At 48.8% G+C, this 125644-nt stretch overlaps 9 protein-coding genes across 15 annotated transcripts; 1 reads left to right on the top strand and 8 right to left on the bottom strand.

Moving 5' to 3' along the window:
- Positions 1-11089: 11089 nt before the first annotated feature.
- On the bottom strand, positions 11090-14575 carry LOC124489166 (glutaredoxin domain-containing cysteine-rich protein 2). The gene is made up of 3 exons (XM_047051845.1): positions 14231-14575; positions 12926-13138; positions 11090-11788 (listed from the first exon to the last, which is right to left on the bottom strand). Exons 1-3 carry the CDS (start codon positions 14573-14575, stop codon positions 11612-11614), a joined length of 735 nt encoding a protein of 244 aa, XP_046907801.1. The 3' UTR covers positions 11090-11611.
- Positions 14576-27339: 12764 nt separating this feature from the next.
- Positions 27340-29823, bottom strand: plac8l1 (PLAC8 like 1). Of its 4 annotated transcripts, none has more exons than XM_047051830.1 (5): positions 29566-29823; positions 29078-29340; positions 28378-28628; positions 27916-28052; positions 27340-27726 (listed from the first exon to the last, which is right to left on the bottom strand). In XM_047051830.1, exons 2-5 carry the CDS (start codon positions 29272-29274, stop codon positions 27595-27597), a joined length of 717 nt encoding a protein of 238 aa, XP_046907786.1. In that variant the 5' UTR covers positions 29275-29340; positions 29566-29823; the 3' UTR covers positions 27340-27594. The 4 variants fall into 4 exon arrangements, with proteins under 4 accessions (XP_046907786.1, XP_046907787.1, XP_046907788.1 ...); XM_047051831.1 differs by having other exon boundaries at positions 29078-29125; XM_047051832.1 differs by having other exon boundaries at positions 29078-29122.
- A 90-nt stretch (positions 29824-29913) lies between these two features.
- Positions 29914-43875, bottom strand: lars1b (leucyl-tRNA synthetase 1b). 2 transcript variants are annotated; one of them, XM_047051827.1, is made up of 32 exons: positions 43765-43875; positions 43402-43523; positions 43147-43234; positions 42965-43045; positions 42733-42870; positions 42419-42580; positions 41941-42053; positions 41764-41827; positions 41574-41641; positions 41228-41453; positions 40449-40536; positions 39836-39912; positions 39589-39642; positions 39343-39483; positions 39018-39095; positions 38810-38895; positions 38662-38727; positions 38432-38514; positions 37755-37893; positions 37250-37462; positions 37070-37127; positions 36820-36883; positions 35852-36035; positions 35489-35579; positions 35118-35258; positions 34204-34341; positions 33654-33764; positions 33089-33199; positions 32820-32924; positions 31954-32049; positions 31245-31377; positions 29914-30894 (listed from the first exon to the last, which is right to left on the bottom strand). In XM_047051827.1, the coding sequence occupies exons 1-32, from the start codon at positions 43768-43770 to the stop codon at positions 30689-30691; spliced, it is 3531 nt and encodes a 1176-aa protein (XP_046907783.1). In that variant the 5' UTR covers positions 43771-43875; the 3' UTR covers positions 29914-30688. The 2 variants fall into 2 exon arrangements, with proteins under 2 accessions (XP_046907783.1, XP_046907784.1); XM_047051828.1 differs by lacking the exons at positions 29914-30894; positions 31245-31377; positions 31954-32049 and adding an exon at positions 32079-32382.
- Positions 43876-44627: 752 nt separating this feature from the next.
- On the bottom strand, positions 44628-54496 carry scaf4a (SR-related CTD-associated factor 4a). Its single transcript, XM_047051844.1, has 20 exons — positions 54301-54496; positions 53617-53700; positions 53384-53428; positions 53061-53222; positions 52801-52936; positions 52577-52716; positions 52013-52216; positions 51685-51770; positions 51423-51507; positions 51045-51239; positions 50846-50928; positions 50544-50728; positions 50253-50353; positions 50001-50114; positions 48630-48786; positions 48359-48474; positions 48053-48206; positions 47748-47921; positions 45721-46370; positions 44628-45516 (listed from the first exon to the last, which is right to left on the bottom strand). Exons 1-20 carry the CDS (start codon positions 54328-54330, stop codon positions 45055-45057), a joined length of 3363 nt encoding a protein of 1120 aa, XP_046907800.1. The 5' UTR covers positions 54331-54496; the 3' UTR covers positions 44628-45054.
- A 487-nt stretch (positions 54497-54983) lies between these two features.
- Positions 54984-60494, bottom strand: LOC124489168 (putative monooxygenase p33MONOX). The gene is made up of 8 exons (XM_047051848.1): positions 60341-60494; positions 58339-58446; positions 58050-58228; positions 57843-57963; positions 57595-57722; positions 57396-57499; positions 56895-57088; positions 54984-56205 (listed from the first exon to the last, which is right to left on the bottom strand). Exons 2-8 carry the CDS (start codon positions 58361-58363, stop codon positions 55994-55996), a joined length of 963 nt encoding a protein of 320 aa, XP_046907804.1. The 5' UTR covers positions 58364-58446; positions 60341-60494; the 3' UTR covers positions 54984-55993.
- A 205-nt stretch (positions 60495-60699) lies between these two features.
- LOC124489160 lies at positions 60700-63331 on the bottom strand. The gene is made up of 2 exons (XM_047051833.1): positions 63259-63331; positions 60700-62610 (listed from the first exon to the last, which is right to left on the bottom strand). The coding sequence occupies exon 2, from the start codon at positions 62606-62608 to the stop codon at positions 61817-61819; it is 792 nt and encodes a 263-aa protein (XP_046907789.1). The 5' UTR covers positions 62609-62610; positions 63259-63331; the 3' UTR covers positions 60700-61816.
- Positions 63332-64425: 1094 nt separating this feature from the next.
- LOC124489167 (serpin H1-like) lies at positions 64426-68427 on the bottom strand. The gene is made up of 5 exons (XM_047051846.1): positions 68253-68427; positions 66285-66906; positions 66069-66167; positions 65740-65972; positions 64426-65512 (listed from the first exon to the last, which is right to left on the bottom strand). Exons 2-5 carry the CDS (start codon positions 66880-66882, stop codon positions 65210-65212), a joined length of 1233 nt encoding a protein of 410 aa, XP_046907802.1. The 5' UTR covers positions 66883-66906; positions 68253-68427; the 3' UTR covers positions 64426-65209.
- A 2606-nt stretch (positions 68428-71033) lies between these two features.
- Positions 71034-89214, top strand: gdpd5a (glycerophosphodiester phosphodiesterase domain containing 5a). 3 transcript variants are annotated; one of them, XM_047051842.1, is made up of 16 exons: positions 71034-71381; positions 76014-76198; positions 81063-81166; positions 81359-81452; positions 81769-81828; positions 82000-82098; positions 82343-82436; positions 82629-82774; positions 83932-84014; positions 84887-85037; positions 85451-85672; positions 86030-86175; positions 86628-86775; positions 87064-87146; positions 87899-88011; positions 88132-89214. In XM_047051842.1, exons 2-16 carry the CDS (start codon positions 76073-76075, stop codon positions 88221-88223), a joined length of 1761 nt encoding a protein of 586 aa, XP_046907798.1. In that variant the 5' UTR covers positions 71034-71381; positions 76014-76072; the 3' UTR covers positions 88224-89214. The 3 variants fall into 3 exon arrangements, with proteins under 3 accessions (XP_046907798.1, XP_046907797.1, XP_046907799.1); XM_047051841.1 differs by having other exon boundaries at positions 76011-76198; XM_047051843.1 differs by lacking the exon at positions 86030-86175 and having other exon boundaries at positions 71035-71381; positions 76011-76198.
- Positions 89215-89414: 200 nt separating this feature from the next.
- LOC124489156 (SAM and SH3 domain-containing protein 1-like) lies at positions 89415-100405 on the bottom strand. Its single transcript, XM_047051826.1, has 17 exons — positions 100108-100405; positions 98404-98541; positions 98002-98048; positions 97351-97392; positions 96795-96835; positions 96546-96629; positions 95889-95986; positions 95523-95585; positions 94367-94478; positions 93874-94268; positions 93137-93214; positions 92885-93016; positions 91703-91841; positions 91212-91363; positions 90902-91111; positions 90425-90575; positions 89415-89915 (listed from the first exon to the last, which is right to left on the bottom strand). Exons 1-17 carry the CDS (start codon positions 100129-100131, stop codon positions 89743-89745), a joined length of 2079 nt encoding a protein of 692 aa, XP_046907782.1. The 5' UTR covers positions 100132-100405; the 3' UTR covers positions 89415-89742.
- Between the last annotated feature and the right edge of the window lie 25239 nt (positions 100406-125644).

The raw sequence follows: 125644 nt of genomic DNA, 5'->3' as shown, positions 1-125644 counted from the left end.
ATCTCATGGTCTACTGAGCCAGGTGTGTAATCAATGGGTGGAATTATAAAAGTTGTTTACCTAACTGCAAGTATGGTGCTTGCAGTCAAGCGGCTGAAATCCAGACTGGATCTGGCAACACTTTGCCCTAGATCGACTAGGCCTTTGAATGCAATAACATCTGGAGCTTTGTCCTTTGCCGTGACTCCAGATTGTATGAATTAACTAAGATAAAGTCTAAGAATTCGATTTTGGATCAATATCTCTTTGCTCATGCTCAGAAAAAGAACCTGATCACTGAATTGTTTTTGTTTTTAGCAAGTCTCAAAAACAGTTGTAAATGCAAAATGTTTTGCATTTGTGAAATAGGGAGCTAACTATAACAGGGAATGTGTACGTACATTTTTTGACCTACAATGAGAGAAACACAATGATATATTTTAGTCTTACGTTACACATTTGCAGACAATTATTATATTACTGTACAATATAATATTACTGTATACAAATTACTCACTACTTAGAAAATGTAACTAGACCAAACCCATATGGTTTATAGCCTATATTTGTTAATATCAATAGGTAGATTATGGTCTGTCCTATGTGAACTGATCCCATTAGCTTCAAAACTGAATCCTCTGGTCTGTGGAAATCCATCAGCAGGCAGAGGGCAAAACCCACACAAGTGTTTGTCGTCTGACAGGCGGGAGGTTACGGAAAATGGGAGGGAAAAAACAAGGAGCCATGTAGCTGTGAGGAATGTCTGGGCCTCGTTGCTCCAGAAATGGCACGCTTGGCCACACATGAGCTGGGATGACACTGCAGGGAAGTCAAGTCCAACAGAGGACAAAACACGTGTTTGGTCTCAGTGGACTGGGCCTAAGCCTGCCTTGCAGCCTCCCCCCCCCCCCATATGAACCCAAACGGACACTTTCTTTCCTTTTATCTGCACTCCCGCACAATGAATATGCAAATGACTTTGCAAGGAACAAATCCTCCCCCTGTAAAATGAGGTGTTGATATTTTCTGCGGAAGAGTGAATAATGGAATTGCTCTTGCTCGCTCGCTGACTCACCCGCTTGGTGTTTGCGGATGTTTATTAGCTATCAGGTCAAATTCATACATTTTTCTCCCACATAACAACGCTAGCGTTCATTTGAGAATATGAATGTTGGCGACGAGGACGAGAAGAGTACTGAGGCTTTGCTCAGAGAGAGGCTGAATTGTACCAGATGGTGGAAAGAGAAAATTAGCTATTAATTCATCCCGTGTATGATAAACATCGTCATTCTGGAAAAGTAATATTGTGGAATTATATTTCTCAGACCAGAATGTTTTTTATTTGTGTTTATTTATGTTTTCATCTGCAAATATAACTGGAATCAAATCAAAACATGGTTCCTCAAACGGTCAAGAGTCCTGGTGTTTACTGTATCAAGATCACATAAAAGATTTGTACTATAATTCCTTTGTCCTTGGAGATACTGTCTAAAATAGCCTGGTACAGGTTTCTCCATAGTCATTCTACATTGAAAAAAACGTATGCAACTGTGCAAAGGCACTATGATTCATATTTTAAAGTTTTCCAATACCATAGTTTATCTCTATATCAATCAATTGAGTTATTGGGCGTGCGACAATAAATTAACACTAAAGTGGATTGTGCACTGCAGGAAGGCATTGACGAAATGATTACATAATTAGTCCATTTCAAGTGAATCGTAATGAATGCGAGTCCTTTTGGGTGCTCATTTGAGTATAATAAAGGATCGCATAATTAGTGGAGGGGTAGACGCACTGCCATCATTTTCAGTCGTAATTAATCTTATTGGCATAAGACCCCCCCCCCCCCCCGCCCCCCGGCCCCCCTGCCTTAGACTGGGGCTTAAACTTTTCAACTGTTCCAGCTACAGCTAACACATCCATAGACATGAGCTGCACAGACAGAGGTGCCAACGTGTGGATTATATTAGTGATACGACCCAAAACGGTTTATGGTTTCTTTGTTCCAAAAGTTGAAGGGGCATTGGGGTGAAAGTTGAAGTCAAAGGAGAGTACCCCCCCAAAAAAGGGACGTGGTTTTGAAATCAGTGGAAGAAGACAGGGGGGGAAACAGAGACACAGTTGAGTGTCATCAGCCAGGATAGCAGCATTATTTGGATTTGTTTATTAATATTAATCATTTACCACACAATTGATAGTGTGAGAGAACGATTCAATGAAGATCTCTACCGAACTAGAACTAGTCTTAATCCTTGTCTGACGAGCTCTCCCTCACTCCCCGGTCGTGTATATTCACCCTCTTCTACATCCGGAATCAGATCAGGAGATACCTGTCTGAGCACTCCACCCAGCTGCTAGTCCAAGCACTTGTCCTCTCAAAGTTGGACTACTGCAACTCGCTGCTCGCCGGTCTCCCAGCATGCGCAACCCGCCCTCACCAGAGGATTCAAGAACGCAGTGGCCCGCCTGGTTTACAATCTACACAGACGCTCCCATGTTACCCCGCTCCTCATCTCCCTTCACTGGCTTCCCATCCCAGCCCGTATCAGATTCAAGACCGTGGTACTGACCTTCCGAGCGGTGAACGGGACTGCACCCGACTACATCAAGTCTCTCCTCCAGCCTTACACCCCCACCCACCACCTATGGTCTTCTACTGACAACCATCTGGTGGTCCCACCGCTTAAGAGTGCCCGGTCCCAACACAAGCTCTTCTCCCGTCTGGCCCCACAATGGTGGATTCAACTCCCCACCTCCATCAGAGACACTGACTGTCTCTCCACCTTCAAGAGAAGGCTTAAGACAGGGGTACTTAGGAATGATTTGCTGGACCTGATGTTAGTTTCCTCTAGGATCACAATGACTCTTATTGAGACACTTGTTGCTCTTGTTGGTTAGTTGTAACTGATTAAAAAATGATTGTACTCGCTGTGAAATATTTGACTGTTGCTTGCTTTTCCTCAGGTACGATCTTGCACTTTTTGAGGTTCATATTGTTTAATTGTAACTTGTTTAACTACATGCTCTTATGGTTCTGTGTTAAATGTTTGGGGCTATCTCGTTGTTATGATCAGTGACCTATGCACTTTTGTAAAGCTCTCTCTTGGAAGTCGCTTTGGATAAATGTGCTAAATGTGATGTGTCTGGAAAACCGGGTCTCCGACAATCAACAATTCAAAACAACCAATTTTTCGACAACCAATTCAAACCAGGAAAGTGCTATTGGGCTCAGCTGGGAGGGCGTGGAGAAAAAGGATCCGGTGGTTCCTTGTCTCAAAGACGGCTACCAGCCGATTAGGTTGGAAGGCAGAATCTCTGGCAGAGAGTTAAGGGCCTCTAATGGCAAGGAGAGCGTCTTCGGTGGAGTGAGCAACCTTGAAACCAAATTGATGGGGGTTGGTGCGTTTGTTTTTCAAAGGAAGTGGTAGAAGTAGAGGGAGAGTTTGACTCTGGATGTCTGGAAAGGCTACAGACTGAGCCTTTGGGCAGGAAGGAACTGATTCGGTGAGGAACAGCAGACCTCTGTGATGGTTCCTAACAAGGAGCACAGGGATGGAACTGAGTGGGCAGGTGTTTTTTTTCCTGATTAAATATCACCAGTGCTCAAACCTCATTAGACACGAGTAAGCGGAAAAACACCAGCGTGGAGAACGCCAGTCGTGTGGGTTTGGTGAAAGGATGAGTGGAGCAGCTGATGTCATCCACCTTCCTGACATAATGGCTGACAAAGTGATTTCCCGAGGGGTGTTACGGTGTGTGTGTGTGTGTGTGTGTGGAGGGGGGGGGGGGGGTAGGGACTTGGGAGAGACAGGGAGAGCTTACTCATCTTGTGCATTTCCACAAAGCACGATTTATTGGGTATTCTAGCTTTTGTTTTAACAATCAACTCATTACCACAGACACATTGCCAATATTTCTGAGGTAATGGAAGTCCAAAAAGACAAATGTATCCTATTCTTACATGTCAGAAATGATATTAAACCTAGTCTTGACATTTAAATCCCTCTGAAACGGGACTCCACTTCATCACTCATGTACAGTTTCAAACTTCAAAAGTCACTGAAGTTCAGAATGACTTTTTGTACGAAAGTGCATTCATGCACACCACTGAACTCACCCTGGTCCATGTGACAATTCACCGAATTCTGAATTATGAGGATGTCACCTCCATGTTCGTTCTCACCCAGCTGGATTACTTACATAACTCATACATACACGCTTTGCCAAATACCCCTTTCAACAACTATCACTGTTACCTTCAGCATTTCTAAACGGACTTCCCGTGAACACTTGACAGCCAATCCAGTTAATTCATAGTTATGTTGAAATCCCTCATTGGTCAGACCCCTTTTTACTTTGGCTCGTTTGATTCACTGTCAAGAAAAAAGAACGCCTGACATTTCTTTCCCAGGTGCACACTGCATTCGGTAGCCTTTTTTAATCCTCTGATGAAAACAAGGGACAATTCACCAAAGAACACTGGGATTGTACACATTTCTAAACCTTGATGCCTTTCAACAGTCTGTCTGAGGGTTTAAATTAAATGCCTCCCCTGACTCCTAAATAATGCAGTATCTTCCCAGTGTCATACAATCCTGCCATGTGTGGTTTGATGCTTTCATGCTTGTTTTTTATGTTTTTCACATAGTCGCAGAACACATTTTATGGGTGATGAATTGACATGCAAAAAAAAACTGCAAACGCCTTAGCCTTGCACCAGGACTTTAAGCAACACAACAGACTGTACTGCATAACAGAAGATTTACATAATGGGATCCGTTGCTTGTCAGAAAGCACTGGGCGGAGGGGGGGGGGGGGGTTATACTGTGGGACTCCATTCAGAGTCATTTATGAGATCTGTAGAGAGATTAATGTGTTCAGAGATTGTCCTCTGGGTCTTACCCAACACATGTTATCATAGCCACCTCTGATCTCACCCAGAACACCTTGCCAAACATTTGACACTTCACACACAACAGCAAGCAGGCTTTCATCAGCCCCTCGGAAAACGAAAGACGAGAGATACGTCAGAGAACTCCTCGGTCGGCTGCACAGACACTAAAACAAACGGCCTGGCTGCATCCTGCATACATATGGGCGTCGTTTCCATGCATTCGTATGCGAGAGCCAGCTGTTCCTTCTCCTGTTGCTTGTACAAACCTCATTACCCGTGTGACTTTTATAGATGTGCATCTTTTATGGAGCGCCACTCTGGAGGGCTGGGGCCTTGCCGGAGAGCTTAGTGTACGATAAAAGAACCAAACAAATCTCTTCACCCTCCAGCGTACACCCATCACTGTGCCTGCAATGGGAAAAAAAGGGACTGAATTGGGGCTAATTAAGTTGCCTAGGAGTGGGGGAGTCAGGACGCCCTGAGGCTAAAGGCACACTGACCCTATCGACCCTGTTGTGTTCCAACATTAGCTAGATGATTGGTCAGCCCCACCGACAAGGGAAAAAAAAGAAAAACAACCTCACCCAATCACATCCACAAAGACACGAGGGCCAAAATAAGCCAGACAATTAGGCATTCCAAATAATCAGCTCATGAAAGCCCTTCATTACAGCCTCGATTTGGATGGTACTGCTTTGATCTGCCTCCTGGACACTCCCATTTATAGTTCCCACAGAAGATAAAGACGGAGGATGAAGTGTTTTCAGGACAAGAGTACATTCGCCAGTAAGGCATTGAAGATTTTAGGTTGAGCTGTCTATGTTCAGAAGGTGTTGCATTGGATGTGAATATGCATGTAGTACTGTGATGTACTGTACAGATCAAACCTATGGCGTATGTAGAGTAGACATACATATTCCATCTAAACAATCTATTTTATACTCTATTTTAAATCATTTCAAGTCAAATAGGGCTTTACAGTTGTTGGAAAAATTGAAGATGTAACTGTTATCCTGTAATAAGAATGATTCTGTGTTCAGCATTCCTTGCCAGCAGAGAACCCTCTCCCCACATGATCTATAGATGACACGAGGCTTACGCAGACAAACTGACCTAGGTTGACCATTAGTATGCTAGAGGTGCAATAAATGTGTTAACCTTATCTGTGCTGAGTGAATCATATGGTCAAGCCTAGGGTCAGAGAACTCTGTAAGTTTCCACGTGCACGCGCACTCTGTTTCTGGGATCGATCATATTGACAGCTGATATGCAGGGGAGGAGACTTCTCACCAATATATAGTCTTACTTGAAGACTTGTGAACCAGACAAACTTTGTAGCACAATGGCGTGTGATGTTTTTGTCTCCTTGTGGGCCGGCCACAAGCAATAAAGCTTTCTTAAACTTGTTCACCGACTGACTGTGCAATGCTTGATAGATTAATATTTCTGACACAGTTGTCCACAGATGTCAACTAGGCCTAATTAAAACCTTAAAGAAGGGTTTAGTATATATTACAGTCTTAATTTACAGCATATTCAAATTGTTGTCCTTGAGAAAGTGCAGCATATGGCCATATCAGCTTTGATTCCCTTCATTAAGAACACAGATCTGTAAGTGACCATCTGTAGAACGCACCATTGTTATAACCGTACAGCAACACATTTTACATCTCTAGTTGGTTTAAATTGATGGGAAATTAGTTACATCTCCCAGGTGGAAAACATGCCACAACTAGTTCCGTTACAGCTTCTCAATATTTCAGTAAATGGATGCTAGCTAGCAGGGCACCCTGCATTCCCTAATATGATTATGATGACATAATTTGATTACAATTTTGTAATCATTCCATATCAACACCACAATCCTGTACCCGCTCTTCTACTGACTATGTACTTGCCAATATTGTGTGCATCATTCCCTACATACACAAACTAACTGGCCAACACTCCTATTCCCACTGTAAGGATGACCAATTATCATCACTATGCCGGCCACTTTGTTTGTTTATGTCAGCAAAATGCTTTGGTTGGCTCATTTGTCAGAGATAGTACGAGCAATTAACTTCCCTGGTGAGTCCTCTGGGAATGCTCCTTTGAAGGCCAAGCGCACACACACAGCCGATGTGGAAATACAATCTTCGCATATAATGGCCTAGAAAAATCCCACAATTGCCCCTCTTCATCGAAAGCAGAGTGATGCCGAGGGTTTTGTCGGACTTCTGTGGCACCTGAGAGACGAATCCGGCCGGGGGCAGGGGGAGGAAGGGGGAGGAAGGGGGATTCCGGTGTTCACCGCTGGGTAATGGAGACTCTCTATTCAACTGACGCCATTTCAGAGGTGTTTCACAGCTGCGGTTGATGACAATTTCGCTCCCCACACTCGGAGATGGAACTTGAATTTCCATTTTCTCCTTCTGCCAAGGTCTGCAAGATCGGCGACTCGATTTCATCTGTGAGTTTGGCATGTTGCACCTTGTAGGTGAGAATGAATACTCGGGTCCGAATAGACCTTTAATATCTCCTACGATCACCCGTATTCCCCTGTTCCAGACTGGTATTACAGAATATCACTTGGCTGGTATGGATTAACACCTCATATTGTCCATGTGTGCAGTCTATGTCCTGGTCATTGTAAATCTAAATCAGCGTTACCAACTGAATTGTGTCCACTAGGCTAAGATTTGCTACGGACGGGTCTCACTTTGAGAAGTGATGGGCTGTGCATAATGGTAATGGCTCTTACATGCTTTGCGCTTGTGCATTTTGTAGCGACGCACATTCTTTCGTCTGTCAAAAATACTCTCCAAAATGGTGAAAAGAGTGATGGGAAGGGGGAAAGGGATAGATCCATGGATTATATGGAAACCTGGCCTAAAGGTCAGGAAAAGATGAGTTTCCCATCTGAAATACACAGGAAATCGGTTTCCCTGAGCAAAGGTTTTTGGTCAAAATCCTCATTCTCGCATTATTTGAATCAAAATCCCTTGCTTTCTGTAAAGAATGGATTTGGCTCAGTGATATTTCTAGTCCTTTACAAGTCTTTGTTTTATGTGGAACGCCTAGATTATCTTTCAAAACAAAGACAGCAGCGGTAAATCTTTCTTTGGTTGCCATACCTAACACAAAACCTCTCATCCCTTTCTAATACATTATTAACCCGTTCTCTATAAAAGGCACTATTGAACCCCAACGTTTACCTTGCCTCTTAAATCTGGTCTCTCAAGAGCACTTTTCGACTGTAGAAACACACCATCCAGTCAAAATACAAAAGAAAAAAACAATGGCTTCCGGAGGCAGAGCAATAGTTAATTGCTTCTGGCTATGGTACCCTGTGCTGCATATCACAGTGGGGAAAATCTATAAATATGACCATCTCTCCGGCAATAAAGCCTTAACAATTAAGCAGGGGGTGGAAGGTTGGGCTTTCTCTGTGATCTCTCCCTGTTCTCTCCCTCTGCCATGGCAGGGAGACCTGTCAAGGGTGCACCCCCCCCCCCCCCCTCTCTCTCTCTCGGGCTCCTCCACTGTTGGCATTTAGCACCACAGAGCTGCCTGTCTCCTTGACTGCTTAACTAGATGAGAGATGTTTGGGGGAAAATACACTTCTTCAAAAGCTGGAAATGCAAAGCATGACAGGTTGTGTGTGTGTGTGTGTGTGGTGGGGGGGGGGGGGGGGGGGGGGGAGTTTGCATGTTTGTGCATTTTATTATTAACTTTTTTTTGATCATGCAGCCTTCTGAAGATACAGGTTGTGGATGCTGATTGGTTTGAATTATTGATATCTCTAGAGTACCTTTTACATCCCATTAAAGGCCTGCGTGCTGGTGTGAACTCTCTCCACTTGCACTCCTGAGTGAAATTACTCTGGATAGAAGCCAGGACCAGAGCCACCAAAGAAATTATGATTTGGGGGATATCGATGTTGCCCTAACAGCTCCCTCATTCAGGCGCGAGGTCAGATGTGGAAAGTAGGAGGGGGGGACATCGTCAACAAAGGATGACGGGGTCAGGGCTCTTAAGTTTTAGCGTTTCATTCTGTACAACTCGACACAACTATCATCTTGGCAGACATCTTCCCTCAGTATGCCTGCGCATAGCGGTACAATCCATTCTCAGCATGACAAATGGTTGAAATGCGTGAACAATACGAGGTGTTGCGTGAGAGCGTGAGAAATGGCTGAAATGCGTCTCACGGCGAATGCATGAGACTGGAGAGCACTGGTGAATGTTTTGGTTTTGTAAGCTGCGTCCACAGACAGATCTAACATGTAGGACAAATCAACAACGTTAACAACCAAAGACGTTATGGCAGCACAACAAACTCTCGTCATTTTTTTCATTACAGCTGTATTTGCAGGGTCGTCAAGTTTGATCAAAAGCTTGGAGTGAGATTCCACGAGATTTCACGTGAGAGCGTGTGAACAGGCTGAAATGCTTGTCTCATGGTCAATCCGTGAGGCTTGAGAACCCTGTCCTAGACAACCAGACCCAGTAGACAAACAAAAACATAAGTGCACGGCAGCAGTGCAATACCAATAAAAACACAAATGACGTTTTTATATGTGCATGTAGCCCAATATTTTTCAACAATGGTACGTTTTATTTTAATTTGTGTTCATCGTTAGGTACAGTTAAGCCTGCTGTTGCACAGGCCCCTCCTCTACTGTGCCTAAATAGCACAATAAACACCATACACATCAAAATAAAAAAGCAAAAAATGGAAAAATTAAGTCTATGAGTGCGCCTTGGCGTTCCAATGTCGCTCAGAGTTAAATCATGATTATATAACGCCGCTGAGTCGTCCTTGCTAGGCTTGAGAACTGGGAACCACAGAAATAACCTGAAGGAGCACGGAAATGAAGAGTAAAACCGACAGAACAGACAAACTAACGACCAGCAGCAGCAGACACCGTGGCTGGAGGGGGACCGGGGACGGAGGTCAAACCAACAACGTCTGCTCTCAAAAACACAGAAACACACATTGCTTGCGCACACACGCACACACACACACGCACACGCACACACACCGACACTCACTCAAACAAATACACACAATGAGGAAATATGTTAGGTCTAGCCAGCAGGACAGCAGTTCGTTCCCCAGTAATTAACCTTGTCAACGTGACAAATTATCTTGAGCTTCCTGAGTTTCACACTAGAACATTGTTTGTCTTTATTGTTTCTGTAACTTTAAACTTGTTTTGTGAATAACAAGTACAGCTTAGTGCGGATGTAATTGTACTGATAAGGAAATTAGTTACATTAAGGCTTTATTTGCATCCCTACAGTATCAGGAGGCTAACAGCATCAACCACAATGGAAAATCAGGAACTTTCATGCGAAATCCATTTATTGTCAAAGAAACTTGGTCACTGACATTCAGATCTCTAGGATGTCTAGGAATAGTTAGCGAGGATCCCCATAGTGTGCTCCATGAAAGTGCCAGCCACACATCAGCCCAGATTCATCCCCAGCTGACAGGGACGCTCCGGGGGCCGGGATCCCTGGGCAAACACACAAGGCTGGAGGGGCGGAGCCTGCAGGATTAGCGTGAATGTATTCAGCTGCGATGAACCCAATTATATCTCCCCCTACTATGTACTGTACTTAAAGGTGTAGGTTAAAAAAGTAAGAAACGGTTTGTCCCCTATAAACATGTTGTGTAAGCTAATGAGGCCCCCTGAGACCTGTTTGTTACAACTGAGACAGCTCAGTGCCATTGGAATATCAATTTGTATTTTCGGTGTAGCCCACAACTTTCCGGCCAATTAGGTTCGAGCAATCCTATTCAAGCCAATCCCTTTCAGCGAGGTGGACTTTCCTCCTTGGCTTATTTTGTGAAACCGCTGTCAATCAAAAGCCAGCTGGAGGAAAGCACGGATGTTCAGACAATAATTGGCAGCACTCGTTTCTCACATTTGGACTTTATTTGACAATGTTACCTATTACAGTCGTGTGTAAAACAAAACTTTTTCTATAACTATTGGAAAAAAAAACATGGAGCTAAGGAGATACTGGACTGTATTAGACTTGCATCCTGAAGACTGTCAAAGGGGAAACAAACCATTTTTATTGATAAACCAACATTAAGGTGAAACTCCAGAGGCTGTTGTATAAGCTGGGCGAATGAAATGACCACGGTCATTTCTGTGTGAGCATACTATGCAGTCGCCACATAAATATAATATTCATTTTTGGTGGAGGGATATGCTTTCCTGTTTCCGTCTCACCCATAGTAATTATTAGGTTTATCTGACAACGGTGTAATCAAGCTTTAAAATAATGAAAGAATCAATTACTCTTGCCATATACCATAAAAGATAAAAAGCATTTCTTCTCTCTGGTGAGTAGAGAGAAGATAGGGCGGCTTCCTCAGTGAATCAACCAAATATAAAAGGTTTATATTATTTTAATTAAATTGATAAGACAGGTAGCACCAGCTTTTACCCTATCTGGAAGAAAACTCCAATTTACAAAATACACAGCGACCAAAGAAGGATTCAGCCTCAGTATGTTAAATAAACGTTCACTGTGCAGAGTAATTACATTGTGTGATTTCGCCCGCTTGTACAGAGGACTATCCATTCCCCTTTCACAATGATTGCTTTTGAGTCCCTCACCAAACCACATACAGGGTCCCAACACCCGCCGTGAAGGTTTGATATAAAAGTGATATTGCAGCAGAGACAATCCATTCACACACACACACACACACACACGGCAGTGTATTTTCTGCTATTTGTTGGGAGAGCAGGACTGGCACTTTTCCAGACCATCAGGATAGCATGCCTGGCAGCGGAGGTTGCTGATGGACTCGTTAAAGCGGTTGGCCAGCATGGACAGCTTGCTGCCATGGCACAGAGAACAGGGGGCACAGCCCGAACCTCCACAGTGCTGGCAGCTGGGCACGTCCTGGAGCCACAACACAGAGAGGGAGAGAGAGAGATGGGGGGAGAGAGAGAGAGAGAGAGAGAGAGAGAGAGAGAGAGGGGGGAGAGAAAGAGGGAGAGAGAGAGAGAGAGAGAGAGAGAGAGAGGGGGGGGGGGGAGAGAAAGAGGGGGGGGGGGGAGAGAAAGAGGGAGAGAGAGAGGGGGGGAGAGAGAGGGAGAGAGAGAGGGGGGGAGAGAGAGAGGGAGAGAGAGTGAGGGGGAGAGAGTGAGAGGGGAGAGAGAGAGAGAGAGAGAGGAAGAGAGAGAGAGTGTGAGGGGGAGAGAGAGAGAGAGAGAGAGAGAGAGAGAGAGAGAGAGAGAGAGAGAGAGAGAGAGAGAGAGAGGGAGAGAAAGGAAGAGAGAATGAGAGGGGAAGAGAGAGGGAGAGAAGGAGAGAGAGAGAAAGAGAGAGTGGGAGAGAGAAAGAGAGCGAGAGAGATAGAGAGAGAGTGCGGGGGAGAGAGAGATAGAGAGAAATAGAGAGAGAGAGATACATGACAGAAACAGAGAGAGAAATAAAGAGAGAGACAAGGACGTGTTACTAACAAGAGAGAGGCTGTGTCATAAAGCCCATTTCATCTAACCTGCAGGTGTCTTGGTTGATAAAGCCATCTCTCCTAATGCGTTGATGTTGGGGAGTCTGAGTATGAGAATTAATTCGTTATTTTCCACCGACACCGACAGCCTAACAATAAGAGACGAGCTGAAGGGAAAAATGAATAAAGGAGTCAGCACGCTATAAAACAGAAGCAAAAAAAATTGGTTTTCTTTCCTTTTTGTTTTAGGTTATGTACACTTAGAAAGTGTAAGAGAGTGGAGGAGGAGAAATTCCTAAATGAGCGTTAACTTCTCTGAGGTACAGAGAAGTTAGGAACGAGCGAGGCAAGGAACAAAAGCGTTAATCAGCTGCAGAGGGTCAGAAAGGGGATTACTGCACCATGAGTATATCCTTACTGGGAGTCGCAAGGAGAGGAAGAAAGTGAAGAGTCAGTATCCGTTCACAAAGGGAAGACACAGTAGCAGGGTGAGAATGAGTTTAGGGGAGGGGGGTGGGGATGGTGGGGGCGGAGACAGAGAGAAAGAGAGAGTAATGGCGCTCGTGACATTCAGGGATCATTACCTGCACTTGTGGCTCAGGGTTTAGTTTCTCCTCCTGGGCAAACAGAGCTATTGGTCTTCTCCTGCCGCCCTTCTCCCTGCTCCGTGGGCTAGGCTCCTCCAGTCCACCAGGGGGCGCCAGTGCTCTCACAGGCTCCGCCTTCCTCTGTGGTGCTCGGATGATCCGCAGGTTGCTGGTGTAAATGATTATCTTCCCGAAGTCCAACACTGAAGACTGGTTGGCCAACGGTGGCCGTGGATCAGATCGGAAAAATTGAGTTAATTGAGGATGAAATGTGAAGATTGCCTCACATGTCCAGTGTGCCGAAGAAGGATTGCTTGATGTGGTGTAAACTTGGTGAATTTTCTTTAAAAAAGAAATCATCGTGATTACTCGGTCATGATCAATATTTTATGGCCTTAGGTTTTAATTTGCTGTTTAAGAACACAACACTGAGGGATTTTATAATACCAGAAACAGTTCATGGAGCTATGTTATACTTTATGCCATGTGATGTACTCAAACCATTTATTCAATAAACATGGCATTTTGATGAAAGCTAACATCTCCCCTTCCCCTCCCGTTTTCACTCTGAACGTGATAGGCTGTCCTCTGTGAAAATAGAAACACATTTCTTTCTCTGATCCACTGGTAGACACAGATAGCTGCATTTGAAGACACATAAACACACAGGCTTAAGACTTGGCGACAGATAAAGGCTGTGTTCATCATGTCTCTCTGGCACCTCTTCCGACATGGTTTGGATGTTAATCGCAAGATTTTGATATGGCCTGACAGGCTTCAAATATGCGAGCCAGGCCTCTTCTCCAAATGAACTGCCATTTTGACTCGAGCACAACGTCTTTCATTCATCTCTGAGACATGAGTGTTCCTCCACTTTAGATAGTCGCCAAGCCTACAGACCATAACATGTAAATGAGTATAAATACGACTTGATACATGGCGAGGCATACTGGCAAGAATAACTGTAGATAGTGGAATGCTACCAAGTGAGAACAACGGCTTCAAACTGTCATCCAGAACCTGCAGTGACAAAAGTCTGACCCACTAACCAACCAAATTCAAAACAAACAGAGCAGAAGATCTTCCAGGGTGACAGATGGATGAAGGAGTGCATTTCATCTCAGACTTGAGCTTGCCTGCAACCCATCACCAAAACAAAGCGAGCCAACAGAGATTTTTGTAGCATTTGCGCATCTTTCACGCTCATTTCCTGGCCGGTTCACTGTGCTGCATGCAGCATTTCTAACGAAGCATACTTCAGCCAAATGTACCAAATAATTAACAAACTCTTGTAAGACTCACATTGGGGTCCGCCTCTGTAGCGTTGCTCTGTACGGGGGCCCTGTATCCTCCGCCACCTCTGTAAACATTGATCCTCTGTGCGATGAGGCCGGTGGGGGGGTACAAGCCCTGGGGGTCCTGCGCGTCCTGGAAGCCACACAGTTGCTCCATCTCCAGGTGACTGGGGGGCATCTTAGTGTGGATGAAGCTGTGAGGGTACTTCTCCTCGGGGCTGTCGAGTTCCTGGCCGTCCTCGTAGACGTGCTTCAGCACCCGGCCGCTGTAGGACGAGGCCAGCTTGAACCTCACCTTCCTGGGCTTGCACCCCTCGTAGCGCTGGGGGATTTTCCTCTGGAGCTCGTCCATGGCTGGAACGGACAGGGGGAGATCTGGAGGGTTGGGAGTCCCACCGACAGGCTGTTTACCTGGGGAAAGGATCTGTGGTTGAGTTGGGGGTGTGGTGGCGGGTGTTTCAACGCAGGTCGCCCGAGATCGGCATACCTTCTGTCTCTGCCGCTGCTCAATTATTCAGTAGTAGATCGTATGCACGACGAGGATGGTGGTGAAACCGAAAACGTTGTCATCAAATAAACATCACAAGGACTGTAGGCCGTCAGGGTTAGGCATGGGCGGGTGTGTGTGTGGACTTGGAAGGAAGTCAACAGCACCGGTGGAAAACGCACCAGCCCCGTGGCTGTCGAACGATCCACCCTACTGAGAGGCGCTTGTTATTATGTACAAACTTGAGGCTTCGGAGTCGAGTGCTCTAATTTAGTCAGACAGCAGTTCGCTATGACAGCGTGTGTCTCACTCATTAGCTCGAGCGTCTTGGCACTATTTGAACCCTCGCTCCCTTGGACGGTCTTATTACCGAGGTTTGAGTTTTTTAAGGCTGAGCCCCTGTCCCTGTGGGAGGCCATTTTAGAAGGGGAACGTTCATCAAACAAATGGTTGCCATTAACCCCCATGCATGTCGAGATCAATCTCACAATTATCTTCACAGATGACTGTTATTATATTGTGAGTGAATGCTCAGTTCACACAAATCCCCCTCTTTGTCTCCCTGTACTCGGTCCGAGTCGGCTTAATCTGATTGCGGAACAAGCGAGAGATCGTTCATGCGAGAAATTGTTTTGGGTGCATCTCGGTGAAGGAATCATTTAATGTGCCAGGAGACCTGCTGGTTTGCTTTAAATGATTGCCACTGTAAATCCCATGTGTCTCCATGACAGCCCTGGCGTGTTTTATTATGCGTTTCCAGGGCTCTGTCGGCGCATTTAACATGCTGCTCTATGGAGAGGAAACAACTGGTAGATAATACAACCATTAGGTATGATACATTTGCGAGCCTCCTGCAAAGTAGCCTTCTCTGAATCAAACAAAGAAATGGAGCTCTTATGAATCTCATTAGAACCAGTAATCAACTCCCTTGAGCCAAAATAAGCAAGAGGCCATTGAAACATCCCCACCACGTGTTAGCAACAGAGCAGAGGAGGTGTTCCTCGATTGTATCCCCCAATGCTCCAATCAAACCCACGCCCTTGTTCCTATGTCAACTGTTTGGACCTTGTTGTTCTTAGAGGCCCCCATCCTACAGAAGGTGTTTTCGAAAAAGAAATGGATTCTAGTGGTGCATTTTTCCCAACCGAATGGACTAGGGGGCACAGTTCCAATTCCAGCGTCCTGTGTGCCAGTCTAAAAATTGTACAGGCACTTTGCTATATCAAAAAACGGAAAAAACAAATACAGGATAGTTTTTTCTCCCAGATCAGATCACCGAGAGTGCCTTATCAGTGGCTCTCAACAACAGCTCCCTCCGGTAAGCTTATTTCAGAGAGATTCCGAGTTATCGAGACTTACATAAAAAGAGCAACACACACGCAGCCGCTCCGGATGGCAGTCGATATCGTCTCTTTTGGAAGCTCATCCATAATGCATTCGCAGCTGATTTGTTTTGGGGGCTGCGGTTACATCTCCGTCGCTAGGAGTTGTACTTTTTGACTTTGTCGTCGGACTTCTGCCTCCCCTGATAGAGAGTGAGGGGGGTAAGGCTACAGATGAACATGAAATATTAATGTCCGTCTTCAGTTACTGGTGAACTGACTTAATGTGTAATTATGTTGGATTGCGACTGACAGCACGTGTCCTCTCTAAGTTTCTTTTAAGACGAAGACAAAGGAGGATTCGGGTTTCGCCCCCTATTTCCAGCACATTATCCAGTGAAAAGCAAACTGATTCTGACATGCTAGCATTGCTTCACGAGTAAACACATTCAGTTGGATGCAACAGACATTTTCATCAAATCTTTGGCTGCAATGAAGTACACTCACGAGCCAAAACATTATGACCACTCAGAGATGAAGTGGATAACATTTATCATCTCCAAACAAGGTCACATGTCAAGGTCTGGGTAGATTAAATGGTGAACAAACAATCAGTTATCCTAGCCAGTGTGTTGGATGAAGGCGAAACGGGAAGATTAAAGAGCTGAATGACTTTGACGAGGGCCAAACTGTTTCTGGGCGGAAGGCTGGGTCAGATCGTCTCTGACACGGCCAGGCTTGTGAGGTGTTCCTGGTCAGCAGGGGTGAGGACCTGGCAACAGGAGGGATCTGATCTCTATCATCAGTGGGGAGTTTTAGGGTTTGGCATGCAGGTCTGAGAGGTCAGGGTTAGGATTTGTGGAACAAGTAATTGACTTGGGGGCAAACTATCTTGGAAATGATGGATCGTTACCCCGTTCTCATGGATTTGATGTGTGCCTACTCCTGGAAAGTACAAGTTCAAGTTCAAGTCTTTTATTTGTCAGGTGCACAGAGCAACACAAGGTTAGACTGGGCACTGAAATTCTTAAGACAAGACAACGCAAGCACTTGGCATAACATAACATATAAGTACACAGAACAAATTTACATCTATGCTGAGCTTAGATAAGTGAACTTCCTAAATATACAGATAGCAATAAATAAACGACTATACTAACCCTAACACTAAAACTTCCTAAATTACAGATAACAATAAATAGTACGCTATACTAACCCTAATACACAAAAAAAAAAAAAAAAACCTGTTACAACCCGAAAAAAAAACTAATCTAACCTAAATGGAGTACAGTGCAGTAGTGCAAATTTACAGATCAGTGACTTTGTCAATGACCAAACAGGAGCCTGGTGGCGAAAAGTTCAAGGAAAGTAGTGCTGGACAAGCCATATCCTTCTTCACAGATTTATGTTGAGTCTTGACATAATTCCAATTTGACATAATGTAGATGTTAGCACAGAACATCCTTCTACCGATGTTTATAACTGCAAGACTACCGTATGGCGAGTGAAACAAAACATCGATCAAATACTTTCATTCAAATGTGTGTACGTAAACGTCATTATCTTAATCAAGAGTATTGGCCGTATTGCTAACGCGGAAAGTCATTTTGATATGAATATTTTATCGGAGACTGAATGAGTTTTCTCTCTATTTTAATTAACTATGGTCTGTACACAGCTGCTATGAGTCTGCACTCAAACCTGCCTCAATAGGCCAAATGATTTGAATCATGAAGCCTGAAAACCGACTTTGATGGAACGGTTTATAATATAAAAGTTCGAACTAAACATATAATATATGTCACACAATGGAAATGTGCGGTCTTGAACTGACTTCTGTTACAGTCACAGTAACCTGTCCAAAAGTAGTTCATAAGTTTATGCTCAGAGTTTTGGGCATGAATATATGTTTTTGCCATTCCGGTGATTAGGACTGCTCTTACAGTGTGACAGGGATATAGAACAATGATGTTCACATTTCAGAGTACAATGCATTGCCTGTCTAAAAATGGAACGGCTAGCTGTGGACGCCAGCAGATCGGCTTGGATATCAAACACCATCGCCGGGAGGCTGTTGGCACGTGCCTGGCTCCGCCTTATATCATTCTTTGCTCTCGATGAGCCCCTCATGTTGTGAATGCCTGGCACTGGAAGAATGAACGCCACACCAGATGCCACTGGCAGAGAAGGGTACCTAGGAGACTGGGCCCCAGAATGGCGGCTCGTGGAAGGGGCCAGCCCATTTCGAAACACGGCCATGTCAAACGGCTGGGCTTGCATGCTCGACGGTGTGGGAGGAATCTGGGAGATGCTACGTGCTGACGCTAATCCCAATCAGTAGATCAGCGATTGCCTTATTATCCGTTCATGTGTTCTGTCTTATTGTCCCGTCGCATTCGTATTGTAACTCGTATTGGGTCCTGAGGACAGTCCTGGGTCCATGATGTGGCGTCCACCTGATTGGACCAGGAAACACCGTTAGCTGCCTGTTATCTTTGCATTCCCTTTACATTTACATTTAGTCATTTAGCAGACGCTCTTATCCAGAGCGACTTACAGTAAGTACAGGGACATTCCCCCCGAGGCAAGTAGGGTGAAGTGCCTTGCCCAAGGACACAACGTCATTTGGCACAGCCGGGAATCGAACCAGCGACCTTCTGATTACTAGCCCAATTCCCTAACCGCTCAGCCATCTGACTCCCATTCTATTACAAAGCGTGTACTCTGACCTTCACACCTCAGATAGACTTTTCTAGAAGCCTACCACTGTGTCTGAACGGAAGACGCTTATGTCAAGGTGTTTGTTAAACTCTCCCTCCAGTCAGCTGGTCTTCAAACACGTAGGAACCCCCGCGCCTAAACGGATAATCGCACCTTTCGAGTGGACAAGGACTGAGCTTCCTCACCGAAGAATCTTCTGGAAGCGTGGGTCGAAAGCAGAACGGCTTTCTCTCTATTACCTTGGGTGCACTGAAATTCACTTAACAGGTGTTCCCTATTGAACGTTAACAAATAGGTTTTTCGATCCGGGTCTGATGCTCTCATTGAAATGAACACTTGAAGAGAGGTCCGGATTTTAAAGGAGGAATCTTAACACCGACGGAATTCGTGAGCAGCATGACTAACGGCAGGTTCCATTTGGAGGAAGGCTACATTTTGCACATCCACAACAACACTTTTTTTACCTACACTGCTTCTTTCTGTCTTAGTTCAGAAGATAACCAACTGGACGCAAAGCTGAGAGTTTTTAGCGTCGAAAAGGATTACTGTTCAAAACTGAGTACTCCTTCCTACTCTGTTCTTACTCTGGGACTAAGATAACCATGGGTCATCGTGAGTCCAGGTGGGGTCCGTTCAGGTGAAGTCTGTGTGTGGTCACAATGGGGTCAGTGTGTACTCAGAGTGTAGTAACCATCCACCGACTGCCATAACTGTATCGACTCCTGTGGTAATGGTATTCTGAACCATGGTGGCTGCGTTCGGTGGATGTGGTCACTGAGGTGATTTTGCCAACACATACAGCCCTGCCATTTTTAGAGGCAGGAGACCCTGTGGCAGCTTCTCAATAGCGTTTTTTCTGAGCTACAGTTCTTTTCTGGCTGTTAGTAACAACCCCAGAATGCTCCTCGCCGGTTTATACGTTTCATTTGAAGGGAGAACAAAAGAGAGGAGAAGAAATGACCTTATTTTTGTCAAAGGATTGGTGGAATGGCCTCGTTCGGAAAGAAAAAGAAAAAGTGTTTTCAACTGGACCTTTCTTTTTCGCCTTTACAGAATGATCCAGGGTGCACCTGCGTCTGCATGCAAATATGTTCGTTTTGCATTTTCACCTGTCGTGGGTTGGAGAAATGAGAAAACAGAAAATTCCGCTAAAAACCCCATGGATGTATTATAGAGATTCAGGGGAACATGACAACTTTCGAATAAATCCAATGCAGTCTGTTCCGCGGAAGATTACTGTGTGCTTACAGTACGTGGAGCTTGTCCTTCTGTGAGATTGGTTATGAATGGTGAGAAGCAAAGCACCACGTCTCATTTGCCGAGGTTGTGGAGGTCGAGTCGCTCCTCTCCGTTCTTCAGATGTATTCATCTGAGATCCTTGGATCTTGCACCTTTGGCTGGGACCACCTGGGACTTTTCCTGTTCTCCCCCTGTCTATATCTTTGTAAACATACCTGCATGTTTCAAAAGATACGCTTCTAAAAACTCCAAGGACTGGCCGCTCGCCATCAGCTCTCCTGAGCCATCTGCGCGAACAAGGGTTTGTCTCCCTTCGCATTATCAGATAAAACTGAGTGACAGCGTCCCTCGGCTGTGGCTCGGTAAGCCTTTGCGAGTCCGCGGCGCTTGGCGGGAACGCTTTCTCGCACGCACACGCGTACGCAGACACTGTGACACACACACACACAGGCGATTTAGTTATCGAATCTCTTTTTGGGCCTTTCGCTCACTCACACAAAACTTGCTGGTTTCTTGCACTCCCCACCGAAGCTCAGCTGTCTGTAACTTGTGAGATAAAGCTCACGAACGTAGAGCAGAAAGACAAGCTCACAGCCAGCGTAAGTTAAAACGGCGACTGTGAAACTGGAAAATTGTGATTACAAAGTCTCTTTGTAAAGTGTCTTTTATCTCCTAGGTTTCCAACAGGAACTTACAAGTCTACAAACCAACCGCATGGGAAATGGTGTTTGTATACTGGAGAGTATTTCCAATGGAGCTTGCATGTCTTTGGTGGAAAGGGAGAGATAGGCTTGTGTTTAGGGTAAGGCAGCCTTTGCAAAGGTCCCTTCCAATGTTGCGTAAGCACCTTGAACTTCATGTTCAATTGACTGGATTCTTAAGACCCCGCCTCACTGAGGTCCTAGTTATAGTATGACGATACTTTGATTGAAATGCACGTGATATGGTCAAATGACGACCCCCAAAAATCCTCGTAAACACTGCGGCTCCAGCTCGAAGGGGATTAGACACCGTTTTAATTGCGACATACACAAAACAGGCATTGCCCCGAAAGACGACGCAAAAGGTTAAAGTTATTTTGGTATTCGACTGTGCTGCGATATCCAACATTAGTCAACAGACAAGACATTTAGAGACTGACCTTTCAATATCCTGTTTATCTATGCAGTTAGCTATCAAGGCCCAGGAAAAAAAAGCCAATTTAGGGAACACTTACTGATGAAAAGGACACACATTTTGAGATTGTTTGAATGTCAATGTTTACTGTAAGTTTTCTTTTACTATACTTATCATTGGGGGTGCCAAGTGGCAGTGGAGGATCTAAGGGGGGGCAAGGGGTGGCAGCTGCCACCCCAATAAAATACCTGCCACCCCAATCTTCCCATGGAAAAATATTATTTGTACATTAAAGAACATAAACAAATATATATATATATGACTGTTTAATTTAAAATACAATGTTATAGCCTAATCATTTACCATAGGGAGTACTGTACCCCCCTACTTTGGGTTTTGATTCGCCTCCAGGAGGCCACCTAACAACTTCCATCTGCCACCCTATTGCCTCCCCGAATGATAGTCTCTAGATCCGCCCCTGCCAAGTGGAGATCGTAAAACGAAGGTTAAGGCCTAACACAAGGGCCTTCCACTTCATCTCCCTGCTCTCCGGTCTCTCTCTATGAAATAAAGTGACAAAAAAATACCTGAAAAATACACACGAAAGAAAAGTATGCGTCGTGAGTTCACCATCAGAACCGCATCGCTGCAATTACTTTTGCTCAACCCTACTAAACCACCACTCAAAATGTTCTAGAATGGAAGACGGGAAGTAATCTTCCAGATTACTACTTCAGCTGGAATCTGTGGGCATTCTCCCTCTCTCCGGTTCAAACACCAAGTCTCTGTCGCTTCCTTTGTTCTCCAGGCTGGCCCCAAGGCAGCTCTACCTGAAGACTGACATTGCTCTCCTCCCTTCCAAGATCTAACCTTCCACCCACCACACACACACACACACCCACAGGGAGAGCAGAGTGCTGCTCGTCAGAGTATGCTATTCTGACAGGCGGATGTTTGTTGATGTACAGGAGTGTGGGCGTAAGCACAAATGCTCTCTAATTGAATCCCTGATGCCTCTCAGTCTCTCTCAGCCCTCCTCGCGTCTCCTCTGCAAGTCAACCACTTCCCATTTACCTGCCGCCCTCCTCCCATATCCTCCCACAGACACGCACACGCACACACGCCCCAACCTTGTCTGAATCAGCCCGACTGGACAGGGAAACGCACGGAGAGAAAGCTTGAGTTTCTGCGGTTGAAACAGCGAGAGTCTGGCACGCCTCATCAACCCTCCTGGTGCTCCGTTCCGTAGACGGGACACGTCATCCACAGAAGATGTTCACATCGCTCAGGAGCTTGGATTGGACATGCTGGCGCAGTCCCGGAGTCTATTTCCAGACGAGAGAGCGAATGTTCTATTCATAGGTATCTTTGTTTTCCCGTTTGCGCGCAAGTAGGCTAGGAGGCTGCGCGTGGCCGAGACGTTCACGTTTCCTTTGTCAAGTCACGTCGCAAGTTGATGAGGTGGAGGGCCAAGTCGAGTCGCAAGTCCCTGATCGCAAGTCTAGCAAGTCACAAGTCTACAGAGAAAAAACCGTCAGAGGGCTAAACAAGCCAAGCCTTTCATCGAGAGCGAATCATTTGATCACGAGTCTCCCTGCCAATCAAATCACTTGCGACATCGAGACTCAGACCCGGGCTTCAATCTCTGACAGGGACAGCTGGCTGGAGGACTCAGTCAGATGCAGGGCGAGAGATGGAGGAGGGAAAGAGACAGAAAGAGAGAGAGAGAGAGAAAGAGAGAGAGAGAGAGAGAGGGGGAGAGAGAGAGACAGAAAGCGAGAGAGAGAGAAAGAGAGAGAGAGAGAGAGAGAGAGAGAAGAGAGCCGTCTGCTTCCCGCAGAGTGACTGGCTCCTCGCGGACCCCCAGCCTGCGAGGAGAATCTTCCTAGTCACAGGGACGCTACATGCTCGTCTATGATAAGCTAAGCCCGTTACTGCGGGAAGGTATCAGAATGCAAGAGCCGTGGGGAGCGGCTGTGCCTTTCCCTCATATTAAAGCTGTCATCAGTGGCTTGATCACCCCCCCCCTGCCCCCCCCCCCCCTGCCCCCACCCCACCCCCCCCTGCCCCCCCCCCCCCCCTGCCCCCCCCTGCCCCCTGCCCCCCCCCCCCCCTGCCCCCCCCCCCCCCGGCTCCACACCTCAGCTAGATGGGAACAATCTTGAAGGAAGCGTTTGGCCGACAGCTTTGTTGTCGTTGGCAAACTCTTAAATGCGTTAGCGGTTGAAATCGTCTTGTCTGGACGAGGCCACTCGTACATTCAGCAGTGATGCTTCCACGGGAAACGCACGCACCAAGCGCGTGTGCCCGTTCGCGCGCACACGTGCGACACACGCACACTCACACACGCAACCAGAAAGAGTCCACAAACTACTCCTTTTCCGAGGAAGAATGTAACAGACACCAGAGATGTTGTTCTCTGGCGATTTGGGGTGGGCAGGATGCGGTGTGGCCGTAAGATGTGGAGAGGAATGAAGATGAATCAGCGACACCATTGTGTGAGTGTGTGTGTGTGTGTGTGTGTGTGTGTGTGTGTGTGTGTGTGTGTGTGTCTGAACGAGTGGCACAGAGTGAGACAAGAGAGAGGAAACTAGGAGAGAGACGGTGGGACGTGTTTTATGCATATAGCTTCAGAGAGCCCGACGATGTTTTGATGGGCCACTTCGCGAACATCTGGCGCATCTGTTCTTTCGTGGATGTGTGTGTGTTTGGGTGTGGGAGAGGCGGAGGTAGAGAGAGAGAGAGAGAGAGAGAGAGAGAGAGAGAGTTGTGTGATTTGCACACTGCCAAGCACCGGGAGCTAGCGACGCAGCCATTGGTTAGCGTGAGGCGTTTCGTTGTAAAGTAATTATAAGTAAGAGGGGGTAGGCTTGGCCAGGAGCCAACCATAATTGCCTGACAACTGGAGTCTCGATGACTTCCCAGAAACGAGACCCACATATTTTAGGGGGCTCGCTCGAATTTCGGCGCCCAAGTCTGCTTTTAGGCCTGGCGTGTGGTGCTCGTGGGCAGGAGGCTGTCTCTGCCTTTGACGATGCCGAGCAGAAGAGAGAACCGACTCGCGGCAGACGGAGGGAGTGAGGAGAGACGACGGGGCCTGTGATCTCACCTCGGAAGCACACACACACACACCCCATGTCCTACATAGAATACGTCACGGACACGGGCAGGCCCATGCGCACACATGAACACACACACGCACGCCCACACAGACACACAGATAAAGCCACACGCTCATGTACACCCGCCATTGCACTTCGCTACAACGTCAGCCTCCGACTCCCAGCACCAGTCAGCCATGGCAGATGAAAGAGCGACCACATCACTGAGTTCAGGGGCTTGGGAGCAACAACACAACAGCATTTCTCTCCGCTGACACGGCCCACTGGCGATGTGACCCTGCCCAGACCAGAGGTGGAGGTGGAGAAGCGAGCAGACAGATCGACAGGCAGGCAGACAGACACGGCCTGACGGACAGACAGGCAGGACGACGGTTAGATACGGTTGACATACAAACTAACAAGGAGACAGATGGGCTGGCAGCCACATTCCAAGACAGACACAGTTTGTAAGGAAGACAGACAGGCAGGCAGGCAGGCAGGCAGACAGACAGGCAGACAGGAAGACAGGCAGGCAGGCAGACAGGAAGACGGGCAGACAGACAGACAGACAGACAGGCAGGCAGACAGGCAGGAAGACAGGCAGACAGACAGGCAAGCAGGCAAGCAGACAGGCAAGCAGGCAGGCAGACAGACAGACAGACAGACGAACAGTCCCTGAAGCCATCATGACTCTTTCCTCCTTCTCCTCTCGACACAGCTGTGGCACAAATCAGCATGATGAAATGAGCTCCACTGGGACCCAAAGCCTGGAACCTCCCTCCCACCCCCACCCCCGGCCCCCACCCCGGCCCATTCCCTTCACTCCGGTCCAGACCGAAGCAGCGGAGCATGAGGACACAGAACAGGCTCCCAGCCTGGAGTTAGGAGGCTGAGTAATGGGAGTCACAGTCCCACGGACTCTGCCAACGCTCCGAAACCTCCCCAGACCAGAAGCATGCATGGATGCACCACGGCTGGAAACAAGCCCTTCCCTCCATCCCCGGTCGACGGAATGACGGGGCTGATTATGTAATGCCGGGAAACAGAAAGGAAATGCAACCAGGGTCGGATTGAAGCCAGTGCCCCCTCCACCCCCAAATGGAATGTCGCCCCCTCCATTATTGGAGCTATAAGGGTTACTACATTAGAGCCACGTACAAAATACACCCTTGCGGAAACCAAATACCCACCCATCCGATTTGTCGTCGAGCCCGAATCCGACACACCGATCCTTCTAACAGTCACGGTGACGAGGCAAGCTTGCTGCATGGGAGCTCTTTACCAGACCTCAAATCTCACTTCTTGTCGACAGTCGTGTCACAACATGCGATACGCTGAAAATACACACATACTCCTTGGGCAAAGCTGTTTATAAAGCCTTATTTTGAGCTTTAGCACCAGTGCATAGCTCTGGGCTCAAGGCTGATGCTTCAGGTTAGTACACATCTGACTGTCCTTCCCCCCACAGCGCTTGCTGTGCTGCTGGCTGAGGCTGTTATGTAAAACCCCAGGTGGATGTTGTTGCCCTGGATAGAGTTCCCACCGCAGGGACAAGCGTGCCAACTTCCTGGGTCCCTCTGCTCCTTCTAAGCTCCTCCCCCTCAGTCCACTGTGCTGACGCCATCAGGCCTGGCTGGGAAACAGCCTCAGAGCGTTTGTGTGTGTGTGTGTGTGTCTCGTCGTCTTCGGAGATCACCTAGTCCGTCGGAACAGTTAGGCTTGGGACGGCATGGCTTAGCCTCACGGCGATTAGCGAGGCAGGGGATTTGCGGAGCGGCACGAATGAACACAACGACTCGGGGAGTTAAGCGTCGTTGCTGTTTTCTTACCTGGGATCACGTCAGACGTTTTGGCTGCGTGAACAGGGCTGCTTGAGAATCCCACTAATGAGGACCGGCCGCTGTCAGTTATTCAGACCCTCTCTCTCCTTCAAAACCAGCCCCCCCCCCTCCTCCCTCCGTCAACCAGGTCTCAGCAGTCCATTCACCCCCCCCCCTTCCTCCTCCTCCTCCTCCTCCCCAACACACACCCACACACTAACCCCTTCCCCCCTCGCAAACACTCCCCCCCCCCTCCCCCCCAGGGAGTTCACTCATACATCATCATCACCAACACACCTGGTGCACCATGGGAAGGAGGTGGCTATCCTGGCGGGGTCCTGGAGGCAGGGAGTCTGGGGAGGGAGGAGAGAGAGAGAAGAGGAGGGGAGAGAGAGGAGAGAGAGAGAAGAGGAGGGGAGAGAGAGGAGAGAGGAATGAGAGAGAGAGGAGAGAGGAAAAAGAAGAGAGGGAAGAGCTGAAGTAGCTTCTCTGTAGCAACGCTGCCCCCCGCTGGCGACCACCGGGAAGTGCGTCTCCAAGGAGATGATGGATAGCTCTCCCGTATCTCTGACAGCAACCGTGGGGTCAGCTATCGTTTTTCCATCTTTCACAATAAAGATGTTCACATTTGGCTGAGAGGAGACAGTGTAACAGTGTTATATAAGGGCCACCTCCCTGGAATACACATTGAAGTTCCTCCATTTGGGGAAAACCAACCATGTTCAAACTGCAATTTCCATTTCTAATGAGAGACAGGGGAGTATGGAGTCCCCTGATGTTTCTATAGCACCAGTACTGGGACTAATTTGAGTTATGCGCTACGTAGATCCACCCTACCATGGACCTTCAGGGGTCAGAGGTCGACAGAGATCCGCAGATGGAGCAACTCATTACCGGTGTCTAGCGTTATTGAAACGGTGTCTGTCTTTGAATAAACGGAATTTCGGCGACATGTGCAAGCCAATCAAAGTTACGTGGATGACATATTTGGCCTTTAAAAACAAGCGGATGGTGTGTGTTAATACCATTTTCCGATCCGGGTGAGAGCTGGCATTTGAGGGCCGGACACATGCCTTGTTAGATGAAGACCACTGTCTGCCTGCGGCTGGGAATGGGAGTAAGATCAGAAAAGAACTAAAGAAATGCAAATAGGCTTCACTTCCTTTGTGGTGTGCATGAACTTTTACTCCAGAAAAAAAGACATCTCCATGGTTCATGTTTGGTCAGGTAAAAAAAAACACATTTCACATCCTCAATAGGCGAGCGGGCGTTATGACAAGCTCTTTTCATATGAAGAACAATATATCTGATGACATCAAATCGTTTTTTTATTAAAAGTAAAATTCAGAGACGACAGCGCACATTCGCCGTTCAGTTAAATGAGTTCCCGCACGTAAAAATGAATGTCCTTCATGTGTGACATGGACTTGGATGGTCAAACCAGTTGAAACCAGAAGGGGAGACAGGAAGTGGTCGGAGTGACAGGAAGTGGTCATTGTGACAGGAAGGGGGGATGCAGAGAGAGAGAGCCGAGGAGGAGCCCAGGGGAGGGACGAGCAGGTCCTTCAGGAGCTCTCCAGCGCGGTGGACACCTGGTAGATCTGAGTCTTCATCCTCCTCTTCATCTCTCGGATCATCTGACACACAGCCAGAGGGTAGCACAGGCACACCGTGGTCCAGTCCTCACACACACTGCCCTGCGCTCACACACACACACACACACACAAAGTAACATCAGTCGAGCTAGCTTGGACGTTTGACATTTACAGTGACGGCTATTCGGGACGATCCCGTTGTCCAGCACTCTCTCAGGTGTTCCCAGTTTGAAGTAACATGGTTAAGGGAAGCGCCCAGTGATGGGTATTGAGCGGCGCGTTCCTCCTCACCCGGATCTTGTATCTCTCCCGGATGCCCACGCGCAGGGCCAAGGTGGAGCCGGGCAGCAGGGGAAGACACACACACTCGCCAAAGTGGTGAGCCAGACTGAGGTCCAGACAGCAGGGCACCACGGCCCCCAGCAAACCTGAGGTCAACAAACACACACACACACACACACGGAGGATATCTTCACACTGCTGTACAAAGTTGACGACCCCCCCCTCCCTCTGGCCATCCCCCTCTCTCCCTCCTTCCCCTCCCCCCCTCCTCTCCCTCTGTCTTCCCCCCTCCCCCCCTCCCTCTGTGTCCTCCCTCTCTCCCCCCCCTCTCCCTCTGTGTCCCCTTTCTCTCCCCCCTCCTCCCCCCCCTCTCCCTCTGTCCCCCCCTCCTACCCCCCCCTCTCCTTCTGTGTCCCCCCTCTGTCTCCCCCTCCTTCCCCCCCCCCCCCCCCCCCCCCCCCCCCTCCTCACAGGTGGTCACGTCTCCGCACACGTCCAGCAGCCCCGTGCTCCAGCCGCCGCCCGTCTGCGTGATGGTGGTGATGGTCGTCGTGGTGACCCCCAGGCCAGGCTGGGTCAGCACGGGAAGGTCCGTGGCTCGGCCGCTCGGCCGACGCCAGCTTCCGCTTCCTGTCTCCCGGACCGCGACTTCCTCCTCCTCTTCCTCCTCCTCTTCCTCCTCCTGCTCCTCCTCGCCCGGGACAGTCGTCTCTGGTGCGGACCTGAGGCAGAGCCGAACACAAGGCAGGGCATCTCTGGGACTGCTTCGGCTGAACAATCGACACCCTCTCTGAGCCATGGCTGTCTCGACCACTTCAGCCTTCAAATCTAAATCGAGCACGCTAGCTCATTCGCCAAGGACGGCTCCACCGTCGCTTGGACACGACATATCCTTTCGATGGAACTCTTATCCCCCCCCCCCCCCGCCAAAATCCTGTGGCAACGGAACGGCGACACCAGTCGAACCCCCGGCACGGAGACATGCGTGTCGGGGAGATTCAGTCTTGCTATGTGGCTCGAGGCGTCCAATGAGTGAAGTCCTAGCCCTATATAAGGCTCGACGCCACAGCGGGGGGGGGGGGGGGGGGGAACAAGCGCTCCCTGGAATGACGAATTACACCTTAACAAGGGGGTGATCTATCCTGATAAGAGCGTCGAGACACACACTTACCGCTCGGCGTCAGACGTGTCCTCCATGCCAAAGTTCCCGAGCTCCCTGCTGGGGACCAGAGAAGAAGAAAAGAGGAAGGAGGAGGGAGAGGGGGAGAGTTTCCCCCACTCGCTCACCCCAGCTGAGCTCTCGGTGCTTCCCCAAGATAGGACGCCAGACCTGGGGCTGTGCCACTGGCTGCTAGGTGGAGATAACATGCCCTGCCCGCCCCTCCTCTAAGCCCGTCGCATGAAGCCTCGTCACGAAGCACTGTTAAGGGTTCACTGGAGGCGGACAGGAAGTCGACGGAATTGGGGTTGAAATGAAGACGATTTGCACACAGAATAGGCCGAGATAGAGGCTAGACCAGGCAACAACAAAAAAACAACCAGGCCAAGTTCTCCTCAGAGCAACACCGGTCGGAGAGGTCTGGACACAAACAAGCATGGACACAACGACCACGAGGAGAGGCGGACAGGCCAATTGTTTTCGACTGAAGCGGACCTTACCTTTCGTCGTCACACCTAAGCTGGGATGTACGGGTCTGGTAGCTTCAGTTCCGAATCAGATACTAAGACACGTCTCAATCACACACACACACACACACAGACACAACTTATCTAGGGGTGACTCGGGGGAGGGGGGGGGACGACAACGCCGAACGTGGCTGTGGTCTGTTTCTCGGTCACGTAGCACTTCCTGAAATCACATGTGACAGAAGACTGATTGGCCGATGCAGAACACTTCTCTCTGGTGCAGCGGAACCGAAAGTGCTGGGACCCCAACGGACAGGAAGCTCAGTCGCCCGCTAGGTTTGTGAGAGATGGAGGCTAGAAGGAAGTCGGCGAGGAGTCAAATGTAGTTCACAGACGTTTATTTTTGACTGGAAAGTCATCTGGATAGCCCACGTCTTAATATGGGGGACACAAATGTTGACAAAATGACCGCATAAAAACACTGGTGGGAAAACATGGATATGATGTCAGATATGGCTTTTGTTAATTGATTCCAAAGACTATGGGGCCTCCACATTTTCTAAGAGGGAAAAATCAACCTGACACATACAGACTGCATTTATTGTAAAGAAGTTACAGAGAGCAGTGACAGAGAGCACAAAAAACAAGGGCAATACTTAGTCACGCCTGTGTGTGGAACTGCAGTGGAAAGATAGAGTTCCTTTAGAACCCCCTGCCAACCAATGCTACACCTGCATCCAAACCCCTCCAACCTGAACCCCCGACAGAACTCTCTAGAAACGCCTCCTTAATCTCACACCCAGGATGCTGTCTGAGCGGTCTTTGGCAGCCATTTTGTGTCAAAGTCCATACACGCATGACTTTCAAGCTGGCTATGTGGTAGCTGTTAGGCAGTGGTCTTGGGATGTCTTCAGACGGATCCGATAGACTTACAAGAGAGCTGGTCTACAGGCCTGATGTAGAGGGAGACATAGGCTGACTGAGGAAGCTGGGAGGACAGTATGTGTGTATGAGAGATAGAGAGAGAGAGACAGAGAGACAGAGAGAGAGAGAGACAGACAGAGAGAGAGAGAGAGAGAGGTGGGGGAGAGGGGGAGAGATAGGCAGAGAGATAGTCAGAGAAGGAGAGAGAGACAGAGAGAGAGGGACAGGGCCCCTACTGCAGCAGGTAGACCAGGGTGTCCCCCACCTCCACGCTCAGGCCGTTGTGGGCCACGCTGACCGCACGCTCCTCCAGGCTCACGCTGAACACGGAGCCCTCGGGCACGGGCAGCTTGCCCTGCTCCTCGCGGCCCAGCACGGGCACGCGCCGCGGGCCGCCCAGCGGGTCCTCGAAGCGCATCAGCTTCACCCTGGACGGATCTGCAGGGGACGGGAGAGAGGGGGGGAGGTTATCGACAGGCCACATGGGGGCAGGGGCAGACACGCGCAGCGCCCTGCTGGGGGGTCCAGGTCCGACAGAGCGGAGGGGGGCTTCTCGCCGAGCCGGAGATGTATTATGGATAACTGAAGTGAGGCGTGGGCCGAACTTAGGAACATCCATATTTCATTTGGACGGCTTGTCTCGAGCCTTCTTTATCTTCGCTCCGATTCGACCAGTGACTATTCGTGAAAAGGCCCCAATCTTACTTATGAGCCCGCGTCCAGCTATCTCGGCAGGTTGGGTTGTTTTGAAGCTGTGGCGCGCTTCTGTCGGGCGTGGACGGCGTTACCTTTGATGCCCCTGTTGACCTTGGCCAGCCTGCGGAGCACGCTGTCTCGGCTGTCTCCCTGGCGGATGTCCACCTGGGTGGAGAACAGCCCGTTGGACGGCTGTGGGTTCACCAAGGTCACCGACACGCCGGGCTAGACACACACACACACACAGACATTAGACACAAGTCTACACAATTTGAGGCACGTGTGTGTGTGTATCAGTTCAGCATGTGAAAGCGTGTGTATCGAGGCTGGGGGACAGACAGACTGGAAGTAGTAGGAGGGAGACAGACAGACAGGAAGTAGTAGCAGACTGGGTAACAGACAGACAGGAAGTAGTAGCAGACTGGGTAACAGACAGACACACAGGAAGTAGTAGCAGACTGGGTAACAGACAGACACACAGGAAGTAGTAGCAGACTGGGTAACAGACAGACAGGAAGTAGTAGCAGACTGGGTAACAGACAGACACACAGGAAGTAGTAGCAGACTGGGTAACAGACAGACACACAGGAAGTAGTAGCAGACTGGGTAACAGACAGACACACAGGAAGTAGTAGCAGACTGGGTAACAGACAGACACACAGGAAGTAGTAGCAGACTGGGTAACAGACAGACACAGACAGGAAGTAGTAGGGAGGCTGGGTAACAGACAGACAGGAAGTTGTAGGAGGCTGGGTAACAGACAGACAGATGACAACTGTGATAAAAGGCTGCTCCGTCTACCTCGGATCTGAAGATACTGAATGGTTTCCCTGGGCAACAGTCCTCCTTCACTTTGTCATCGCCATCCGACGCAAACAACACATCTATCTGATCCAACTGGAAGGAGGAGAGCGGGTGTGTGTGTGGGGGGGGGGGATAAAAGGGATGAGGGGAAGATGGAAATCAAGAGAGAGTGTGTTAGAGAGAGAGGGACAGGGAGAGAAAGCAAGAGAGAGAGATGGGGATGAAGAGACACAAACCATTAGCAGAGCGGTTGAATATTTGATGGGCCCAACCCAACATGCAGAGTGTGTTTGCGGGAGGAGCAGGAGGAGGAGAACAGCACAGGCTGCCATTAGCCACGGGCTTCCAAGGCACATCCAGGATCAGGGAAGCTGCGTCTCTCCTTCTGTCTATGCCGAGACCGGACGTCTCGGACAACTACCCTGGCTGAGAAAGAGTTGGCTGGGGCCCATGCTGACAACGCCCCCCCCCCCTCACCCACCCACCCCCCAATTCAAAGAATAGCCACCAGGCATTAATGTCGAGACAGGGCTGGACCGGTCTCCTGGGCGGTGTGTGGGGGGGGATAGGCAGTGGGCTGGAGGGGGCGGGGGGGGGGGGTAGGCAGTGGGCTGTGGAATCGACATCACACCCAGGTCTCCTCTCATAGCCACGCGGCGCCATTAAAAATGCAGTGGAGAGGCAGAGAACGAGGCAGAGAACGAGGGGGCGACTGAGATGGAGGAGAGGGGAGAGACCAGGAGTGGGTGGAGACAGAGTGCGGGACCGACAGAAAGAGAGTCTCGGAGGAGATAGAGCCGAAGGGGTGAGAGAGAGAGAGGAGAGAGAGACAGACACAGAGAGACAGTCAGCAGCGAGCTCACCTCCAGAGAGTTTGTCAGATACGCGAGGTTCTCGAGCAGAACGGCTCGTTCGTCGAATTCCAGCTCCAGGTCCAGGACTTTGGGCCCGTTCTTCTCCAGGTTCTCCTGAACTCACACACACACACACACACGCACACAACCGGAGGGAACAAAAACCTCCATCAGCCAGAGAGAGAGAGGGGGGACCAGCAGAACCCCTAGCTCTCCTTCCCAGCTCTGCCCCATCCCTCCCTCCCTCCCTGCCCACCTGGCCAGGCCTGCAGGCCTACCTTGATCATGGCTACAAAGGGCATGGCTCTCTTCATGTACTTCTTCAGCTCCGGCAGGGCCCCCAGCTCCACCGCAATCACCTTGTTATCGGGAAGAACCCCCTGGTTGGCCTGGAGAGACAAGGACACAGAGAGAGAGAGAGATAGAGAGACAGGGAGACAGAGAGAGAGACAGGGAGAGAGACAAGGAGAGAGAGAGGGATAGAGAGAGAGACAGAGAGGGAGAGAGAGACAGAGAAGGAGAGAGACAGGGAGAGAGAGAGAGACGAGGAGAGAGAGAGACAGGGAGAGAGAGATAGAGATGAAGAGATAGAAACCATTAGCAGACCGGTTTAATATTTGATGGGCCCAACGAGAGAGAGAGAGAGAGAGACAGACCGAGGAGAGAGGTTGACAGTGACAGCGTCGGGGGGTGAGACAGGGACGAGGGCAGACAGGACATGGTAAGTGGAGGGGCGTGGAGAAGGAAACGGTGCTTGTCAGTAGACTCCAGGCCACCCCGTTGATCCACATCCTTGGGGGTGAGGAGGTGTGTGTGTGAGGAGGTGTGTGTGTGTGTTCCTACCTTGTAATGCTTGCCCAGCAGAGAGAGGGCGCTGTGTTGCCAGGGAGGGTAGGTCTTGGCTACGTAGATGGCGCAGTGCGAAGGCCTGCCTGGGGGCTTGGCATTGCCTTTCTGCAGGAGGGAGGGAGGGAGGGAGGGAGGGAGGGAGGGAGGGAGGGAGGGAGGGAGGGAGGGAGGGAGGGAGGGAGGGAGGGAGGGAGGGAGGGAGGGATTGATGTGAAATTCAGCTGTTGGTCACGATTCACCCAATGTAAGATGTTTTGGAGGTGAACCACCCCTTTAAACTAAATTGCTCCAAAAACAGGCGTGCGCATGGCTCAATATCATCATCCGGCCCACTGGCACACTCTCTTGGGCTCAGCAGGCCAGCGCTTTCCAAAGGCCTCCCATTTCATCTCACGTTATTCCTTCACAAATGTCCAAAACACAAGGACAACGCCCACGTGTTTCCCCTCCGCACGGCGCTCCAAAGGGTTCCTGCAGACGACGGGGCTTGTGTGGGGGAATCTCGTTTCAGAGTTCATGCACGGGGGGCTTGTCCTGGCAGTACCTTGCTCTTGGGGGGCATCAGGTAGGCCTTGAGGCGCAGCCTGAGGTCGTGGGCCGTCTCCGTCAGGTACTGGGAGGAGAGGAGCAGCAGCTCGTCCACGGGGCCCGCCGCCGGCCAGCGAGCCAGCATCAGGGACTCCTGGAGGACGAGGAGCGGGCGCACACACACACACAAACACACACAGTGACACACACAGAGACACACACACACACACACACAGAGACACACACAGATACACACACACAGAGACACACACACAGAGACACACACACACAGAGACACACACAGATACACACACACAGAGACACACACAGATACACACACACAGAGACACACACACAGAGACACACACACACAGAGACACACACAGAGACACACACACAGAGACACACACACAGAGACACACACACACAGAGACACACACAGAGACACACACACAGAGACACACACACAGAGACACACACACACAGAGACACACACAGAGACACACACAGAGACACACACACACAAACACACACAGTGACACACACACAGAGACACACACACGCACACATACAAACACACAGAGATACACACACACAGAGACACACACACGCACACATACAAACACACAGAGATACACACACATAAATAGACATAACCAGACAGGCCCGTTGAGGTGAGAGGTACAAGCTGGGAGCAACTGAGGAGGGCAAATGACCCATTGAACGGTTCCTGCAGCAAACTTTGCAAAAAAATTATGAAAATCACACAATGACTTTTTGTGAGTCACTTATCTTGACCAGCAACCAAGAGACACATTCCCACAAGTGAGCTCAAAACGTGTGTGTCGATATAGTCTCTCACCTTGCCTAGAATAATTCACACAGGTCTGGGCCAAATGTGTGTGTGTGTGTGGTGCAGGAGTCTCTCACCTTGCCCAGCAGGCCCCAGGTGTATTCACACAGGTGGGGGCAGATGGGAGCCAGTAGCAGGGTCTGTCTCTCTATGAACTGGAACACCAGGTCTCTGTGCATCCCCTCCATGGCCAGCTCTCTGTACTTATCCTTGAACGCCTGTGTGGAGCAACACACACACACACACACTGTCATATAACATTTTTGTACTGGAGCATAACACACACACACGCAGTTAAGTTAGCATTTATAAATGTGTTTCTTTTCTGGTGAGGTAGGTTTCTTTTTTGGGGGGAGGGCTTGGATCCACAAAGTGTTGTATGATGACAAGGTGTGTTCCGGATGCTTCTGTGGGGCGAGCCACACCCGCTCGGGACGAGGGGGCTGACCTGGAACTCGAAGAAGCCGCTCTTCAGAGCTTCCTTGTACATCATCCTCTCGTAGTGCTGCTCCGTGCGGACGATGGCCTCGTTCATCTCGCTGCACAGAAAACAGCGAGGCGTTAGCGGAGGATAGCAAGCTTGAGCATCTCGTCTCACCTGCTGAAGGCTACGCCCTGGCACAGTTGATACTTTTCAGGCGTAAAGAAAACGAACGAAAATGTTATTTATATTTTCTATAAATCAATTCTACTCACTGCCTTCTAAATATTTACTATGATTTGCTCTGAACAGTTCAGAAAAAAAAGAAAAACGCGCATGACGTTTAAAAAATAACTATAGGGATAGCGGCCGTTGGTGATTGGCCCGGACCTGGAGAAGACCCGGTCGTTGAAGGTGTCTGCCGGGCCGGTCCTCAGGCCGTCCTGATTGGCTATCATCTCCTTCACCCACTCGGCCCAGGTGAAGAGGCGCAGGATGCCGGCGTCCGCCATCGTCTCCACAAAGTTAGCGTCCTCCACCGTGTCCCCGGCGTCCGCTAGCGCCAGACGCATCCCTGCGCACACACACACACACACACACACACACACACACACACACACACACACACACACAGGCACACACGAGGAGGAGACCGGTTGCCGTGAGTCACCACCAATGAAGCACGGCCTCCCTCTCAAAAGGCCATGATTGCAATTAGTATAATGACACACAACAAACCCTGAAGCGCTTCCCCCCTCTCACCCTCCCGCTACAAAGGACGTTTTCTAGGGAGAGAGAGAGAGTGTGTGTGTGTTCTGTAGTTCAGCGCTCAGCCCACACTTCCCTTCCATGAGTACCCAGCATGCACCAGCAAGCCCGGGGCATGGCATCAACTCGGAGTGACTCATCATCTCCCATCAGCCCCTGGGGCCGGCCGGCACGGAGCGCTCGACTCGGGAAGACGGAGAGCCCTTCAAAGGAGTCCGTCCATCTATCAAACCCCCGTCCCCACTTCACCCCTTCCCAAATAATCATCCCCCCCCTGCCTCCTCTCTTTGTCTTTGTCCCTTTCTCTCTCCCTCCCTGCTCTCCTACCTCTACCTCTCTCCCTCTCCCTCCCCCTCTCAGCCTGCCCATCCTTCTCTCATCAGGGGGGAACAGCAGGAGGCACTGAAGATGGGAGAGAGAGAGAGAGAGAGAGAGAGAGAGAGAGAGACAGAGAGAGACAGAGAGAGAGACAGAGGGAGAGAGACAGAGAGAGACAGAGAGAGAGGAGAAATGAGAGAGGGAAGGTCGAAACGGAGAGGGAGCGTCGACCGAAATAAAAGACTCGATGACGGGTAAGGAAAGGGGCTCACCATCGGCAGAGAACTTGGCGATGGCTTCGGTCAGGGTGAGGAAGTTTCCGGTAGATTTGGACATCTGGCGAGGGAAGACAAACACGAGCTGGTGAGAGAGGGGCCTCGTGCACACAGTGACAGACAGGCAGAGCCACAGATGCACAGACGCCTCCGTCCGAAGGAAAGCAGGACACGTCGCTTTGCCAGGACAGCTTGCAGGAGACCGCTTTCCGAGAGCCACACAACACACACACACACGACCTCTCACCTTTTCAGAGTTCAGCAGCAAATGTCCATTGGCTCGGACGGCTTGAGGCCACTTCCCACTGTGAACACAGATACTAATAATTGAAGCTCAGACCGACCTACAAGTCAGTCAGTCGGGGTAATCTGACAAGAGAAAAGCCAGGCTAGCGGGTCAGCCGGCGCGAGGCAAAGGGGTCAGGACCTGTCGCTGGGCCACATGGCCACGTGGTTGTACAGGTAGTAGGAGAGGTGGTTGGGGACCAGGTCTTTGCCCGACACGCGCACGTCCACCGGGTACCAGTACTCAAACTCCCTCCTCAGACGCTGCAGGTGCTCCTTGGGGATGTCCGTCTTGGGGAAGGGAGAGCTCTTGAAGAAGAGGAAGTCCCACACCTCCCTGGTCATCTGCTCCGGCCTGGTGGTGGGGCAGTGGGGAGAGGAGAGGAGAGGAGGAGGGGAGGGGAGGAGAGGAGGGGAGAGGGGGAGGGAGGAGGGGAGAGGATAGGAAAGAAGGAGAGAGGAGGGGAGAGGGGAAGGGAGGGGAGAGGCGAGAGGAAAGAAGGAGAGAGGAGGGGAAAACTGAGCGTATGGTTCCATTCATTGTTGTGGGCCTTGTACTATGTACAATGAAAGCAACATCCCTGGTCTAATACAATGCAGTGAGATGCACACGTGAGTGTGTGTGCGTGTGTGCGCACGGTGCATACTTGATGCCGAGAGGCGAGGGTCCCTGTCCGTTGAGCACGCCCCCCTGGAGGAAGTGGGCCACTGTGTAGTAGGCCATGTAGATGGTCGAGTCTGACAAGGACTCAATCAGCCACTGCTGGTCCCATGGCAACCGCGTTCCTATGGTAACAGGCGGCCGGGGATGAAGGGAGGAAGGGGAGGGGGGGGGGGGAGAAGAAGAAAGAACAACAATTAGGCTTTGGGTCTTGTTTTGACTCCCCACCACCACCACCACCCCCCCCGCTTAGATGCCCTCGTCAGTAGCCAGGTTTGTCACCTCGGGGCTGGGACTCAAACGCCCCAACCTGCTGGTCAGGCTCCGACCTCCATCGGCAGTCCACACAAACGCACAGGGAGAGACGCTGTGCACGCCGCGGCTCTTAACGCCCGGCCTTGACCCCAACTCGGCTCCCAAACTGGGAACGTGCTGCCTCGGGCTCCCAATATCTCCCTGCCCAGCAGTTTCTGATTGGCTGGAGGGCGCGGGGGCGTGGTCTGACACTCGACCTCCCTTTACGGCCACCAGGAAAATCAGCACCGACACATAGAGCGGGGGAGGACGGTCTGACAAGTGTCCACGCTGCTTCATACTGAAGGACATTGAAGCCCCCCCCCACCACCTCACCTGCCCCCCTAGCCCCCGCCCCTCCTCACTCACCCAGGCCGTAGGTACGGGAGCAGGCGTGGTCCTGGAGCCAGGCCAGAGTCGCCTCAAAGTTCTTCCTGGTCTCGTCGCAGAACCTGGACAGAGAGCAAAGCCCAGACAAGGTCAAACACACACACACACACACACACACACACACAGTAGAGAAACACACACACACAGTAGAGAAACACACACACACAGTAGAGAACGGCAGATGTGCTGGTTGGACAAGGGGGACTCACGTTTCCATGGCCTTGAGAGCCTTATCAGCCTGCTGCTTCCACTCTGCATCTCCGTAGTCCAGGTACCTGGGCAGGGAAGGGAGGGCGTGAGGGGTTACCGCCGGCACGCATTCCCTTCTTCCTCCAAGTCCAATGATGCTCTACTCACCACTGGTCGCAGAGTGCCACCACGCACTCGTCGGCAGAGCGGGACATGACCAGCTTCTCTGACTCCATGTAGATCAGGGCCTCGCCCTGGGGGCACAGGACAGGGCGCTGTTACGACACACACACATCTACACACACTCACACATCTCTACACGCACACACAGACATGCACATGCACACATCTGTACAGCCAATGAAACGCCTCTCACCTTCTCCACCATCATCTTCTGGATGGGCTTCTTGACGTCCTGGACCTTCTGCCCCTTGAAGCCCTCAACCAGCATAATCTGGGGGAGAGAGAGAGGGGCGAGAGACACAGACAGAGAGAGTCAGAATTACACCTGAGACTGGCTGCCTTTGAAAGCCCTGGGTCACTGTGCATCAGATCCCATGTTTGGGCTTGTGTAGCCCTTTTCACAAGCAATGACTGAACATCCCATGGATTATTCGGGCTTCGTCGTCAAGACGGTAGAGTGTGGGTGTGTGTGGGTGTGTGGGTGTGTGTGGGTGTGTGTGTGTGTGGAAGGGCCTCACCCCTTCGTAGAAGCCCTTGAGGTAGACCTTCTCCTTGGCCTCGGCCAGCTTCTCCTTGTCGTTCTGACTCACGATCTTCAGTTGGTCGCACACCACGGGTGCCGACAGGTTCCCGTACCCCGGGATCTCGATGATGGGCACCTGGAACAGGGGAGGGGGGAGGTGGGGAAGTGGGGGGGTCATTCATGAAAAAACACCTCCACACACACCAGGAGAGAGATGGGGGGGGAGGGGCGTGGAACTTACCGGTTCAAAGGGTAACACCATCTTGTCCTCGATGCCGTATTTCTCTCGGAGGGCCTGACAAACACGACCGGTCGATCCAGGTTAGAAACACTTATGTGAACGTGACTATCGATCGTTCATTGTGTGATTAGGAAGCGATGGGAGGGAAGCCAAACAAACAGAAGGTGCCGGACTGGTATGTAGACGGGCAGGCCAGACAGGAACACACACACACAGGGTCAGGTGACCAGGGTACGAGCCGTCTCACCTGCTTCTTCTTGAGGTCCCTCAGAGCGGCGATGTCATCGGGGGCGTCCGATGGAACACTGGTGACGACCCCCGTGCCTGAGTGCACGCCCCCACGCACACACACACACAAAAACACAGAGCAATTACCCCTGACCTCAACACTAGATAAACCCTACGTGACCTTGTGATAACGTTTCTTGTCAACAGATTATGCTGGTGCAAGACAGGGAGCAAAGCAATAGATCGATTTGCTTCAGAAACACACGGACCATGCAAGAACATGTGAATGCAGAGGTTAACCTCCACGACCAGGCAGTCGAACAGCACTCTTGGTGACTCAGGAGTAGGCAAAACGGCAGTTGGGAGTGTTTGTGTACATGTGGTGTGTGTGTGGTGTTAATGGGATTTAGATTGAAAGCTTTGTGTAAGGATTGTACTATGCTACGTTTCCATGCGTGTCATGAATAAACGAGTGATGTTCTGCAGCCCCTTAAATCCGGTATCACCAACAGTAATTTAGTTGGACTTTTCTCTGTAAATGTACTGTGTACCGAACAAGGTTTGTATTGAGCGCACTCCTGCCATCTACGGGAGCGGGGGTGGCTGCAGAGCGGGTTCAGTCGAGCAGATACCTTTGTCCTCCTTGATGGTGAGCATGGGCAGAGCGTAGATGGTCCGGTAGGAGGTCAGAGGGGCACTCAGAGCACATCCCAGGACGTCCTGGGGGGACAGTGAGGAGAAGACGCGCGCCTGTGCTTTACCAGTGACGTGGAGAGTCCATGGTGGATGTGAACCCGAGTCGACGCTTGAAATTCTACAATAATAAATAAAAATCCCTCCCTCCCTCCCTGTCTAACTCCCTCCCTCTCTAACTCCCTCCCTCCCTGTCTAACTCCCTCCCTGTCTAACTCCCTCCCTCCCTGTCTAACTCCCTCCCTCCCTGTCTAACTCCCTCCCTCCCTGTCTAACTCCCTCCCTGTCGAACTCCCTCCCTGTCGAACTCCCTCCCTGTCGAACTCCCTCCCTGTCGAACTCCCTCCCTGTCGGACTCCCTCCCTGTCGAACTCCCTCCCTGTCTAACTCCCTCCCTCCCTGTCTAACTCCCTCCCTGTCGAACTCCCTCCCTGTCGGACTCCCTCCCTGTCGGACTCCCTCCCTGTCGAACTCCCTCCCTGTCGGACTCCCTCCCTGTCGGACTCCCTCCCTGTCGGACTCCCTCCCTGTCGAACTCCCTCCCTGTCGAACTCCCTCCCTGTCGGACTCCCTCCCTGTCGGACTCCCTCCCTGTCGAACTCCCTCCCTGTCGAACTCCCTCCCTGTCGAACTCCCTCCGTCGGACTCCCTCCCTGTCGAACTCCCTCCCTGTCTAACTGTCTCGGTCCGATAAAGCTGGAAGCCGGGAGAGGCCTACCTGCCCCAGGAGCTCAATGACGACGGGCACCACGCCGTTGTCCCTGGTGACGCCCTGGTAGGACATGTTCCTGGCCGAGCGCCGCGTGCACACGAACACCTCGCCGCCCGCCGTCTGGAAGGCGACGTACCTCATGTCCGGGCGGACCCAGCAGTTCGTCTGGCCGAACATGGTCTCTGGTCTCAGGGTGGCTGCTACCAGGAACACGTTTTTGCCTTGAAGACCACTGCAGAGGGGGGTGAATGATTAAACGTCTTTCATCTGCTACGGGTGTCTGATACCATTTTTGTGGCTTCCAAGACACATCCATGCACTATGACGGCTGATTCGTCACATGACGAGATACCTTAGTTTTGCTGGGAAAGGCTCAATGATCTTCATCTTTACGAGGGTATATTCCTGTGGCCCAACTCCCTAGGATGTGAGGAACGGTGATACTGAGGCTGTAATTAATCCGGTTTGAATAACAGAAACACAACAGAAACTTCCACTGACGTCTCCCTGGGAGGTAACCCGGGCTAACCGTCGTCACCCACCTCTCCACTCTGCCTGTCGTGGTCCATGCACGGCTGGTCGTCTTTGGGAGAGTAGATCGTGTACCTGCAACAGAAGGACACGTCACCTGCGGTGGGATCACTGAGGGGTTCTGTGGACGCATGCTGACGTACGCCCCTCCCCCTCCCCTCCCCCGGCCCCTCCCCCGCCCGACGGACCTTTTCCCAAACTTGATCTTCTTCCTCTCCCTGAGCGTGAGGAACTGCCACCTGACGAAGGAGTCGTAGAAGGGGTTGACGTCCGTGGTGATGAAGGAACGCCGCCAGTCCACCTGCGGGTCCACATCCCAAGTTCAGATACAGGGAGGAGAAGCACCGTGCAGGTCCGAGGGGACACACTATTACGCCCACAAACTGCATTTCGTGGAAGGGTGTGGCCCGTGACAAGAGCAGGTCACCAGGTACAGACTTCAAACCAGACATGGTACTCCAAGTCATAGCGAGTCAGATGGCCGAGCAGGTTAGGGAATCGGGCTGTTAATCAGAAGGTTGCCAGTTTGATTCCCGGCCGTGCCCAATGACGTTCTGTCCTCGGGCAAGTCACTTCACCCTACTTGCCTCGGGGGGAATGTCCCTGTAAGTCGTTCTGGATAAGAGCGTCTGCTAAATGACTACATGTAATGTAAATGTCAGTCACCTTAACACCCATCTGCTTCAAGTCTCTGATGGCCAAAGGGGGGAAGTATTCCAGCCAGTGCTCCGCGCTGGCAAACTTAATGATTTCCTCGTCGCTCAGACCCAGGCTCCTCATGATGTCCCACTGGAACTTGGAGCCTCCGGCCTTGGCCACAGCTTTGCTCTGAGAATCACAACAGAGAGCGGCTGTTTAAAAACAGACTCAGCCAATGGGTGACATACTTGGGGGGGGGGGGCAGCCTAGAGATGTCCATCTCGCACTCAAGTGTCTCTGTTGTTTACGTTGGAGAAAAGATGGCCTCTTTTCAGGTTCACCTTTTTGCCCTTGGATTTGTCCTTGATGACGAATTCCTCTTCCACCTTGGGCTTCTCCTCCTCCTCCTCCCCTTCTTCGGGGAACTGGGGCGGGTTTCCGTACACCTCCATCTCCCTCTTCAGCTTGTCCGCACAGGCCTGACCCCAACAGAGAACCATCAGCAAATGATCGCTCACACAAGTCGCTTTGATTTATTCAACCAAGTATTCAAATCTTTACACGTAAGCTTACTTTGATTGGCATTCCTGTGCAATGCAACCCAAATGGGAAAAGGCATTGCTTTCCTTTGAGGCGCTGGTAACCTACAGCAAACTGCAATGAAATAGATAGGAGGTATGAAAGGTAGATATGGAAAAACGACGTGTTTTAGTGTACAAGAGTGTGTTCTTAAATTGGAGAAGGACATCTCTCACCTCGCACTTGGAAAGGCAGAATATGTGACCAAGATGCAGCCTGCCATTCATGTACGGGTACGGGAAGGTGACAAAGTATTTGTTCTTGCTGTAATGCAATAGCAATGGATTACAACCGTACAGAGTTAACTATTTATGTGGATAAGAATGACTTTAAACAAGTGCAGAGATGAGATGAATTACCGCTACACCCATGTCTCACTCGTGACGAGTTTCAAGTCCAGTAAGGCTATTGGGACATCCACAATCACTTACTTTGAGCTTCCCCCGATAGTGGTAGGTGCATCACAGTCAAATATTTTCTCTTTCTCCCATTTCTGCTGTATTTCTGTTTCAATTTTTCTCAGGAAGTCAAGCTTTGCTGTACCCTTTCGTTCCTGAAAAGACATTTGCATTGTATGAGTTGCAAGCTAAGAAGCGTTTGACAGCTGCTCAACGTAGCACCCTGAAATCATTCCTATTAGTCTTGCCATTATGTTAGTATTAGCATGCTGGCTAACTAGCGTAGCTAAAGTGCTAGCACGCGACTTCAAAGTGGAAATGTCTCACAATGCCAGCAGGGTAGCTACTTCTAGTTGCAATATGTGCATGTGTGTCAAAAGATTAGCCAAAACTTGCCGTCATTTTTATTATCCTTCTGTGAAATTACTAGTAAAGTAATGGGAAGAGAAGACAGCGCTCTAAGAACCCACGCCACCGGCTTCGGAACTTGCTGATGACATCGACTGCAAGTGCCAGTCAGCGCAGTGTTGGTTTCTGGGAAATGTATGCTTTCTTATTGGCTTCTTCAGAACGTTGCAGAAATTCGTCAACATGTGGAGATCATATCAATGTCTGATGGTAAAAACAGCTTAAGTTTTGTTGGACCCAAGTCAGAAAGACAGTCAAATCAAGATCAAAAGAAATCAATGTAAATCAAGAGACATTTTGGTATGAAAATAGTTTATTAAAAACAATTCCCTATGGCTGAAATATTGGAGGGGATTTAATAATCATGCGTTTAGCTTTTTTTTAACCTTACAAATTATAGAAACATGTCATTTCATAGGCATTGTAAACATTTTTAGTTTAAAAACAATACAGCAAAAAGGGCCCTTTCTTTTATCTTGTACAAGTCAAAATATAAACAGCATTGATTATCCCCCTTTCGAGCCCAAACTTTTTGAGTGGTAAAAGCATATTTACAGCATCACCTCCAATAGCCTTCTCGACATGTCTATCAGATCTGCACCTGGGTTTTTCCTCTGTCTTTCAAAGAAATGACCCGGCTTCCAAAGGGGTGGAGGGGGACTTTGAGACCAAGTGGGAAGTTGGGGTGAAAAGAAAACAAGACTTCAGACCGTACAGTGACAGAGTGGTGGCACACTTCGCGTGTGCTGCAACACAAACAACCCCACCTATTCAACGGTGAACTGAGATTCAGGAAATAAAACTGAACATCCTTACTGAGGATAAACGGCACAAATCGAGTTGAAATGAAAACGTCTCGGTAAGGACTGAGAAGACGCATACATTGGCCTCTCTCTCTCTCTCTCTCTCTCTCTCTCTCTGTCTCTCTCTCTCTCTCTCTCTCTCTCTCTCTCTCTCTCTCTCTCTCTCTCTCTGTCTTCCTAGTCTCACGGCCACATCCGTTCAAGACCTATCTTCACTCTGTTGCTTTGGCCTGTCGAGTCCTCTTTGCAACGTGGCCCTGAAGGAAAAGAGACAGGGTAAGGTGTCTGCCAAGCAGTGTGCCAGGCGGACGTGGATAGCAGTAGTTTGTGTTCTTTTTCGGTTGTTGTTGTTGTAGTTTAGTTGTTTGTTTTTTAAACCAACGGCATGGTGTCAGACCTTATCCATCAAACCCTGATGGTGGAGAGAGGGTTTGTGGATCAAGTCCGGTCCGTGTTGTGGAAGGGGGGGGGCAGCCTATGCGTCTGGCTCCTGTGTGGGCTCTGTGTCTGAAGTCTCAGTCCTTGTTGGGGGTTCAGCAGTTTCTTCGGGGGGCGGGGCTAAGGGTTCTGACTCGGCTTCCTGTCGGACAGGCTCTCCGGGCGAGTCTTTCCTGGGTTCGGGGCTGGGATCCTTGGGAAGGGTCGGAGGCGCCAGCAGAGCGGCGGAGGCTGGCTGCTCGGCGCTGTTAGAGTTCTGGAGGCGCTCCGGGTGTTCCGACTCCGCTCCCTTCTCGCCCCGTCGGTCGTCCCTGTCCCACCGCGTGCCCCTCTCTCTCCGCCTCAGCTTCTCGCCGTCGGGCCCTCGCGCCCGCTCCCTTTCCCCCCCCTCGCCTCCCCTCCCCCGCTCGCCTCCCTGGCTTCGCTCCCGCTCTCCTCCCTCGCCCCGGCTACGCTCCCTGTCGCCGCCGTCCCCTCTCCCCCGCTCCCGATCGCCTCCCTCGCTCCTGCCCCGGTCGCCTCCCTCGCTCCTGCCCCGGTCTCCCCCCTCACCCCTCCCCCTCTCTCCGGGCTCCCCCCTCCCCCTCTCTCCGGGCTCTCCCCTCCCCCTCTCTCCGGGCTCCCCCCTGCCCCTCTCTCCGGGCTCCCCCCTCCCCCTCTCTCCGGGCTCCCCCCTCCCCCTCTCTCCGGGCTCCCCCCTCGCTCCCTCCAAGCTGCTCCGTCGCTCTCGCCAGTCCCCCCTCCCTCGCTCCCTCTCTCGCTCCCATCCTCCTCTCTGCTCTCCTCCCTCCTCCGGCCAGCCTCCAAACCGTTCCCTGCCGTCTATCCTTTCCCCACCTCCCCCTCCACCACCGCCTCCTCGACCCCCGTCGCCAAACGGCCGTCTCCCTCCCCCGAAGCCTCTATCCCTCTCCCTCTCCCTCTCCCAGTCAGGCTCTTGGTCCCTGAACCCAGGCCTGTCGCTCCTGAAGGGCCTCCCCTCCATCTCCTCGGGCACCTCGGGGCCCCGGGGAGCCCCGGGTCTCAGGAAGGGAGGGGGGCCGGGGGGAGGGCCATGCGGGGGAAACGGGCCCCTCATGTTGTGGAGAGGGGGCATCCCAAAGGCCCCCGGAGGCGGCGGCGGCTCCTGGTGCATCATCGGGGGATGGGGCCCCCTTGGGCCCATGTGGGGCGGCATGGGGGGCATGTTGGGGTGGGGGGGCCGCTGGGCGTGCGGAGGGGGGAAGCGCTGCATGTGCGGAGGCGGGAGGACTGGAGGTCGCTGCAGGGGCATCATGCCAGGCCGGGCCCCCAGAAGGCCACCGGAGGGGGGGTGGACTGAGGGACCCCCTGGAGGGCCACCCACCTGGTTACCTGAGGAGAAAACACACAAGACCATGAAGAAAAGGCATACAACACTTTGGTTTTATTTTGTGCCGTCAGTTAAGCGCGTTATTCACGGCGTTAAACGCAAACCCATTTTAACGGCGTCAATTTTATTTAAATCGCAAGATTAACGTTATTTTTGGCCTAGGAAACTCTGTAGTTTTTCTTTTTTCACAAGCTGTTGCAACAACTACTGACGTTAAAGCCAGACGATTGAAATGTTGTTTTCAATAAAAAATTAATTTGCACTAAGCCAGGGGTGGGGAACGTCGGGCCCGCGGGCCGCAATACGGACAAAAGTTCGACGTTGAAACCAGCCTTGCCTGCCAGATCGCTAAGCAATCATGCTGATGGCACTTTGGTCCCAAATATAGTTGTGTTAGCCTGGACAGTGGGATTGGACACGACCCTTCGGTGTGTTGCTGCCCTTAAATGACTCCCTCTCTCCCCTTCTCTCGTCTGTGCCTAGGCGAGAGCGTAACCATGGTTTAGACCAGGGGTGGGGGCTGTCCGGGCCTCATGGTCCGGCCCACCATGGCACTGCAGGAACCGTTTTATTAGGTGCATTATTAGTTGGCAGCAGCATTATTTGAATATGTGGAAGAGGACCGTGGAGGCGCGCAGCGTTGCGTACCAATGTACCAAAACATGACGTGTGGAATTCCTTTCCAGCAGATCAAACCCAGAATACGTTGTTGGTTTGGGCTGAGCCCAGAATGTTTACAACGTCTGGCTCCGCGCTTGATTAACACTCGGATCGAGTCTCAAAAATGGTAGCGATATAAAAAAAGAATACCATCCCTTTCCATTATCATGATACCCCCCCAGAAATGTTCACTGCAGGCTGCATGCGTGCCAGCTAACATCACAAACCTCACCAAAGAGAAGAAGTTCCAGCCATCACATTAGGGGTCAGTTAATGAAATGTTTGACCAAATATAGCAGGCACATTTTTAAGCTCATAATTCTGTACGGCCCCCGAATGATTTTATAAATATCCAAATGGCCCTTTTTCAGAAAAAAGGTTCCCCACTCCTGCACGAAGCAATCCGTTCCCCTTTTCCATGAAGATAAGAACATTAAATGAGAAAAATGATAATTATGGAACAAAAAGAAATCAAGGGACATTTAAAATAGATTAAAATGTGCGAGTAATCGCGAGTTAACTATGACATGAATGCAATTAAATATTTTAATTGTTTGACAGCACTAGCTTTATTGTATCAAGAGAGAGAGCACATGTGTTTTTCTGGCCAGTATACGTTATGGCACAAATTATTGCCCCTATATTACTATAGACTATCTCTAGGTCTATAGCATGTCTGCGTATAGGTCTGGGCTCTGGAGTGGAGTTTCTCAACTGACCCATGGGGCTAATCTGCGGGGGCAGGGGCCCCTGGTGGCCGTAGTGGTGGGGCCCCTCGGGGCCCTCGCTGTTGTTCCTGGGGCCCATGCCTGTCGGGTCTAGGGATGGGTCGTCCACCATGCCAGCGGATGGTGGAGGGGGGCCCAGGGGCATGCCTCCTGGAGGTGGGAACCCTAGTGGAGTGGGATGGGTAGACAATGTTTATTAAGACCGTTTTATTTTGTTTTAAAGCTCAATAGGCACAAATAAGAGTGTGTGAGTGTGTGTGTTAGAGACATGAGTGAGTCGACTTTGGGAGTCTTACCTGGTGGCATCTGCATGGGGTTAAATCCAGGTCTCATGAACGGTGGAGGAGGGGGTCCACCAGGAGGGAAGGAGGGGGGAGGGATACCCATGGGGCCCGGGAAGGCAGGGGGCGCGTGGGACCCCACACCCACCATGGGTGGCCCCTGGGGGACCTAGGGAGAGAGGCAGACAGGCAACAGTCAGTGCCAAATGTCGTTTGTGGCGCCGTCTAGTGGCCTGAAGTGGATATTACTGTGGTTTCAACATCCTGCCAGGGCCCCGTCCTCTCCCCCACACAGCCCCTTGGAGATTCAGCCTTGTTCACCTGCGCGGGCGCGGCCCCCGGACCCAGCGGTATCTCCTCGGTCTGCATCGGCTCGAAACGCCCGTTCTGGGCCGACTCTTCCGGTTCCTCAAGGTTGTTCTGAACTGCCCTCCACTCTGTGGAACCCCCCACACACACACACACACACACACACACACACACACACACACACACACACACACACACACACACACACACACAGTCAAAACAACCTCATGCACCAGCAACTCGCAGACTAGCGTCTGTTAGCGAGACCAGGCTGAGCTCTCACCGGGGGAAAGCGTGTCGACGTCCAGCATGCCCCCCTCGCGGAGTCCATCCAGCTGGTCCTGCTTGATCTTGGCCCAGGGGATGTAGGTGACCCCCAGCTCCACGTCCCAGTACTGCTTGTGCTCGGACCGGATGCCCTTGTTCAGCGCCCAGGCGATCTGCAGAGAAGCCGCGAGCAGCATGTTTAGCCCACGGAACGCACCCACAGTGAAACCCCTCGAGAGATGCCGGCGCTCTCGTTAGCAGCGGGGTTATCTAGCCTTGGGAGAGAGTTGGATTGGCGAGATCATCACCACAACAGAATCCATCTGGCCCCGTGTCCGACTAAACCGTTTGTCCCCAAACCACGGTCGTTTGAAGTGCCTGCTCTTCTCCCAAACTGTTTCCAAGGACGACTTGCCGGATGGTTATGTGTAACAGCAGGGCTCGATGCTAAATTTTGTTTTTTGACTGAAGCACATGTGCCCCCCAAGTGCAAAACTTTAAGGGCACGGACATATATAGGGGCACAGACAAATTTAGACAAAATTTTTACAAAATTGCCCGGAAACAGGATTGGTTACTTATTTATTCATTTTGAACTTTTTTTTGTCACATTGTTTCAAACTGACTGGCTTGGCCAAGCTTTGTAGCATGGGAGTCTTGATCTTTTACCAGCTGACAGCCAGTTTTCAGCACATCAAACATTTCCAGGGAGGGCGCCTCTGTACTGATCCGAATGAGGTCCTCATTCATGGGAAATGTAGTTTTTAATGTTGTATTGGCACCGGTGTTCATGTAGGGTTGCAACTGCGCTATCGGTTTTCAGCATGACTTGCGGTACAGACAGAAGGGGACTCAGTTGGGCGGTTATTTTGTTGACGGCAGCATTGTTTCTATTGTTAAACTCAAGTTTATTTTGGTATGTGTCATGTTGGTCGTTAGTTTGCTTAGTTGTATTGTTCACACTGAGGGTGAAGGTTAGCTAGCTAGATCGCCAGCCGTGCTGTTACAGCACAAGACAGACGCAGCAGGCTATCACAGGACGCAGCCTATGATGTTTATCCGAGTCACGATTCTTAGTAGTTGAAATCTCTCTCTTAGTAGTTGAAATCTCTCTCTCAAAAAAGAGGAATAAACGTTTCCTGTTGTAAATAATGGTTTGAGCATTTTCAGGTTCCATCATCTCTTTTCACGCAACTGACGCCTGCAATAGGTTAAAAACATACACTATGTCGACGGTTAAAACTCGCTCGCACCCGTGCGCCCCCAAAAACGTTTCCACGTTCGCTAATATTCACTTTTCCTCGAATATGCGAGTTAAACGGGCGCAACTGTAGAGCCCTTGAACAGTCAGGTTAGCAGGGTTGCATTTGGGGCTCTGCTCCCTCACCTTGATGGTCTTCTGGTTGACCTTGTAGGATCCCCGACTGAGCTTCTGCAGGGCCCGGAAGGCATCCTGCCGGTGCACCATCACGATGTAGGCACAGCCTCGCGGTGGAATCATCTGGACCCACCAGGGAGGAAGAGGAGGAATCAGAGGGGGAAGGTGGATGGTGGATGCCGTAGGGCCTCTAGGCTTGGGTGAGTGTAGCCGTGAGCAGGTGACGGGCCGGGCTATGGGGGGGGTGGGGGAGGTACTCACGTTGATGGAGTCGATCTGTCCAAACTCCTCCAGTAGACAGGCCACGTCCTGCTGCTGGGTCCTCTTGTCCAGCTGGCCCACCCACAGAGTGGTGCTGCACACTGGGGAAGGGAGCAAATCCACAAAAAAAAGGGTTTTGGGACGACCGCGGCGCTTCGCTTTCCTGAAACTCTGCTCGAGTCTCCCGTGGGGGGGGGGGGGAACCAAAAAGGTGACGAAACGAGAAGGAAGAAAAGAGAAAGAGAGAAGAAGGAAAGAGAAGGAAAGAGAAGAACACGATGGTGACCTCACCGCTCAGCGTGTCCGCCTTGAGCAGGGGCAGTCCCTTCTGCCGGCGCTCGCGCTCCTTCTCACGCTCCCGACGCTCCTGGGAGCGCGAGCGCGGCGACAGGCGGTGGCGGTCGCGGGAGCGCGAGCGCCGGTGGCGGGAGCGGCGCGTGCGCGAGTTGGACCGTGACCTCCTCCGCTTGGGCGACCTGCGGGGGGGGGGGAGGGGAGAGGGGAGGGGAGGGAGAGAGGAGGACATGTGTGACGGCGCCACGAGGGGACTCGGAGCGGGGACACTCCCACGGTGAAAGGTTGGTGGAACTCACTTAGATCCAGTGCGCGATCTCCTGCCGTCGGGACGCTGGCGGGCCTCTCTTATGGACGCGGGGTCCAGGTCCATGCACATATCCTGCCCGGGACCCCACAGACGACATCTCACGTTAGCGTGAGCGAACACAGACCAAGGCTGGGCGGGGGGGGGGGTTAAGTAGCTGAGGTCAAGGGTTAAGCCCTTGGGTCTCTCACCTGATGCGGTTGGCCCATATGCTGGCTGAAGGCCTCGTTGTGATGGGGGTAGCCTCCTGGAAAGCCTGGAGGACCCGCCGAGCCGGGAAGGGACTGGCCTGGGTGAGCCTGCCCCAGAGGAGGCATCATCCCTGGGTAGGCCTGCCCCGGCATCAGCCCGTAGCCCTGGAGCTGCCCGTTAGGAGGGAGGGGCACCTGGTTTGAGAAAATCTGCCGTTAGAAACCTATCAGCGCACAGACGCTCTTTACAACGCTTGTTGTTGTCGTTTTCCTTCTCTACTTTTTCCAAAAAAGCGTAACTTCTAGTCAGAACAAGAGAAATGGAGAATGGCTCGCGGATACACTGGAGCTGAGGAGATGGAGGGGGGAGGGGCTTACTTGCTGTGAAGGGTCTTGTGACATGCCCATCATGTGTGGCTGAAAGTGTTCCATGTGCTGAGGGAACCCTGGAGGTTGCTGTCCACTGTCACAAGTGAAACAAACACACACACACACAGTTCAAATATGTCAGAGACGGGTCAAAAGCATACAGCGCCTTCAAGGTTAGACGGAGGAAACACACTCCCACCCTCCCACCCTCCCACCCTCCCACAGCTGGTCTACAGAAGCAGTCTCTGGCGTGACACGTAGAGGAGCTTACAAGGACTGGATGGAGGAGGTCTCGTCCTTCTTGGAGTCATCTCCGCCTTCTGGCTCGTCGTCGTAGTCAAAGCGGTCCAGCAACGTCTGAAAGACAAGAAAGTGTTGCGTTTGGAAGCTTTGCTAAATGTCACCGTGCCAAGAGAGGTTATATGACTGCATAGGGGCTGAAGGACAACTCAATCGTCTTCTTTCGCTTTCATGTCTGTAGTTGCTCTCCTGCATTGAACATCTGGCTGTCTGGTTGTCTCTGTGGTAAACCCCTCCTCGCCAACTGCCAAAGAGGGTCTCCTTTGACGCACGCGCTGGAAGAATAAGGAGGTACTCACAGCAACCTTGTCAAACGTCTTCTGCGGGATGGGCTGGGTGGCGAGGGGGAGATGCGTAGCCACCGTGCCCGGGCCAGGGTTCTGGGGCTGGAGGTGGGGATGTGTCTGGGCCTGGGCCTGTGAGTGGTGAAGGTTGGCCGGAGGCTGCGCGTGTGTCTGGAGCTTTCCTGGCTGTTGCTGGAAGGTCTGCAGCATCTGCTGGAGCTGGAGGAGAAAGGTCCCGAATTAAGGCTGAAAGACTAAACCCGGGATTGAGACATCGGATTTGTGTTTAGTTTTTTTTAAGATAGGAAACTGAAGGCCCTCTAAATGACCACAAGTAGGGCTGGATTCATTCACAGGCCCAAGCTGACTTGGTCAGCTGTGTTCATTTGCTGACAAGGAGGGGGGAGAATTTCCTTCACCCCTGTTGGAACAATTGAACTCTTATCACCCTCTGCACACTATCTGGCCCACAGCCTTTCAGTTATTCGATAGTCAACGAGGTGACTCCATCATATCAAACAGTCCTCCCGTCAGGGATGAGCAAACTGAAGTGCCCGGGGCACCCACACCCCCACCCACCTGTTGTCCTTGTGAAGACTGAAACAGCTGTGCCACAGCGGCAAAGGCATCCGAGTTTTGCAGCTGAGGAACAGCGGCGACGATGGAGTTAGTCGTCACCGCGGCGACAACGGACTCCTTCTCCGGCGATGGGGGTGAACCTAAGGGACGAGGACGACAGATAATTGACACACACACTCTCGTATGTCAAAACAAACACACACACACACATGTACGGTGGATACCTGTGTCGGGGTCGTCCATGTCGGTGAAGGTCGCAGAGCCGCCGGACCCGGCGGCCATGTCTAACAGAGGCTGGATGACCTCAATCTTAAACACCCCATTTTTCTGCCACAGGTTGAGCACGCGGACTATCTTACTCTACACACAGAAGACAGGGGAGGGAGACCCAGAGCGGGGGGCTTAGTCGAGTATACCACATCAAGGCCATTGGACTGAAACTCGTATTACACCGAAATCATCCCCATCCACAGTGTGATCTTACCCTGTCCTCCACGGGACAAAGACAGAGGTTCTGGAAGGTTCCGGTGATGTTCTTGGTGAACCTTGGGCCGAACACATCCTTGTCGGACCCAAACTGGTGTCGAGACTGTCTGACAATGGAGTCCACCACATACAGGCCTGCCACCTTGTACTCTGGTTTACACTACCGAAGCACAAGACAACAGGTGCTCAGAAGTGACATAGACACACAGGTTACAGGAGATGGGAACGTGAAGACAGGTTCCTTCCAATCTCCTGTCTGAAGTATACAGTATTGATGCAAATGTAAGAGACGACGAAAAGGCCCAGCGAACCGCCTCTTACCTTTTTGATAAACTTCTCAACAATCTGGACAACATGCTTATACAACTAAGATGCAAAAAGAGAGAGAGATTATTAGTGGTTTCATGAGGAAACAGGTCGGAATAAACTACATGACTACACAGGAACACCATGAACTCTCATTTACCCACCCAAGTTTACTGTCACATTGTCACGCATTCTCTCTCACACACACACACACATCACTGTATGTACTAAAACACCGACATGCTTACTTTCATTGCTTTAATGGCTGATTTAGTAATGGAGATCATCTTCGCTCGAGAGATCGGGGGCTTCGTGTCCATCAATGAGAATAACTAGAGCGGTACAGATTGAGAGAGATGCGGGTTAGCTAGCTAGGCAACATAGGCAGGGATGAGAGGGAGAAGTATTAAGATATGTCCTTGTTCCTTCCTGCTAGTTAGGTTGACTACCATAATACTAAATGTTTTTTTACAATCAGTAAAACAAGTTGTTTTCTTAATTGTTGTTGTAGACAGTTACGATCAGTCTACCACGATAGCACGCTAGCTTTCCTTCAATTGTTGTTGTGATGATTAGCGAACTATTGCTACTAGTTAGCAGGCTACCCAGCTGCCACAGGGCGCCAAGCGAGCAAGCTAGCTTTCTATTCAGCTACCACAGGCTAGCTGCCGACTAATGTTAGCCAGCAATAGCATTTTTACTGTTACTGTACTGTAAAATCCATACAAGAATTTTGTGGCACACTGTATATTTCTTGCGGATATGGCCACACAAATTGGAACACTTTAAGTCGGCACTGCAGGTAGCTAGCAAGGCCTGTGTATCCTGGCCTTCCTCGCCTGTCCTCAGTCCACAGTGAGACACACACACATGACAGTCGCCTAATCTATGGACGAATTCCTGCAATCTCTGCATTCTGGAGCCCTACTTACCTCATGATTAAATGCATTGACGGCGTCCATGATTGCCCGAATAACCGACTCTTTGCCCAAGCAGCCGAATTCTTGGTAAAGTGGTGTTCAATCACGGAGGGGCCGGCTCAACATGTCCGCTCTTAGTGGCTGAGCTAGCTAGCCTTGCTAATTCGGTAGCTAGAAGTCGAACCAACTGCGGGGCGTTTTTGTATCAAGGCGTCCCTGAATGATTTAGAAACGCCTGTGGAACTGGGACCACCTAGTGGTCACCGTGAGTACATGCTGTGGAAGGTCACTCGGAAATAGTGGTCCCACGAAACGTCACTGAACTAGGTTACGCAGGTTGCAATTTGAATAATGCTTTGGTTTAATACATCCAGAACCTGATCTGGGTCATTATATGGTTTTTATTTCCACTATCCTTAAGTTGTGTAGGGCTTGCATCATAATACATTTTATTGTATATTTAATTTAAATTCTAAATCCCCCTTAGTATTGCTTGACCATGTTCCTTTAGTATAGTTAGTCCATATATTTACGTTTTTGAGATTCCTATATGTTTCATGTATGCACCTTTCTACAAAAGTAAATTCCTTGTCTGTGCAAACCTTCATGGTGATTCAAACCCATTCTTATTCTGATTGTAAACCACGTACTGTTGATTTGTCCAGCTTGTCAAAAAAACGCAATGAAACAGGAAGTTCAGTGCGGTTGTTAATATTTTTTATTCTGAATATATACACAACATAGGTCCACAGGAGGACATATATATGGATACAACCATATATATGGATATTTCTTTCAAAAATAGAAAAATGCTGACAACAGGGTTAGTGTCACATAATCTACAAGTAGAATGAGTATTTGCTCAATTCAAATCCATACAAGAGGAATGAGAATAACAGTACACTTCATTGAGGGTGAACAACAATCACCACAATATTAAATACATAACATTATAAGTCGTATCTTTTTGGTACAGACAAATACCAAAAGAAGACTAGACTGAATGAAGGGACCATCATGTTGGAGACATTTCTGATCACAAAAAGTACATTTGGGGAATGACAGCTATCGATGAAAGCTAATGAAATCAAACAAGGTCACATTTCCAAGCAGCAAACACTAGTTTTAAGAATACGGAGTGATGGCGAAAATTCCAGTGTTTTTTTCTCCCTCCATTTCCTTTTCAGGATCAAAATAGAAATAGAATACAGAACAGAATAACTGAATCAACTGAAAAACTGGATTTTTGCACCGTCAGAACTTTCAACCGTTTAACAGAAATGACACAGAAACACATAAAACCTTTGAATCTCTACAAAAAAAAGGCAAATAAAACACTGATGTGAAAATCAAATGAGAGAAACGACACAAGACATGGCACCAGCACATGTATTTGATCACACTACCATCACCGAACCTATACGACACATTCTAGTGCAAAGGAAGGAGAACAAAAACAAAAACAAACGTTTTCCATTTGACTCCAAGGACACAGAGGATCACAGGGAGGGGGGAGAGAGTGAACAGGTAAGCACAGGAACTGGGAAAGGGTAAGACCAGCAAACCACTCAACCCCTCCAGAGTGAACTTCTCCCTGAGCTGTAATCTAGGATAAAACACTCTATCCCTATACTGTGTGTTTATGCATCCAGGTGTGTGTGTGTGTGTATATGTGTGTGTTTGAAATACGGGAGTGCATGGCGTCTCAGAAGCCGGAAGGCGTCAGAATGTTGATGTCCCGATGCTTGAGTTTGGCTGGCCGGCCGCCCTGCCTCCGTCCATCCATGCTGGGGATTTCCATCTTGGGCGGGGCTTTGTGACTGGCAGGGTCTTCGGCCAATCGCGTGGCCTGGGCTTTCATGACCTCCATGGGGGTGGGTTTCTGGGCACCGCGGTACGCCTGCAGGGCAAAGCCCCCTGGAGGAGAGAGAACATTTGACCTCTCTGGAATGCACAATTTTTTTTTTCGGTCCACCGCGTAGACCAAGTGGGTGGAAATAAAGATTGTAAATACACGTCTGACGTCCTATTAAAGTTGTATCTACACTCGGAAGCTCCTTTTGCATTTTATGTTGTAGTATATATTTTTTTTATTGATCAGAAAGCATGTGCAATACTGTAAAAATGTGACCATCTCATAAACAGGGGCACTCGAAGGTTGTCGTGCATCAATGAACGGGATGCCAAGTTTAGGCAACGCTGCCGGGTTTATCTGTGTACCTTGACACCAACGGCTCATAACAAGAGGACAGATAATCAGTTACCAGAGATAGTCTTATCTCCCTCACAAGAAAAACAAAGAAGTACTGAAACCATAGGTCGTCCAAGGCAAAATTCCTTGTAGAAACACGATACAAAGCAGTAACACACAGTGTAGCGCGACATACTAGTAGTATTGGTAAAAGCATCTTCTTATTTGATCAATACAGCTACAGCCTGCACATCAAAGAGGAGACGATTCGGCTACAGGACTACATCAGTTCTCCAATTAGGAAGTTCTCCAAGCACGACCAAACAAACAAAAAACCCTGAGGGGAATTTGCTCCCTCTTAAATACCGCCATCGAAACCTCCCTGAGAAGTTCGCTAGTTCCCGACGTAGCTTACCTGCACCGCTGGAGCCTGGCTCCGTGCTTGGGTCGAGGGGGGGCTTCTGGACGTTGGGCCGCGGCCCGAACGCGCCCCAGCGCTCCATGGCTCCTCCGGCCTCGACGGGGCCCATGTCCAGGCTGCTGCCGGAGCTCACGCTAAGGTCAGAGCCGGTGAGGGACGCTGTTGACCCCTGGCTGTTGAACCAGCCCCTGTCATACGCACGCACAGGACACGAATAACATGCACACAAGCACGAGTCAGCTTTGTGAGCTGTTGCAATCATTTGGCAATCAATCATATAGATAAAGTGCATATCGCTGGGAAGTACAAAGTGTACGGGGTGGGCACGGTGGTTTCATATTTAGCTTGGCCGTTCATACATCCACCATGCTTGAGCTTGGCCGTTCATACATCCACCACACTTGACACGAAAAGGGATGGCTCGCTCTAGGCCGGCACATTGGTTTCACACGGCAGAATGCGGTGGTCTGGGCAGAGCGGCGACGGCTGCGTTACCTGCGTTTGTTTTTAGGGGAGCTCTGGGGCGTTCCGGAAGGGGTCGACTGAGCCGACAACGTCGATTTGTCGTCCTTCGCTTCCGCACTCTGGACGTTCAGTTTCTGCGCGGGCAAAACAAACAACCAATGCGGCGTGAATGTCACCGCTTTGCTGCCGCGGCGACTTCCGACTCGAGTGGCTCGCTGTGGTGACTTACTTGGAAGGACTCGGGCATGCGCTGGTGGTAGCGTGTCTCCTCGGCGGTCAGCCCCTTGTGGGGGGTGTAGCTCGAGTCAGTTAGCCCGGCCTTCTGCTCAAATCTGTACATGTGGTCCTGGGTGTGTTCTGAGGGGGGGGGGGGGGGGGGGGGGGGGAGACAGAGTCAGGCATAAGGATACACGGGCATGTGGACAGCGACGCGGGAAGATATGGGGGTCAGTTTGGGGGTGAGTGTTGGGTCCTCACTGGTCATGAGGGAGTTCATAATGATGGAGGAAGCCTTGGCCTTCACTACCGGGACATGGGGCTTGGCAGAGCCGGCGGTGAATGAGGCAGTGTGGGTCTTGCTGCCTCCAGACTCATCCTCCTGAGGGCAGGGCACACAACTAATGGGTCACACAAATCCCGAACAAATACTGAATGCACGAGCGTGTTTGTGTGTGTATGTGTTACCTCAGCCAGCTGCTGGAACTTTCTATCAGGGATTACCGGCCTCCTCCACAGGTTGTTGATGTTGATGTCCGAGGGCGGGGGGGACATGGGGGCCTCCATGTTGTCGTCGTAGCTGAGGGCTCTCCGGGTCATGCCGATGGGCAGAGACATGCCTCCCATCCCCATCCCAGACTCCAGGGCTGGGACAAGAACATACCAACAGCTCTCCAGACGGCTCTCCAGACAAGAAGCACCATTCCCTGATTTGTAACGACACGGTGTCGGATTCCTGGTCCAGCGCCCAACTTACCTGGGAGATCTCCCGGCCCAGACATGATTCGAGAGGGTAGGTTTTGTTAAGAGTTGAAATTTGGGGATGGAATACGATCTGGTCGACCAAGCCAGGTGAGGACTGTACCTTTAGAGAGGATAAGAATATGATATGATAAAAAATATATACACAATCGTTATAAAGAAGTGGACGTTCTATATTTCAGGGCCAACGTCTGAATGCGAAAACTATTCATTGGATACATCGGAAACCCAAGAATGTTAGCTGTAAATGTATTGAGTATCCGAGCAGACATTGGTTGTCATGTAGCAAAATCCACAAATTAGGCTTTTATTACCGGTACTATGACAACTAATGTTAGTTCCTCAATAAATACTCTGTATACTGTCCCATTAGAATTCAATCCAACCCCATACTCGACTTTGTCAGTTTTGGCAAAAGTATAAAGCTATTGCAAAAGGAGGTATGCGATAATCTCTGGACGCAAACAGTGCTCTCACTGAGCGGGCCGATTAATGATCAGTCAGGCTCAACAGGAATGAAGCTTGGCTGAGTTCGTCCTAAGGACAGGGAACCGTGGTCAAAACAAGTCAGTTCAGGTGACAACACGGAAGCGAGTCACTGTGTAACTTTGTCGACAGAAAAGCACCTGGCTGCTGCTGTGGAGTCGAATTTCCTTAATACACACTCCCCTGGCTGGTTCTGAAAAGTAGCCTAACGTCGTAGAATCTGAATGTAACTCAAACGTCTTTGTCAGGATGGCTCCTATTGGTTAACACGTTGGTTCTAATGTTGGTCAGATCAGATAGTCTCAAACTAGCCCCTGGGCATTAGGCAGGGGCTAGTCATTCCAATTTGCCTGACTACCCCACAGTATTACCTTGAGACCAGTGTCAAGTTGGGAAACACAAATAATGTATGTGTAACACCTACAATTTCAGGTATGAAGGCCAACAGGTGTTTACCAGCCAACACCTGATGATGGTCTCTTGCCTGCATTGTCGGCTCGTACACTAGGCTATTTACCCCACACCACTAGTCCACACACTGCTACGACAATAGATCCATTCTATTTTAAGGAACGGAGTAATGGGATTCAAGGTCACTATAATGTGCCACCTGTTTATGTCACAAGCTACGGGCTAAGTTCGGTATCTCTTAACGAGCATGTGATCCTGAGATGGACTGAAAGAGCAGCGTTGACTATGCTGAGGTCGGAGGATCAGGCGGAAACGGTTGGGAGGCTGCTCTCTGCGAAATTGCACTAGCTCGCTGTCAGAGAGAGAGGTTTGCTGCTGACAATGCATTGTATAGATAGCTGAAGAGGAACTGGAAGCTGTGGATATGACAGGCTTATCTATTCATTGACTGACGCTTCATGACCCCTCCTCTGATGGGTAACAACAGGGCATTTACGTAGCTGCCTCTCTGCCCCCGGGGGTGCTGCTTGGGAACATGTGGTCCCTGCGGTATCATTCATTATGCAGCTGTGAGGTGCTGGCGGTGGCTGTGATGTCAATGATCGACGAGGACAGTCATTAGTATTTCAGCATTAACAGAACACTCAAACAGAACACAAATAATGATTGTTATGGGCACACATTAATTCACATATGATGATTGACAAGCTGAGCTATGCAAATATGTCGCCCAAAAAACCAAGACTTGTCGTGTATTGTACTGTAGAAGTCTTTCGCGTTTCAGTCAAGCCAGGATTACAGACTGGCGTTGCTGCACACGGTTATGTAACATAAATACGAGCGAGCTAAACTAAGTTAAGAGGCGAGATGCTTCTGTTGCTCATGGTTATATTTTAACAAAATAACAATTGTTCGCAAGTTCACCTCCAAAAAATGAAGATTGTCTGATTGCCATATAGTTAGCAACGGTGTTAGCTAGCACTGGGTTCATTTTGAACCTGGCTAGGCTAGTATAAAAGCTAGCAATTCCGGTTGATTCCGGGCATCACTGGAACTTAATCAAACACCGTCCATTTTAAGTCCATTTCAGTTGTACTTACCTTATCAAACGCTCCAAAGCCTCGTTATATTGTCATGTTCACGAAAGATAAAGACAGAGGCACACGAAAGATATAATGTTAGTCTGAGAGGTTGAGGTAGACCAACTGATCCACATAGCACCCATTGTTTTGGTATGATGGTGGTAGACGGCTGGGGTTGCCAGGTTATTTACAGTCGCCCCCTATGTCACTGCAACGAGAAACCTGGCAACCAGAAGCACCAAAAGCTAACGCGCGAGCCAATTAACCAACTAAATAATGTTTATAAATTAAGGAATTAAGGAATAAAATCAATAAATAATGTAATACTTCACTTTTAATTCACTTTTTTTTTTTAAGAAGTACAGGATGATGTCACTCTTATGAACCCTTTATAACATTTCCAATGAACTGATTATCATTGTCCTGCATAAGATACAATCGAAAGGTCATGGACAAATATGTCACACATTCTTTATATAAATGAATACTTTGTTATGAATGTCACATAACTTTGAGCCCACTCCACATGACCCTTCACATAGGTGGAACAAGGTATGCCCTGCACTCTCCGACATGGCTGCGCAACACTTTATGCAGACATGCACTAATGTAGCCTAATCACTCAACCAATCGTATACTTTAATACAACTTATGATACGGCTCTTTATAACGTTCCAAAAAGTACCGTTGATTTGAATGGGTCATCCCAACGTTCGCCGGTCAATATTTCCTGATATCTGCCCATTGCGAAAATATATTGACCGCTGGCATTGGCAATGGGTTTTATGCTTCTAATTCACATCTTTCATTATTCCGCAAGTAGTCCGGTCATTTATTGTAACGCAATGTTGTGGTCCAAATTATGTAACTGTAACTGTCATTGATAATTTTAGCAATTGACCGTACAATTTTAATATTTATGGAGAGTATAAAGTACTACTTTATTACTACATGTAAAATGTCATGATATTACATTCATTGGTACATAAGTATTGTCCTTTGGAGCATTATACAGTCCTGTGCAGTGTGTCAGGTTTCAGATTAACCTGTTAAAATTATAAATACACGAATATATAGGCACTCTCTGTCACCTGACCTCAAATTTCTAAACCTACCACCGTTTACATATACATTTTTTACATTGATAATATTTGTCGTTTATTTCAATCCAGCTGCTTTCAGACTTCATAACATTCCACACTAAAATGACTGGATTGACACAGAACAGACCCCAACCTTATTTTGCACGGCTTTGTCACAAAATGTTGTACTTTTCCATCCAGTGTTTGAATCGTATTGGAGGTCCGTCTTCAAGGTGGATGATAGGCAGGATGACGGGTAACTAATGTCACACAACCCCTCTAAGGTCTTTCTTAATGAAGGGTCCTCTAAATTGATTGCCCCCCTCCTTCAGTTTGAACACGGTTTACATCTTGGCAGTGGTGGGCAGCATGCAGCTCTGAATCAGGCCTCTCGACACACATCGCAACCCCCTCAGCGATCCAGTGGAACAGTATGTGTGTGTGTTCGGGCACTGATGCTCGTCCCATTCCCACTGCAAGGGGCACTCTCTGGCTGCCCTTGGGGCTTCCGGGAAAGCGTTGGCACGGCAGTATCACGATGCTCCTCCGTGGGGCGTTCTTCTAATGGAGGCGTGTCCTTGAGGCAGAGTTCAGGGCAGCTACTCTTGCGCTGGGTCTGAGAAGAGGAGCGGGTCATGGTGGGGAAGCTCTCGGCTCGAAGCCTGGACTGCGCCACGCTTCCGAGCGCGGGGGCGTCCCTCCTCCGCCTCTGGGGACAACGCTGGGCAGCGAGTGCATCCCCGTGACCGTAGAGAACCTCCAAGGGATCTGCTACATGGAGCCTGGTTGCGGTGGGGCTTTCCCCCAGGCTCGAAGACAAACTCCCCGGGTTTCTGCTCTCTCTCTGGGGCCTACAATCCTGGCTTGGACCCTCCTCTTGCAATGGTTCGATGGCTGTTTGGAACAGGGGCTGTCTGGGAGACGGCGTCGTCTCTCTGGGTCTGTGAAGTCGGAGGCAAGGCCCGAGCGAGTCGAGAAAGCCGACTGTTAGAATGTCTAAGTCGGGCACAAAAGCTGGGCAGGCCAGCTGGCAAATGGACCGGAAGTAGTCCTGTGTTGACAAGGGATGGAACTGGGGCTGGGCCTGGGACTGAGTAGGGGTGTGAAGGCTGTTGGCCTGGTTCATATCATGGACCAGTTCCTCATAGCCCTCCCTGATGGTGGGCAGAGCTCTTTTGGTCTGCGGTCTGGGATGGGGGCGCATGACTATGACACAACGCAAAACAGGTGGAAGGAGAGAGAGAGGCGAGAGTGGAGGCAAACAGCATTCAGAGAACAAAAGGAGGGGAGGAAAGAAAAGATAAAGATCAGTTTACACATGGGGGGATTCAAATGTTACAGCATTTGACTGAAATAGTATTACATATGCAAAATGTATTATATACAATCTACTATATTTACAAATGTTCACATGGCGCATATGTGGTTTTATTTCTTTAAGAGTGGGCTAGAGAGAAGCACTGGGCGAGGGAGCCCAGGGAAACAGTGCTGAGCCTGTCTCCATGGTAACCCCATCTCATCCAGGGTGAGCAGATGGAGCTTGTGTTACAGTGCAACCGGAGAACAGGGCACTTACGCACACACGTTTTCTGACACCCTCACAAACGCATCCACACCGACCCCACATGCGACGCCACATAATGGGCTGCACTGGACACGTCCAGCTATCATCGAATGCATTCATACAACCTCGCACATTTGTGTGCGTACGTAAACAAACACGGAAACACTTTACTAGCTTTGCATTCCCAGTCCACACTGAATGTAAACAAGCCCCTCAGCCCCTCCCTGCTCATCACCTAGCAACCTCAGGGAAGAACACACGGTCACAAAGGCAGAACTAGTCAAACTCACCTATTTCATTGTGCGTGATGCGGAATGCAACCAAACTACGCAGGGTGGAAGCATGTCCACCAACCTCGAGGACCAGCTGACCAATAAGACTGGAGAGGTGAGGCGAGCCACACTGTATTTATACAGGGAGGGCGGGGCCTCCGGCGTCACTACTCACACACACACTGTGGTTGTTGTCAATGTGAAACGAATGTCTCTTTTATGAGCGGAAAATCAATCAAGTTTCTTAATGGACTGTTGATTGCTTTAAGTGGGAATTTGTGCGGACATTTTGTACAAGACTAACATTACAGACATTATAATAGGTGTGAGGTTGTTTTATTCTAAATTAGGTGGTTGTACGAGAAAAGTCCAGAGTGTACACATCATACAAAACAGAGAACTCTTGTAGTTGCCCAGGCAACATATTAAGTCAGAACATTCTAGGAAGTCCACGTGTCTCCTACAAGATTTTGACAAAACAAATTATTTTAGTCATTTTGATCAAATCATGTAATTGTTGCTTTTTCTTTTGGCAAAAACTAAAAGGTTTGGTTTCACATTGTGAGTCTGGATTGGGTTGAGGGTTAGTGTGGCAGTCTGAAAGAGTTCATTGTAAACTCGGGATGCAACTTTAAAGTTTCAGGGACAAAATTGACACATTTTTATGTAATTAACTGATATTCCCAGAGAGTCTCTAAGTTGCTTTATCAAATGCAATTTTTAATGTAACTTTCTATTTAAACACTTAATTGGTAGAGGAGGCTATATGGTTCTATTTCACGCGAAACATTTGCAGTGGCTACCTGCTCACCAGCAGGAGGCAATATTGGACACCAAACATGCAAAAACAGAGGCCCATGACATCACAAGAAAACTGCGAAGGCATCAACAGCTCGTGGTTTCAAGTAAAGTATAATATAATAACATGAATTTCTCTGGTGAAACACATTTGAACTCAGAGCTAAAATTCCCATTCTTCATTCAGCTGGAAAATCACATCAGCTCATCCACCCAATGTCACCCATGGCTTGGCTGTATGCCGTCCAGAAAGGCTGAAAACAGCATTTCTAGCTTGTGTCATTCATTTCTTGAGATAGCTTGGTCCGTCAGTGTTCCATCCACGCCGTGAATTTGGCAGCGCTACTACAACCACTACTAAAATGATAATTAAATCACAAAAGATTCTTTATAGTTTTGCCATTTTATTAAAAAAGGAGAAAATGTGTAACTATCTCATACCATACCATTGTTCTTAGAAAAAAAATGTGGGTGGCAAAATACGTTCAGACACAGTGTTAAAGATGGCTGATTTGTCAAAAGCCCTCCACAGAATAAGGCCACTTATGTAGATGTGGGATAACTAGTGCAGAGCAATGCTTTCAGTGTGGGTCAGTAAATAGCCCGATAGACATGGGGCCTCTACACTGGCGAGGAATGTGCTTCACATGAGCAAGCGGACAATAGCACCAGATTAGCTTGCAACAAGATTGCGACAAATACGTTGAGCTTTAAACATTAAAGATATCACAAGATCCAACTTCACAACGTATGACTTAAATCGAACAAATGAAGAATTGACACGGGAAAGCATGGCAAAGAAAGACACAGGAAAGAAAAACCTGAGAGAGAAGCAGATTTGACATCTATGGCAATATTCTGGGAGGTCATACTTAATGTAAGTATGCAGTCCATTCTGTGATCTGACAGGAAATTGTCAAATGTGCCACCTTCACCCAACAAGATAATGTTGATGTTTATAACACACAATGCTTTGGTCTTAACAACATCTCTGAATCATGCTTTGTGAACAACAGACAAAGAATCTTGGCATATTGATGATCAAAAGGAATGCGTTGTTGGGTATTAGACGTACAACTATTTCCCACCTTTTTTCCCCTCTATTTGCCCAGAAAAGGCACAAACACACCAACCCAATCGAACCCGCCGACCAAAGACTCAAGTCGCGAGGTTACAACTCATCTCTCATCTTTTCGCCTTTGGGCCGAACCATTCGGCCGAGGAAGAGGATGGAATTGGTCTTGTTGTCCTTCACCAGGAAGATGAAGGGATGGTCCGCGTAGAAGAGTTTGGGATCCTTCATCTTGTCAGAGCTGAAGATGCTGTGGTCAATGGGGTTCCCGTCCGTGCCCCACTCCATGGCAGAAGCGTGGAACATGTTGGCCAGGTACAGGTCCTTCTTCCCGGAGATGTTGGACAGGTCGGCCTTCTTTTTGTCCACAGCCTCAGTCAAACCCAGCTCTCCAAGGTGTTTCTACACATGAAACAAGTCTGAATATTAGTCAAATAAATAGTATATATAAATGATATAAATTCAAATGATTGTCAAATTATATATATATATATAACACCTGTGCATCTTTCTAGCTCCCTCATTGGACTTTTTTACTCCCTTTACATTTTATTAATCCCTCACTTCCATCCAATAAAAAGCTATGTTGCGATTGTTTTAGCTGGTCGATTGGGACCCTTCGTGTTTACCTGCAGGTTATGGCTGACTTCCATGCTGACTTTGGGCAATGACACTGCCACAGCCGTCTCCACCAGCTTCCCCATCCAGGCATCCAGCTGCTTCTTGCTCAGCAGTTTTTCAAGCCTGTCCAAGGCCTCCACGTGATAGGGCATGAAGAATACCAAGCTGGACTTCTTATGAGCCAGAGGCATGCTCAGGACGTACAGCTTGTTGACTTTGTCGTCGTAGTAGCCATACATGCCTGGAAATAATGTTTTTAGACAAACGAAACGGTTCTCCTGCATCGAATGTAAAATGTTAGGTTGTTCTGACTTCAGCTAATGGAGGGGTGTACTACCTGTGCGATGCATCATGGGAACCGCCACAGTGAAGGAGCGAGACACCAGGAAGCCACGGTTGTCCACCATCGCATGATGGAACTGCTCATTCCAATGGGCTGATCACACCAGGAAGAAACATGAGTTTGGGGGATTAGACTGCAAAATTGAAGAAGGTTGGCGAAATGTAAGGGAATATGAGAACGTTCAACGTGTGGGTGTTTCCGTGTAAATACGTTTGAAGAACATGGCGTTGACGATCATCGCTCCGTCGGTCTTCTCCACCTCCTTGGCGACCTCGGGCAGTTTGCCGTCGGTGGACTTGGCCGCCCACTCGTTGATGGAGCTCACTGCGCTTTTCTTGTCCCGGAAGTTGATCTTGGAGTGGTCGCAGTTGTAGTGCTTCTTGCTGCTCTTGACAAAGTCGGCGGCAAAGTTGACCGAGCTGGGCCCGTAGAGGCGGTTGCTGATGGTCCAGGTGACGTTGCGCGTCTCCGGGTCGCTCACCTCCTTCAGGAGCTCGGCCAGACCCGCGTGCAGCTGCTCGTCCTTCACCTTCTCGGCGCTCAGGACCGTCTTGACCTGTGAGGCCGTGGAGGCTTTGCCCCCCAGGGCCACCAGGCCCAGGGCTGAGGCCACCACCACCGGGGAGATGAGGATGTTCTCCAGGCCCTTCTCCTTGGCCATGTTTTGGTAGAGGCTGAAGCCAAGTTTGGCGCTGTTGTCGGCCAAAATAGTGGCGTGGTTACTGAGGACCTTGTCAGCTGTGACGGCAGTGGCGGCTGAAGCTACGGTGGCCAGCAAGGCCACAGCGAGCACTTTGGTCATCCACATGGTGCTGCTTGGATGTGTCGAGACCTGAAAATCGGACACGGACACGAACATCGTCAGAAATCTCGAGCGTCTAGAAAGTGGTTTGTGACGTTAGGATGAACGGCAAAGACACGTTTCTTTGAAAGTGCTGTTCCTGGCCTGTTCCAACTTATTAGCAGTGAGCCGTACTCCAAATATCTCCCTGAAAGCAATTCAAGCCGTCTCTGTGTGGATTTCAGAGCTGGAAGTTCATGCTAGGGGCTATACAGTTTATATTGTGCGATGTGTAATGTAATTATAGACTGGGATTCTTGGAGGAGCAGAGGATGCCAACGGCAGGGGAAACCCGCCAAGCAGACTTCAAGGCACGCTCTCGCGCAAAAGCCACGTCGGCAGCTGTTAATCACATCTACGCCAAACCTGCCTTAAGGGTCCGTTTATCAGCATCAACCAGGGTGATCGGTCATGGAATTGTCGCTTCATCTACTTATGCGATTTGATAACATGTGTTTTGTGAGGTTATCTACAGGAGGAGTATGTCCATGGAAGGGACATAGCAGACAAGCAGCAACAAGTACAAAGCTTAGCCTATAGTCTAAACAAAAGGATGGAATGCGACCTCCCCAGGCATAAATGCCTTTCAACAAGCACGGAGATTCCTATTTATATGTCCCTCTTTTCTCTCTCACATTTCCTACCTACTTGTGGAAGTTTGATTGGTTTTGCACTATTAAACAAGTTGCAGAGCCACATGCCCTTATATGTCATGACTAGGAGACATCCTGTCACGTATGAACACAAGAAAATGCATTCATTGGACATGGCTTTGTCCTATCAGGATTTCCACAGGAAGTTGAAGGAAGAAAACTTTTTTTGTTTGTAAATGCTGTAAAATTGAATATGTGTGAAATCAAAGGTTGTACTACAAAGAATACTTGATCCGATGAATATTTCCAAAGTATCATAAACTTAGAATGAATGACAGAAATAGGCTGCTACAGGGTGTGACCGTCACTTGGGGTGAGGGAATAGGAACAATTGTTGAGCAGAAGAACCATTCTCGGTCATCTGATCCATCATTTTCTCGATTGTGTTGTCCAACTATAAAACGATTATAGGTTCAAGTCAACCATTTTTGTTGCGATTAAATGGTTTTCTTTCGGACACTTTTGTGCCTACAACATGTCTAACACAGATAACATGTACATGCACAGACATTGTAAATAGAGATACATTCTGTGTTGTCATGCTTCTCAAATTCATGTGTTCTGTGTCTGTCTAAAATGGAGGGACTCCACACATTCCTGCCCATCAGTTTTACTGCAATTAATACTGCCCAGTGAATCCACCCTCCCCCTCTTCTCTCTCTTTTCCCCTCACAACATCCCTACCTTATACGGCTCGGCCAACTGCTATTTGTTCAATCTGACAATCTCCTCGATTGACAAATCCTTGGGATGGTTTTAGAAAACCGTGTAGGGTAAAACACAAAACTTTGAGAAAGGAGAATTCCTAAAACTTGCAGGGATTTTCATGCCCAGTGAGCCGGCTTGATCCTCCCACTGGTGTCCCCTTACTGGGACTCTGGGAAGGGAACTGCTCTTGCAGGGTCCTAAAGCCTGTACTCACAGACGGCCCTGAAGACACTGAGAATGTCCGGGTGGCTATTCATGAAATTACATGCAAATTGTGTTGGATGGAATGTCACACCAATCAGTAGAATCCTGTACAAGTATTTACTGGAAGTGAATCCGTAACCTTTTCCGAACGCCAAGAAGGGGAAGGGGAGGGTGTAACCGGATGGAGAAGTGTATTGTTCACTGAATGACAGTTTTGGGGGGGAAAAAGTCCTGAGTTCCCCGCCGGTTATCTCTCTTCTACTCTACCTTGACTCTGACTTTCCTTCACAAGATGCACAGAGAGAGAGAAGAAAAGCTGTGACAGTATCGTAGCATCTGAGAGGTGGCCTGCATCAACACAAGTTCCGGAATGTGCCTCGGGATTTACGACGTCGCATTTGAAATTAGGTCACATTAGATGGGCTAAACCCCAGCTTCGATGGAGATCCAGTTTGAAAAGTTTTACAACACCCTGTTGTGTTGACCCACACCAACATTAACACACCAAGGACATCCATTAGCCACATGCATTTGTGTGCTTAACATCACATAACAATTTGCTTCATCTAAGCATTCAGGCAGTGTTGGCCTGGTGTTGCATGTAACAGCTGGTCCAAAACTGATTAGAAACGTTAATGGTTTTCCTAAATTGAGGCGTTCGGTTACTCATTACAGATGGACTTATTGTCAAGTCAAAAAATGAATTAGATGATGGTAATGACTCCCTTTGTGGAGAGTGATAACATCGCAAGGCAGGCTGGTCTTTGAATGTCCTTATTGTTTGGATGCCATGTGACATCTCACGGTCATAGTAGAGTTTAGAGCAGAACAGGAGTCCATTACCTAACAGGGACAGTCTTTGTCAGTAGGATTTTTCAGCTTGGTGGATTATAATGTGTTGACAGTTGTGTTGAGTGGCAGTATTAATAAATCAACAGCAACACAAGCAGTGTGGGAATCATGTTAAAACATAGTAGGAACAAAGGGACATTAAACAGGATATGCGTGTCACTTCTGGTCACTGCCTTCCCTGGTTCTAACTCCAGACCATAATAATAAGCAATGGGTGGAGACTTGGAAGGTCATGGTTTGGAAAGGAGAACACGAGAGGAAAAATATAATATCCGTGAGAAAAAAAATCGGAAATGACATCTGGTTTCAGTTACGTAAACTACTCCTCTGGCACAACTTTCAGTATCCCATTGATGTATCTATAATAACCCATGTTGTCGTCCCCCGTCCCCCGTCCCCCCCTCCCTCCATGCAGATACACATTGAATGCTATTTTGCCAGTTGGTCCACACTGTGTACAGGCCTATAAGTGAAAGGCAATGGCGCCCTCTGGTGGATGAAAGATTGATGGCAACAGGTGTGACGTTAAATTGGAGATCTGACCAGGGATCAGATTGTGATTGATTCAGTTAGGAGTTGGGGGATTTTGAAGGAGGAAAAGCAGATCCCGGATATGTTTGTTAATCCATTTGAGCGTGGAGAGGCTAATTCCCCACCAGGGGCTGCTGGTGTTTGAGTATTCTACGAAGTACTGAGTTTACTGGTGAGCTCTGCACGATAGTCTTGGGTGATGTTTTGACAAGGACAGTTTCATGTTTTATACTGTCAGTAGAGATTTTCATTGATAGTGACGCTTTCCAGTGATTTGTAACTCCCTGAAAGTCCAATGATCTCATTGATATACACCCACACACTAAAACACCTCCTCACTTTTACAGTCACTTTAACAGTCTCTCCCAAGAATGGGTTGACAGAATGAGAATCAGGCTAAGGAGTCACTTCTCTTAGTTGAGATGTAACAACATCTTCATGTCTGGTGGCCACCAATAATGTTTTAAACACACAGTTTATCCGAATCGGAGTGCTTGAGAGGAACCAACACTAGCCCTAACCCCAACCCTTTGAAAACTCTTATCGTATGCACCTTTCCTGCCATAGTCAATTCCTTGTTTGTGCAAACTTCCGAATAAAGCTGATGCTGATCTTTCTAGTTACTCTTGTTGAAGAGAATGTGCTTCACTGCTAGGTTGCACAAGATTAGGAGACCTGACGCAATCCTCTCCCAAGCCAGTAGTTAATCTCTAACTGTGCATCCGAGAATAGATCACCTCCAAGATGCCGGTAGCTGGTGTGTCGGCTCACTGCCTGATAGCTAGGTGTACGGGTTGGTGATCAGTAGCTCTCAAATGTGTCATCCACTTCCTCCCTAAAAGCATATGTGGCCATGGTAAATGTGAAAAGGGTTAAATATTATTAGGCGATAGAATAGTGTGTGTGTGTGTGTGTGTGTGTGTGTGTGGGGGGGGGGGGGGTTCCTACATGTGAAATGATTTGCAAAATAACATTTAGGAAAAATACACTTGCCTACTGAGTTAGTCAAATAAACGTCCCTACTGAAAATTAAATTAAACGACAAGACCTTGGTTATGGATTATTTGACTAATTTTTAGGACATCAAAGGTATAGGCCTTGTCACTCACTTGAGTCAGAATTGAACGCCCTCTGCAGAGACTAACCAGTGTGGTGAGATTCAAGGCAGCTCCACCCACACCGTGTCTGTCGGGATTAGGGTTCATTCTAATTCCGTGTGTAAACCCTCGGCGAGCTATGAGAAATTTTGCCGCTGTTTAAAAAATAATACCTTAGATATTGTACCAGCAGAAATCTTTTTCTGTACAGTTGTGAGTTTTGTTTTATAGGATGTTTATTATATGGTTTTCAGGGACAGTCTACCAGACACTACAAACTTTGCTGATTCATTTGAACTCACGGAATTCTCTACTCTGAAGAAACAACAACAATATTGTGTTGGTAACATGGGACTATAACAGTCACTGTAAACGACTACTTTCATATCTTGATCAGAAGAGATACAGTCGTGGAGGGAAGGTGAGTGTTTACGTTTGTGCGCAGTTCATCAGATTAACTCTGATATAATCTGTGTAGTTGTCTGCATCTGTCACTTAGTTACCGGTTTACCTGGATCAGTTTGATGGAGTTTTAAACAGTTACGTTTCTCAACTGTCTAATGAGCTCTGTAACTTCAAACATTTGGAATAGCCGTAGTTAAATATAGTTTTCTGTCACATCCTCATCATTGTCATCTTTGGTGCAAAATCCGTTGTTGAATGTGCAGTTCGGCAAAAAATAAATAGTTTTGATGTAGGAAATAATTCAGCAACAACAATCCTCCGTGTTCTATTAAACTATTAGAGGACATGTCCGCTAATGGAAAGGGAAGCCAAGAAACGAGTCATTTTATGGCTCGTTAGGGAGATTGATCAATAGATCTCCTGTTGACTGCTATGTTCTTTGCAAGAGATGGTAAGGAAGGCAACTGCTCACCATGGCAACAGGTTCCTGTCGGTCGAGAAATGACTATAGTTATCGGTCTCAAGTTGGACTTGGTTGCATGAACAACAAAGTAGTTCTGTGAAAATGATATATGTGTTTTACACAAACCCTGCGCCACAAAAGGAACTGAAGGGGAATGATTTACTGTCATCATAATGAAGCACTGTTGAATGTGTGGCATCTTTAATTACTGAACATGGTGGAATAATTGCATTCTGTCCGAGTAACCCAGAGCAACTATCTGGCAGAGACACAACTATCCAGACTGACCTTCTCCACATCCATGACCCATCATTTAGCAGCTCTGAAGAACATATTAAGACAAAACGAGATGGTCGGAAAATGAAGCAAATACAATAGGCTGAATACCCTATAATCATCAAATTGAAGGGATTTCACATCATGTTCTTGCCCTTTCGTGTTATATTTACATTTTGCGTTTATTCGCTTGGCAGACAACCTCTAACCCAAGTGATATGCTGGTAAATACAGTAAAAAAAGTTCTTTTTCATCCTGCCCTTCCTTGAAAGTGTGCGTCACTAACTCATTATCTGTCTGGACTCAATCATTCTTAATGGAGAACAAATTGTGGAGAAAATGCCGGAACAGAGCGGGTTGAGAGGCTCCCTAACTCTGAAGCACCTCATCTAACCATTTCTCATCAGGAAGTCACACAGCAAGCAAGCCCAGTGGACGGTTTGGGGGTTCAACAATGGCTGTCATCATCGTTAGTCTCCTCATTTTACACTCTCTGACACAAGGCTAATGAGAACACTGGGCTAATAAAAGGCCTATTGTGGCTCGACGTGGAATCAAGAGCTGAATAATGCATGCGCAATACATCTTTTATGAAGGAGTAAATGATGGAACAGCCTGGAAATAAGTGACACTGACCGATATAAAAGGCTAATTTTAGAGATACATGGCAGAGACTCGGTGGATTATGCTATGAATAACAGTGGGGCTGAAAAACTCTAATTACACCGCCAACACTCAACTACAATGCAATGGACACTGAGAAGGCCATTTCATAGCAGACTAGCGAGAGACGCTCCCTCAGGTGGTTGAGGCGTCATTAGAACAGAAAACTGTTTAATGTCAGGCGTTTATTAAATCTTGTAGCGCTTTGAGCATCAGAAAAGCGCATTTTAAATAAAAGGCGTTATTAATATTATTAGAAAAAGACAAGACGCTCCCAAAGGAAAAAAGCCCTACTTGTCTGTTACCCTCACTTGCTTTCACTAGACAGGTGAAGCCGAAGACGTGGGTGGCACTCTGACCTGTTAGCCTACATCTCATCAGTTAGAAGGAATGGAGTGAACCGGGAGAGGAAGCCTTTGGAGACCGTTAAGACCCGTCCTTCATGGAGAGGACAGATGACACCAAACAGGAAATCCTCTCCCTCCAGTTCAAGCCCCTCAGGTCATGGACAGATCAGGCCTAAATCAGCAGGGGAGGTTCTTGAAAGAGAACGTCTCAAAGGACGTTTAGGCCATTTTGGGTGGCCCCCCCTCTTCACAATCTATTTCCTCGTTGAAAGGATGTTGTTGAAACAGTGGCTGTTGGTTTCACTGAACACAGCTAGGCAGACCTGCCTCAACAGGTGAACACATAAAATTGAGCTCAGTTGTGCCATGAAGCGACAGTCATGTTGATTTATAGAGAACAAACCTACGGCGTTGTATTTATAAAAGGCTTTTTGTCCCTGAAGGATATTTGTCATTGTTGCATATGTTGTGATGCTGGTTTTGCTACCTTGATGTCTTACAGTCATGAAGTTGGCAAAGTATTTCATACTGTCCCAGAATAATTAGGAGTTGGATATGTTTAGGAATACACTTGATTGGTGGTGTAATTTGTGTTGTTTGGTTTCTTTAGTAGTTTGCCCTATGGGCCTCTTGTCGATGAACATTCGCACTTCTTCCTAGTTCTTCAGAACCACGGTTCTTTTAAAACGATGCTAAGTCTAACTCAGCCAGCAGGGCCTCTGTGATTGGTAGCTATGTGCAATCGGAAAAGAGTAAACTGAAAAATGGAAAACGATGTCGCTCTCCGCTGTCACTACAACCCTTTCGCAAAGTCACCTTTGCTTTTGTCGAGCTGACATCTATTCAGAGGGACAAATGAAGACTATTGTGTCTCATCTCAACGACTATATTCTATTGAAACCCCCCCCCCCCCCAGCCAACAGCCCTGCTGTGCAGGACAAACATTTCGCATGTCATCAGATTGCTTGTTCTGAACTGCCACGGTTTGTCAATAGACTGACCTGGCTGGCCCTGATTGACCCATCTCCTAGGGGCTGGTCCAGGACGTGGATGAGCTGGCTGACTGCACGGATCAGTGTTCCAGGCTCCTGTCGGGGGGAAACCTCTCCCCTTGTCTGGGGAGTTTCCCCCCGACCAGGAGAACAATGCACCACCAGACACTTATCTGTTTGTTGTTGCTGAAACAGTTCCTGTCTGTGTCCTATGTATGCTGCCATATAGATTTAGACCACAAGTTATTTCCCAAACAACAGCAGGCGACTGGTCCCTTGAGAAACTTGTAGGTTATCGTTTAAACCATGCCTGTTTTGGAGACAAGATGCCTGTCTCATTGCTTTTGTCACATAACAGAGTGGATAATCCTTGTTTTTGGATTACGGCTCTGGTTTTTCTGTGTTTCCCTATTGGGCTAAATCTGTACAAATATGACAGGTAGCTACGGTAGTTATGGAAACAGCGGTATCCAGTAGCCGAACACAAACTCTAACTCTAAGGTAACCGTTCAGCAGCAGCCAGTCGCTGGTGTTTACACTTCCTGTCTGTCCCTGGTATCGGCCTGCGTGTCCGGAGATAGGGGATGATGGCAATTCTCCACTTGCTTTTGTCTGGACAAGACGGTCCAGGAAATGGGGCCCATGTCCATCATTGCTTTTTGTCCTGTCCATGACAGTATTTATTCACGGAGGGACAATTGACAGCCCCGAGCATCGTTTTATGAAAAAGACGAATCAATATTTCTAGGCTTATCTGGTTCACGCTGACAGAATGAATGGGACTAATCAGAATCCAATGTGAAAAGGCATAGGGTTTTTGACATGAGAGAATATCTCAGTGAGAACATACTGTAGACCGAAGTTTCTCTCTATAAAACACTTGTATTTTGCATCACCCTGTGGGGAGTGGTCGTTGGTGGACAGTAAATTGCAGAGGCTTATCTGGGTTTGACAGACATGTGCAGGACATGTGTTATAGACCTGTTGTGACTGAAAAGGCAGACATGAGGCCAGTGGTTCTGTGTTTCCAGGAGATAGCAGACCGAAGCTACAAACATGTCATCTACTGAACATGTAGACTTACGTATTGTGTAAAGGAGGATTGTCTGGACAATGTCTAGGACATCAACCTGAGGAAAGAAATGCACAATTTCTTTAACTGGCTTTTAATGAAAGCAACTTCCCTAGTATTGTCTAAGAACAGTTAGATTGCAGTCTCAGGCTATGTTGTCCGTAGAACAAGTCTTAGCAGATAGGATAGCCTTTCTTCACCTGTCTTTGTGTAGCCATTGTAGTTGAATTTCCAAAAACAAACTCCTCAGTTTATATGCACAACCGTGCCAGTAAATTGCTAGCTTTTTGGAGATACAGCTGGCTACAGATTGTAAGGTCACACAGGTTCAACTCACATTCGGACGCACCAGAGGAGAAGGGAAGGTGAAGGGTCTGTTCCACTTCCACAGTGTTTTAAAGGCCTTGAAATGAAATGAATGAATGAATGAAATTAGCTTTGATGTTTGGCTGCCAGGTGTGTGGAATTGTTTGTGTACAGGGACTCGTGGGTGGGAGAAAAAGGGGAGAAATGCAGTGTTTTGGTCCCCCGGCTGTTCCCTATGTGAGTCACATACGAAAGACGGACAGTACGATGTTGTATTCTGCCAACCGACTTCAAACATTTTCAGTTCTTTTCTATTCGCGACACTCCCCGATATGCCACCAGCTTGCGCTTGACTTGGCCGACGTTCCCCCCGTTTCTCTATTTGAGGACGTTGTTGAGTGGCTTCCACGTTAAGGACGTTTCTGGTATCTTCCAGTTGGGGGAGTTTCCAGGGTCTCCGCGACGATGTTTCTCCGAGTGTCCAGGCGTGATGTTGTGAACGTGTCCCCCCCTCCCCTCTCTCCAGCAGGGTTCCTGGCCCAGCGTGGGATGCTAGTGTGCTGGTGGGCGACCCGAGGCTGAGGGAGCATGGTGAAGCACCAACCCTTAGCACCAACCCAGGTATACGAGAAGCAGCTCTGTCTCTCCTTCGTCACTGGGATCTACGGGTGCCGCTGGAAACGCTACCAGCGTTCCCATGACGACAGCTCCAAGGTGAGACGAATGCAGATTGAAGAGGGTTTTTTTTCCGGGGGGACCTAAAAAAATGGACACAATCAAATCGGAGGCTTCTGTTCTCGGTTAGGGAGGCCAGGCTAGGGACGAATCTTACCTCACACCTGGATTCGGAAGCAGCTTAGCTGTCGTATTACATTTGTAATACGTTCCAGTAAGGTCATTTGCTGGGTTGTTAAAGATTAAAGATTAAGTTAAAGTTATTTTCTTTCCCTCAGGTCAAATGCTGCCGCTTAAACAAATGGGAAACTAGAGAGAGAGAGCAGATCTCTTATTTAAACTACAGCCTAGATGTGAGTTGATGTATGTCAGTGTGTGAAACGGTTGTTGTCAGAGTATGGGCTAGGTTTCTGTGGAGTCTGCAGTGAGATTGGATCGTACACGATGGATTGTTTGTAAGCAAAACAAAGGCAGGGAGACTTGACACCGGTAGGGGTAGAACCGTGACAAAAGTAGCCTGACTGAGTGATAGGGCTCGAGGTCTGTGGGTAAACCAGACGATTTCTCAGAGACAGAGTTCAGAAAAGTTGTCCACATTTCCAGAATGTTGCCGTGCATCCATACTGTGTCAGTCACGGTTCAAACTTCAGGACATTGTGTGCAAACCAGGATGTGCTGAGCATTCAGGAGACAGAGCAGAGCCGATGAGCCGGCAACATGAAACCTGATCACATCCTCAGGAATAATTTAACCTTTTTCCATCTGTCTGAATCCCGGGAGGGAGAGATAAATCGGTCAGGAAATCCCAGATCTCACAGATCGCACCACAGGCAAATAGTTAAAAAAAGAATCCCACCCCTTTAATTGGGCGACTGTTTGTTTGTGTGTTTGTTTGTTAGTGTCTGTCCGTATTCCGGACTTGTGACTCTGCGAATCACAGAGGCCAAGTTCAAGAGGAGAGGAAAGAGTCAGGGGGGAGGCTGGGAGGTGGAGCGTGGAGGGAGGGAGGGAGGGAGGGAGGGAGGGAGGGAGGGAGGGAGGGAGGGAGGGAGGGAGGGAGGGAGGGAGGGAGGGAGGGAGGGAGGGAGGGAGGGAGGGAGGGAGGAGATGGGAAGGCAGAACGTGGGAAGGCAGGAACGCCTGAAGGACACTTTGTTCTAGTAGTAACTAATACCTGAACAGGTATTTTTTATTCCCACTCATTTAAGCCTGGTGGGTGTTTTCTCTTTGATTTGAGTTTGATGTTTGACATTCTGTACTCTGGACTATAGGACCAAACTGCTATTCTAGTCTTTTCCATACAAAGAGCCCATAGATTGGCCATAAATTAGGCCTCTTACAGAATGTGTGAGCTGGGCACTAATGATGTGCTGACCCAGAGGAACAGGACAAGCACACAGCTGGTCTCCCTCGCTCCATTAACAAAGCAGCAGAGGGCACACACTCACACAACCTGAGTGCACATCCACCCACACACACACCCACACACACACACACACACACACACACACAGTCATACACACACTTTCCACAACCGCCCTACATCACCCTCGTTGCTTTCTCACTGAAAGGATTCAAGTGCACACACACAAACGTATTGATTATTTGTTGGGAAATGCTTTTTTGTAACTGCAATGGAAATCAATTATTAAGAATGTGTTTTTATATACTGTATGTGGATTGTATTATTGGTTATTTGTTCATTTGTAAAAACCTGACTGGGTTTTCAAAATAATGTCCTATTGTGCTATTAATAACTTATTTACCACAGGTTTGTAACTGTAACAAAGTACAGCATTTAGGTATGGTAAACCAATAATCTACTATTAAGTATGAAAATACAGTTAGCCAACACCTTCTTTCGTAACCTGTTTATAAAGAAAATGTTTACCAAAGCGAAGTGTTTTGACCATAATGAAGTGTCAATTTGTCTTTGTCTGGATTGTTAGCCATTTAACTTATAGATCTGAAAGCTTCACTGGTTGCAGGAAGGGGGTTTGCGATTGGCAGTGGCCTGTCTACTACATCACCCCCAGTCCTAAGTTGACCTGTTCTGTTTGTATATCTTTGCTGAAGAGCTTAGCGTTCTTAGAAACAGATTAGAGTGTTGCTCTGCTCCTAAGAGCGCTTCTAGAAACTCACACTATGAACAAGGCTTTGCAGGTGTACGATTGTACAATTCTAGGCTTTTGTACATATCTACTAGCCTGACGTTGTCATACCCATAATTCTAGTCAGAATATGAGTCTGAGAACTCTCCGTTGGGCTGTGATTATGGGGCGTGTTTCAACCGAACTCGTTAAACAAATGTCTCTTCGCTCAATTGGATAGACCTACAACCAATCAGAGCAACGTAGTATGTTGTTTGTTGAAAAACAGTTCAACCCAAGCGCTCTTTGGTGACGTAGTTGATTACGTTACTGTTGATCATGTGTTCATCATCGTATAAAGCCCGCCCTGACAATTTGATTGGTCCGAACAGCTCCTGTTCGGACATAGTTTTTCCCCGACCGAGGTTCCCCAGACCCAACTTCCCGACCCCCCCAAAATGTTTGTTGGCGGGGCTAAGTTGGGCTGGCAGCCAGGCTACATGTCTACCTAAACTAAACCTAAAAACAAAAATGCCTAGTAACCTTGTAACTGAGTACAATATGTGGTAACTACATGTACGTGTTTCATATTTTTCCAACATCTTTACCATGTATTTTCGGACATAGTATCCTACTACAGCCTTAACTACACCTCAGTGCACCTGCTCAGAACTGGCCCCAAACGATGTCGCGTCATCTGTCTCTAACACGTGTGACAGAAGAGGTTTACAGGCAGTGATGAGTCAGCGGATCTCCTTAGAATCTTCCGGCTCTTGGCAGGCGTGTTATTATTAGATGGAGGAGGCGGGAAGCGGGAGTCTGGTCGCGCTCCTGCCACTCTGGTGCCACCTCTTAGACGCCATGACACTTCCGGAAGTCAATGACTTGTCGACTCCAGGTGACAGTACTGCTGTGTGCGCTGGGTGGGAAAAAAAAACTCTGACCTCACAAAGGGATTGGATAAGTGCTCGGACATAATACATTCTCTTTTTTTGGCAATCTTCGCCGACGCTTCAGAATATGCTTTTATTATGAATTCAGCTGTCTTCCATTGAAAGGATTTCACAATACAAGCCATAAAACACATAATTAAAAGCAGGGAAGTCACTTTAAACTGTTTCAGGATCCTTTTATTTAATCTGTCTTGATACAAAATGGGTTTTCTATTCAGTAGTGCCACAGAGTGTTGAGCTACTCAGTGGTGGACTGTTTGCAGTGCAATTTAAGGGAATTAACACTCTCATCCCTTAATGTATCACCGACCTGAAACCCTAAGTAGAGAACCCAGCTCAATAGCTAGATCCATGTTCTCCTCGCTCACCTCTCCAGAGAGCCTCCTCTCTCTGGTGGGCTGCTGTGACCTCACTCCCAGCTGTGACCTCACTCCCAGCTGTGACCTCACGCCCAGCTGTGACCTCACTCCCAGCTGTGACCTCACTCTCAGCTGTGACCTCACTCCCAGCTGTGACCTCACGCCCAGCTGTGACCTCACTCCCAGCTGTGACCTCACTCTCAGCTGTGACCTCACTCCCATGACCTCACTCCCAGCTGTGACCACACTCCCAGCTGTGACCACACTCCCAGCTGTGACCTCACCCCCAGCTGTGACCCTACCAGCTGTGACCTCACTCCCAGCTGTGACCTCAGTCCCAGCTGTGACCTCACTCTCAGCTGTGACCTCACTCCCAGCTGTGACCTCACTCCCAGCTGTGACCTCACTCCCATCTGTGACCTCACTCTCAGCTGTGACCTCACCCCCAGCTGTGACCTCAGTCCCAGCTTTGACCTCACTCCCGGCTGTGACCTCACTCCCAGCTGTGACCTCACTCCCAGCTTTGACCTCACTCCCGGCTGTGACCTCACTCCCGGCTTTGACCTCACTCCCGGCTGTGACCTCACTCTCAGCTGTGACCTCACTCCCAGCTTTGACCTCACTCCCGGCTGTGACCTCACTCCCAGCTGTGACCTCACTCTCAGCTGTGACCTCACTCTCAGCCCCATGCCCGAGCAGCAGTGCACATGGGGCTACGACTGAGGTCAGGCTAGTCTCCTATCCTTCCACATGAAAGCAGCCTTAAGATCTGACGCTTTTTCAGGCCTTCAGCCGATCTCTAGACTAAGTCAAGCTACACCTTCTCGTAGGCTTGATGATTGTGGCTGTTCGTGGGACTACGATTCCCACGTTGTCTCGCCCATGTTCCAATCGGTACAACCACCAGTCTCCCCCTCGACCGCATGAACTCAAGTGTGAGCGAAATCCTCCTTGTGTAGTGTATCAACCAGGCTGATCACATGACCAGCACACGCTCAGGTACCTGGTTATGCTAACGCATGCGGATGTGAAGAAGGGTCGAATCCAAGACGATATTCCTGAAGGGGCCGGGGGGCAAGTTCATCTCCCCTCTCGGCGGGGCGCGTGGCTCCCTCCAGCCTCCTCACTCCCCCCGGCCCTGGGGGATGAGTAACGGGTGCATGTGGAGACGCATCATGGTCAGCAGAGCGGATCAGTGGTCAACAGATCCTGCGCGCCGACCTGTCTTAACTCTAATCCTGTTAGAGACCGAAGGGAGGAAGTGTCCTTGTTCTCTGTACAGACCTCAGTCTTGTGCACTAGTCTGCCTTTGCTCCAGAGAGAGTCAAGGCCAAGGTCACAGCAAAGGTGAACGGGCTCTGGTAGAACCGGGGTCTTCTGATTCTTGGGTTCTTGACTGTGTTGGCCTGTGAATGCATCGTTTTTTGGGGGGGTCGGGGGTGTAAATGTTTGTGTCTTTTCTGCGTCATCTCTCACTCTTGTTTGTTTTCGTGTCTTTCAGTGGGAGCGCGCCTGGTTCTTCCTCCTCTGCATCTCCTTCTTCCTGCTCCTGTTCTGGTCGTACTTCTGGCTGGAGGCGCACAATGACTACAACGAGTTCAACTGGTGAGGGAGCCAGACTGGGACCCAGGGCCGGAGGGAACCCAAGAGTCGCCCCGACAACCCAGCGTCATTCGTTTAAGAATTCCGGAACAGAATTTGTGGTTGTTCATAAGTTGAGGCAATGGCGTCTCTCTAACCTAATTCCACCCCCAACCCCCCCCAACCCCCCCCCTTGTTTCCTTCCTTTTCCTGCAGGTTATTGTACAACCGCTCGGGGGAATGGAGGGATGGCACGGTGCCTATCCTCGCCTCCACCGCCGTGGGTTTCAGCTACATTACATTCCTGATGGTGAGTCGGTCAAACTTTCCATTCAGGTGCCGGTAATAAGAGTTAGTTAATATGTGATACGGCCTCGGGAAGTTAGTAAGTCTTATTAACAAATATGAAGGCTAAACAAGCATCTTGTCACGGCCTTATGGCCTGTAAACTAACGCTTATCTCACATGGAAGATAACACTAACCTCGACCCTTTCCCTAACTCCCTTGCCCTTGCACACGCGACGCATATTCATGTTAATACGCATCTTTCCTGACACACCGGCACGTCAACGCATGGTCACGCTTTGTCTCGAGGAGAATGACCGCTGCTCTGTTTATCTTGCAGATCTTAGCGCTTTTCCACATTTCCCTGGGCCAGCAGCTCAATCTCTATTGGATCCACAAGGTACACCTCCTCCAAACACACTCAAACCGACTCCATCGAATTCGGAGCTTGAGCCTGGATGATTTATGAGCACCAAGGAGCTATGCCGATGAGCAGGCCAGGGTGTTGTGGAGGATCCGTGCCGTAGGATCTCTGTCACCGTGTGTTTGTGTGTGTGTGTTGTCACCCCAGATTGGTGTGTTGGCTGCCCTTCTCACCACCATCTCGGGCGTGGTCTCCATCGATGACATCTGGGGCAGCGAGTGGGACATTGTCCTCATCTCGTTACAGGTCGGGCCTCTCTTTAGGCTGCGCGGCGTCCTTTTTGAACGGGACCTCGCTCCGTTTGCTTTGTTAGTTTAAGTGTAACTGTTGTAGTAGTCGTGTAGTAGGAGTAGTAAGAGATAGATTACATGGGTTCTCTCTGATCGGGTTATGATAATATATTGTAGTTTGAATGTTTTTTTTTCTATGTATTTGTCCCTTGTAAGGACACATGAAAGTTATACTTGACTTGACTTTGCTTGTTCCTCAGTCCACAGGGCCGTTCCTGCATATAGGAGCTCTGGCAGCCATGACGGCCTTGAGCTGGCTCGTCGCCGGTCACGTGATCCGCACAGAGAGATCCAGTGAGTCTGTCCAGACGTGTGCCCTGTGAATGTACCGCCTCTATTGGGTCTAGAATCCCAACGTAGAACCACTCCGGGGGGACCCGCCCCAAGAACTGCTGGTCCGCCTGTGTCGTTCTGACCGCCCGCCGGTCAGACCGCCCGTCGTTCCGACTGACCCGTTGTTTCCCGACCGACTCGTTGCCTTCCCAGGGCTGCAGACGGCGGTGCTGCTGGTGTACCTGGGCGTCCTCCTGGCACTCTACATGGCGCCCCTCACCTTCTCCTTCCCCTGCGTCATGGACCGCAGCGGCCTCAAACCGCGGCCCGACGTCATCGGCCGACGGGGGGCCCCCATGGTGAGTCGTGGCTCCCCCCTCCCTCCCTCCCCCGCCCACTCGTGTTGTGGCCGGGCGGGGCTCAAACAGCGCCGCGGACGAGTGGAAAGAGGGCGGGGCCCGTGTCAGATAAGGACGGGACCGAAACACATAATAGAACACAACAGATCGTAAAGGCTAGATAACGAGGGCGCCGCGTGTCACGCCTCAGAACGCAATTCTTTGACCCTCTATCTCATGTGTGCTGAATTGGACTCAATCCATAGATAAATATGAGGACTCGTGTCCCGGTTAAAGGACACTTAGTCGAGACAGACCTTTCATAAACAAACACATGATCTACACACATAGTGGCCCACCCAGGGTATGTACCTGGCCTCCACAATTGCTACACACACACACCGTACATATACACACACACACACACAAACATGCACACACACTTCTTGTACTTGTGACTTGTCCAGACATGTTAAGGTGTTGATCCCCACAGTGGGGATGCTGAGGGTGTTCTTTCTGACAGGAGCGTAGAGCGCTGGCTCCCCGAAGGCCTTCATCCAATCCCTTCTCAGCATTCAAAACGACGTGTTACACTGAACTTTGCACTGGTGTCAATATCCATCAGCATGTTTTCCAGTGTTCATTTAACCCCATCTCATGTGAACGGACCTCGATAGACACTTGAGTGAAATGAACACGTCTGGTGTTGAATGAACACTGACACGTTCAGCTCCGTTGAAGTTATGGCACAGCCAGGTGCGCTCCAATGAATGGTTTCAGTTTGTTCCTGTGGCTAACTTGTGAGGTCATATTTGTGAACCAATCAATAGCTTTATCCGAGGTTCCATGTGGCCAGCTGCAGAAGCTCCAAGCCCCCGTTGATTGCACCATTGACGTCTGGAAAACTTGGATTTGACCTACTTTTTTATGAGCTACAGTCATCAGAGCAGCGCTCGCAAACAGTGCTGTACTGTCATCATTAAAACGGTTGTGCCCCCTTCCCTCTCTCACCATCGCTCTCTCTCTCTCTCTCTCTCTCTCTCTCTCTCTCTCTCTCTCTCTCTCTCTCTCTCTCTCCCTCTCTCCCTCTCTCTCTCTCTCTCTCTCGTCTCAATCTCTCTCTCTCAATCTCTCTCTCCCTCCCTCCCTTCCTCCCTCCTGTCGTCTGTCTCCTCCAGCTGGCTCCAGAGAACACTCTCATGTCGTTCAACAAGGCCCTGCAGCAAGGCGTCAGCTCCCTGGAGGCGGACGTGACCGTCAGGTAACCAGCTGAACCCAGTGGGGGTGTTGCTATAACAGGAGTCAGGGCCGGTCCAAGCCTTTATGGGGCCTTGCATTTATTTGGGGGGCACTCGGCGTCGCTTATCGTTGAAAAAAAAAAAAAAAAATAGATTTTTTTTACATAATACATTCAACTGTAATTTCATTTGCTCTTGGGGGCCCTCTGGTAGCCACAGGGGCCCTAAGCACCCGCTTAGTCCGCTTATGCCTTGGGCCGGCTCTGACAGGAGTACAGGACACCTGCGTGCTAACAGGCTCTTGGTTTCATGTTTACTGGCAACACAGGCGATGGGAGGAATGTCCAACGGTCCATTATTAAAATGCAACCTTTGAATTGAATTCGAGGTGCTGACTGTACTGTAAAGTTAGCTGGAACAATGCAGTCCAACAACTGCAGCCAACAGACCTTCCCTACTGCGATTCCTTTGCCCAAAGGTCCTGGATTAATGAGTTCCCCATAGAAAAGCCATTCCACAGTCAGCTTGTTATAGGTTAGGAAGCCAGCTTTAACTGATTAATCCTGCCTCCCTACGTGATGTAGATATATGATATCCAACTGATGAACGTTTGTTTGTATAGTTAAAGTCCACCGTATGTCATTATTTGAAGTCATTTCTTGTGTTCAAAGCAAGACGACAGTATTTATTACTGGCACTTTCTACAAACGTGTTTGTGGTGATTATACGGAATGTACTGTAGACGCTGTAGGTGGGTGGGTGGGGGGGTATAGTTACAATATTCCACTCCACTTAACACAAAAGCTTACAGTGATTGAACCTTGAGGCAACCTCCACTTCGGAGGAGACGGGGTAAAAGCTGACGTGTTGTCCCGGTGGTGTCCCCTTTGTCCAGCCTGGACGGCGTGCCCTTCCTGATGCGTGACGACACCCTGAGAAGGACCACCGACGTGGGCAAGGTCTTCCCCCTCAGGCAGCTGGACGACGCCTCCTTCTTCAACTGGACAGAGATCCGCTCCCTCAACGCCGGCAAGTGGTTTCTGAAGGTACCTCTTCTCTTTTGTTCGCTCTCTCTTCCGACGTTTTTCTCGATCTCTCTCTTGGTCGGCGGCGGAGCGCGGCGCGTTTGGGTGAATTCGAAAGAGGGTTCCTCTCTTTGCGCTCGGAATCTTAAACTTTGGGGACTGCCGAAGGGGTCTTCCAGACCGGTTTTGTGCGAGCAAATAACATTTGGGATAAATGCTTCATGTCTATCAGTCTATGACTCCTCTCCTTTCTTCTCCTTTCCTCTCCTTTCCTCTCCTTTCCTTTCCTCTCCTTTCCTTTCCTCTCCTCTCCTCTCCTCTCCTCTCCTCTCCTCTCCTCTCCTCTCCTCTCTTTTCCTCTCTTTTCCTCTCCTCTCCTTTCCTCTCCTCTCTTTTCCTCTACTCTCATTTCCTCTCCTCTCCTCCGCCTCCAGAGCGACCCCTACTGGACGGCCCGGTCTCTGACGGAGAGGGACCGCAACAGGATTGGGAACCAGACGGTGTGCAGCCTGGTGGAGATGCTCCGTCTGGCGGCCCGAGCCAACCGCTCCACCCTGCTCAACCTGCGGCGGCCGCCCCCAGAACACCCGCACTACAAGACGTGGATCATGGACACTCTGTGGGCCGTCCAGAGGTCGGGCATCTCTCAGAAGAGGGTGAGGAGAAACTCTCCTTAACCCTTGTGCTGCCTTCGGGGTCATCGTGACCCACCGTCGTGTTGTGACAACTTGACCTCATGCGACTATAAAGTGAGACAGCGCCACAGTTCAAAGAAAAATGCTTCCCTTTATTGTCGTATGAGGTCAAGTTGTCACAACACGACGGTGGGTCACAATGACTGCAGGGTCACAATGACCCGAAGGTTACACAAGGGTTAAGACTAAGCTTGTTGCACTGACGGTCGTCATCGCGACTTTTCACTTTTGGGGTGGTTGTTAGCGACTTCAAAAAGCGCCCCCCGCCCAAAAAACAACGACACAAAACGCTACAAAGTGCCGGCTGTGCCTCCTCAGGTGACGTGGACGCCCGACACGGACCGGGGGAGGGTGCGAGGCCTGCAGCAGACGTCCCTGGAGAAGCTGTCCGTGGAGGAGCTGCGACACAGGGGCATCAGCAGCCTGACGCTGCACTACAGCCAGGCCAGTCATAGAGACATCCAGTAAGAGTCCAGTCTCCACCACCCCTTCCCCCTCCCAGCCACAGAGACATCCAGTAAGAGTCCAGTCTCCACCACCCCTTCCCCCTCCCAGCCACAGAGACATCCAGTAAGAGTCCAGTCTCCACCACCCCACCCCCCCCTCCCAGCCTGAGCATAGATGTAGGGAGTCAGGTTGTTGTTTTGAAGTTTTGTTTTTTTTTTGCTATGAGGATGTGGTCGGATGGACCTACTCTGCGAAATCGAATGAAAGTTGTGTGTTTTTGTTGGATCCTGTCGAGGGGCTTCTCGACGCTTGGAGTGAAAACACGAGGTTGTGATATGAAGCAGGCCAGAGGTGGAAAGCGGCTGTAGTCCGAAAAAAACTAAAACAGACAAGGCCTCGAGAGCCCCTCGTCTGAACCCTCTCTCCTTCAAACCCCCCCCCCCCCCTGGTTTTGTCCCCCTCCCTCCAGGAAGTACCTGGCCAACAACATGAGCGTGACGGTGTACCCGGTGAACGAGCCGTGGCTCTACTCGGTGCTGTGGTGCAGCGGCGTGTCCTCCGTCTCCACGGACGTGCCCCAGGTCCTCCGGAAGGTGCCTTACCCCGTCTGGATCATGGTAAGCCGCTTCGCCCCCCTCACCCGCCTCCCTTCCCTCCTTCCCTCAGCAGGGGGGGGGTCGAGCAGCAGACCCGGGCGCAGCAAGGAACGACCTTAAGTGCAAGATGAAGGTCGCGGCCGGAGAGCTAGGGGACTCGGCGCGAGACCTGGGGGGCTCGGAACCCGACGGGTCGGCATCTGGCTCTGGTGTTCCGTGGCCGGAGCGTGGCTGTTGGGTCTGACTGCTGGGGTGACGCTGACACCTAGTGGCTGCTGCTGGTTTTGACCGTGTCTGTTTTCGTTGCAGAGTCCGGGTGTGTACTCCTTGATCTGGATGACGTCCGATCTGGTGTCCATCGCTGTAGTCATAGGCGTGTTTATTTTTCAAAAGTAAGTACTCTTTCAGCACCACACACAAGTGATATCATTTGAAATTGAAAGACACTTTCTCGATTTATACTGGGTGTAGTCCTCACTCCTGTTTAATGGTGATTGGAACACAGTTGTAATGGCGGGTGTCTGGTCTAGTCTGTCTGCTCTGTCTGTGCTAGCTGTTTGTTGGGGCTAATGCCGTCGAAACACAGGCCTTCCTCCGGGGCTGTGGCTTTGGCCGAGCTTCCTGCCGTCGAGCCTGCTTCTAAACCGACCTTTCCTCTCTCCTCTGCCTCTCTCCTCCACCCTGTCTCTCTTGTCCCTCCTCGCCGTCTCACCTGCCTACTCTGTCGTTTTTTTTTGTGTCCTCTGCTCTGCCTGGTCTGCATGCCACTTGGCATTTGCCAGCTATCACGTAATCAGGTAACTGGCCCAAAGTGCTGCCCTCCTCAGTCCTCCTGTGTCGTCGTCGTCGTCCCCCCCCCCCCCCCCCCCCCCCCCCCCGCCCCGATCCTCCTCCGAGTCCTTGTTCCGTGTGTCGCACGTTCACTCTTTCACATTCTCCCTCGAACACATTCCTCGGTGTCCTCCCCTTTTTTGTTTTTTTCCTCGCCACCCCTCGGCGTTTCTGTGTCAATTGTAGTTCGCTCCTCCTCCCCAACACCTCCCCCCCCCCCGACGAAGGTTTGACGGCCCTTTCAGACAGCCGCTCTCTCGTTTCTGTGTCGTGATGTGTCTTCTGGTTTCTCCCGGGTGCCGCGGCGGGCCAGGTGGAGGATGAGCGGCATGCAGAGCTACAACCCGGAGCAGATCATGCTGAGCGCCGTGGCGCGCCGGCCCAGTCGCGACGTCAACGTCATGAAGGAAAAGCTCATTTTCTCAGGTGCGCTGAGAAATATTGATATAAGTGAAATATTCAAACGCCGTTCTCGGAGCAAAAGGGGGAAGGAGTGAACGTTGAATTTGTTTTAGTTTTATTCTTCCTCTTTTCTTCTTCTTCCAGAAATCAACAATGGGGTAGGGAGCACGGAGGAGTTGTCTCTGTTCCCACAGAACGGTTACGCCAGCTACTCTCATGGAGGTGTCACCCACTGAACACTCGGATACTGTCGCATTCGTGCAAAAGACTGGAACTTTCTTTGGAAGGGGAGGGTGTTTTCAGTTTTGAAACAACAGTTTTTTTGAGATTTTATAGTTCTCCAATGTTTTGTCATTCTCTGATGGCGTGATCTCTGCGTTTTGAAGCGACCGGTTGTTTTTTTTCCACGACTGTTTCCTTCTTTTGTTTTCTTAAAGTAGAGGGGGAAAATGCTGCTGTACATGTTTGTAAATATGGGTCGTTTAACTTTTTATCTGACATTTTCCCTCTGAGAGGATTTTCATGGTTTGGAGTTCTGAATCGTACGGTATATGAATTCACTCTCATCCTGAGGGGTTTGCTCTCCTATCAATGTGAGAATTAGGATATTTACAGTTGAGTGAACTTCCTCCGTTCCTGCTGTGAAGTTTATCAGGTTAGGACATCCGTGCTTCAATGAGGTGTATTTGCTTTAGTCCATGTTTTAGTCCAATTTCCTCTGCCACTTCACTGGCATGCCATTGTTGGTTCACTTAAGGTATTTTTGTTTTCCCAAAACTTCACATGGCTGCCTTTTTCACTTTGTTTATAATTGGGTAGAAAATGAATTCAATATAAATATATGGGCTGTGTCTTGTGTCTAGAAAGTTATCATACAGTATATGGCACATAGCTCAACTTGAATGAAAACAGTGAATGTTACCCCATGATGAAAATGTATATGTTTCTCTGTACAGTATCATGATTGTCAAGCTTTTTTTCATATTATGATTTTAAATAATGTGTTTCTTTGACATTTGTGTTTTTGGCTGATGAGACAGTAGACACAACTCAACATTTATATCTCCAAGTGCAGTTTCCACCCCTTGTCTTGAAGGCAATCCATCTCACCTCCGCGACAAAAATATAACCACGTGGCATGACCTGTGTGCATACCTACAGGCATAACTTTTTATGGTTGCTTATTTGGATTTCAATGTCAAGACAATTTGGAAATAAAGATTGCAAGAAGAATGTGTTGGTTTTCAATGAAGTAGCCTATTCTGTTTGCCAGATTGAGGTAGGATTGTGGTATGACTTTACATTAATGATTACTGTTGAAAAACAAATTAGCCAGCAATGAACTAAATCAATAGTTATCCCCTATCCCACCCTATAGTTAACAAAGGTAGAAAAACAATAATTGTATCCTTTGAATCCAAGTGAGATAAAGTTGTAAATTCCTTTTTACTACTGTATATTTCCAACATATACAGTCACTCACTGACTCAGTTTACATTGTACATATTCACTTCACCATGTAAACGAAGGAACAGCAGAGGAACAGCAGAGGTAGACAGTGACACTTCAACACAAAGAACACATCTTTAACAGTCTCGCTCTGAAACGACATAAAACCATTTTTCGCCTTCAGCTACACGTAGCCTAAACCAACTGGGCATTGCTGCACTGTAAAAACGTCAAAAGGAAAACAAGGTGACACATCTCCATCAAAGGATGGATGTATATGAGTAATATACGTGAAGTAACTGATCATTAGGAGACGGTCAGTGAAGGATAACCGGATGGCAGTTCGGTTTGCTCTGCGTCGCAGCAGTCGGTCGGCATGTAGCAACCGGAGTCCCTGGGATGGTCGTTCAGGTTGGTCTTGATGCTCGCGGTGGGAGAGCCAGCCTCCTGGTTAGCCCTGCCTCCCTTCTGATCGTCCCCTGCAAGGAGGAGAGGAAGAGGAGGAGTTAACCTTGGCGTGATGTAGCCGCGTCAGCCGCCAAGGAATGTTTCCTAGGGGGGCTGGTATGGTGCTAATGGCTGGTGCATGGTTTTGAGTCAGGTGGCTGAGCGGTTAGGGAATCGGGCTAGTAATCTGAAGGTTGCTGGTTCGATTCCTGGTTGTGCAAATTACGTTGTGTCCTTGGGCAAGGCACTTCACCCTACTTGCCTCGGGGGGAATGTCCCTGTGCTTGCTGTAAGTCGCTCTGGATAAAAGCGTCTGCTAAATGACTAAACGTAAATGTTGTGACCCTTCTACTGTGACTGCGCGCAACCTAGAAGAGAGTAAGGACACAGTCTGACACGATGTGCTGTCAAAACCGACCAAGTTACGGACATGCCTGTTCACTCTTCCTCTATCAAATCTGCGGTGACTTTTAACCGCAGGCTTCCGCCAGAAATCCCTAGGATGCTGCGGAGGCCCAATAATTCCCCCCCGTTTCCTTACATTGGGGTTCTTTGAGGCAGTGGAAGGCAGCCAGCAAGCGACGCCTGTGTTCCAGGTCAGTCACGTTGAGCTCCATCAGGTGCTGGTCTCTGAGCTGTCGCAGGTCCTCCACGGTATGGTAGCCACTCAGGAGGAGAGGGGAGACGTACTCCTACAACACAACAACAAAATACTCGACTTCAGTCCCTACAACAGACCCATGTTTTGGGTGTCAGGTGTTTTGAACAATGGTGTTGCTTTGCTAGAGCGGAATTGTATTTTCCTGGTTCCAAATTAGAAGTGACGTACAGTACTGGGAAAAGGTCTGGTTTTTCTGGACATATTTTGTCTTCTGTATGTTGAGAGGGAAAGTTGCTTAGTCTCTTTTTTTCTGAAGCATTTTTGCATTACTTTGAAATGTTCTTTTGTTTGTGAGTAAGACTTTTGCACCGTCCAGTATGTGTCAAAACGTGTGTGTGTGGGGAAAAGAGAGGGTACCTCCAGGTTAAGGCGTGTTAAGAGTTCATGTAAAGTTCCTGGCTGGGAAGGAGGGTTTTTCCTCGGCGGCCTCATTTTCTGGGGCAGTTCGGGCTCCTTGTCCACCAGGACGTCCACATAGACAAATTTGAAGTTACCCAATTTGCCGTTTAGTATGCCAGTCCAGATTCCCATGGGGGGCTTGCTGATGATGTCGATCGTGTCCCCTACCTTTAATGGAAAGCAGAAAAAAACGACGTCACATGCTAACTCTCGTTTATCAACACAAAGCGAACCTTGCATTGGTGAGAATCCACGGCAGCTAGATGACCTTGAGTTTGAGGGATTCAGTGTCGTACGGACTGGGGACGAAATCGGTGTGGACCCGGGCTCTACCACAGAACTGGCCAGGGTAGGGAGGGTCCTCGTCCAGTCTCAGGATGTCTCTGTGACTGAAGCCATCCGACCCACTGGTGACTCCACCTGTATAACAGCACACAAAGAGCAGGGCTCACCATCATCAGGTTCATTCATTCCCTTTTTATCAGGCGTAGGCACAGACCAGCGGAAAGAGAGAGAGAGAGAGAGAGAGAGAGAGTCATTTATGGGCAGCTACACACCGAAGGGTTCATGTGTTCAATCCAATCCCACTGTCCAGGCTAACAGAACTATATTTGGGACCAAGGTGCCATCAGCATAATTGCTTAGCGATCTGGCAGGCATGGCCGGTTTCAACGTTGAAATCTGTCCATAAACCAAAGTTGCGTAACGAGAAAAGGAGAGTGTGGAGATGTGTGTTGGCTCGACGCCGCGGCCGCTTACTGGAGGAGCTCTGCCCGCTGTTGAGACTGTAGAGGCTTCCCAGGGAGTTACTGGACCTCCAGCGTCCGCTCGCGATCGACCGACCCCCGTCGGCCCCTCCTCGGCCTCCCTCGCTGCTCTCCGTTTCCCCGCTCTGTCCCTGAGGGAAAAAACAAAACCCACTTGAATTGCTTTCTCTTTCCCCGTTCACCTCCTCGCTCGCCTTCCGTCATGGGAGGTGAACAGGAGTCAGATGGCTGAGAGGTTAAGGGAATCAGGCTCTTAATCAGAAGGTTGCCGGTTCGATTCCCGGCCGTGCTAAATGACGTTGTGTCCTTGGGCAAGGCACTTCCACCTACTTGCCTCGGGGGGAATGTCCCTGTTCTTACTGTAATTTGCTCTGTAGAAGAGCGTCTGCTAAATAACTAAATGTAAATGCACATGTAAATAACAGAGAGAGCCTATCAGGAGGCTGCGGCGGGACCCCGGAGCTGCTCCGTGTTTGATTTCTCGCGGGCCGAAGGAGCTCAGCGTCCCAGCTCATGCCGGGGCACGAAGCTCTTCTGCCGAGCAAAGTCTTTAATCCGGGGAGAGCTGCCTTGCCATTTATAGCTAAGGTGTATCTAATCTCTCCATACCTGCTCCTGTGTGCTTCGCAATAGAAGGCTTTCCGCCTCCCGTTGCGGTACGACACCAGAGCTGTCTCTTTTCAGACACATGAATAGCTTGGTAAACAGATCATTGGGTGACAAGACGTAGATGTGGGCTCTGTCTCTTTTGGACTCGTGCATGTACGTCTCTGGGCTAAAAGCTCTCCAGCTTCGTAAACTCGCTCGTCAAACTTTTAATCTCCCTTCTTTCTGTCTGTCACCTTGAGTAGCCTGAGCACTTTATTGTTAGGATCAAGGCCGTAGCCATGGAGTCAACATTGGGGGGGACGAATTATATTTTTTAATTATAATTTCGGACAGCGTGCGTGGCTGCCTGTTGTAGCGTAGCATATTTATATTTTTATATCAATATATTGGGGGGGACGTTTTGACCAGATTTGAATATTGGGGGGGGATATGTATTTTGATTACGGCCTTGGTTAGGATGACGCGTCGGGCTGTTCTGGGATAAAAGCTCCACTATTCGTTTGACGGCCTGTCGTGTTTTGTGTTTGAGAGGTGATTGGAGTTTGCTGTTGTCTTTGTCACTGACCGTTTCGCCGGACAGGGGTTTGACGTGATTATTTCCCATCCTCTTGCACATGGTGTGGGAAACGGCTTTAATCCTCCTCCCCAAACTCCCTGGACTGGTCTGATCACTCCCCACGTGTTCTCTCCCTGCAGACTGCAAGCACACGAGGAACGTCAACGGATTCCTCCCGAGGAATTACAATGTATTCAAGAATCAAATGAATTCAAAAATGTCATTTCGAGTTTCACGTCGCCGTACAGACGCTCCACATACCAACGTCCCTTCGTATTTCGGCCTCGTTGGCGATGCGTGTAGCGTCGGGCCGTTGAATCTCCCATAGCTGCTGGTACGCTGGGCGAGAAGAGAGATTACGGATTCAAATGGGTTCTGATGTGTTAGGATAACTCAGCCAGGCATGTTATCTGTGTTTACTTTTAAGGCAAATAAACACACTCCCATCTGTATTTTCCAGGCAGACATCCTGAACAGTTTCTCTAATCTTCTGCCATGCGGGACATACTGTTTTAAACTGTGGATTATGTCATACTGCCCCTTTTTCATTCGCTTCAATAAAGATCAAATCAAATGTTATCAAAAATGATTTTAAATAAAACGTAGCATATTAAATATGGTGAGTTATGTCACCTTGTTTTCAGTTTTAATGCACTTACTATTGGATGCTAGAGCTATTCATGCTCAAGCCCTCTCTAAAATTGGTCAGGGGCTTGTCTGCACTATCTTTATTGTGTGAAATCATCATCTGAGTGAGCATTATTAATGTGAAACTGTGCAGAAGCAATGGACTGCTGCATACTGGTCCCCTGGTTAGATTCATCTCAGTGTTAATTTTGGGCTTCCCATCGATCATCTGCCACACGACAATTTAAACATAAAGGAAGCCTCTTTCATTGGCAGGCGAGACCAAGTGATAGTGTTTCGAAACCGTGATGCGTTCAACAACAAAAAAACACGTCAAAGCTGTTTTGTCCACCCCTTCCGTTTCATCTCACCATGGAGTCGGAGATGTCCACGTCGGTGATGGAGCGGATGACCCGCGGGGGCAGAGCCTGTTTGCTGTCCAGCTCCTGCACCAGGCTCTCGAAGCGCTCCCAGTCTGTGGCACGAGGCAGAGTGAAGTCCAAACCATGGACCTGGTGTTCCACCCGGAGACGGGGGCAGGTGTGGTACGGCGGGTCCCAAGGCGGAGGGACTTCGGTGGGGCTCCAGCGGTGGGCGTGAGCCCCTAGGGAGCACTGTCCTTCTCCGGCTCCTCCGCTGCTCTCCTGGGCCGGCTGGCGCTGCGGCGACGAGGCCGCCTTGACCGGCTTCTTGTCTGTCTTCTTACTCAGCCCAATGCAGGTTATGACCGGACTATCCTCTTTGAAGACGTTGTCTGCCAAATGACCTGAGTAAGGGAATGGAGGATGTTTTTTTTTCCAATTCATACTGCACACAAGAATTCCCCAAATGAATCGTGTCTTTGGCGTCTTCCTGTTTACCCACCGCTGCTGTCCGAGGCCGTCTTTCCCTCCTCCGAGCCACTCCCCTTCTTCACTTTCACCAGCCTCTGTATCCTCTTCAACGTCCCCTTCAGCTCCTCCTCCGCTTCCCCTGTCTGCAAAAGCAACCCATGCTTGTTCAGCCACATCGGGTACCACGGTTCACATTCACGTCGCGTGAAGCCGGAGCAGCTAGCTGAAGTGATGCGGTAGAAAGTAGAAAGTCCTACGCCTTGTTCCCTGCGAACATGTTTACCCTGGGTTTTTTTTTTCCCTCTCTGTACCTTTAGCTTAGCACAAGTTAAACCGCCGACTGGTCACGGTGGTCAAATGGTTGCTGGGTGACCGATCTGCTGCAAGGCCGAGGCTCTGTCAGTTAATTAAGGAATTGATTCTGTGTCCTGAGAACAGATACGCAGAGTGAAGTGTCTCTAATACAGCCTCCATCCTCACTTCCAAGCTAAGTTCATGACCTCGTTTCACCTCATGTGCTTCCTCCAGGGCCAAACAAGTGAGGCGAACCCTTCAAGAAGCCTTGTAGGTCAGTACCACATGATTAGAAATGGTTGCTATGAGCAACAATTCATAGCAAAGGTCATTAGAAATGTGAAGCCAATGTCAATTTGTCCCTTAAACGCTCCGATTTAGTCCAAAGCAGGTGTCACCCTGGCAACTGGACCCAGTACAATAGATAGAGGTCAAATAGATTTTGGGGGTTAGTGTGACTGGTGGGGATGAGGGGGAATTTGTGCACTTCATCCCTCCAGGTCACAAAGACACCCACAGTGGATCCACACAGACCCACTTGGGATGACGGACACTGGGGATGAGGGACTACCAGAGCCGCCCTCTGCCATCTGTACTGAATCACACATGGTCATGTGGACCACTGCAGTTAGCGGTGCGTGCGACCATTGTCAAAGGAATGCTAAGCTACATGCACGACAGACCCAAACTGGGATAGCCCAAAGCTATCTTGCTTTTGGTCACCCCGGGACTGGCAAAGATTGGATATCCCGAAAAGATCACTGTAACCCTTGTGCTAGGCGAATTGTGAGAATCTTGAAGTGGATTGAAAGAAGATGAGATGGGAAACATTGGTCCGTTTCGAAGTGAGAGCTCAGAGATCTCGGGAGATTGGGATGGTATATGCCACTCACCAGATCTTGACGATTGCAGTCACTGTGCTCATAGTTAGGTTTCCATGCTTCAAAGTTGACTCCCTTCACAGACAAAGCACCAGTTAGAAAACAGGCTGTCGTTGCACACGCTCTTATGTCACACAGTTTCTGGGCCACTTGTCCAGGGCCACGCTGTGTCACTCATTAGCAAGATGAACACTGACAGTAAATCAGGATTGTGGTTACATAACGTTGACCCATTGTTTTTTAAGGTGTTTATCACGGTAATGAGGGAAGAATGCCGTTTTAGGAAATGCCTACCATTTGAACCATTTGTCAAATAGAAATAGAAAGACTTTCATTTGAACAGATTTGATGACATTGATGTGCCCAGTCGTAGCCTACCTGTGTTAAAGGGTCTTTTTCTCTTCTCTCAAGGTTCAGCTGCTTCTCCCTGTGTTCCACAGACGGCACGACGCTCTGGCAGTAGACTGTGCCCGCCTCTGACCAGACAGAGTCGAGTTCAGACACACTTTTCTACCTCGAAAATGATTTTCAAATCGCTTCGTTTGCAGCTTTGCCGTTGCTTTGCAGCTTTAATGCACCAATGTATGGCAAATTATATAATATCATTTAGAGTACCACTGTTAAATAACTTTACATAACATAGTTAAGAAAACATAAACATAGTTGCTTTACTCAATACTACCTTGGGAAAAGAACACACATCGGCAACACCAGCAGCAAATCTAGGTTCCCACTTTTGGGGGGGGCTAAACCCCTAGATAAAACCTATTATTTTTCCTAGTGGGGTCTGGGGGCATGTTCCCCCAGAATACATTTTTGAAAATATCATTTTAAATAGTGTCCTCTAGTGGGATTTAGGAAGAGAAATTAAAACATTTAGATTTAAAATATGAAAGAAAAAAGAAACTGTAAAAGGCTCCAGCCCCCCCCAAATAATGCTAGATCCGCCCATGGGCAACACCATTTCGGATTTGATGACATGCTTTAGCTAACATGCTTTGTTTATCTAGCCATGTACTGGACACATGTTTGTACCTTCGTTGGGATTGTTATGGGTGAAAACGGAAACCGTCTCGTCTCTGTATGTCTGCCAGGAGAGAGGATCTCTATCTGTGTTCTCTGCAACAGAGCGTTTAGCGAAACGAGAGAAATATGCCATTAATGGATTCAATGCGAGGAAAAAAAAGCCAGATCAAATCAAACAGACAAATGATCAAATTATATTTGGTTTATTCTTGTGTAAAACACTATACAGACACTAAACGGATTGATTTAAATACAAACCTGTTGTTTCATTCTCCAGTGTTGATGTTGGTACGTGTGACCTGTTATGACACAGAAACAATCAGACAAAGGTTGTCTTCTCACATGCAAATGCCCTAAAAAATACTTTCCAACAGCTAAATCATTGAAATGTCTGACATGGTTCCTCACCTCACAAATGACACTATAGTCACTCACACACACAGCAAGCAATAGCTCTCTTTTAATACACTTTGTTATGACCCAATTGTTTCATAAATACACTCTGGGCTCTTCCCAGTATTCACTCTTTCCCGAAACCAGGTTTTCAGTATTCTGTATGATATTACTAAAACCAACAGGACCATCAGAAATCGTCCTGTTTTTTCTAATGTGTAACGAAGGCCTCGCTCACTGACATTGGCTCTGACCAACCGCAAGTTAAGAATACGTGTCAAAGGAGTGATTAAATCCTAACTCTGGTTCCTGTCAATCTAATCCCAATCCCCTGCACGTCTCGCAAAACCGTATAACAATAATCCAACCATTCTTTAGCACGGCTAGACTACTGCACTAGATGAAACAGATTTCCACCTACGGTAGATGAACTGGAGTGGTTTCACGAGTTTTGTTTGTTGATCTGAGGAGAAAAAAGAAACAAAAATGCAAATCTTGAAAACCTTTAGGAACAGCTCATGGAACATCAGACAGCTATAGTTAACGGAGCCTACTTCATCCAAAATCAACTTGAAGGCAGACGCTTTGAGAGGGAACACCCCAGGGGCAAATCTAGGTTCCCACTTTTGGGGGGGCTAAGCCCCTAGATAAAACCTATCATTTTTTTACCCAGAAAACTAGGGGAGTGTGGGGGCATGTTCCCCCAGATTTTGGGGGGGAAAATTTTCCCTTTTAGATAGTGTCCTCTAGTGGGCTTTAGGAAAAGAAATGAACACATTTAGATTTAAAATATGAAATAAAAAAACCATGTACACATTTTTTTTTTGGGGGGGGGCTAATGAAACTTTTGGGGGGGCTCCAGCCCCCCTCGAAATAGGGCTAGAGACACCCATGGAACACCCTAATCACAGTTGTGGTGATAGTGACCATGTAGCGAGCAGCTTCTTACAGTAAGTTTTCATCTGCAGGATGACTACTCAGCATCCAAGTATTTGGAAGTGTAAGCCTCTCAGTTTGATTTGAACCAGGGGACGTGCCTGAGTTGATCAGACAAGTCAGGAAGCTCCCCTACCTTTTCTTTTTCTTCCTCGAATGAGCCGGGTGAGCCTGAGGCTGTTCCTGGGAGACACAGAGAAATATTACACATCAACACAGCGTCTGGTCTACGCACGTCAAAAGTGGAGCATGTTCCGAAATGGGAAACGGTTACAGTTTACACGACGGTGCAAATGACGAAGACCTCTTTGAGAGAGACTGAAGAGCTAGACAATACACTGTGAGGCTCGCACAGTAACTCCTGTGCTTGAAAAGCTGCAGCGGTTCCCTCTGAGGTTTCTGGACGTACGGCTCACGGAACACGCCGGTGCACCCATCCCCTGGCCTGAGGAATCCTGACCGTTGCCAGTTCCAGGTCACCAGGAGCAGACGCCTCGCCAGTGGTTGCTTGGCCGTGCGACAAAGTTGTGTTACTCACCGAGGAGAGGTTGGGATCGGAGCCTCGCCACTTCTCCTTGTTCCTCGGGAGAGATGGACTTCTGGTGCAGGGGGGGATCAAGTCCCTGATGAGAGACCTGCCTTGATTGGGTTCATACAGGCTGTCGGTGGAGCCCTCCTGAATTGGAAACAGTAGCGTTAGCAGAGGTTACACTTCGAGCTCACAGGGACTCTGGGAATGTTCCGGTTTTGATTGTACGAGCTGTCGTTGCCCTGCTGGATGGTAGATGATTTGAATCTTTAAATGTCTAAGCTTATTTTTCTCTAAAACTCTCTGTTTGGGGACAATGTGGAACAAGCAGCTGTTCTAGTCGAGTCTGATTTTGCTTCCAGTCCTTGAGTGGGTTGCATGTTGTTGGAACATGTGTTTTTTGAGATAAGTCTTGAAACATTATCAGTACTGACTTGACTGGATTAGACCACACAACTCAGCTCGACCGCAACACTATCCAGTGTCTTGCATTGCCAGAGTTAACCTACAGTGAATACAGTTGGGGAAGAAATAACTTAAATTTCATAAATTCCTGTCAAAGACAACATAACAGGTGACGATACTGATCGTTCCTGCACCACTATAACTCTCCAGAGGACTGTCGTATCGTTTACAGATCAAAGCCAGGCCATCACATCTCTGGGTGAGCTTATGGACCTCATCAGATCACCCAGACCCTGCTCAACTGTGGGAGTTCCCCTTTGACCACTTGAGCTGTTTGGTGTCATGGACTTGAGCTGACATATGAATGAGTTGCTGTTTGTTCCATAGTTACATTCTGTGACAGTATGGAAACGCCTTAAGAGTGACATGAATCTTTTCACTTATGTCTCGGTTGTCTTGACTCGGTTGTCCTGGAAACCATACTGCCGGCCTCAACTGAATTTAGTGCTCCCTCCTGTGCTGTGACACAGTTCTGATGTCTAGGGGACAAACACATGGAGTTGCAGTCCTCTCACTTCACACTGCGAACATTGGGGATTATTCTTGACCCAGCGTGATTTTGTCTTAATCCATGAATAGAACGCGTTCCTCTCTGCTGTGCGTAGCCTGGTGATATGTGATCTGCTTCAAAGAGCTCAGAGGCGCAAACATTCATCCATGAAAGAATATAATAATATAAAAAATTATATATTACCATGTCTCCGTGCCCCCTTTTTACTGTGCTGTTTCATTTAGATTCTGCAGTTTTTCTTGAATATGAGTCACTTTTGTATGATATACCCCCAGCTTGCCACAAAGAAAGATAGTTTGGCAAATAGGCATTTGCTTAAAACTCAGTCTCTACATCATACACAACCCTCATCCCATTTTACACTTACAGTTCTACTAATAAACTGATATAATATCGATTTTACATTTTACATTCTTTCATGTCAATGTTTTTGTCCACTCTAAAATGCAATGCAACATGAGAAACACACAATGCCAGCATTTCTTGATAACTTTTTGAAGTTCAACCAAAGTGAAAGTTAAATCCCTTTCATGTCTCTCTTCTGGAAGATTCCATTTCAGAGAGCTGTCAACAGCATTTAAGTGTCCAGTCTGACCTCTCTCAGCCCAACAGCCTCCAATCGACACCCCTGGGAACGCTGGCAGGCTGACTTCACCAACTGACTTGCAAAAGTTGTCCGATTGACTGCGTCAAACATGGAAACAGACAATCCCATTTTAAAAGAGGTTGTGTCTTACCAGTGAGAAGCAGAAGAAATTCATGTTCCACGCTGTCCTTTACTCTGCCATCTCCGGCGACAGACAATAGAACGTGTACGTGGTGTGAACACCCGCGGCACGCAAACACGCAAACACGCGGTCACACACGCCCACCCCAGGCACACGCACACATAGCTTCCCGGCTCAATAGGCTGTCTACGGCCTCAGCTTAATTCCAGTTTAAAACCCTCACATAATCCAATAGCTGCAGTGAGCATTTACTGTCCACGACGGCTCTCTCACACAACTACCCGTAATCACAATCCCTGCAGGGGCTGCACACGACAACAGAACAAACACTCTCTCAAGCTCTTTTTGTTATGGGGTGCTCATTATCCTTCACCCTGTCATCATTATGATTTGGTGAAGGAATGAGTTGCTCGTGGGAGATACGCATTTCTGTTATCTTTGTGAATGTTTTATTAGATGTGCAATACGAACTGCGAGGTAAAAGTGAGATTTACAATTCAATGTAAAAAATAAAGAGACATTGTAGTAGTGTGACTTGATGTAGCCTACATACATATATTTTTCCAGACCTTGAAAGTGTTTTGAAGTTGTCATGAAAAACCTTTACCAGCTACACCAAAACCCTTTATTATTTGTTTTTTATTCTGACATCAATTTCATTGTCAGTTACGCTTTCATGTGACTGAACAAACCCTGCCTTTAAATCTGTCATTTTTATAGGCTGTTATGTTCACTCTCGTTCACCTAGAAATAGCTGTCAACAGAAATACAAATTATATGTATTTTTGATTGATGTATAACTTTCATAAACACCTCCAGTTTAGGGGGAATCCATTCAAAGTAAGAGTCCAACTCATTTGGGATTTACAGACCCATTGACCTATTTTCAGAGAAGCAATTTCTCAGATTACTTACCATATTGGGCCCATATTTTGGCAAAACAAATCCATTCAATATATAAATACAAACGAGGGTATTATACTGATGGGATTTCTTTGTCATTCCATGGACAGATGACTCACATGGGTTTGGATTCCAAGGGCTCTCCCGTGGCTTAAGCAGAGATACCAGTGAGGGGGATTCAGATAATAACAGTGTTATTGTTATAATTGAAGTGAGGCTTAGTCCTCTATATGTCGTCCCCCCGACCCCCCCCCCCCCCTTTCCCCCATTCCTCCCTTCTCTGCCCTGCACACACAGTCTAGCCCACCTTTTCCTTCCCCAGATGGGATTTTGTCAGAATGTTCCGGTCTGTTAGCCAGTCTGTTGTCTTGTCTTGGTGCGTGTCGAGACAGAGGAGGATTAGGCCCCCCGATTCGCCTGACTCCTCTGGTTCCTGCATTGTTTCCTCGTCTTACCTCGGGTTTCTTATCCTGCCGTCATAGCGGCTCCGCTACAGAACTAGGTCAAGTCTGAAAGATTTAGACCAACAGTCAACATGAATACCGCCTACCACAACACCCAGATATTGCATTGTAGTCGTCGTTTTTTTTTTTTGTCTCACGACATACATTTATAATGACGGTTTTCGGGCAACCTTTACCAAAGATAAGTAGGCCTACTAGCCGAACACATTGACTCATATATCCAATTGTCCTGTATCTACTGTGGAGCTGTGCCGTTGGTAGACCTTTGGTTTCCTGTTGACCGACTACCAGCCGTGACAATTGCCAGGTGACTGAGGTGTCCGGTGACTCTAGTCTGCTGGAAAGCTACTCTCCAGACGAGACCTGGTCTCAGTTAGCTTTGTCATTTGTCTGGGTGATATGACATTCACACAGAATTTCTTTTTGGAACAATGTCCATGGGCCATATTTAAAAGCAGGCTTAAACACGATCAAAAGGGCCTGCCTTTCGTGGCACCTTCTTTGTTTTTGAAATGTGCAGCTCCCTACAAAGGCCGCCGCAAAGGCACGGTGCGGGATCTGTTTGTTAAACGTGAAACTATCAGCGGGGCTTGTTGTCATCGTTTGAAGGTTGCGACAAACACCCGGTCGTACTCCCCCCCCCCCCCCCCCCCCCCCCCTCCGTCAGGTGTGCGTGTTGTGAGAAACGACATGCAGCTCCATTTGTGCCGTTTAGAGGTGTGGAGGATTCCCTCAGTGTTGCATGTCTGTCTGCGCCCTGGCCTTCACGCTAGGCTCTCACCGCCCGGGAGGGAAGGTGGGTGTGTGTGTGTGTGTGTGGGGGGGGGGGGGGGGTGATTTAGATTAGGTTGCTGCTGGAGCAAGACTCAAAGTCCTTTGTCATCATTCTCACTCGCACACACGCGGAGCTGCAGTCTCACCACACTGCAATACACTTTGAGATGGGTCCTGTCAGTCGTACACAGAAACACACAAAGGCAGCCTATACTCTTCTAGTCCCGGTTCATGTTCATCTTGAATGGATACTGAATACATTTTGATGGGCTTGGCTTCGTTGTGACAGGCCCAATTAACCTTAATAAGGTTAGTAGCCTAGTTAATACACGCATATTTAATCCCTCTATCAGATTAAACGCCTTGACAGGATTGCAGACCTGGTTTTTACACTAGGTCTACATGGAGGGTAAGGCTCTAGTTGGCCGTCTGTTTTGTCGTTTTCTGCCGTGGTTGATTCAGAAAGCTCAGGGGTAGCTGTGCAGTTAGGCGGGAAAATTGGAGAAGGTCAGTGCTTTAACCGACAGCAGCACAGATCCAATCAACTGGCCAATGAAAAAAGGAACGACAAGAGCGTTTTTTACTTTTCCCAGGTGTCGTGTATCTCTTGGTGTCGCGTGTGTACTGATTTCACCCCGTCTCTCACACATTTGACCGAAATCGCCTGAGGAAAAAAAGAGGACATTTAGATGGTCGCAGGGTTGAAGTTTGTGGTTGCACAGCAGTGCCCTCTACAGGAGGCTTACGGTCCTGCAATCAGGATACACAGTTTTACAAACTCAGTCCCCACCGGAAAAGTACTGGACTAACAATGACGGGATGTGCAGTAAACGGCTAGAAGTAGGCCACCTCTTTCTTCCTGTGTGTCGTCACAGTGTGCTTTGTGACGTTCACGTGCCAGTTGGGATGCAGTCGTAACAGGCTCAGAGGTGCCAGAGTGTGTTGTGGTGATGAGCTCAGTTTGATTGCTTTCCTGATGGTGGCAGTGTCACACCAGCATCGACGCCGCTATGTCACAGGGATCCTACTTCTCCCGGTAAGATGAATGAGTTGCAGTAGCTACTCATTTCTTCTATCATTGTCAATTCAATCGACTGCATGCTACAGTTAGCCCACGGTAAATGGATTAGGAAATGAGCGAGTTTTGAAGCAGAGATCGTTTTTTTTGGTCTCTTGACTTATTCTACAGTGTTTGTGTTCACCACTTCAGTGTGGTACAGTGTTCTCAGTCAGGGGCTTGAATGTTACAGTCTGGTCGATCACCACAAGAGTCTCCAAAGCAATGGTAAACTGACCTGCAGGCGATTTCCATTTTTCACTTGAAAATCCCACTTGATCGCTTACATTTGACAGAACTACACTTTGTGAATTGATGGTATGAGTTGAATTAATGGTACGTATTGACTCTCTCCATATATTCTCCATATATTCATTCATTTTATACGGAATCCAAATCACATTAGTCCCTTTGTGCGTATTTCTGAGTAATGAGAACTGCCGCAGGTAAGCCTAGCCCTGCCTCTTTCAAAAAAGGAGTAAAACGTTCATTAACACAGCAGCCTTCATCCAGACAGGATGGAGACCACACCTTTGACCCGGCCCCCAACCTCTCCCTTACCCAGCATTCCTGACTCGACCTCTGACCCCGAGGTTGAACCCAGGGGTCACAGCCCTGTGCCCTTACTTGTGACCTTTTGAATGTTTGACGCCCTCTAGTCAAAAAAAAGTGAAACAGTTTGTCCCCCTGGAGTGGGCCCACCTCTCATCCCCTTGTCCGGTGAAGGTATGTGAGCACGGTGACCCCGGGTGACCTTTCATTAGCTCTTCCTTTTATTACACAGCTTCCTCCCAGCTGCCTCGTCAGCATGTCACAGGGAGAGGGGGATGGTGGGATAGAAGGGGAAAAAATGTGGAAAGAGAGTGAGAGGGTAGAAGGGGGGGGAGAGACAGAGAGAGAGAGAGAGACAGGCAAATATGAGAGACAGAGAGAGAGAGAGAGGGAGAGAGAGAGAGAGAGAGAGAGAGAGAGAGAGAGAGAGAGAGAGAGTGAGAGAGAGAGAGAGAGAGGGAGAGAGAGAGAGGGAGAGAGTGAGAGAGAGAGAGTGAGAGAGAGAGAGTAAACGCCTGAAATGGCAGGGAAGAGAGAGGGATGGAAGGAGAAGAGTGGAAGAAAGATAGATTGGCAGTGTCTGCTGCGGTGACTGAAACGCCACCTCTAAATGGCTTCTCTGTCCTTGACGCTAGACCCCAGTATCTGATCTCCTCTCTCCTTGGGAGTTGTAGTTCAGATGACTTATTTAGGACACAATACAGATATCTTGTAAAATATAGTCCCCAGTTTAGATAAGCTCTGGTTTGGAGGGAAAAAAACAATATCTTACAGTTTTTCTGGTGTATGAGTTATATTGGAATTGACCATTTGAATGTTAAGTCAAAGGTCATTGTTCCATGTATGAATAAGATAATTGGATTTTGTGTTTTGTTGACATTGTAAGGTTATCGGGGATGGGAAAAGCATCCCTTAACTGTTGTAACTTATTTTTCGATGTAATGTGTTTCCATATTGTCTTAAATATATGGCTATACATTTCATGTCAGTTGCACAAGAACTGCTTTAACTGCTTTTGCACATTAGGATTTGGCACCCAGTTATTTCCCCCTGCAGTTCTGCCAAACCGTTAGCGGAATCTCTTGTTTTAGACATACAGGAAGAGCCTAACTTGATCTGAAAGCAACCACTTCTGCATGTGTTCCCTTGACACTGTTCTGACGTCCCTTCACACAGATTTAAAAAAAAATTATGTACCTATTTTCTTATATTACCGGTTAGCTACCCTCCAACTGTGACATGAGGTTAGATATCTTGGGGCAGCAACACAACAAAAGAATTGCGCCCAACGTCTCCTTGCTCAATCTGCCATGTGTGCACGCGCACATCTGGAAGGTGGCGGGCCTTGTTAACTGGCAGTTGACGTGAGAGGTGCTTGACAGTCACTTGTGATGGAGATGTGTGTGGGTGTGTGTGTGTGTGTGTGTCAGATCACACTGACATTGCGTCCGTGCCGTGTATTGCCACAGGGCAAGCGGGTGGCACACTCAATGTCATTCCCTCCCTCTGAATGTCAATCCCTGTTGCCGTGGCACCCTCCCTGCCCCTCCCCCTAGTCCTCAGGGACACGTCGACCTTTCCACCTCCAAGGAACACTGCAAGGAGACAGGCCCCTCAAAACTCCTCCAACTAGACTCTGGAGCCAATTTGCACAACATATCCTGACACTTCATCGTTAGTCCGGTGCTACCGTACATGGGAACAGCACAGGATTTGTATCGTGGAAATTTGCTTACGGGTGTGTTGGAGTTATAAGAAGAAATATTGGGGTCGTATTTCTTTGTGAGTTTGCGCATGCCTGTGTGTGCGTGTCAGCCCATGCCTACGTGTGTCGGTCAGCCGTTTTCCCTGTCGGGCCCCAGAGTGACCTTTAACCCTTTGTGACCTCAGGGGTCACGAAGTACCCTTTCAATTCCAACCGCCGTAGCGACAGCCCGGCTAATTACACACGGTGTGTGTGTGTGTTTGCAAGGGCTGTAAAAGTACTTACTGTATAGGCCAGGATGACTAAGCACCTTCATGCTTGGGCTCCTTCGCTCGTTTACCTCATCTTGTGGATGCATTATTCCTACGCGTATACCCAAGTGCGTGTGTGTTTCAACGTAAAAGCGTTACATTTCTGGAAAAAAACACATTGGATCCCCGAAAACCTTCATTATTCATTTGTTTATGAGGCCCTCAGCGTACCACTTATGGCTAGTTAAAACGACTTTGTGACAGACTTCATCGCAAGGTGTTACCAAGCAGTGGGTCTGGGATGTTTTCCTCATTAAAGCACATGGCATACCTATCGTAAGCTCCGACAGTCACTAAGTGTCGACATCGACGGCAAGGTTAGCTCTCTCCTTAAAAGTTAGAGTGACACATCCCGGAGAATCTGTGTGGTCTTGTTTCGAGACAAAGCAACCTAGTTTATTGAAGCTTAACAACGACACCCCTGGTTTGTCACAGATTCGACGAATAATGAAACACTTACCACGTCTAAAATTAGCAAATGAAAGTAGTGTCAGGAAATAAACAAACAAAAAAAATTCATAATCCATTTTTGACCCATTTCAGTCTCAGCTTGAGTCCCATTGTTCCGAATAATCAAAAAATAAATTCTAATTCCCCAGGCACAGGAATATCTACAAAGCCTCCATCACTGACAAAGGGTCTGTCACTGAGGGAACAGGAGGAAATTAGGACTCCTGAGCAAGAAGAGGTATGGAGCCCAATTCCCTCCCCCCCAAAAAAAACAAAGTGTCGTTTGTTATGCCACCAATGTGATCCCAGTTCTCATTTTGAGATCCCCACCCCAGCGTAAGTATTCAGATGTGTCAAGCCGGCAGCATTAGAGACGCTTCTGTGATCACACGTACAGCAGAGGACAACATTGTCACCATGTATGTTTTAATAGGATAGCAAAATAAACCTGTTTTCTGGTCAGCAATTATCCATTCTTCGGGCTCGGTGTAAATTAGGAAAAGCTGCAGAAAAGAGGCTTTGAGATGAGGCGGGCTAGGGGTACACAGCGCCTCGAATTAAACACTGATGCCTTTTTTATGACTGTGACACATACACAACCCCTGCCACTGTTGTGTCAATTCCCCCCCCCAACAATGTTGGGATGTTACTAGTTGGCGAGCAAGTCTCTTCGTCTCTCTCTCATGCTCTATCATTTACTCTCTCCCTCTCTCTTTCTCTCTGGAGAGGGTGAAAGAGAGAGTCTCCTGTGTGCTTCCATCTAGGCAGTGTGTGATTGGTTATTTAGCGAAAAAGATACAGCCTAACCTGCAGCTTGGAGACTGTCGCGTTTTCAGTCACGACGGAATCAAAACACGTTTGAAAGAACGTTACACCGGAGCGCAATAAACAGTTGAAATAGTCGACACAGCGGTTGGAGAATCCAGACAGAGACACGATGAGTTTTGCTACCGTGAAGGTATTTCTGTCATGTGATTCAATGTCTTTGTCGTAAAAAACAAACGGGCCATCGACTTGACTGTCCAAAGGGAGTTCATTATATTATGGGGTGTATAGGTGTGAAGCATCTGGTTGCCTCTGTATCCGGCGGCGATGAGAGCGTTGCAGGCTAAGGGAGGCCTGAGGGCCGGGAGGCGAGATGATGGGCTCTCCTGATGCCCCGTGACATCTTCCTCAGAGGTGTTACAGTCAACAAATAGTAGGTCTGTCTGCTGTCAACCTGGGGGGGGGTCAAGCCTGATGCTCTGCACTGTGACAGCAAGGATCCCACGCGCACACGCGTTCGCACACTCACACGCACCCCCAGCGCTGAAGTGAAAGGGGCAGGCGGGCAAGGGGCCCCCACAATGCACCGAGAGCCGTCACGGCCAATGGGGATTGACGCCCGGAGAAGGGAGAAAAATCCCCCCCCCCCTCCTTTCTTCAGGTGTAATGAAAGGTCAGGAGGAGGTATCACGGGGAGAATTACTCAGCCCCCCGCCGCCCCCGCGGAGAAGGGGGGGGGGAACAGGTGGAGGAGGGCTGCAGGACTGGAGCGCGGGAGACGGGCAGCGAGGGGGCTGGGGGGGGGGGGGGGGGGTAGATGGAGGTCAGAGACTGTCAGGGTGGAGATGGAGGAAACGGGCTCGGGGGTGGGTGGATGGCTGGGGGGGGGTGGGATGTTGAAGACATCTTGCCCTTGCAGCACCTCATCACACACAGAGTTTTTTTCTTTCGTTCTTTTTTTCTTCCCATCCACGCTTCCTGAACTTCCACTGGCTTTTCCGCTCCAGTTAGCTCACAGCGGACACTGGGATCGGAGTGTCCCTGCGTGAGCGTTCTGCGAGTGTGTTCGGTCTTTAGTTAAGATGTCAATGGTGCATGCGGCTCCTCAAGGTCAGCACCCTAATGAGAATCCTCCAGGGACCACGGTAATTATCGAGTAACAACGCAACTCGAGGCTGAGGAGAGGGAGAAGAAGAAAAAAAAAGATAATTATTCTTGGGCACGTAGTAGATAAAGGATTTCATTGCCTCCTTTCCGGAGAGAGAAATGGCTGGAAAGAGATTCCATTTCCCCAAATACTTTCTTCCCCTTGCTCCTTCCGAGGAATAATTGCACATTGCAATGTCAGATGCCCATTGCCCGTCAATCTCGGCAGTGGCCTTTTGCGTTTAACTGCTGTGAACATGTGGTGCTGCCGCCTATTTTTCTTATCTGATAGCCTGCTGGCTACATCAGAGCTGTTTCTCTGAGGTGACACTGCAACACAGGAACTCATAGCTATTCAAACCTTCCACGAAGCCACCAGGGGTTGACTAGCATGAAGCAGCACACAATCTGAAAAGGGGACTCTTTATGTAGCTATACTCTTGTTAACGATAGCATCGCACCGGTTCTCCAGATTATCCCTGATTACAATGGCCCGGAGCATGTGTGTTGTTTTGTGTTTGAGTGTTTGAATGGAGGCTCAGGAGAGTAGTGAGACTGATTGGCGGCGGAGAGGTTTTCGTCAGACAAGTAGTACTCAATCTGTGCCACCAGTTTCTGGGTAAGCTCTGGGTCTGGAGGCTGCCAGCTCTCCTCTTCTAGCTCCCCGCCACTTGTGCCAGCACCACTGTAAGGAGACAAGAACATGCCAGCTTCATGAACACAAAGAAAATCGAGGAGCATAACAGGACTGTTTTGACAGCATAGTGGAAGCAGCCTCCGCCATAGCAACATGGTTGTGTGTCTCGTCAGGAGTTTTTCCGATTTTTAAGGTCACCCCCGACGGAGCCGAAAGGGCACATCAATTTTAGAGCCCTCACGAGGAGCAACATGCCTTCTCCTCAATCACTCAGTCACCCCCGTGGAGAAACGACTCTCATCGCATCGGAAGGCGCTCTTGATTTGTGGAACGCGCGGGCAAGTGCATGCTCGGAATGAAAGAGGGAGAGACGCGAGTTTGTGTAAACAGATGACGACGGCCCGTCATGCACGTCTCTCTGTTGGAAATGCGACTGAAAGCTTCTCAAACCGCACCGATGCGTTCGAGTCTCGTGTTTCACCCACGAGTGAGGGTCATGGAGTTTGCATGGTGTGCTGACAATGAAATGTCTCATCAGGCTTAGTGCACCGACCAACATAAATTGCGTGGAAAACGTGGCTCCAGATAAGAAAACAAAGCGTGGGAAACACAGAGGGTGGTTGCCTTCAAGTCGGCATCGACTTGGCTTTGACGGGTCCTCTTTTTGAAAGGTGGGCTGTGTAGGAAGTCATTCAACACCCCAGACGAGTCATAACGTTTTGGGAAACAGCACAAGGACAAAAACAAAGAGTTGTTCATCCTCAGACAGCTTCAGGGAACAGCAGTGAGTGGGAGGAGGGTGAAAAGATAACATCATCCCCCCCCAAAAAACACAGAGAGACAAGGGGAGAACGAAGGAGGAAAGAGGAGGAGGAGGAGGGGAGGATCATCAGAGATCAGGGTGACCCTGAGCTGCTCTGGGAACGTGTTCTGCCAAAGCCCAGGGAAAAAGTCTAAACGACCGCAGAGGCTAATCTCGCCGCCGTCACAACCCTGGGAGACGGCCTTGATGGCAGCCCCTCCTCTCCAGACGAGCGCCAGGTCGTTCCCTCTGCCCGCCAACGACCGACCGGGTCTGACCGGCGCGGCCAAACACTCATTAAAAGTGGTCCGTTCCGACGGGCACCCGAGATTAAAGAGGCACGGCGTCCTGTCATTTGCACCTGCCCCTCTTAGCTGGAGCCTTTAGAGTTCCTGCGAAGGAAGCAGGCATCTCCTCGGAGCATCAAAGAGGCCGGTCACCTGTCAAATGGGTGACAAGGCGGGGGGGGGGGGGTTGAGCGAGGGGTCACCGCGGGGACACTTGGTGTCGCTCGTCCGCCGAGGACCGAATCGTCACGTGCAGAAGCGCTGTTTTCACCTCCCCGGTTAAATCCATCTCATTGGGGTTTAATGGCCAAAGCCTTGTCTTTTTCTTTGGTCCCCTTGTAAACACCGCTGACCTCTCCTTTGGGTCCTTTGTTAGTACAGCAGTGCTTCGGTGTGTATGCTGTCATTTGCATTTTACAATTGTTAAACAAACAGCCACCAAAGGCTCTCCCGCGACCCCCCCGCTGTGAACCCTCCCATCACCACCCACTCGCGGGTCAGCGAAAGGTGAAACAGGTTCCTGTTGAAAGGCTGTAGCACTGGTATTACAGCTGGAGTGTTGGAAAGGAATTGGTGCAAAAGCGCCCCTCGGTTAAAATAGACACGGTCAACACTTGTGAGGTACCGCCGGCTTTGCTTTGAAAGATATTTGGATTCTTTGGGAAACTTCCCGGATGATCCCGAAGATTGATAAAGTGCCCCGGCACCCAACGAAGACCCCCCGCGGCTTGTTCCGCAGTCATGGATTGTGCGTGGAGTACCAGCTGAAGTGAAGAGGGTGATGACTCATTTTATATGGAGCCATTTTGTTTAATTTGTCAAATGGCTCACTGCACCATTTTGTGGACAGGGCCGTAAAACCGTTGCATTATTGAACAGAGGCCGTATGGACCCGATGCAGCATAGATTGTCTCCTGTACATTAGCTGATGATGTCAGCAGCCAGAGAGAGAGAGAGAGAGAGAGAGAGTGAGAGATAGAGAGAGAGAGACAGAAATAAAGAGAGAGAGAAAGAGAGTGATAGAGAGAGAGAAGGAGCGGCGGTCACGGCGAGCGCTGGAGGGTTTTTGACGTTTGGGAGCCGCGGTGCGGAGGGAGAGAGAGCGTTGTCGGGGGGGACGGGACCAGGGGACGAGGGGGGCCGCGTGTAGGACTGCGGATCAATAGCCGGGTAGGCAGGTAGACTCTGAGCGTGTGCTGCAGTGCGCTCCGGGAGTTTCCCCCGGGGGGGAGGAGCAGGTCACCGGGGGTGAAGAGCGACGGCGGCGGCTGGGGGGGGGGGGGCCGGGGGGCTTGCCGATGTTGTTTAAGACGGGGCAGGTTTAGGACGGGCAGGAGCGCTGTGTGTTTGTGTCGCGGCTGCTGAGGCGTGAAATGGAGCTCAGGTAGCCCAGCCCGGGGGCCTCCAGCCTTCCCTGTATCTTCCGCCCAGTGATTACTTTACGCCATTGATTTTCCCCCCCTCGCCTCCACTGATCTGGGATGAGAGAGAGCGAGCGAGGGAGAGAGAAAGAGAGAGAGAGAGAGAGAGAGAGAGAGAGAGAGAGAGAGAGAGCGTGAGGGAGGAGAGAGAGAGAGAGAGAGAGAGAGAGAGAGAGAGAGAGAGAGAGAGAGAGAGAAAAAGAGAGAGGATCCATTGATTGACCTGGTCGGGAGGTTCAGGGATTGACAGCAGAACCTTGAGATGCAATACGCTCCCTCTTAGCAACCCGAGTCTATAACCAGCATCCTTGTACATAGCAGTAGCTCAGCATTGTCAATTCCAGTGGATAGGACTAAAAGTGCCAACATTCAAACCACTGTGAAGCTTAGAAGAAGATTCTGGCACAGAACATGTTGGTGTCGTACTGAATAGGCCAACGGGAACATCTTGAGCATGGTAATACATTCCCGTGGAACTAAAATGTTCTCGCCGGTTCAAATAATGGTTGGACACGCATGAGTTGTGTTGAATTTTTTTTCTTTGCTCTTCCAGAGGTCTGGTGTCCGGATGGAGCTGAATTTACATATTCATGAGATAAAGATGATTTTCTTCTGTAATGCGTTTGGTGTGTCAGTAAGATACATTTTACATTCAGAAACAAAAGCTGTCAAACTAAAGCTGTACTGTATGTCGGGCAGCATGCGGTTCCGTTACAATAAACGTCAGCGCAATTGCCTTTTGGCTCTGCAACTTGCCACTAAAACACAATAGCACACAACCCACTTTGATATAAAACATGAATAGAAAACAATGAACCCGCATGTAGATGCTGTATCTGTGGACCACGGCCAGCTACTAACTTGCTTCTGAGCCACGTATGGCACATGTAAACAAGGAAGGACTAACAGCTTGTGGAGGACAAAAATGCTAAATCATATTCCTCTTCAGGCCCAGACACGGCCCGGCTCAGCTCAGCCGAAAAATATTGAACAGGAAGTTGGAGGCAGGGTGAGAATAATCCGATCTCCTGTAGTCCGGCCCCCAAAAAGCCGATAGCGAAGGTCAAATGCAGTAGCATTACCGTAGCATCATTAGGCCAGGAACCTCGTAAAGGCCACTGTCGTAATTAAGACCTGAGACCCGTGCTTAACTCCGGCACACTCTGGGTCTGGAGACTGATAAGTGCTTGATCCTGATCAATAAGACGCTCGGCACCGTGGCCACTGGCGAAATCAATATTGTTTTATTTGCTGTTACAATGGGGCTTGTCTGGTTGCAAATGAGGTCCGAGGCTCCGAGTTACTTTGGACGGGGGGGGACGACGACGACGGCGACCTCAACCCTGGAGATCTGCCCCTTTCCACCTTAATGAAGAGGCCAATCAGTGTCAGGGGCCCTCTTACCTGCCCCCCTGGTGGACGGAGGGACCCCCCCCAAGGCCGGCGGGCTGGGGTCCCTAACTCCCGCCGCTTGGTCCTGACCATCTCCTGTGTCAAATCGTTTCGTTCATTACATTTACATTTAGTCATTTAGCAGACGCTCTTATCCAGAGCGACAGACAGTAAGTACAGGGACATTCCCCCGAGGCAAGTAGGGTGAAGTGCCTTGCCCAAGGACACAACTTCATTTGGCACGGCCGGGAATCGAAACGGCAACCTTCTGATTGGTAGCCCGATTCCCTAACCGCTCAGCCATCTGACACCCTCATTAGATATTAATGAATGCATTCATTCAATAATCTGTCCTGTGTCCTTGTTGACACCATAACAACAATATGATTCACAGTCGTTCTCGTGGTAAGGTCAGGGTTGTCGAGTATAAAGAAGGATCTGTACCCATTCTAGATTTTTCTGATCATATCTTAGGTAAGAAATAATGTTTCAGGAGCTGAAAGGGGCTCTAGAATCATATTACTACTCTAAGTGTAACACGTAAACAACAACAGAAAATTCACTTTGAGGACAAAGACATGGTGCTAGAATACACACAAACACAATAATAATATGGTTCTTTTATATGACATACAGTTTAAATTTTTCTCATTCTGTATTTGCCTGCTGTAATATCGGGGTAAATTCAAGTGTACAGCAGTATTTCTATTAGAATTTTAATAGCTACGAACAGTAAGTAGCCTACTGACTCCAGTACTTAAGACCTAGAATTCCGGAAGAGACCAAGACGATTCCCAACTATAATAGAAAGTATTGAATTCATTAATCCTCCTCAAACATCCTATGGAAATGTTAGGTTCAGTTAATCAGGATTTAGCAAACATGATGTCAGGTATTGAGCCTAATTGTCACGATAGAAAGATGACGGTTAAAGAACAAGGATTTATAGATAGAGATCAACTGAGTTATGGATGGTCGGCAGTTTCAGATAATAGAGAAAAGGTCAAGAATAGAAGGTCATTAATAGACTCCACAAATCTATTCGTTTAATGAAAATGTACCGAGTCTGCGGACAATCATACATCATGCTAATGTGTTCCACCTCTAGTCGAATCGCGCTGTTGCTCAGACCGGATGCTTCCTTGGTGCACTCTTAACATGTACGTGTATCTTCCACAATCGTTTGATCACATTGAAGACCGCTCACGAGATGAAATCCCTAGATGTTCTGTAAATCCCCCCAAAACGCATTCGTCTCTTCACGGTAAATCCGATGTAACCACCAGACGACATATGCAAACAGTTATTTGTCTAATCTGAAAGTGTTATTCCATGGGATGACATGGAGAGATAAGCACACAGCCCTGCATGTCGGCCACAGCCGTTTATATCGAAGATCTATGCGTGCTGCAGCTTCTGAGGGACGTTGCCGAGTGATTATGTTGTCATTATGGTCTGCCTCTCCCTCTCCAAAGTGTTGACCATATATGGCTGTCAACATCCCCTTCTTCTGACCTCCTCATGCAAACTAGTCTAGTCAGGGAGAGGACAAACAGGAGTCACACACACACCCGCGTACACACGTACGCGGACGTTTACACAAACACCCCCCCCCACACACAGACACACACCCACACACGTTTACACTCCCACCACACACGCACACAACAGGAGTCACACACACACCCGCGTACGTTTACACAAACACCCCCCCCACACACACACACACCCACACACGTTTACACAAACACCACACACACACGTACACGCACACTAACACACACATACACACTGCAGCTCCCAGCCTGGCAGTGCAGCAGTAGCGAGACTACCGCCATCATCATCAGTCAGTCCTCCTCCAGCTCCAACACATCCTCTGTTATCACCCGCTACTTTTCATATAATCAAATCAATAATGTAGCACTTAGGTCTCGAATGCCCCCAAAGATTTAAAACCTCCATTACCGGCTTCTCTACCCTCACAATCTGCACCAACTTAATTACAACACCGTGCCACAAAATATTTGCTTTCCCCCCCACGATAATGCATTTCACCATTCCCCCATAATTCACCTGGCCCTTCTCCTATTCGCCGCCTCCCCCCGCCGCGGCCCAACGGCGGCGCTAATACGGCTCCATAGCTCTCCCTGATTATTATCAGTGACGGCTCGGTCAGGAACCAGTGCCCGACTGTTGCCCCTGTGGCAGAGGGCCCCACTCTTATGACCGACCGGCACACGCGAGAGGGGTGGGGGGGGTCTGTGCCCATGCCTTCCCACCCCCACCCCGGGCCTGGCCGCCCCTGAGAGCCCCCCCAAGCTGTTCTGTCTGTTCAGCATCTCCCTTTAACCTTCATCTGGAAAACAATAAAACAAGAACAGAGAGAGGAGGAGGAGGAGGAGAGGTAGGAAGGGAGGGAGGGAGGGATGGAGGGTGTGAAATGTGTGTGCGCGCCTCTGTGTGTGTGTGCGTTGGCGCGCACGCGTATCTGTGTGTGTGAGACAGAGAGAGATGCTGGGGACATTTGACACATCTCCTTAAGCCAATGTCTACTTTATTATCTTTGGCAGCCCTTATTGGTGGCGCTAATCAAGTGGAAGGGAGTAGCGCTGTGTCGGGGGCTAGCACACTGCGTGTGACAAATATATTATTAACTGGAGGGAGACGGGTGACCTTGCCCATGTCACCTGAGGACCCTGCTGGCTCTCGCTCTGCCAGCAGGAAACAACCTTCATATTAAATCCCCGCAGAGGTCAATAAACTAAATAATTCACAAAGGTTATTCGCTTTACGCCGAAATCTGCCATAAAAAAAGAGAGAGAGAGAAAGAGAGAGAGAGAGAGAGAGAGAGAGAGAGAGAGAGAAAGAGAGAGAGAGAGCGTGAGAGAGAGAGAGAGAGAGAGAGAGAGAGAGAGAGAGAGAGAGAGAGAGAGAGAGAGAGAAGACAGCAAATCTTTGAACTTGTGAGCTGCCAAGCTGTGCGTCCTTGTCAGGGGCTAGTCTCTTTATCGCAGGAGGTGGGGAGGTTGATACGAGGGTGTCAGAGGACCGTGTAAATCCTCCGTCTCTCTCTGTTTCCTCACGACTGTCACCTGACAATTGATCCGTCGTCATGTGTCGGCACACACACACAGAAAAGGGAACATGCAGAAACAAGATGGCGGCATGTTTTTCTTGACGATGATGATTGCATGACAAACAGGATGTTTTCATCCATTTGGAAGGAAATCCAATTCAACATTCAATTTAACATTCAACGTTTTCTAATAAATTCGTAAGCCTTTGTCACTGTATTATGGTGCTTTTTATTACTAGATTGACGACTTTGTCTAGACGCTTAGAAATACATTAATAAGCAGAATTATTCATCTTAAGGTTTTAAGGTTACAATAATTACAAGGATAACATTTAGTTGAACAAACAGCAGTCTTTCTCCTCCGTTTGCAGACAGTCACGAAAATAATTAATTAGCCAACACATGCAGCAAACGTGTTTTTTTTTATGAATGTCGCATTTTCATTTGACTTTAAGTAACACACAGACACACAACATACTTAATCAAAGCTATTCCAGGAACTGAGGCAACATAAAACATAATTAGCATTTCAAGGCGACGCGTGTCCCCTGGCCGTGATAATCCACATGTTGCTATTCCTGTGGGCAGGAGGTAGACCCATCACAGCTAAAGGTCAGGGTTAGAAAAAGAAACCTTCTCTGTGTCAATGGGGCCGGGGGGGGGAAACCAAGCCAGTAATTTATTCTGAGATAAAGTCATTGGTGTCAATCCCCAATTACTGGAAATCTGTCTGGACATTTGACCGATGTCAGAGGCCTGTGCAAATACTCCAATTTCCAAACAAGGTTTTTTTTTTCTTCAATTGGTTTCGTTCACAACAAGGTTGGCTGTGCAGAGTTTTGAGGGTTTGCGCGCCTTCTTCCTGTCGATTGCAGAGTCGCAGTTTTAGAAGCGCATTGACGCGACAACGTTTTCACGACCTCAATTCCTTCAGCAGACACGTGTTTGTGTCTGTAGCATGAGCACCACACAACGAGGGGCTAGCAGTACACACGTCTAACGGTGTAGCTGGAGTTTAACCCTGTGCCTGTACGACACAGTAACTTCCATACTCAAATTTTCAGACTTCAGTTACTCCCGCTTTGCGGGACACAGTCCCAGTTTGGGTAATGAGACCAGATATGCAAGATATCCAGTCGTAGTTGTTCAAAACATTGTCAATAGAGTTTGGATAGATGTGGCTTGCACCTGACAGTACGTGCACCAGCTGGGCCCATTGCTTCCAGGGAACCCTTTTTCAGTCCTTTGGCACTACAGCCTACAATGATAGTGAAGTTCTCCGAAGCAACATGAAGAACCATCAACCGAACCCTTGGCTGGACCAGGTGACTTTGTCCACGTCCTTGTGACATCACCTTCCGTGTCACACATTCAACTAAGTTCCCACTTTGAAATCCTACGCCTACAGTTCCGTGCGGGGTGTCTCAGTGCTGTTGGTTCCACGCGCTGAGACAATGACTAGCCTGGAGGGATTCTCCAGTCGGAGGGGACAGTAAGGTTCAGGATAGCGGCACAGTAGATTAGTCGGGCTGACAAGGCAGTCCAGACGAGGGTGAGGTTGAATCCCAGGAGCGGAGAGAAGGAAGGATCTAGAAGGGGGATTTGGATCTTCCTGGGACTAGCTCACGCACACACAGTCATGGAGGATGGGGTACGTCAAGCAGATGGAGCCATGAGAACATGAATTGGGATTTTAGAAGGACTTCTTTCCCAATGAAAAAGCCAAATGCATCGTCGTGAAGTCGGCGCGCGCACACACGCAGACGCATTCCTCACCCACATGCACCGACGCATGTCGCCGACGCACACACAAACACACACACACACACACACGTAGTATTCAACCGGCCAATGCACCCTGCGCTGTAATTAGACATTGCATAACTGACATCTGGAACTTGCTGACACGCTTGTAATTTCCAGCGCATGCAGCAACTCTGGAGGCATCCTATACATCAAGGGGGCCCCGCCCGCTCACCTGGCAATGCGAGCCACTTTAGCTGCCTTCTCTAGCGTCAAACATCTCACAGCTCAAGGAGTTGAGGGGGGGTGTGTGTTTGTGTGTGTTATGGGGGGGGGGGGTGTTTGAACGTGGCTACAGCGTTTGCCGGTGTCAGGCATGCTTTTGAGCACGGCGGGTGATCAGACGCGTCGGCGGGCGTCGCAGCTTGTCGCGCGTCTGTAAATAGCACCGACGGCCGCGTTCAAGGAGCCAGTGGGGGGGAAGAAGAAGAAGACCAGGGTGTATCGGGAGACAGTTTGAATAAATGTTGGTTGAGCACATTCCCCCCCCCCTCCCCCCCACCCCCCGCAGTGTCACACAGAATGAAGTTCACTGGAGGGGAGGGGGGGGGGGGGGGGATAGGGTGAGGACCCAACGTTAATAAAGACAAACACTGCTGAGGAGGGAGAGATGACGGAGGGAGGAATGGGAGGGAGGGTGTGAGACCGCCAACGGGGGTTGAGAAGGAGAGAGAGAGAGAGAGAGAGAGAGAGAGAGAGAGAGAGAGGCAGAGAGAGGGAGGGAGAAAGAGAACAAATGAAAGGGAGATAAAGTGAAGTGAGAGAGAGACAGGGGAAGAGAGAGGGAGGGAGGGAGGGGGAGGGGGGGGAGGGAGAGGGAGAGGGAGAGAGAGATAGGGGGGATAACGATGCACTGAGAGACAGGGAGAGGGGGATGAGAAGGATAGACTTTAACTGTCTGAAGGACAAAGCCAGTGACCCACGGATCATTTAGAGGATTGCCTTTCAGTTTCAGAGCAAGGTCAGACTGCTTATTTTACCTCAGTGTTTTCACTAATCTGCTTTTTGTCTGACTCATACACAAACACGCGTACTGTATGCACACAGACACACACACACACCAACACACTGAAAGCCAGCCTGCTCGTACTGTTTTAGACTAATAATAGCCTGGGCTTTATAACAATTAAATTTGGGCTTTGTACCTCGTTGAGCACACAGGAGCACTGCCCTGAAGGGAACCTGTCAGAGACTCCATCCAGTCTCTATCCTCTTGGCATGTGGAGCAGCATCAGTCTTCGCCTGACCTTCAGGGTCTTCCCCACACACGTCCTTACAGACACCTATCCATCCCTCCACGGCGAGGCACGACATCATCTGAGCTGGAAGGAACCCGTCCGTCGACAGCCTTTGTGTCGAAGATGATCAGCAGTTTGCACTGACGGCTCATTAGTTGCTAAGACATCGAGTGATGAGTAGGGGTGTGTGTGTGTGTGTGTGAGTGGAGGGGGGGGGGGGCGTTGCTAAACCCCGTTCCTCCCCCGGGAGCCGGAGCGGGTGTGTGGAGGGAAGAGATACCGTCCGTGGTGTCCAGTACAATCCGGTGTGGCGGAGACTCCACAGCATGTGGCCTTCGACCGTTTATCAGCGGTCCAACTTTCTACCGCAGCAGTTATCTCGTAGTCCGTAAAGGGGCGTGCGTGCGCGCGTGGGCCCGAGTGTGCGTCGGTGTGAAACGCGAGTGTATCAGTATTTGTTTGTGTACATGTGTGCGTGTTTATGTGTGTGTGTGTGTGTGTGTGAGGGAGGGGGAGTGCGGACGGCGGGTTAAAGTGCCCCAGTGTGTTCCAAGCTGATCTGATAGTGAGTCAACAGGGTCAATAGAATGTTAGCGGCCCCGTGGGAACTGCTGCTGGTGGGCTGCTGGGACGAGGGCCCAGGGACACTGAATTGTGTTCTCTCTGTGTGTGTGTGTGTGTGTGTGTGTGTGTGTGTGTGTGTGTGTGTGTGTGTGTGTGTGTGTGTGTGTGTGAGAGGGTGTGCTCGTCAGACAAGCAGGGGTGGGTGGACTGCCTCGGTTCCTGACATTTGACTCTCTCGTGCTCTGCCTCTACCCAGACCTGAGAGAGAGAGAGAGAGAGAGAGAGAGAGAGAGAGAGAGAGAGAGGTAGAGAGAGGGAGAAAGAGAGCGTTGTAGAGACACTGGCAGACAAAGTCGCAGGCCTCCTTTCAGACCAAGGGTATCAGATACCTTCAGGATTTCACTCCTAGGAGCTCGTTCAGTCAACCGACCAGTGACACACCTTCACATCAAAACGCATGTTGTCGCACTATATCTGCCATATGAACAGTGTCGGAGTTGTATACCTATATGTTAATAACAGACACAGTACATACGTGTTTTACATACACAGACGCAGTCAACTTACAGTTGTATACAGTAGGACCCATTGTTGTAGATTCCCCCCCATGCTGTTATTAGCAGGGCTGTAGTCTTGGTATAACGTCATCCAACTGGGGCTGAGACAGTGTACACATTAATGGTATATCTATGGCTCATTATACTTGCACATAGCCTGTGGTGGGTGACAGAGTAGTCGGAGAGGCCATAAAGCACAAGGTGAAAGACTAATTGGATCACCCAAACATAAGTAATAAAACCCTCTCGGAAGAAGACAGCGTGTCGGTTGTGTCGGTTGTGAAAAACGTCAGCCTTCGGCGAGTAAGCTGATAGGACGGAATTTACGGTCGGGTTTCTCTCGGTCCTGGGGCGAGGGGGGGGGGGGGGGGGGGGGAGGGTTGTCGACTGGGACGTGACCGGGTCAGGCCCGCTAAGAGAAGCCACGGCCAGTCTCAGCAGCCTCCAGCGTTCACGGGACGGAAGAGGATGAGTGGAGGAGAGGTGGGAGGAGGAGGGGAGGGGGGGGGGGGGGGGGGTGTAGTGGGGGGGGGGGGGGGCAATGGGAGCATGGGTAAACAAGGCCAGGTGACGAAGGCAAAACAGCCAGAGGAAACCTGACGTGCCGTGAGAGCGGGAGTGCGCAGATCAAGGGCGGATAAGCAAAGATGTCCGCCATTCTGTCTGACAAAACAGATGGGGGAAGAAGAGAGAGAACGCTAGACCCCGGTATAAGGGGGGGATATGTGTTAGGATCACAAGACAAGGGCTGGCAGATGAAAGAATGCAAGAGGATGACAGGATATGGAGAGAGAGAGACGAGAGAGAGAGAGAGAGAGAGAGAGAGAGAGAGAGAGAGAGAGAGAGAGAGAGAGAGAGAGAGAGAGAGAGAGAGAGAGAGAGTGGGCACAGAAAAATCCTTGCGTGTTCCTTTGGCAGGCGTTCCAGTCAAATCCCCTTGGCAGCTCAGGGATGTTTTTTCACGAGGCCCCGCCTTCTGCCATCTGATATTCAAATGCGAGGGGAAACCGGAGGAGGGCTCCTCCCCGGACCACCCGTAGAACACCCAGGGATTAGTCGAAGAGCACCAAGTAGGTCAACAAGATTCAGGGCCAGTGCACGTACAGGGCCACTTACATAGGAACCAACCGGTCTAGGCTTGCTTGAGTCAGCGTTCACACACACACACACACACACACACACAGAGACACACACACATACACTCATACATACACTCGCACACAGACATCCACACACGGAATCGCAAACACACACACACGCAGAATCCCAAGCAAAAATACACCTTGACATACATGTGCATGCATTTACACCATACATAGATCTGTGCATGCTTGCAAACACACACACACACACAGCCTTAAACACACATCCATGCATGACCTGTTTTCAGTATTTTGACTGGGAACCAGAAATAACTTAAGAATTCCTCTTGATTTTTTTTTCCTCCACATTCAGTGGATATGGGTCAATCGCTCGATGAGAGAACAGGCGTTTGGAGATGTAAGCATTCACACTGCTGTCAGGGCTTGCCTCCTTGAATGCCATGCTTCTCAGATGCAAAGCGTACCACAGACGAATAAACTGAGTTGAGAAGAAAAGCACAACATTCCACGCCAGTCACACAAAAAACAGAGTACGGTTTCGTGTCTCGTCTACTGGTCGTCGTCGGGCTGCATTGTTAATGGCTCGTTAATGCACATAGGCAAAAACAAGTGTGTCAAGGAACATTACTTCTCTGTAAAAAAAAAAAAAAAAAATGAAAAAAAAATCTGAGGTTGCCACAGAATCCTTTTTTAGCGTGACAGCACGGGAGTTTTCACACAAGCCAGAGGTCTTTGCAGGGCTTTTCACTTCCACGCCAGTACCACAGGGAAGACGACATACAAAGGGAAACGAGACACCGTCTCCATTGTGACCGGGCCATTTTAATATCCCTTCTGGTATCCCTTACAGAGCAGTGAGCTGAGCACCGATCCTTTCAATATGACCAGAAACCCCTCTCGAGAAACACGACACTGAGAAACACCCAGAAACACCCGGCAAACCGAGAAAACAGCTATCAGGGGGACCCAGAACCAAACACATGGACATCACTCTGAATGGTTTTACCAATGCCATGGGAATCAACTTGACGGCCCAATACACCGACATGCTTTTCAAAACCAAGTCCTGAGGGGCTGTCGTTGATCACTGATGGGAAAAGAAGGTATTCCTTCGCGCCAGAGCCGGGATAGTATGTTTATTACAGATTCAGAGACGTGCGCCACACAGTCCATAAACAACTGATGTATGTCATGGAGGGAAACATGAGGGCAAGGTTATGGTGGGAATATGAAGTCAAGACTGACCTTTGTGAAGATACCTTCATTTTGCTAATCAGTTTAGCATGCATGCTCAACTTTCTCCTTCGGCAAAGCTGTAAAATAGAGGGCAAACGTTGTCTTGTGGTTTATCTCCCTTCTCTTATCACGGGGGGGGAGGTGAAAGAAGTGACACAAGTGACGCATAGCTGTCTGTCAACTGTGACTTCCTTGAATTAATTGGTCAATACAGCGTGTTTGCATTTGGGCATTCCATTTATGAGTTCACGTTTACACTTTAGTGACAGTCGCCGTTGTTTTTTCTTGTGGCGCTTATCCACACCATTATGAAATGATTGCTGTCATTTGATTTTAGATTTTAGATTCGTCTTTGTAAAACTTTGATCTCCGAGACAAGGACAATAATTCATATCTAAGTATAGGTTTGGTCTGTTGCAGTAATTTTGTGTTTGTTTATGGCTCTTTCTTTATAGTGTCCTTTTGTCACGACAAAACAGATAAATTGTAAATGTTTAATCTGATTCTATGGCCCATAATATATTGGTTGACTAGAAAGGTAACATCCTAGGTCAGAATCTACTGAAGTGGTCAAAATGGTTTATTCATTCATCAGAATTTGGGCATTTTAGTTTCTGGGTCCGAAAGTTATCGTGAGACCTAAAGTCCAAAGGTAAAAGTACACCTTTATTTATTTTAGGTCTATACTTGAACTGTCACGACCATTCATGACTCACTCCAGTCCAAAGATAACAGTATGGGGTGACTCCCAGACGTTCTCCATCCCACTTGGCACCTGCCTGTCCTCAGGAGCCCCACCCTGGGTTCCAAAGTTTGGTCGTCGTTTCGGCTGAAATTGGTGAGTCCAGGTCAAAGGTCGGGAGTTAATGTCTTGCCGCCTGTCTGGCTGCCTCCCTCTGGGACAATCGGACTTCTGAACCTAAACTCTTCTCTGTTTGCACTACTGGAGCGATAGACCAGCGCTGGGAGACAAAGCTTTGCACCGAGATTCATACATTTTGATGTATTCTTTTAACGTTGAAATGCTCTGCAGAATAGAACCGCATCAGAGCTATATGAATGGAGCGAGGAGTTGGATTATCTAATTCCTGAATGTGGAAAAAAATTATAATAATCTCGTGTGGATTTCATCCAAAGATTCGTATGATAATCTGCCCTAGTAACCGTTCACTGAACCCTTGCTTGTGTGGTAAGGTGAATCACATTTGAATGGTTGTTTCAAGTATTTTATGGATGGAAAATTCAGTGGCTTTCACTTGGAAATAAGCAATTCGTTGTTTTTTGTTTTCATACACTTCACTTAACTTTAAATTGGGTTGAACTTGTGAATTCTGTAAAAATAAAAAATACACAGTATTTGTAGACTTTTTACATCTTGTATGTTTACCCTACTATTCCCATGGCAGTCTATGGCACTGCTGGGTGTTAACAAGATTCCTGTAAAACAAGTGTCTTGTAAAACAGAGTGCATTTACAGATCGCTTTTAAACGCTTGTTAACCTGCCCTCTTAAATGTGCCATTATTTCTTCGCTTTTTGGGGGCTTTTTGCTTGCCCCACTTTTCAATTAGTTGTTCCCTCTCTAGTTCAAATGTTCCTCATAAACCATCACGTTTGGTTACCAAACTGCATTTTGTGTGTGATCTTTTTCAAAGTGACTGTGCTACACTTAGAATTCGTAGTACCCCCACAACAACAGCCACAGGCTGTCCTTGCCTGAGGGCAAAGGTTGAAGTTCCATGAACCACATTTCTGTGAAAAGCGCGGGGGGCAAAGGTCAGGGAGTTCTGGTGGAGGGAGGAATGAAAGGGAGGATATTGTATCTCCATTCATGTGGCACTTAAGGTCAAGGTTCAAAGATTAAAGGTCATTTGAGTTCAAAGGTTATAAGGGGAGATACCGTTTAAATTGCTGAGCCAGTTTGCTCCCGGATCCCTGTAGACTACTTCAAAATATGTAAGAAGAATCAACAAATCTATTTTAAAAATGATTGTTGACTGCCAGTGCAGATTTCTTAGGCAAGAAAAAGTTAATTTACAAACAGAGTGAATGTTTATGAAAGCCAATTTGACCTGAACTTTGGTCAGACCAATATAGAAACCCTTAAATGTATTGTAAATGCAAATTGACGGGAAGACAATTACCTCATAAAGTGCGTATTCATCCACCTTGAGTGACACATTGCGTGTCATTTCTGTTTATAATGTGATGACAATAAAGTAGATTACTGTTTAACCATCGGTTACATTAGGTGAGCAGTCACAACAGCGATTGGTTTAGCAGTGCCCTCTGGCCCATAACATGACATGATGTTATTATGTACAGAGTGGAGTCATAGAGAGGGTGTGAACTTATAAATAAATACATAAATAACAAGTTGAGAATGAAAGATTGGTAAAAACACGTGTTGTGTTTTTTTCGGAGAAAATACTCAAGTTCCCCAGCTCTGTCCGGGCATTTCGTTCTATGTTGCCCTTAGAAGACTAGGGAATGTTTTGATATCAGTGAATATAACTAGATGCCAGATAAATAAGAAGGCTGAATTCAACACCAGAACACCAAATGATGAATGGAGAGAAAACACAGGGCCTAAACGTGGCAGCAAAGATTTAATTGTTGGCCTTTTAGGCAAAATTATCCTGTTTTCCACCGGATAATTGTGTGTTCATTATTTGATTTAAGAGCTAAAACTACTCATAGATTAAATAATGAATTGCTGTGGGGTTATTTAGATGTGTAATAACAAATGCAGACAGTGTAATAACAGACGAACAGAGGCTGATACAGCCACTGCTCCTTTAAGGGTGGTGTCAGCGAGCGACAGAGAGGAGGAGTGTCGCTTCTGCTGAGTTCTCGAGAGCAAGGGGATTCCGAGAATAAACAATTCCGTCAGACTCGACTACAGGACGCGGAGCTTGATCGGTTCGATCAAAACCCAAGACGTTTTGGAATAAATCTTACATTTGATATAGGCGACATCTATAATGTGTAGCGCACGTTAGAGATATAAGACCTTTTCATTGAGACTAAGCCGAAGGATTGCCTCCTGTCGATGATGCGCCTATTCGTTTGACCGGGGTCTGCTGTTTCTCTGGCAAAACGAAGCAGGTACGTGCCGAGGGAAATAATACCGAATAGCCAGTGAAATGATTACGAGTCTGTAAAATTCGAGAGGGCACTAGTGTTGTGTTTATACTGGGTTTTACATGTTTTTACCATGTTTTTCGAGGATTGAATAACATGTTTGTGTCTCGAAACGAATCTCTGGGCGCATAGGCTACGGGTGTAATAGCGGTGTGAAAAC

This window comes from Hypomesus transpacificus, unplaced genomic scaffold (assembly GCF_021917145.1).
Source record: "Hypomesus transpacificus isolate Combined female unplaced genomic scaffold, fHypTra1 scaffold_181, whole genome shotgun sequence".
Taxonomy (NCBI): domain Eukaryota; kingdom Metazoa; phylum Chordata; class Actinopteri; order Osmeriformes; family Osmeridae; genus Hypomesus; species Hypomesus transpacificus.
The sequence above is the reverse complement of the archived record's forward strand: the minus strand, read 5'-3'. Positions and strand labels throughout refer to the sequence as shown.

Excerpts from the sequence above, each read along its gene's own strand:
- lars1b (XM_047051827.1), bottom strand. Across the intron at positions 42,871-42,964 it reads GCACAGGAATGCCAATCAAA|GCCTGTGCGGACAAGCTGAA; the intron begins GTAAGCTTACGT and ends TGTTGGGGTCAG. Across the intron at positions 35,580-35,851 it reads AACGACCGGGTCTTCTCCAG|CGAGATGAACGAGGCCATCG; the intron begins GTCCGGGCCAAT and ends TTTTCTGTGCAG.
- LOC124489156 (XM_047051826.1), bottom strand. The coding sequence starts at position 100,131 with ATGAATTTCTTCTGCTTCTCACTG. Across the intron at positions 91,842-92,884 it reads AACCCCTGTCCGGCGAAACG|GGACAGAGCGGGGAAACGGA; the intron begins GTCAGTGACAAA and ends TTTTTCCCTCAG. Across the intron at positions 89,916-90,424 it reads CTGCCTCAAAGAACCCCAAT|GGGACGATCAGAAGGGAGGC; the intron begins GTAAGGAAACGG and ends TCCTCCTTGCAG.
- LOC124489160 (XM_047051833.1), bottom strand. The coding sequence starts at position 62,608 with ATGCGCCCCCATCCCAGACCGCAGACCAAAAGAGCTCTGCCCACCATC.
- LOC124489166 (XM_047051845.1), bottom strand. The coding sequence starts at position 14,575 with ATGGACGAGCTCCAGAGGAAAATCCCCCAGCGCTACGAGGGGTGCAAG. Across the intron at positions 13,139-14,230 it reads CTACAGAGGCGGACCCCAAT|TCTTCAGTGTTGGACTTCGG; the intron begins GTGAGTCTTACA and ends TTGGCCAACCAG. Across the intron at positions 11,789-12,925 it reads ACCCTGAGCCACAAGTGCAG|GACGTGCCCAGCTGCCAGCA; the intron begins GTAATGATCCCT and ends TTGTGGCTCCAG.
- LOC124489168 (XM_047051848.1), bottom strand. The coding sequence starts at position 58,363 with ATGTCTGGGCCGGGAGATCTCCCAG. Across the intron at positions 58,229-58,338 it reads TGGGCCGGGAGATCTCCCAG|CCCTGGAGTCTGGGATGGGG; the intron begins GTAAGTTGGGCG and ends TTCTTGTCCCAG. Across the intron at positions 56,206-56,894 it reads GCCAGGCTCCAGCGGTGCAG|GGGGCTTTGCCCTGCAGGCG; the intron begins GTAAGCTACGTC and ends TCTCTCCTCCAG.
- gdpd5a (XM_047051842.1), top strand. The coding sequence starts at position 76,073 with ATGGTGAAGCACCAACCCTTAGCACCAACCCAGGTATACGAGAAGCAG. Across the intron at positions 82,775-83,931 it reads GCCGACGGGGGGCCCCCATG|CTGGCTCCAGAGAACACTCT; the intron begins GTGAGTCGTGGC and ends TGTCTCCTCCAG. Across the intron at positions 84,015-84,886 it reads GAGGCGGACGTGACCGTCAG|CCTGGACGGCGTGCCCTTCC; the intron begins GTAACCAGCTGA and ends CCCTTTGTCCAG.
- scaf4a (XM_047051844.1), bottom strand. The coding sequence starts at position 54,330 with ATGGACGCCGTCAATGCATTTAATCATGAG. Across the intron at positions 53,223-53,383 it reads TTGAGAAGTTTATCAAAAAG|TGTAAACCAGAGTACAAGGT; the intron begins GTAAGAGGCGGT and ends GTGCTTCGGTAG. Across the intron at positions 50,354-50,543 it reads CAAGGCGGACACGCTGAGCG|TGTGCAGCACCACTCTGTGG; the intron begins GTGAGGTCACCA and ends TCCCTTCCCCAG.
- LOC124489167 (XM_047051846.1), bottom strand. The coding sequence starts at position 66,882 with ATGTGGATGACCAAAGTGCTCGCTGTGGCCTTGCTGGCCACCGTAGCT. Across the intron at positions 66,168-66,284 it reads CAACGCCATGTTCTTCAAAC|CCCATTGGAATGAGCAGTTC; the intron begins GTATTTACACGG and ends TGGTGTGATCAG. Across the intron at positions 65,973-66,068 it reads TCCCATGATGCATCGCACAG|GCATGTATGGCTACTACGAC; the intron begins GTAGTACACCCC and ends CATTATTTCCAG.
- plac8l1 (XM_047051829.1), bottom strand. The coding sequence starts at position 29,274 with ATGTTATCTCCACCTAGCAGCCAGTGGCACAGCCCCAGGTCTGGCGTC. Across the intron at positions 28,629-29,077 it reads GACACGTCTGACGCCGAGCG|GTCCGCACCAGAGACGACTG; the intron begins GTAAGTGTGTGT and ends GCTCTGCCTCAG. Across the intron at positions 27,727-27,915 it reads GGGAGAGATACAAGATCCGG|GGCAGTGTGTGTGAGGACTG; the intron begins GTGAGGAGGAAC and ends GTGTGAGCGCAG.